The sequence below is a fragment of the Stomoxys calcitrans genome, chromosome 1 (genome assembly GCF_963082655.1).
Source record: "Stomoxys calcitrans chromosome 1, idStoCalc2.1, whole genome shotgun sequence".
NCBI classification, from domain to species: domain Eukaryota; kingdom Metazoa; phylum Arthropoda; class Insecta; order Diptera; family Muscidae; genus Stomoxys; species Stomoxys calcitrans.
The window spans coordinates 30,182,772-30,290,229 of NC_081552.1; the positions used below are offsets into that span (position 1 = coordinate 30,182,772).

Consider the following 107,458-nt stretch of genomic DNA (forward strand, 5'->3'; position numbering starts at 1 on the left):
GAACCGGGCCCGCTCCGCTGCGCCTTCTTTAAATCTCTAAAATCTCTATTTTAAGGTTTGGAACACTTGGCCCTGAATGTATATATCGTATTCGTGCCACTGTAGCCTATGTCCGCCTATAACGCTGAACGCCTGCGTTCAAATCCTGGCAATAACATTGGACAAAATTTAAAGCGGTGGTGATCCCCTCTTAATGCTGGCGACATTTGCCATGCATGGTCATGCTAAAAAATTCTCTACAGATTCTCAGATATCGCACTGCGGCACCGTATTCGGACTCGGCTGTATAAAAAGCCCTTTATCATTGAGTTTAAGCTTGAATCGAAAAGCTTTCATTGATGTGTGAGAAGTGTGCCCCTTCTCGGTCCCTGGGTAAATTTTCACTCCACTCCCAAATACTTTTCTTTTGAGTCCTATATAATCGTATTGTTAAATATTTCCGGTTTAGGGAGACACCCGGCCCTTAATGTAAATATACGCTTCGTGCTCTACTTTCAAATAAATTTTATATGAGCCCCATAATGGCATGATCGGCAAATAAATTCTGTTTGAGGGTGGGATTGATCGCAGGGACTTTGTCCCGAAAATGAGTATTAATTTCCCGAAAATCAATCAATTTAAACATCAAATAGCTTTTTTATAATAGGGAGGTGTTTTCGGGTGTGGCAGTTCCCCAAACGCATGGCTCTTCAATTGGATATCAAATTCGTTTTTTTCTCTCAAGCACCTTTCGTTTGAGCTCTATATTGTCGTGATTGGTCTGTATACCCATTTGGCGGATTTTCGACGGCCCCCGAGGCACCCGACCCCAACAATAGAAACCATGTTTAGTTTTGACTGTGAGAGTGCAAAAAAATTTCGAACGAATCGCATTGCCAATCTCCGAGATCTGGTGGTTTTGAAAATTAGGGTAATGTGAGCACCATCAAATACATTTAATTTGTCCTAATGGGCCAATCAACCTATTTGACTTATTTTTGGAAAGAAAAGCGCCACCTAGACTTGAACACAAATTTTAATGTTCGTAATCTACTCCCAAATATCTTTCATTTGAGGCCCATATTGACATGAATGCCCAATATGTCTGTTTGAGGGAATTTTAAGGTTGGGGCGGCCCGATGGGTGCTTAGACCCAAATTTTGATATCATATTCGTATTCTATTTTCCAATACCTTTCATTTGATACTCATATTGTCCCGATCAGTCCACTTTTTATTTTGGGTGGTATTTTTGAGTTAAAGGGGAGGGCCCGCCCCCCTTCAAAATCAACAAATTATAAAGCCTATTTCTCCTTCTTGACCATATTCGCAATCTACTCCCGAATACCTTTCATTTGAGTGCCATATTGTGCGGCCCCCAGTTACTTGGACCCAATTTTTAATATGAAATTCGTTCTCTACTCCTGAATACCTTTTATTTGAGTCCGATATTGTCCCGATCGGTCAACTTTTATTTTTGGGTAGAACTTTTGGGGTAAGGGGGAGGGTCCGCCCCCTCCCGATATCAACAAATTATATAGCCTATGTTTCCTTCCAGACTACACAATCTGTGAAAATTTCAAGGTAATCGGTTCAGCCGTTTTTGAGTCTATACGGAACAAACCGACAAACACAAATTCAATTTTATATAAAAGATTCCTGATTTTTTTTGTTCAAAAATTTGTGGTTAGTTATTAAAAAAAGACATTGACTGTGTCAATGCAACAGTCATAGCAGCCGAATCGAGAGATGGAGGCATTGAGCAGAAGTGAGCGATGGCTTTGCTAAGCTCACAAGCAGACCGAGAAAGCGATCCGGTGCACGACGAAGGAGACAGAGGAGTATGTACCGGCAGCGCAATCGGGCGAAAGTGCAGGATGCTGGAAGGGATAGAACTGACATTCCAAGCACTTCTGCAGAAGCTGGAAAAAGAATCAGATCTCCCGAAAAGCATACTTTACTTTAATGGGCTATGACAAAATATTTGTTCCACTAACCGAACGTACAGGATTCACTGAATAAGGTTAAGCCAAGCGATCAGCCGATATACTTTTTTTTTAATATTTGGCAGTACTTGGCATTGAGGATGTCAACTTGTTCTCTTTTTACATTCATTCTTTGTTTACGTTTTCTCCTATATGATGACATTTTCAATCGTCAGATTTGACATCCTTAATGATGTTTATGGGGCCTATCCACTTTGTGTTTTGCATGTGACCTAACCTTCTATTAGTGAATCCTGCCGAACGTAGAATAGCGTTCCAAGCGCCTCGATCTTCTGCGTTCATTCTAAAACCTCTGATGCCAAGTTTCGAGGTGTCTCCCACAACTTGATCTTTCCATCGGGCTTTTGGTCTACCCGGTTTGCGTGTACCACCGTGTTTGCCTTCAAAAGACTTCTTTGCTGGAGTTTCTTCATCCATTCTGACAACATGACCTAGCCAATGCAGCCGTTGTATTTTGATGCGTGTAACTATGCTATCGTCGTCATACAGCTCATACAGCTCGTGGTTCATACGTCGCCTATATTCTCCGTTGGCGCAAACTGAGCCATATATTTTACGAAGAATCTTTCTCTGAAATACTCCAAGCACTGCCTCATCTGCTTTCACAAGTACCCATGCTTCAGAACCATGTAACAGCACGGGTATTATCACTGTCTTGTACAGTGTAGTCTTCGTCTGTCGAGAGGTGGCCTTGTTTCTAAACTGCTTACTTAGTCCAAAGTAGCATCTGTTTGCCAGTATTATTCTTCGCTTTATCTCAAAACTGGTGTCATTCGTTTCGATTACGGCGGTGCCGACGTAGATAAAGTTACTGACTGTCTTGTGGTTCCCAACTTTCTCCATTTTCTTTATCTGCTCGGTTGTCCAAGGCTTTTTGGGAATCGAGACCATCCATTTCGTCTTATCTCCATTTACTGCCAGACCCATTTTCACTGACTCTCTTTCGATTCTTTCAAAGGCTGCAGTTACTACTTCCGGTGACCGACCTATGAAATCGATATCGTCGGCATAGGCAAGTAGCATGTGCTCTCTTGTGATTAGTGTGCCATATATCTGCATCTCGTATAATCTTCTCCAGCAGGATATTAAAGAGATCACACGATAGGCTGTCTCCTTGTCTGAAACCTCGTTTGGTATTGAATGGTTCGGAGAGATTCTTTCCTATTCTTACTGAGGAACGCGTATCAGCAAGTGTCATCCTGCAGGTACTTCTCTAATACATCCGCCAGCGCGTATACTGCACCTTCTCTATAAAGAGTGCGGACATTCCAGGTGCAGATCTGTAAATCATGGTCCTTTTTTCGTTTGCGTGGGTCATCAACGTTGGGGGGGGGTCCGTTTTTACTATTCCTTTGTTTTTCATAGTAGTTCTATGTTTTCCGGGGGCGGGTTACTGGCCCAGCGCCCCAACCGCATGGGTTTGTGGGATTGCATGTATCCCTCGTTGTGGCGAGCCGCTTGCTCCAAGATCCGACGCTCGCCGCCAGCCGCCCCTAACCTGTGAACAGACGCTGATGTTGGCCATTGAAGGCGCCAATAACTCGCCTTGTCATCTCGAGTATCATTGGCACTCAGTATTTAGTTAAGAGCCAGTGCCACCTGACTCCTCACTGAGACTCTCCTCTCGAAAATCGCTGACTGCCCGTGGCCGCATTTTTGAGAAATCAGGCATAAAAACGGAGCTTTCCGTTTGATGAGCAGATGCAGAAACGTTTGCAGGATTTTCAAACAATGGTGGATGGTGTTGTTGCTTCCTTTCGAAGTGAGTTTATTGCTTCAATTCAGAAAGTCAAATCGGATGTTCTTGTTTGTCAGCAAAATATTGCCAATGTTGATGCTAGGCTGTGTGAGAGAATACGGCAGTTGGAGCAGTTTAACTTGGTTCGGCAAAGACGTCTCCATCGCACGGATATTCTTATTAGTGGCATGCCGAGATCAATTACCAATCTGCGTGAGCCAGTGATACAAATTGCCCGCTGGTGCGGAGTGCAGGTTGCCCCCAGTGATATTAATCATTGGTACGATGGTGCTGGTCAAGTTCAATTCCGTTCATACCAGGGATTTGATTATGGCGAACTGTTCTAGGCTTAACTCGATCAGGCTAAACGATGTAATTGGTGGCGAGGTTGACTCCCGTGTGTATTTAAATGATCATCTTACCGCACCTGCCTCTAACCTTGTTTTTAAATGTCGTAAGCTGCGGTCACAAAAGCGATTATTGAGATACGTCTTTATAAATGGAGATATTCTCAAGGTGTGCCTTACGTTTCTGAATGGTGACGTTAAAACAGTGAGTGCGACTGAATGTGATCAATTATTTGGCAGTGCTGAGTCAAGCAACGCTAATGGAGATGTGGCTAGCACCGTTACCAATGGATCCCGTGCGTACTAGTCTTTCATTTTGTATTTGTTTTTTTTTTTTTTTTTTGATTTAGCAATTCATTTTTCATTGAGCCTTTAGAGCGTTATTATTGGGTTGCCCAAAAAGTGATTGCGGATTTTTTTTAAAAAAAAAGTAAATGCATTTTTAATAAAACTTAGAATGAACTTTAATCAAATATACTTTTATTACACTTTTTTCTAAAGCAAGCTAAAAGTAACAGCTGATAACTGACAGAAGAAAGAATGCAATTACAGAGTCACAAGCTGTGAAAAAATTTGTCAACGCCGACTATATGAAAAATCCCCAATCACTTTTTGGGCAATCCAATAGTTATAAATACTTGCAACTTAGGTATTATTACGTGCGATAATTCGTTTTTTCGCTCCTCATTGTGTGCTTATAGTGATAATTTAAGTGTTGGGCATTTTAATTGCCGCAGTTTTTACCGCTCTGAGAGGTCATCTAAAATTAACGAAATAAGAAATGTTGTTGTTGACAGTTTGTTAAGTGTAGTAGGTGTTTCCGAAACTTGGCTAAAACCAAGTATACCGTCGAGTCGATTTGAAATTTCGGGATATTCTTGTTGCAGAAATGATCGTCCGTGTGTGAGAGTTGGGGGTGTTGCTTTGTTTGTCTCTAAGTCTATTAAGTACAAAGTTGTTTATAGTGGTAGTCAATATGGGATTGTTGAATGTTTGTTTGTAGAACTTTAACTTGGTTCTAGAAATGTTCTTGTTGGTGTTGTATATCTACCGCGGGGAAATTTTCGGGCATTTGAAAGTGAAGTTGCTGATGTTTTGGTGAGATACTCTGATGTCATAATTTTGGGAGATTTCAATAATAATCTTTTTGATCTGTCGTCTTCTTATAGCGTGCGCGAAAGTTGTAGGCGGCTTAATGTTTCATTTGTCCACCACTCTATACCTACTCATTTTAGTGCTGTACATAATTCTACTTCTTTACTCGACTTTGTTCTTGTAAGTGATCGTAGTTGTGTCTGTGTTTCTAACCAGGTTGTTTGTCCCAGTATACCAGATCATGCGTTTATTTTCGTGTCCCTTAACGTTTCAGTCCTTAATGTTTTGCAGTTCTTTGAATATGTTGATTATAATGCTTTGAGTTGTGATGATTTGCAGGAAATTGTTTCGTCTACTGATTTTTCCGCTTTGTATTCCACTAGTGACGTTGGTTTTCAATGTAGTAGTTTTAGTAGCTGTCTTGGGTCTATCCATAATGCGTTTCCTATAAAAAAAAAGGGTGAGGATTGGTTTAGCAATCCTCTCATTTCATATCATCTATCGCTTCGAGATTTGGTTTTTATATCTTTCTTGGAGATTAGATCCAATGTTAAGTGGCGAATTTTTTGTAGAGCCAGGAATAAAGCCAAATCTGTTATAAGAAAAGTTAGAAGGGAAGCGAATGTACTGCAGTTTGAGGGCAATAAAAGCACAAAGCAGTTATGGTCGTTGTTAAAATCCAATGGACTTGGCAGTTGCAAGTCGTATGATTGTGATTTGAATGTGGATGATTTGAATACGACCTTTAATAGAAACCAATTGGACTCCCAAAGTAGTTCTCTCGGGGAGTATGACTATAGTGGTTTTGCTTTTCAATGTGTGGAGTAGTTGTGGGAGTTGGATAAGGCATTTTCTGCAATTAAGTCTAATGCAGCAGGTGTAGATGGTTTCTCATTAAAATTTCTTAAGAAAGTCTATCCTCTTGTGGCTTGTCAGGATTCACTGAATAAGGTTAAGCCAAGCGATCAGCCGACATAATTTTTTTTTTAATTTTTGGCAGTACTTGGCATTGAGGATGTCAACTTGTTCTCTTTCTACATTCATTCTTTGTTTACGTTTTCTCCTAAATGATGACATTTTCAATCGGCAGATTTGACAACCTTAATGATGTTCATGGGGCCTATCCACTTTATGTTTTCGCAAGTGACCTAACCTTCTATTAGTGAATCCTGGTGGCTTGTCTTGTAAATTCTATTTTGTTAACTTCTTCTTTTCCGTCCGATTGGAAATTAGCCAAAATAGTGCCCGTTGGGAAAAAAAACAGTCTTATCGCGCTATGAAGGAGTTCCGTCCGATTTCTATTTTACCTATATGTTCAAAGATTGTCGAGCATGTTATAAAATGTCAAATGTCTGGCTTTGGAAAGTAATCGTTTTATTTGTGATGCCCAGTGTGCATTTAGGCGAGGTAGGAGTACAGCCCCATTGTTATTGGGTTTGACAGATTCTATCCGGTCAAACATGGGTGGATCACAGTTTTGCGTGCTATTGTCTTTAGATTTGGAAAAGGCATTTGACAGAGTGGATTATGGCCTTCTTCTTAGTTTATAAGTTTTCGACCGGTTTGTTTGTGTTGATGGTTAATGTAGTAGTGTTCTTTCTGTAAGAAGCGGTGTTCCTCAGGGTTCGGTATTGGGTCCGCTTCTTTTTGTGTTATTTGTCAATGATGTTTTTTCTCGTCTGGATTGTTGATGCACTCCATTTGCATATGCTGATGACATCCACTTGCTTTTTAAGGGTGATAACCGATTTTTGAATGTTTGGTGAGTGGATGGCGGAGAATAGGTTCAGTGTTAACGCTTCTAAAACTAAAGCCCTTTTTTTATCTTCGGGCTGTCACAATCATGTTAGTGTTAGATATAATAATGTAGATATTGAATTTGTGCAAAGCATTGATTGCAGCCTGCAACCAAGTTCCCCTCTATGTTACCCACCACGGCATGGAGGGCGCTATCAACTGGGCGAGCCTTGGTGTAGGCGGCCAACAATCTGTTAAGTGCCTTCAAGACGACAAACTGATTGGGCCGGGGATGGCGTTTTCCGCCTTGGAAATGAAAACGACCCTAACCTCCCTGCATGTATTCGTCACAAAGCCAAAGCTCCTGCGGCATATCAAGCGATATACCATCCAGTCCGCTCGATTCGTAGAGCTAAAATGAATCAATCGCTCGGTCTATTCTCCCCCTCAATAACCAACAGCGCCTCAGCATTGCTTTGTATCTATGGGACATCCGTAACGTCAGAAGTAACCGGTCCACTAGCCACACTAGCGCACCCCGCAAAGTGCGTTGTAGCCAGGAGTTCGAGAGTTTCGGAACTAGACTTCGTCCAAGTTCCATCACCTCTTAGGACACTCTCGAGGGTCTTCGGGTCCTTAGATAACAATCTCCAAAACATAGAGGCAGGGTTTGAATTGCTTAAACATTTTTCAATGTAAAGCAAAGTTATTTTTGCTTTGCTGCCTCTATTTTGAAGTCAGCAATTCAAACCCTGCCTAGATGACTAGTTAACCCCCTCCACCGACTCACAGAAGCCGGCCCATGAGACTCTACTATTCATCCTATTGGTTGGGGTCTTCATCAGTACTAATGTTTTATCTGGCCCCCGTTCTACAGTTCACAGCTTGCTCATTTGTGGTATATGTCAGCACAACCAAAAACTGCAGCCGTTGAACAACATCTCGGGACGGGAGAAAACATTCATTCGGATACGGTAGCAGATAAGGTGAATGTGGTCCTTGGAGAACGACCGCCCCCCATTGCACCGGAAGAAATTGACCTCCCACGGCAACCAGAGTAGTTCTGGCTCAATTACGATCCGGCAGATGCAGTCACCTCATTTCCTACAGAGCAAGAATTGGTGCTAACGTGCAGGGTCTACGTCCCGATTGTGCCCAGGGACCACAGAACACACATCACCTGTTGAAATGCCCGGACCCAGATCCCTCTGGACGCACCCCTGTATCTAGTCATCACGGGAAGCTCAGCTGGGAGTTACCGGGCGCATCCACAGGTTGCGGATAGTGGAATGCTTCGTATACCGAGTAGCTGCAATTGATGTCGCGGACAATCGGCTATATTGAATGGAGAGTCTCGGTGAGATGCGGGGCGACACTGGCTCGTGCTTAAGTTATTGGCGACATTAAATTACCTATGGTTATAACGTTCTCGCGGCGATTGGTCCTATAGACCGGAACGAGCTTGCTCACCTGTGGAGCTTGAAGAGGATCGCTACCTCAATATGCAGGAATATTGTTACAACGACGATGACTGAACCGATATTTACAAATGACACTTGTCATTGTTTTGGAATTTGTGCCAACTTGGACGTGTGCCCCGAATGCCTGTGATCCTCGATATGACAAAGCGAGTTATTTGCGCCCGCAGCGTTACCGCAGCGACCTGCCCTATGGACCGGAATGAGCTTGCTCACCTATGGAGCTTGACGAGGGCGCTACCTCTACATACCAATGTTTCCAATTCAGGCGCCTAACTTCGACGTTCTTGGTTCATTTCTCAATAAATTTCTTTAACCAACTTTCCATTCTAGCGATGTCTTTTCTGATGGTTATATAAATCGACTATGTACCCTTTGAGCGTAAAAACATTTAAATACAAAACTACAATGACCAGCCGTAATAGATACACATAAAAATGGAAAAATTGTATTGGTCGATTATGGATTGCAACCCAACTTCAGTTGAGTTGCCAAAGGGAAAATTTAATATAGAAATGTTCATTTATGCATTGAATTACATACTTTTTACAATTTATTAAGTAGTTGAACATTCAAAACACTGATATCGCATGAGACTGACAAAAATTATCAACTTTATATTATTTTTTATTTCATGATTTTATTTTCTGGCAACGCAACTCTACTTGAATTGCCATCCATAATCCATATTGTACGCTTAGGCCAAACAAATACAAGAAACATACAAAATCTTTTAATCTGGGTTTTCGTTACTTAAGCAACTTGAAGGCAATGCCTTTTCGTTCTTTGCTGATATAACTAAGGCTAAACTCTCCTTTATATCTCGACTTAATAAGGCATTTTCCAAAGCATCTAATATGTCCATATCGTCATCACTACAGGACAATTCAAGTCTCTCCACAGTTTCCATTGCTTCTATTCCATCTGGATCGGGATCGGAAGCTGCGATCGACGGTGTGGGAGAAGCTGGTGGTTTGGGATATTTGGCAATATTTTTTATATTCAACTCATCTGCAGCTTTGGTGTGTAAACTTTTGTGACGTTTGAAATTTGTTGCATCTGCATATGACTTGGGACATAAATTGCATTTGTAAGGCTTTTCACCGGTATGTGTTCTCATGTGTTTATTTAAGGGGGATTTATGTTTAAAGCATTTCCAGCATATGGGACATTGATAAGTATATTCTGGTGGTATTTCAACTAAATTTGGTGGACAAGATGGTTTTGTAGGCCATTCGTCATTACCACTTGTATTCAGTGAAGGAAACACTTCTACTTTTCTTATTTTCAGCTTGGAGCCTGATTGCTTAGAGGGATTTGGATTTTCTGATTCTTGGTTAGAGTGTTCCTGCCTGGGAGGGGAGGTAATATCGACAACAGGTGTTTGTGAATTGCTTTTTAACAAGGAATGGGTTGATATTTGATATTTTATGTTATTTTTCCTCAAACTTGGGTTTGAAATTGTTGTCCTCGAAGAAATGTTATAACATGAAGGGTCTTGCGTTATGAGAAATCTGCTATTTAGTTGTTGATTAGATGGATACTCATTGGAGTCTTCGGCTGATATTTGCATCGACATAACCGCATTGTTGGGGGCATTTGTTATTTTCTCACTGGATGGAAGTGATCCAAGCTTGTTGTCACTTGGTACAGAACTTTCGGCAATGTCATTTCTAACAAGTACGTTTTCCAAGGGTTCCCCAGACATGGGCAATGTAAAAACAGTTTCATCTGCAATTCTTGCTTTCTTATCCGGCATTATATTTGCTATGGTAAATTTGACATTTTTGTGTTGATATTCAAGGATTTCTGGTGAACCAGTCTCTTTTTTTATGTCATGGCTTCTCTGTGGAGTTGATAATGGCTTTGAAATTGTTGTTATATCGGGAGATTCGACGATATTCGGTTTTGCAAAGTAATGATTGAGAGTGATTTTTTTTACAGGAGCAATGGGAACTCTATTTATTTCCTTAGATCTTGCAGAAACTTGTTTTATGACATTTTTTGGAGAATTGGCTTTCGATTTAGCTGGAGATATATATTTGTCTGGTGTGGTGCTGACACTGTCCGTTCTTGTTGAAGCAACATAAGAAAACTCCTCCAACTGAGTTGGTGACCAATTTTCTTGCGGTTCCTGTTTTACAGTACTATTTGTTTCCTCCAATATTGTCTGTATGGGAATGCGTTCCGTCTCATGAATACGGGTATGTTTTACTAAATTTGACTTGTGCGAAAAACCCCTCTGGCAAACCTATGCACAAAAGTAAACATTTAAAATTAACTTCACAGTTCAGATATATGAAAAAGCTTTGTTTACCGAACATATGTAGGGTTTTTCACCTGTATGCGTCCGCATGTGCAGTTTCAACTCGTTGCGCAAAATAAATTTCTTTTCGCACAAAGTGCAATGGTGATCCCTGACATTAAGATGTCTTGATACATGATAGTCCATATTAAAGGCATGCTGCAATTAAGAACAAAACAATAAAACGACATACCGACGTACATTTTCAAAGGCAAGCTTACCTTAAATGTCGCCGGACACATGGGACATTTTAATGGTCTATCGATGCTATGGCTGATTTTAAAGTGCCTTCGCGCCGTTATGTGATCTTTAAAAACTTTGTCACAAATTTTACAATTGTAATGCAAATTTTTTATGGACTGCTTTAGGGATTCTAATTCATCTTCCGAGTATGCATGTTCTAATAAAAGGTGATCCCGAAATCTTTTTTCTAAAATAAATACAAGTGAGCATTTGCGGCAAATAATGCGGGATTTATAAGCAATTCCTTGACGCTCTAGTTCCACTAAATCTCCCCATATTTCATTTGATATTTTTACGTAGGCGCAAACAGCTTTAGTTTCCAGAATTTTTTTACCGTCCTCTTCATCGGTAGCAGACGCCAGTTCGGTATTTGTCATTTTTAGCTTGGTGGCATTGTTGTCAGTGACTTTGGTAGGGGTTAGTTTACACTTAGGCGGCCTTCCACGAGGGCGTTTAGCAAAAACGGCGTCATGTATTTTTTTATATTCTGCATTTGCAGTTGTTGCATTTACATGTTCATTATTAGCAACGTTATAATCAAATGTTATATTTTCTTCTACTGTGTTTGTGTTGGCTGCTGTGTGGTCTAATTGAGGTTTTCTATTTCTACCCTTGGGATTTTCCGACTTGGTTTTCTTTTTATATTTTAAGGGCTTGTCAGTATTTTTAATATCTGCCACATTCGCGGATATTTTGCTCTTCTTCCCAACATTTGAACTTTTGTTCGTACTGGGCTCCGTAATATCCATTCGACATTGGATATCTTTATCTACATTGCTGCTTAAGACTGCTGTTGTATTAGAATCGTTACTATGAGCTGCACTTTGCAAACGGTTACCAGACCTTCTGGAGCTCCTTCGAACCGGCGATGTCTCTTCTACTTCTGAAGACAATATCGAACTCACGACCTTATTAGAAAACTCCAATTCACCCCCACCATTCTTTTTTCTTGCTTGCTGTGTTATTTGCAAGAACTCTTTAAACTTGAAAATTCCATCTTCACAACTTTTACAAACTGCTGCAATTCCTTTGGATTCCCTGCAAGGCTAATATTTTTACAACTTTAATCATTTTTACGTGGGCAAACAAACGTCAGTAGGCTTACCTTAACTCCTGCCAATAGTAGAATTCCCTTAGCATTTTCTCCTTCAGAAAAGTCTTTTGTGTCACCAAGATATATGTGGCACAGGGAACACTTGGACATGATTAGCATGCATAAATTTTTCTAATGTTGTCAGAAAGTGTTAATTATAACAATGAAAAGCGTCAAGCAAAAGGTTTGTTTGTTTTTTTAGCCAAAATGGCAGTATGCTGCTCTAATGAAATTTTCGTTCCCATAAGAAATGAAATAAATGTGATTGCACATAAAAACGCGGATTGTTTTATAAATATCCTTTTTATCAATTCGCTAAGTCGGTGACTCGATTTTATAATCGATTATTCAATTTTTGAATCCAAAGGTCAAATTATCGATTAGTCTAGTTTTGAATAATCGATTAGTCTAGTTTCGAAAAATCGATTAGTCTTTGGATCCTAATGCTGAGTTTACATGGCACACCTGATGTATGGTCATTGCAATAGCATTGGTAACAACAAAGGTGTATTCGTCACATATGCACATAACCACCCACCAAACATTTGGAAGTGACTTTCTCACTCTCTCCCAGAATTGTCACTTTTTAAATAATTTTTTATGATAGTTTGTAGAGATTTCACGATTTAAAACAACAAAATACATTACTATCGGAATTCTATCATTAATGTTTCGCTAATTAGTTGCTCATAATCAACTGTTATTGTTACAAATCTAAAAATAGATTTTTTGCTGTTGTTATGGACGCTAACTCAAAAAACCCCATATAAGAGAATATATGTTTACTTAGCCTTCTGTAATGAAGAAAGGTGCGTGGCACAGAGGGATAGCATACGCCTCACAATCGTAAGGTTGACTGCTCATATCCCAGTCAAGAAAAATCATTGCAAATAAAATCTTCGACTATTAGTCTGGATTTGAAAAAGAAATAAATTAGAAAGAGAAATAAAAATAAGCCACTCTAACATGTTAAAAAAACATTAGGCAAAAGAAAAAAATTATTTTTTATTAATGACGTTGATAATCGAATTTTAAAAAACGTAGGCTGAAAATTGGCGGAAAAGTAGAAAAATAGTACGGCAAAAAACTATTATAGCGGCAACACTTGAAACTATTGCCGGCATCATTTTAGTATGTTTTATTGTTTTCAATGGTTCGTTTTTCTTTATATATTTGAGAAAAAATATATAAAATAGAGAAAACAACAAGAAAAAAGAAATACTGCGCAAAGAACTCGACAGATGCGATACATGATGGAGGGTATATAAGATTCGCTTATGGTGTCGCTGTCCTTTTGAAGAAAAATTAGTGCCCTTCACCATTATAAATTTAATTTCAAGGAATCCGCAGATCGAGATAATATCGTGCGATATAAAGACCAATATCAGTCACATAGTTATATTAGCTGTGTTCGGGAACTCAAAAATTTGTGCAGATTTTCACAAATTTTTACTGGAAGTCGTTCGCGTACTTTATTTGCCAGCAGAAGAGAGCGCGAGAGAGAGCAAACTGTGACAGTTAAAAAATAGAAAACCTGCAAATTTCTACTGGAACTTTTTTTGCAAGCAACTTCGAACAGATGTTTTGTAAAGGTCAGCTGTTTTGTGAAAAGCAGCTGTTACATAAAAATGGATCAAAAAGGTAAGTAAAGGTAAGGTAAGTAAAAAATAAAAATATTGTTTATTGGTAATTTTTAAATTTGTTTAGTTTTTATTTACTTTTATTGAAGATTCATGGCTGCAGCCAGTGTTCAGGTACATAAAACTCGCCAAATGAAGTTATAATTTCTGCAAAATTTGCGGAATTATTATGTATTCTTCCAGACACCAAGACAATAGCAATTATCGGCTTCTTATGTGTTGAAATCATCCTTATGTGTTGGAATCATCCTCCTACGATGAAACCAGTACATCAGTGGTCGCAGCAATTTGACTAGCCACAATAGTTAGAAGCATTAGGTGGTTAGTCCAAGGTTTCTTTGTCAGCACACCAAGTGCGTGTGGACGGTGATGGCATGTAAAGCAGTTGTAGTCCTATGCATCCTTCAATATGCATGCAGATGCTCGAAGGGAAATTGTCCAACGGGAGGACCGGGAGGAGTAGTCCCTCATGCGTCTTGGCTACTGATGAGAGAAGGGGGATTGGTCTGTACGACTTCCCTTTGCTCATGTTCTTTTCAGGTTTCAGTAGCGAGATCATGCTGCCCATCTTCCAAACATCGGGTACTATGATAGCGTTCAGATAGGCTGAGGACAGTTGTAAGGTACTCGACTCCGGGCAGATCCAGATTCTTCAGCATCAGTGCAGAGATTCCTTCTGGGACCAGCGTCTTGGTGCCACATTCGTAACTTCGTGCACAGTAAATTGTGATGGCTGTGCAGCGGCACGGATATCACGGGTACGACGAATGGCTTTCCTTCTAGCCTTGTCACCCTCGAGTCAATAAATTGACGTTTATCTAAGGAAAATACCTCACAAGTATCGTCAGAATTTTTTTATTTTAAAACAATTGTTTTCCTAAGCAAATAAAAATCCAACCAAAACAAAAATCAGCTGTTTTGCAATTTTTCACTGAATATCGTTCGCGTACTTTTGCTTGCACATTTTTTAAAGATAGTAAATTGGCCACCGTAGCGCGGAGGTTAGCATGTAAAAGTTTTCAGTGGTGGTTTTCCCTCCTAATGCTGGCAACATTTGTGAGGTACTATGCCATGTAAAACTTCTCTCCAAAGAGGTGTCGCATTGCGGCATGCCGTTCAGACTCGGCAATAAAAAGGAGGCCGCTTATCAATGAGCTTAAACTTGAATCGGACTGCACTCATTGATATGTGAAAAGTTTGCCCCTGTTCCTTAATGTTCATGGGCAAAATTTTTATTTGTAATGCATGAAAAACGAGTTGGCTGGAAGACTCTATGTGCGACCAGTCTGGCTTTGGGCGAAGCGCTTGGTATTGTCAAATACATCTGCAATATAATACACAGAGTTTACCAGTCACTGGCACCCCACTGAGTTTCAATGTACACGCGAAAGAAATATTTTCCCATATGGACGTGGAAATTCTTGGCTATGCTGACGATCTAGTGACATTTCATGCAGATACTTCTTTGCAAATTGCCATTGATCGCGTGCAGAACGCTTTAAACGTTGTAATCGAAAGTCCAAGACAAATACAACTATCTCTGCAAAAATCCAAGTGTTTGAAATTCCAACCAACACATTAAAATACACTGAATGTAAATAGCCTTTATATTAATATAGCTGAAATTGAATTTGTGAATGAACTCAATTTCATGGAATATACCTTTGAATCTCATATTGAGGACGTCAGAAAGAAATGCTTTAAATTTATCAATATTATGCGAGCCTTTTGCGGAGTATCCTGACATTACATATCTCGACATAAAAATGAAAGCAACAGATTTGAATGAAATTCTAACCAAATTTAATGCCATCATTGCGTCATCACAAATTGAGAGATTTCATGCGAATATTTACTGATGGCTCCAAATCTCATGACAAGACCTGCTGTGCTATGGAGGCCAGCTTTCGCTTCGTCCGGAAAGCTCCATCTTTTCAGCTGAGGCACTTGCGATTCTTGAGGCTCTATACATTATCGCGGTTAATGATAGAGGCAAATATGTTATAATCTCAGAGAACAAATCTGTCGTAGAGGTCATAGAGAGAATCACTCACAACAAGACGCATGTATACGTGGTCAAGAAAAAAAAGATATTATTAAACTTTAAGAACGCGGTTATGTTATTAGCTATGGTTATGTGTGTGCATTATAGTTGAAAAACATAACACACACAAACAACAAGAAATGGCGCGAACTAGTAACATACTTAAAATCAGGGTTGCACTAATCACTGATTTTGACAGGTAATGCACTTAATATTTTGTTGTTGGGCAACTGCTACTACCTTAAACTACCTTGGTTTTAATCTTCAAACAAGGCAAACAACCATGTTTAGAGTGTTATAAGTGGAAAACGAGTCGTTTGTTCAGAACAGCCTCTGTCTGAACATAGCATAACATGTGAAAATCACTTTTCAAAATAGCACATGTAATTCTTTTTGATTAGAGCGTGCTCTATTATTTCCGAAGTGCACTAACTGTTTTATGAAACCAAGAAGAAGAAGACCTTTTTCTGTTCTACTGCCCGTAATCAGATGGTGGTTGAACTGACGTTTATGTACAAAGAAGAAGAAGTATCTAAAGTTTGTAAAATTAATAAAAACTAAATTCGATAGAATTTATGGGACTTATTATTTCTTTGCAGCAAGAGAATCAATACCTTGAAAATGGATTTCCAAAATCGTGCCGGTGGCAAGACCGGCAGTGGTGGTGTGGCCTCCTGGTCGGAAACCAACCGAGACCGCAAGGAGCGTCTCCGACAACTGGCATTGGAAACTATTGACCTGAACAAAGATCCTTATTTTATGAAAAATCATTTGGGTTCATATGAATGCAAGTTATGCTTGACGCTACATAATAATGAAGGCTCGTATTTGGCACACACACAAGGTAAGAAGCATCAAGAAAACTTGGCTCGCCGTGCCGCCAAAGAGGCAAAAGAGGCACCTTCTATGATGGCACCAGAAAAGCCTCGTGTGGAACCTAAAAAATTTGTAAAAATCGGTCGCCCCGGTTATCGTGTTACCAAACAGCGTGATCCAAGTAATGGCCAACAGTCACTGCTATTCCAAATCGATTATCCAGAAATCACCGAAGGCATCATTCCTCGTCATCGCTTTATGTCAGCGTATGAACAAAAAATTGAACCACCAGATCGTAAATGGCAATATTTACTTTTCGCCGCTGAACCTTATGAGACTATTGGTTTCAAAGTACCATCGAGAGAGGTGGAAAAGACCGAGGGAAAATTCTGGACACACTGGAATCGCGACACAAAGCAATTCTTTTTACAGTTCTCATTCAAATTGGAACCGAAAATTATACCACCACCTCCACCCAATCTCCACAGGGCATTGGGAACTGCACCCGGCTTTCCTATACCTGGCCCACCACGTCACATGTTCAATGGCGTACCACCACCACCACCCATGGGTGTTTTGCCTGTACCTCCGCCGCCAATGTGAGAGGAGGAAAACTCTGTCTCCTCCTTGGAAGCAGAAAGAATCATTAGTGGTAATAATGTGTAATAAGAAAAAAACTTTTTAAATAAAATATATTAAAAACAAAGTATGTATTTAAAAAAAATCTATTGTAACACCAACATATTTCGATTAGAACTTACAAATATATTGCTATGGTTGTAGTTTAATGAGAAGCTTAAGTAACTCAAAAACGGTAGCTTTAACAAAATCTGAATCGATCCTGGCACGGAAGCTATGTTTTGTGTGGTGTTCATCATCATAACGAGAAGCTCAGCTGTAGGCTATGTGGCGCATCCACAGGTTTCGGATTGTGGGGTGCTTCGTATACGGAGTGGGTTCAATTGAAGTCGCGGGCAATCAGCAATATCGAGTGGAGTCTCAGTGAGAGACCGGGCGGCAGCGGCTCTACAATACTGAGTGTACATGGTACTCGATATGACAAGGCGAGTTATTGGCACCATCAAATAACTAATGGCCATGACGTTTCCACGGAGATCGGTCCTATGGACCCGAATGAGCTCACCTATGGAGCTTAACGAAGATCGCTACATCCACATGCAGGTATTTGATTACAACGACCACGACTGAACAAAAATCAGACCCGATCAACTCTCTATCGAAAATCATGATACACATCTTTGTAATGGTATCCATCTTTTTTTTTACCCTCCACCATGTTATTTTCATAGCCACATTTCCATGTGGAGGTGGCGATCCTCGTCAAGCTTCTGTAGGTGAGCAAGCTCGTTCCGGTCCAAAGGTCCAATCGCCGCGGGAACAGAGTTATATAAAACGCCACTGAGTGGCCTTGTCTTATCGAGCATCAAAGGCACTCAGTATTTGTGCAAAATCCGGTGCCGTCCGGCCTCTCATTGCGACTGTCCGCTCGATACCGCTGACTGTCCGCGACTGCCGTTGCAGCTACTCCGTATAGAGCATTCCACTATCCGCAACCTGTAGACGCGTCGGGTAGCTCGCAGCTAAAATTCTCGTGACAGCAATGAAAACCACACAGATCGGACCTCAATGTTGTGGCGATATTTGCATGAGGAGGTAGCGATCCTCGTCAAGTTCCTGTAGGTGAGCAAGCTCGTTCCGCTCCATAGGGTCGATTGTCGCGGAAACATGATGGCCATTGTTTATTTGAAAACGCCAACAACTCCCCTTTTCATATCAAGCATCATAGGCGTTCACTATTTAAGCAAGAGCCGATGCCGCCAGACATCTCATTGAGATTCTCTTTTCGATACCCCAGATTGTCCGCGACTTCAATAACTGTTACTCTGTATGGAGAATTCCACTATCCACATCCTGTGGACGTGCTCGAAAGCGGTCCCAGCAAAGCTGCTCGTGACAACGATGAACACTACACAGATTGGAGCTCAAAGTTGTAATCCGTGTGGTGCTCATAGTGTTGCCGCGAGTTTCTTCCAGTCAAGCACTTTAGGGGCCCAATTATCGGATACCTGATCGAGTACGCTTTCGTACCGTATCCAACTCCTATTAATCATCAATCGGGTCTAAACAAGATTCCTGCAGACACGGTAGCAGATGCGTTGCATCTGCACCTGATGAAATTGGCCTCCCCCGGCAAACAAGAGTAGTTCTGACAGATGCAGCCGTCTCAACTACTACAGAGTAAGGATTGATGCCAACGTGCAGGATGAGTGTCCCGATTGTGACCTGAAACCACACACACACACACACGTCATTTGTTAAACTGCCCAGACAGACCCACTTGACTCAGACCCAGGGTGGCAAAAATAATGGAAGGGAAACCAACGCAAAAGATAAAAACGAAGGCAATCAGGTAACCGAAGAAGTTCCTGCAGGGGATGGAGGGCCCACTGGCTTTGTAGCATGATCGGCGCTTATTAGCGTTCCATTTTTAAACAGTACGTCGGCCGCCTTGTTTCCTGCTACCACTTTACACCGTGACCCATAAGAGCCTGACAGCCTTCCCAATGGTTCGCCTCCTAAGCAGTCTCGACCTCACATGTCCCGACTCAAGAATTTTCAGCTCAGCCTGAATGCCTATGGAAATCGTGATTGTCCGAAACCCAGCCATGAAAACATCGCCCGGTACTGGAACCAACGGTATATACAAAAGATGCTGGGAATGTCAGAGTATCTCCTTCTGAAAAGACGTCCAGTCAACCAACAAGGTAGGACTCCCCAGGTACATAATGCTTCTCTCCATACTATATATTGGGTTGCCCAAAAAGTAATTGCGGATTTTTTAAAAGAAAGTAAATGCATTTTTAATAAAACTTAGAATGAACTTTAATCAAATAAACTTTTTTTACACTTTTTTTCTAAAGCAAGCTAAAAGTAACAGCTGATAACTGACAGAAGAAAGAATCCAATTACAGAGTCACAAGCTGTGAAAAAATTTGTCAACGCCGACTATATGAAAAATCCGCAATTACTTTTTGGGCAACCCAATACTATACTATAGTTCACTAACACTAGTTTTCTTATTTCCTCACTCCTATATAAAGGTGCAATGGCGTAATATAAAGCATGGGGCTCTCCTCGCTACAGAGATTGGCACCGCTACGGCACATTGTACCCTCTCGAACACACTGTTGAGGGCCGAACTTAGAGATGAATGCCATAACCAGGTAAGAACTGCCCGAATCACCGCCGCACTATGGCGCGGATAGCGGATTTTGAAAGAACCTACTTATGTAAAACATTCCAACGATTTCAAAAATGTCAGATTTTTAATTTAGGAATAAGACCGTTCAAAGTTGACCTTTATCGAAACACACAACTTTTAGGTATTTTGGTCCGATTTCAAGTGTTATATCTCGAAAACTAGTTAAGGGATTGTCATATTTTATTTAGCCTACGGAAGGATATGCTTAGTAATTGTAGGATTAAGATTGTACGTAATAAGTGTAGGATTATCAAAGAGATGGCAAACTATCGATAATCGCAACATTCGATATTTTCGATAGTTTTAATAATAAATATCGATAGTATGGTTAATCGTTAATTTCCCATCACCTATATTTCTAACGAAAATGACAAGTAAAAATCAGGAGATCGATTTATATAGAAGCAATATCAATGCACAGACCAAATAAAACCAAGATGAATAAAGTCAGTTGGAAGTCATGAATCTATAGGCCCAATGCATGCGTTCAGAGTCGGATCGCTTATTTCTGTTTAATTTTGCAAAAAACTTTTCCGATAGTATCCATCGGAAAAATATCTATCGATATCCAGTCAAAAAATTAAATACCGATAGTGCAATCGATATTTTGCCCGTTCCACTTCGAAAGCCCTTAACATAATTTAAAGAATGTTTGGCTATTTAAGAAACAAAAAATTAAAAAACAAACTTGGTTCAAGAAGTGTTTGGAGGACATGTCCACAGTCGAAAAATTCTATAACATTTGAACTGATAAGAATATCTGCCCGAAACTTGACATAGTGAATGTGGAAATGGTTTCCAATAATTATACAAGACCCTAGTAGGTCCAAGGGCGGCCTTGGGGCGTGAATGTAGGTTACCTCTAGCATTTCACATATTAAAGTGCTGCCAAATAGGCATTTAAAGCCGACAAAGAATGCATGCATAGATGTCTGGAATATCTGTAACTTTTTATGTGATAGATAAGATTTCAGTCAAGGTATCATTTTTGGAATTGTGATACTATTTCTCTACCAATTGCAAATCAGATTATACCATTGGAAAGGTTACAAAATTCTCCGAATAATAAAAAAATGATTAAAGTTTGCCCTTTCCTATTAAAAATCTATGCGCTTCACAATTTAAACTAATTATGATAAAAACATTTATTTTACAGAAAATTTAATAAAAAAAATTGAAAACATTTTTTTGTTGTTTAAGTTTTGGTTAATAATTTTAAAATATTATAACCTTAAAAAAAAAATCAAAAATTAAAAAAAAAAACTCTACTTAGTTACCATTTTTCCCACAAATTTTGACTTTGATAAGCCATAACTAAGCACATAGTAGGCGTAGCAGCCTTTTCAAACATTAATTTTATAGGCTGAACACTTGTTTGTCGTATGCCGTTTAAATCATTCAATGAAAGATATGATTTTTGCAACGAGAAACTCAAACCGCGCCACTGTGCGATGTAAACATCCAGTGTACATTCCCCGGCCCAAGCAAGCCTACTGACAGAAGTAGAGCGCATTTAGTGCCCAGATCAATGGCATGACGACAAATCCTTAGTTCAGTTTTCGCTGAAGAATTACACCCAGATACTTGGCATCAGTGGAAATCTCAAAACGACCCTTTCTAATTGTAGAACTCCATCGCGTACGTCTTAGTGGCGCCTTAAAATAACCAATGGTCAAAATGTTCTCGCGGCGGTCGGTCCTTTGGGCCGGAACGAGCTTGCTCACCTACAGAAGCTTGACGAGGATGGCCACCTCCACATGAAAATGTGACTACAACGAATTGCGCCCTCCAGTGGCTCAAGAAGTCTAATCGGGAGATCGGTTTATATGGCAGCTATATCAAAACATGGACCGATATGGTCCATTTAAAATCATAACCGACCTACACTAATAGGAAGTATTTGTGCAAAATTTTACAGCACCTTGCGACATACTGGATATGTCGCAAGGTGCTGTGCGAACACACACCTCGCAAGGTGCAGTGGGTCACAAGCGTCGTCGCCTTCTGCGCCCTCGTTGTTGTTGTTGTAGCAGTGTATTGTACACTGAGGCGGCAGCCCTTGTCGATAAAGTACTTCATCGGGTCAATCCGGTACGTACAACCGGCTGCCATGGGATTGTGCGCCCTCGTCGTCGGACTATGTGACACCCCCACTTCTCCGGTACGGCAATATACGCAAGGAATGGAGGTAGGGGATTGGCCTTCGCGATACACCATTCCGTACAATATAGACCCATCTCGCCTGCGCTTGGCGCTAGTTACCCCTACATGGAGTGCATGGGGATAGCAGTCAGGTCCGGTACTGCCGAGATAGAGCTATACAAAGTGTACATACCGCCGGTTGGTAGCTGTGTCCCAATTAATGGCCAAGCTTACAACCCCGACATAAGTGGATTACTATCTGGCCATAATCGTTTGGTTCTAGGGGACTTTAATGCGCAACACAAATCATGGCATTCTCCCCTAGGTTACGACCAGCGTGACATAGCTTTGGCAGAGCAGATTGAAAGCTCCACGTTTTGCACGGTGCATGAGGATGCTCCCACTCGGATTATGAGGAGGTGCTGCAGCTCGCCAGACATTTCCATTGCATCTCCTGATCTCCTGAGTGATGTATCCTGGCAAGCCGTCATCTCTTTGGGGCCAGACCATAATTCTCACCATCGACCGACCGACCCGACTTCATAACCTCTGAGCGCCGGACGTTTATCAATCAGGCGAAGACCGATTGGGCAGGCTTCAGAAAGTATACCAATCGCCGCATCAGTAAACTGCAACCCCCCCTCGGATGTGCTAGTGCCCAAGAGGAAATTCCGAGACATCATTAACTGCTGCTGCCGCTCGCTTTATACCAGCCGGTCGAATACCCCAAGTGTGGCCCAATTTCTCGTCGCAGGCAGTGGTACTCGCGAACGATCGTGATGGGATTCGTTGTATGGACCCCACTAACCCCAGAATCAGCGAGCTGAATCTGGAAATAAACAGGGTAGTCAACGAACATAAGCGGAATTTCATGGTCTCCGAGCCGATGAACAGCCATCACAATTTACCGTGGGCGAAGTTACGAATGTCATGCGTGGCGCCAAATCATCTAAGGCGTTGGGCCCCGACGGAATCTCTACATTGATGCTGAAGCATCTGGATTCACCTGGAGTTGAGTACCTTACCACTGTCCTCAACCTGTCTCTGAACACTCTTACAGTTCCCGATGTCTGGAAAATGGGCAGAGTGATCCCGCTACTGAAGCCTGGAAAAGACCCGGGTTTGGGGGCGTTGTACAGACCGATCTCCCTTCTCTCACCAGTGGCAAAGACGCTTGAGGCATTACTCCTCCCGAGCCTCGTAGGAGAATTTCCATTCGCTGAGCATCAACATGGATTCCATCAACATGCCACCACCGCACACATTTGCCGTGGCTTCATTCGACACGGTCAGCCATGCCAAATTATTTGAGGACATCGCCAACACGTCCCTCCAGCCAGGCCTGAAACGCTGGGTCGCGAATTATCTGTGTGGTCGCCAGTCATTTGTGGAATTTAGGGATAAGAAGTCGAAACCTGGTGGAGTGAAACAGGGAGTTCCCCTATGTGGAATGATATCTCCGACACTGTTTAACCTCTACCTATACTCCATTCCATCTCCATTATCATATGCGGATGATTGTACGATCATGGCATCAGGTCTCCCACCCATTGATGACATCTGCGATAGGTCTACCTCAAAGAACTTGCCTCATATTTCGCTGCAAGAAATCTGAAGATATCTGCCAGCAAATCTTCAGCCACTTTGTTCACTAGAAATACGCGTGAGGTGAATACTAAGCTGACTGTGATGGTCGATGGAGAAATGATTCCGACCATCAAGTGTGCCAAAATACTTGGCGTCAAATTTGATAGCTCTTACACATGCCACAGCAATTTGCAATAAAGTCAAAAGTAGTAACAAGGACCTCAAGCCACTTGTTGGCAGCACTTGGGGTGCAGACAAAGAAAACTTGTTGACCACGTACAAAGCAATTGGCCGGTCTGTGGTAAGTTATGCAGCGCCAGTGTGGTCTCGTCAAATTTATGACACGCAGTGGAATAATATTCAGATCTGTCAGAATGTCGCCCTGCGAACTGTAATGGGCTGTTTCCTCAGTTCTCATGCGGACCACCTCCATCAAGAGATAACGATCCTACCAGTGCGAAGACATAACTACATGCTGTCTAAGCAATACCTTTTGGGCTGTTATCGCAGAGACCATCCAAATTATCTGCCTTAAGGTAGATCTACATGATCTAGAGCGTGAGGTTCAGCGCTACAATAGAGAACGTCTAGTTCAAGCAGGTCTAGACAATATTCATGCAGACACGCTAGCAGATGCGGTAAATGTAGTCCTCGGAGAACGACCGCCCCATTGCACCTGAAGAAATTGACCTCCCCCGGCAAACCAGAGTGGTTCTGGCTCAATTACGTTCCGGCAGATGCAGCCGCCTCAACTCCTACAGAGCAAGGATTGGATGCCGACGTGCAAGATGTATGTCCCGATTGTAACCAGGGACCCCACGATACACGTCACCTGTTTAACTGCCCAGCCAGACCCAGATCCCTGTGGACGCACCCCATCGTAGTCGCAGAGTTCCTGGGTCTTGACACTCAACAGAATCAAGCAGACGAAACATAGAACACAATAAACTGCTACAACAACAACAACAACAACAATATACCCCCATCGTATGGTGGAGGGTATAAAAATATTTGCATGTAATGCAAAAATCACAATTTTCTTGACACTCAACAGAATCAAGCGGGCGAAGGATAGAACACAATAAACTGCTACAACAACAACAATATACCCCATCCTATGTTGGAGGATATATTGGGTTGCCCAAAAAGTAATTGCGGATTTTTTTAAAAGAAAGTAAATGCATTTTTAATAAAACTTAGAATGAACTTTAATCAAATATACTTTTTTTACACTTTTTTTTCTAAAGCAAGCTAAAAGTAACAGCTGATAACTGACTGAAGAAAGAATGCAATTACAGAGTCACAGGCGGTGAAAAAATTTGTCAACGCCGACTATATTACTTTTTGGGTAACCCAATAAAAATATTTGCATGTAATGTAAAAATCACAATTTTTTTTCAATAGATTATTCTTTATTTTACCAATTTTATGTTTTATGCTTTTTGTCTTCAATCTCGATTTATGTATATAGGTATGCATATCCACTTTAGCCATTTTTTAGGTTTTCTCCGTTTTATAAATTAGAAAAATAGTTTATATCTTTGACCTAATGTAAATTAAAACTTACAAAGATTATATTAACAATAATTTCGATTTTAAAAGGCTCATACACACACGCGCCTTCGTTTCTTTCTTCACTTAATATCCGAATAGATATACATATGTAATAATTAATAAAATATATTTACAATATTTTGGCTGACTCATCTTAATGTATTATATGTATGTCTATGCCTATGCACATTCAATATTAAACGAAATTTAATATATATAAAAATAAATGTGGTGGGCGCCGATAATGTTAAACAATACACATAGTATTTCGAAAAAAAAACAAAAAAACTTAATCGTATAAACATATATATAAATATATGGATGCTTAATGTTGGGAAATGTTGTGGATGATTAACAAAAGAAAACTTATTATGTAAGGGACAATCTATGATTGCATATTTTTGTTTTGTTTTTTACTCTTCTAGTTTAGATAGTTTGAATGAGAAGAAGAAGATTGTACAAGGATATGAGTACATTTTTAGTACAGGAGGCGGCTTGGCGGCACGGAGACATTTAAACCTTTTCTCGTTTTTTGTAATTACGTTTAGAGGCGCATCGAGTAATGATATCCGAGACATGTGATTTGTGTTCGAAAATTTTCATTATTTGATTTTGTGCTTCACTAACGCCATCCACAATGATTTTACTGCGCTGCATATTACCCTGCAATAGTTAATAGTACAACAAATGCAATTGATTCATATCGATTGCTTGATTGCCAAAAAAAATGTACAACTCACCTTTAAAAGGTCACTTATGCGTTCAATTTCATTGGTAATGCCATTCGATTCCATTTGCTTTAGCATACTCGATAGTTTCTCATATCCCAGGGATTCGTTTTCGCACTAAAAAAAATACAAAGCAAATTCGAAATAATTAGAAAATGACATATTGTCTTGTAGACTAGCATCGAGTCCTATATAAATCATTGTAAAATATAGACCGGCTTAACCTGCATGCGACGGAGAAAATTTGTCCATTTTATCGCCCGATTTTCTCGTCCCATTTCAATAAGTATTAAACTTGAAGCGTATCCCACAAAGCTATGCGCTTGAGATTTATATTTTATTTTATATCAGGCATAGATATGCGTAAATCGCTCCATTAAGAAGAAGACTACAATTTGGTTGTACGCAATGCTCAAATCGCCGGGAGGATGAAGAAAGGGCGAATGGACGTATGTCAGCACTCTTGGGGAATCGGATAAAAATATACAGTTAAAAAAAACAGTAAGGAAGAGCAAATGTCAGGCGGTGCCGACTGTATAATACTCTACACCTACCCTATAAGTACAATGTGGGAGCTATTGGGTTGCCTAAAAAGTAATTGCGGATTTTTTTAAAAAAAAGTAAGTGCATTTTTAATAAAACTTAGAATGAACTTTAATCAAATATATAATTGCCATTTTGTTCGATAACCTTTTGCCATCCTCCTGGCAAATTTAGTATTCCACGCTCATAGAACTTCTGGCCTTTATCTGCAAAAAACTGAACCAAGTGCGATTTTATAGCCTCATCATTGCCGAAAGTTTTACCCCATTTAAGGAGTTGTGCAAAGATCGAAATAAATGGTAGTCTGATGGTGCAAGGTCAGGGCTATATGGTGGATGCATCAAAAGTTCCCTGCCAAGCTCACTCAGTTTTTGGAGAGTGACCAAAGATGTGTGCGGTCTAGCGTTGTCCTGGTGGAATATGACACCTTTACGATTGACCAATCTCCTTGATGGCTGTATTCAATTTGTCCAATTGTTGACAGTAAACATCCGAATTAATCGTTTGGTTCCTTGAAAGCAGCTTAAAATATACCACACCCTTCCAATCCCACCAAACAGACAGCATAACCTTCTTTTGGTGGATATCAGCCTTTGAAGTGGTTTGAGCTGGTTCACCATGCTTGGACCATGACCGTTTTCGACTAACGTTGTTGTAAACAATCCATTTTTCATCTCCAGTTATGATTCGTTTTAAAAACGGATCGAATTCATTGCGGTTAAGGTGCATATAGGTGCACAAGCGTTGATTCGGTTTGTTAAATGAATTTCTTTCAATACATGTGGTGGTACCCAAATATCAAGCTTTTTCACCAGTCCAAGACTTTTTATGTGATAATGAAGGTTGATTTTGGTATATTTAACTTCTCTCCTATCTCACGCTCAGTTACATGACGATCCAATTCGATTAATGCTTAAAATTTGCTTAAAATTTGTCAACGCCGACTATATGAAAAATTAGCAATTACTTTTTGGGCAACCCAATATATCAAATTCTGAACCAATTTTGATGGAGCTCGGCGGATGTTTTCAGATCAAATTTAGAGCAAATATCAAATTTAGAGCAAATATCAAATTTAGAGCAAATATCAAATTTAGAGCAAATATCAAATTTAGAGCAAATATCAAATTTAGAGCAAATATGTTCAAACTGTAATAACTACGGTTGACAAGTCACAACATTATTGCAAATTACTAGAGATGGGTACCCAAAAGGTATTTACCCGTTGAATTGGGTAAATACCCGGGAATTTATACCCAAAAGCTGGGTATTTATAATTTTGCAAATATCTTGGGTATAAACACATCTTTCAAAAAATTTTTGATGATTTCGCATTCCTTGTATATAACCTGATCTTTTGATCTCATAAAATCGGATTTTAGTTACAATATATATAGCCGATATATAGATCGATCTCCAGACTTATAGTCTTGAGGCAATAAATTGGTTATTTTTCATCCGATTTCGATGAAATTTGACACAGTGAGTTCTAGTAGACCCCTATTAATTTCTGTGTAGTACAGTTCAGATCGAACTATATTTGGATATATCTGCCGATATTGTGTAATGAGCCTATAAAAGGAGCATTTTTCATTCTATTTCGATAGATCGATCTCCAGACTTATAGTCTTGAGGCAATAAATTGGTTATTTTTCATCCGATTTCGATGAAATTTGACACAGTGAGTTCTGGTAGACGCCTATTAATTTCTGTGAAGTACAGTTCAGACTATATTTGGATATAGCTGCCCTTAGACCGACCACCGGATCTGCCGATATAGGATATTGAGGCCATAAAAGATCCATTTAATACCCGAATTCGATGAAATTTGGCACAGTGTGTTCTGGTAGACCTCTACCCACTCCTGTCACATGTGGTCCGGATCGGACCATATATGGATATAGCTGCCATATATATACCGATCTGCCGATATTGTGTAATGAGCCTAAAAAAGGAGCATTTTTCATTCTACTTCGATATCGTCTAGATCGGACCATATTTGGATATAGCTGCCATATAGACCGATATCCCGATCTCATCAAAATCGGATGAAAAATGCTCCTTTTATGGGCTCAATACTATATATCGAGAGATGGGTCTATATAGCAGCTATATCTAAATATGGTCCGATCTGAACGATATTCAACAAAAAGGTTTAGAGGGGTGCCAAATTTTATCGAAATAAGATGAAAATGCTCCTTATATAGGCTCATTACACAATATCGGGAGTTCGGTATATATGGCAGCTCTATCCAAATATGGTTCGATCTGTACCACATTTGACAGAAATGGGTAGGGGCCTACCGGAACACTCTGTGCCTAATTTCATCGAATTTGTGTATTAAATGGATCTTTTATGGCCTCAATACCCTATATCGGGAGATCGGTCCAAGGCGATATATAAAATGTTTAGGGGTTACTATCGATGAAAATTATATTTTGATAGACAATGTGGTCACACATACCCATCTGGCTCTTCGTCATCTTTATAACACTGACCTTGTTTCACCCCTTTCAATAAAGTACAAACTGGCTCATGCGTTAATTATGACACAAATTCTTTACTGCCTTGAGGTTTTTTCTGGTACTACCAAGCGCAACATGAAACTCTTGCCGCTTACTCTAAACCGAATAGTTCGTTGCCTGTATTCCGTTAAACGATTTGAGCATATTTCTCCACATGTGCAACGTTTTTTAGGTTGCTCATTTTGGCATTTTATTGATATTCGCTCAATAATATTATTTCGAAAGCTTTTGATTCAACAATCTCCATCTTTTTTTTGTCGAATTGTTCAGTTGTACTCGGTCACGCAACTGATATTGCCTAGTACAAGGGGTTTTTATGAATAATTCATTCCAGGTTAGAGTAGCCAGACTTTTCAACCGCCTACCTGGTACATTAAAACAGTTTTCTCTTAGCAATCATTCGTATCGTGATAAACTTTGAAACTTAGAAGTTTAGAAGATTCGTGGTTAATACGTCTATTGTCACAAGCAGACTATTAATGATTGTATATTGCACATTGAATCCTGTTGTTGCATTGAATTTTTGGGTCGATCTTTCGATCTTCGATTGTCAGGTTTTATTTCTTTATCTTTGGGGAAAATAGTGAATAAAATAAAACGTTTTTTATACCTTTTAAAGACCAATTTGTAGCTTTCTATTGTACTAATATAAAATAAAATACTAAATTTAAATTATTTTAAAATTTTAAATCTCTTTGAAGAAAAAGTAATAAGTTTTTTGCCTGTTAGGGCGAGATCATTAAATTTTACAATTTTTGTTTGTTTCTCTTCCGAGACGGATGCAAAGATGCAAATGGAAAAGGAAAGCCAAAGGTAGCAACACACACCAACCACTATGGGACGCGTTTCGTCTATGGTTAGAAGACTTTTCAACCACATTAGGTGTGATGGCTTCAAGGGCAGTGCGTTGGTATGTTGTATTTAAATCGTATTAATTGCGAAAACGCATCTATGATACAATTACCATATTAACCAAGCTCGACAACCCTGCTTATTAGCTGTACTTTTTCCATTGAGACATTTCTATATTGTCTCCCTACCAACATGGGTTCCGGAAATCGAAATCGACGATAACAAATATTTTACAATTTAATTGTTTGGTCAACGATGGCTTTAGGGAACGCTACCAAACGGATACTATATATACCGATTTTAGTAAAGCATTTGATAAAGTCAACCACAACCTTCTGTTAAGAAAAATAGACCTTATTGGTTTCAGTCCATCTTTACTAAAGTGGATCAGATCATATCTGACTGGACGTACTCAAAGAGTTAAATTTGGCAATGCAGTTTCTAAATCAATTGTTGTCTCTTCAGGTGTTTCACAGGGTAGACATCTGACCCTGTGCTGTTTTGTTTGTTTATAAACGATCTCCCATTTACTTTAAAGCACTCGAATATTTTGATGTATGCAGATGATGTAAAGATCCTCAGATCAACGAGAGACTTGATACTCTTTACGAATGGTGCAACCAGAACTTTATGGAACTTAATATTTCCAAATGCAAACACATATAATTTTCAAGAATAACCTCTCTTAAAGCTAGCTACTTTTTGGGTTCCAATCAACTTGAAGTAGTCTATAGCTTGAAAGACCTTGGATTTCTTCTAGACCAACGCTTAAACTTCCGTCAACGCATCTCAATGGTTGTAAACAAAGCACGTGGTGCTCTTGGCTTCATGAAACGCTGGAGTAAAGAACTTAATGTTTTCACTGTGACGATAAACTTATATACGTCGCTATTCAGAAGTAATCTCGAGTACGGTTCAGTGGTATGGAATCCGTACCACATTGCATTGCATTTATTTTTGTGTAATGGCAGACATTCTGTCTGCGGTAAATTACACTTTCTTCCGTACCACACATGATTTTGTGCATCTGTTGGAAGTTGTATTGATCTCTTCGAACGCTAAGACAACGGCACTAGCTCTCGCCGCTGGTCCGTGGTCCCAGGTTCGAATCCTGGCCGGGCTCTGCCGAACTCCAACTTTTCAAGTTTTTTTGCCTTTTAGGGCGAGATCATTAAATTTTACAATTTTTATTTGTTTCTCTTCCGAGACGAGCTGAATGATCGAAGATGCAAATGGAAAATAAACTCTTGAAAAAGTCGGAAAAAAGCCGACGAAACGTCGAGAAAAGGATGAAATAAACTTGTTTTATTTGCATTTTGAAACATATTGACCCTAACAACCCGCAAAAATCACGTAAGACATTTTTGCTGTTGTTGTTGTAAATTGTGTTGCCTGTAGCAAAGCTATTGCTAAGAATGAAAGCATTAGATGCCGCATTTGTTCTGGATGGCTTCATGCATCTTGTGCCAAACTCTCTGAAAAGGATCTAATAGCACTTAAGGCTATTAAAGTCTCCGTATTTATATGCAACAGCTGTGAGGTTAAAATTGGTTCAGGTGGCTGTGGTGGCGATGGTGGTGACATTGTTGATGACATACAATGTCTAAACAAGAAGTTTGACGACTTTCTTGCTCGTAATAAAGACGAAATGAGTTGCATCAAATCTGTTTTAGGCGAAATAAAGACTGAGGTGGCATCTTGCTTAAAAAAAAAGCTGAAATCGATGATGTTGCTTCATCATGTTCTGCAAGAATTAATGCTTTGGAGCTTGGAATCAACATTTTGCATCGACATATCTATGATACTGGTATAGTTATTGATGGATTGCCCTCGAACTTGAAAGACTTGGTTGTTGCGTTAGGAGATACCTCTCTCACGAAGTACGATATAAATAATGTTTGCTATATGCACAAGTGGAAGTTGGTTCTTGTAAAGTTTAACTCTGTACTAGTCCGTGATGCTATTATGAAGGAGTACATGCGACTCGGACACTGAAGGTAAGTGATGTTATTGCGGAAGAAGGTTGTGACATGAATAGCAGATTCATATATATATATATATATATATATATATATATATATATATATATATATATATATATATATATATATATATATATATATATATATATATATATATATAAGGGTGATTTTTTTGAGGTTAGGATTTTCATGCATTAGTATTTGACAGATCACGTGGGATTTCAGACATGGTGTCAAAGAGAAAGATGCTCAGTATGCTTTGACATTTCATCATGAATAGACTTACTAACGAGCAACGCTTGCAAATCATTGAATTTTATTACCAAAATCAGTGTTCGGTTCGAAATGTGTTCAAATTTTGACAAATTTTGTTCAGCGATGAGGCTCATTTCTGGTTGAATGGCTACGTAAATAAGCAAAATTGCCGCATTTGGAGTGAAGAGCAACCAGAAGCCGTTCAAGAACTGCCCATGCATCCCGAAAAATGCACTGTTTGGTGTGGTTTGTACGCTGGTGGAATCATTGGACCGTATTTTTTCAAAGATGCTGTTGGACGCAACGTTACGGTGAATGAACACATTTCGAACCGAACACTGATTTTGGTAATAAAATTCAATGATTTGCAAGCGTTGCTCGTTAGTAAGTCTATTCATGATGAAATGTCAAAGCATACTGAGCATCTTTCTCTTTGACACCATGTCTGAAATCCCACGTGATCTGTCAAATACTAATGCATGAAAATCCTAACCTCAAAAAAATCACCCTTTACGTACTTTGAACGTTTTGACATTCGAGCGCTGTTTGTGTTGCTTACAGTAACTTGAAAGATTCATCTCGCCCAATAAATGGAATTAAATCGTGAATATTTTCGTGCGATTAATTTTTACAACTTTCGGATTTGGATTATGGATTAACTCAACAACAGTGCATCGATGAACCTAATTCATTTTTTGGCGATGAAACTCCATCATGGACCAGTGTTTACCGATGGTATGGTGTATTCAATCGTGGTCATAGTTCACGCCAAGACGAATTTCGTGAGGGTCGTCCAAAATAAGTTGTATCAGTTGTTGTAACGAAAACCATTGATGCCGTGCGCCAACAGATATTGCAAGATCGTCAGATCGACCTATCGTGAGATTGAGATAACATGCATGAACATTTGACAGTCAAAAAAATTTGTTCGCAATGGATCCCACACAATTTGTTAACTTTTGCTCAAAAAAAGGCTCGTGTCGATTGGTCATAAAAACAAAGTTCGGCCCAGCCGAATCTTGGGAACCTACCACCATGGACTGTGCTAAAATATGCGAGTTATATCTAGTTATAGACCGAATTGGACCGTACCCGGCGCAGTTGTTGAGAGTTATAACAGAACACTATATGCAAAATGTCAGGATGTCAAATCGGGAGATCGGTTCATATGGGAGCTATATCATGTTCTTAACCGATTTGAACCGTACTTAGCACAGTTGTTGGAGTCATAACAGAACACCATGTACAAAATTTCAGCCAAATCCATGGGCTCAAGAAGTCAAATCGGGAGATCAGTTTATATGGGAGCTATATCAGGTTCTTGGCCGATTTGAATCGTATTTAGTACAGTTGGAGGAAGTCATAACAGAACACTATGCCCAAAATTTCAGCCAAATCGAACAAAAATTGTGGCTTCCATGGGCTCAAGAATTCAAATCGGGAAATCGGTTTATATGGGAGCTATATCAGGTTCTTGACCGATTTGGACCGTACTTAGCACACTTATTTAAAGTCATAACAGAACACCACATGCAAAATTTCAGCCAAATCGGACAACAATTGTGGCTTCCATGGAATCAAGAAGTCAAATCGGGAGATTGGTTTATATGGGAGCTATATCCATATCTGAACCGATATGGCCCTTTTGCAATCCCCAATGACCTACATCAATATAAAGTATCTGTAAAAAATTTCAAGAGGCTAGCTCTACGCGTCTAAGGTGTATAGATTCCCACCACTCTAAATCAATCCTAGGTTTTAGGTCGAGAGACTTTCTGTAACCAAAAAGGCAAATTCAAATTTGGTCGGACGAACGAATTCGCAAAATCGATCTACGATCTACAGAACATGTATTTGTAGGTTTTAGAATAAATGTTTAGAAGAGATGCGGTTATGGGTATTTAAATACTTAAGTGATATAACAACAACATAAACAAACTTTTTTTTTGTTTTGTTCAGTTATTCTCGTTCAGCTCAAAAAACTTAAATTTTTCGAAAAATTTATATGCGATTTGTTGGACGACAAACAATAAATAATCGCTACATATTAGTTGTATTTTTGAACAAGTGGCACTAATAGACGGAAAAGTGGCGCAAAAATGTTAAAAGTATGGCATTTAGTATCAAAATAAAAAAAAGTGGCAAACAAGTGGCATTGTCCAAAAAAAAGTGTCAAAATTGATACTAAAGTGGCACAACGGTAACGCTGGTTGTGTCTAGAAGCATTTGACTAGTTTCCCGTATCGCGATTTCATTTTCGACAATATGGGACTCGAATGAAAGGTATTCGGGAGTAGATTACGAATATGGTCCGGAAGGAGGATTAGGCTATACAATTTTTTGATATCTCAAGGGGAACGGACCCTCCCCCTTACCCCAAAAGTAACACCCAAAAATAAAAGTGGACCGATCGGGGCAATATGGAACTGTCATGTCATGTCATGTCAATATGGGACTCAAATGAAAAGTATTAGGCAGTAGATTACAAATATGGCATAAAACATTAGGTCCAAGAAATGGGAGGTCGCCCACCCCCAAATGGGCATATTAGCCGACCATGGCTATATGGGACTCAAATGAAAGGTATTAGGGAGTATATTACGAATATGACATTAAAATTTGTGTTCAAGTCTAGGTGGCGCTTTTCCTACTAAAGTTACGTCAAATGGGTTATTTGACCATTACAACAATATGGGACTCAAATGAAAGATATTTGAGTTTGAGTTGATATTCAATTTTGGAGCCAAGTGCTTTGGGGTACGCTCTAAAGCACCCCCTAAACTGAACTTCATTTTCGTTGGGAATTAAGAACGAATTTGATATCTATTTTCTGTGCAAAGTGACGGTGGCTGCCCCAGCCCCGACCATGGCAATATGGGGCTCAAATTAAAGGGATTTGGAAGTGCAGCACGAATTTGATATCCATATTTGAGTCGAAATGTCTGAGGTGCCATCTCTACCCAAAAACCACTTCTCATTACCCTAATTTTTAAAAACACCAGGAACCGAGCAGGGGCAAACTTCTCACACATCAATGAGTGCTTTCCGATTCAAGTTTAAACTCAATGTTTAATTTTTTTTTATAGCCGAGTCCGAACGGCTTCCCACAGTGCGACGCCTCTTTGGGGAAATTTTTTAAAATGACCATGCATGGCATTATACCTCGCATTAAGAGTGGATAACCATCGCTTGGTTCGATGTTCTCGCCAGTATTCGGACGAGTTCAACGTCATAGGCTACAATGGCACGAATTCTATATCCACATTCAGGGCGAAGTGTCCCCACACTAAAAAGATATTAGAGAGTTAAAGAAGGCGCAGCGGAGCGGGCCCGGTTCGGCTAGTTATTTTTATAAATATAATGAAAATATAAAAATTAATAACGAAAACATTTCATAAACAGTAGAATATGATTTCATGAATATAATAAATAGCATTATAAATTTTATGAAATTTTTGCCTTAAATGTTATGAAAATGTTCATAAACTTCATGTTTGATTTTCATAAATTTTAAGAGTTTCACTGGGACGTAATTAAACATTATTTTCATACATATTATGACAAAATCATTAATTTTTCTTTCTGTAAATGTTTCTTGTTTTGTTTACAAATCAGATGTTTTTCGATTTTGCATCGAAAGTAAAAAAAATTGAGGATTTCAAAAATCATGTGGAAATGAAAAAAGAGTCGAAAGTAAGAACATGGGCGACAAACTGATTTAAATACCAAAATTTTTGGTACGAATCCATGGTGGTTTCCAATATTCCACACGGCAGAAATTTCTTTTTTTTTTATTTAATAGTTCAATTTTGACTTAGGTCTTGCATTTTTGGGAGCTCTTTACCATAAGTCGTAGTCCCGACTCTATACTTTCAGAACCTGGGAAGCCTGCTAGTCTTAAAATCTTTAATTGTTTTTAAAGTCACAATAATGTACTAAGTGAATTGAAAATAGAACAATAAGGATTACACTACCAAAAGTACTACAATGAAAAAACTGATTGAATCAATTCATTTGTTAATTGAATATAGCACAAATTTCAATCACGATCGTAATTGAAAAAAATATTCGACTGTATTATAAAAGGTATTGTTGATTCAATTAAGTTTTTAATTGAAACGTACTAATTTTTTTACCCACGTTTACACTGCTCAATAAATCCGGATTTGTAGCCCACGTCAGCTGATTCTATAAAAGAAAAACAGATGATTGTGCCAGTAAAACATCTGTTTATCCTAAAACAGCTGTTCGATGTTGCAAATTTTTCTCCAGTAGAAATATGCAATCTCTCAATTATCAAACCCTCCAAATTTTACCCGCTCACTTCCGCTGGCAAACGACTTCTAGTAACAATTTGTGTAAATTTGTTTTCGCATGCATGGGTTCTGTTGATGGTCTTTTTTCGATTTTCTTTTTTTTATTTTTTCTCTTACCAAATCTTCCATTTGTGATTTTAAATGATAAATTTTCCATCCATTTATTTTTCCAAGTACATTTGTTTGATTTGCCAAATCCATGATTGTGGGACGCCTTTCTTCACGTGGCTTAACATCTGAATATCTTTGGAAATGATTATATGCGGATTTCCATGATTGTTTGTATGTCTGTAAGAAAAATATAGAAAAAAGTAAAAGAAATAATAAATTTGCCAATGTTGTAATACTTACACTCATGAGAGTACAGTTCTTGGGACGTTTGAGTATAAACTCCACAGGCTTCGTATTTTCTTTGCCATTAACCACTGGAAAAAAAAAACGAAAAAGAGTGTTTTGACTTATGGGTCGATTATGAATGGCAACCCAACATCAGTTGAGTAGCCGACGGGAGAATTGTTTATAGAAATGTCCATTCCTTTATTGAATTACACACTTCTTTTACAATTTACTTAGAAGCTGAACGTTCAAAACACCGATATTGGATAAAGCAAAAAAACATTTATTTTATGGTTTTTTATCTCCTGGCAACGCAATTATAGTTGAGTTGCCATCCATAATCAACCCCCTAGTCGCAATGCATTTTATAAAGTTACAGAGTAAAATAATTTTAACCTATAATACTCTTTCCTCCATTAAATCTATTTTCTTTACGCAAGAACTTCAGCAAATTTGTATACAACTAATGGGTCAATGATGGATTCCAATCGAACATCAGTTTAGTTGCCAACGTTCAAATTTTTTATAGAAATTTCCATTTCTTTATTGCATTGCGCAATTTTTCACCTTTTACAAAACAACTGAACGTTCAAAACACTTAAATTGAATGAAACTGACAAAAATTCCCAACTTTATATTAGTTTATATATTAAGTTTTCCTTTATCTAATGGCAACGCAACTCAACTAGATTTGTCATCCATAAACGACACCTTAATTTTTTAAACTATTGCAATGATTTTTAAAAAGTCACAGAGCATATAATCCTTATTCTGGTTGGTGTAGTCGAATGTCGAAATTTTTACAAAATGGCATTATGGTCATCATGTTCCCGCGGCAATTGGAGCTAGACGAGGATCGCCACCTCCACATACAGACATGTGGCTACAACAACTACAAAAACAATATGATTGTCGAAGACGAAAATTCGTTTACATTTTTGGTATCAAATTAGTCGAATTAGTGACAGTCAAATTTGACGAAAACGATCGATATATAAGTTAATTGCATTCGAAACTACATCGGGCCTGTTTGTCGAACCGAAATGGAACCTACTTTTATATTATTTTTTATTTAACACAATATTTTTCTATTATCAAACTGTCGAAAGCGAATAAGTTACAGAATATCACGAAATGTGAAATTCGCCTTTGACTACAACTGCTGTCGATTTTCGTCTACGACAACGGGAATAAGGATGATAGTTTCAACCTATAATACTCTTTATTCATAAAATCTCTTATTTACCTTCATGACCTGGGGTTGTTGCTACAACATTTGAAACTGTCCCATTGCTAACTACATTTGAAATATTGGCTTCATGCGTCGCAGGTGGATTTGATAAGTTTGAGCCTGCGCCATTTGTGTTGTTATTGCTGGCTTGTGGCGGTGGCAAACTCAGAGACGTTTGACTTTGTGTCGACAGTTGGCTGTCGTTCCTAAAAAAAAAACAAAAACAAAACAAACACAAAAACAAATAAAAAAATACTCTCCTTCAAGTAAGCTTAAACAAAAACTCACGTAGACCTTCTGGATTTCTTGCGTGGCGGACAATCCAATGGACCACCATTCAGCCTTTGTTGCATGGTTATTGCAGTGGGGCCTTGTAAACTATGATGTTGCTCAATTGTTGCTAGATTTCTAGTTGTTACTGGTGTGCCCGGCATTACATGCTGCTGTGGAACCACAGAATGATGATTGGAGTAAAGCTTTAATAGTGTTTCAAAAACATACAAGAAAATACACATACACACTTGGAAAACGCATAAAATTTTGTATAAAAACTTACCTCATTGATGGGATTAAAATGTGAATCAATGTTTGGACCACCACCCGGTAAACGATTTATGATCATATTATTATCTTGTATTTGTTGCTCAACGCCAGGTGAGGAGTTGGCCGAAACAGTGGTAGAACCATCTGATGAAGCTGGTGAATCCGCTCTCGTGGACCTGACCGCGGGCATAGATGAAGCAGTAATTGACGTTGACAGGCTATTAGAGGCTCTATCCTTTTTGGCCAATGACTCAGCTGTTAGTGCTGTAGAGGCTACCGAAGATGTGACTGATGTTAAGCTGTACGAACTTCCAATAGAAGAGGATGCAGGAGAGGAAGAATTTGGTGCCATATTCGATGGCCCGCCCATGGACATTAGGGCTGGCTGCAGATTTTTTGCCGCCCTTATGGGAGAACCATCTACATCGCGTTTGCGCAAGATATTTGAAACCACAGCTGTACCAGTTGACCCAAGTCCAGAAGTAACTTTTATAGAGGTCTGCAAGGGTATCACCATTTGATGAGTCTGTTGCTGAAGTTGTGAACTGACGGACGTTACATTTTGCTGGCATTGTGAAGAAGGTATTATAATTTGGGAGGTTTCTAATCCTGAAGTAGTTTGCTGTAAAATTTGTGGCGCAGTTTGAGAAACAGATATGGCATCCGCCGATGCTGCACTGCCAATTTGCCCAGTCGTCGATAACTGACTAAATCTCACTGGAACTGCTTGGATTTGAGTTCCCGCACTTGAAACAGGTATTTGCAATTGACCAATGGTGCGCCCTATTGTTGTCGGCACCACAGTAAATGTTGCCGTAGTTGAATTACCACCGCCTGCATGGCTAACAAAGGGCAACGAAGATATTGATAGATTAGCCGCCGAACTTGCTATTTGGTTTTGAGACATGGTGCTGCTTGTCACTGTGGTTGTGGTCAACGACAAGACTCCTGTCGAAACTTGCACCGAGCTAGCTGGCACAGATTCGTAATAAATAGTGCTGCCAGGCTGTAGAAAGGCGCCAGCAGCTACATTACCCGATGAAGTCAATACATTTGCCGGAGAGCAACCCGTATTGGCCACATTAACAGCCGAAACTGAGGTATTGACAATGGCTCCACTATTACTGCTGGTGCTGCTATTGCTATGGGGTCTTTGAGGTACTGCCGGCGTATGTATAAAAACATTTGCAGGCGAGGCGTTTGCAGCAACACCGCCCGAAGAATTGGCCCCCGTAGAGTTATCCAATTGGGCTTGAGTCATTACCTTACCCACAGTTATGGCACTTGCGTTTTTAATGGGTGTCATTGTACCTGTTATGATATTCCCACCACCGGTACCGCGTGCACTAATGGCAAGAGGAACCACTGTCGCACCACCTGCTGCTGTCACTGCTGCTGAGGGGGTCACCAAGTTTTGCGTTGTCAACAACTGTCCACCCTGAGAAACGTTGACTAATTGCGTAGTGGCATTTGTCGATAGGTTGGTAGCAGTAATACTCGCAGTCGAAATTGATGGAGAAGCACTGCCAGAAGCACTAGTATTGATATTCTGTTGACCACCCGAAGAGGGAAGTTTCGCCAGCTGAGTTATGGTTAGAGATGGCTGGACTTTAGCTGCCATTGTAACAGGCGGCCGTATGCCTTCATTGAAAAACAAAAATTATTAAATTTTAGTATTAATTTTTAGGTAATTTGTGGGTGCCTTTAAAAACACTGAATAGTTGAATAAGAATTGTCATGCTTTAGTTGCAGTTCGTCTATGGTTTCAACAATTCTCAGTGCTATTAATGAATCATGCCATGATTGCTATTTTCAATATGTACAAACAAGAGAACAAACACAGATTTTTGTTTACCATTGAGCTAAAGATATGAAAGAACAACGTGACGAAATTCCTTTTTTTTATACCAAATGTACATTTAAATACAGATAATAATCAATTAAACATATGGCATGAAAAGATTTTCTTTTGTGCTCAAAAAAAAAAAAAAACCTAAAAGTTGAATTGTCTGCAATGACATCGATGACCACTACCCCATCTTGTGGTGCAATCGCTTTGAAACTTTACATGTATGAAGCTTTCGGTTCCCTGATAAATAAAAGGTACATTCGTTATTTTTATGTAGTATAGTTACCGAGAAATCGAGGTTATAAAAAAGATAGGACAGAGACCATATGTCATATCAAAAATAACATTGAAAAGACATATATTGGGTTGCCCAAAAAGTAATTGCGGATTTTTTATATAGTCGGCGTTGACAAATTTTTTCAACGGCTTGTGACTCTGTAATTGCATTCTTTCTTCTGTCAGTTATCAGCTGTTACTTTTAGCTTGCTTTAGAAAAAAAAGTGTAAAAAAAGTATATTTGATTAAAGTTCATTCTAAGTTTTATTAAAAATGCATTTACTTTCTTTTAAAAAATCCGCAATTACTTTTTGGGCAACCCAATAGTTTTAACGGTGAGGCGTAATAGACAACACAACGTCGTTACAAAGCACAAGAAGTGTAAACAAAGAAGAATTTAAACAAAAATTAAAAAAAGAGTTGTTATTGTGTAGCCACATTTTCATATGGATGTGGCGAGCCTCGTCAAGCTCCTGTTGGTGAGCAAGCTCGTTGCAGGGTGACAGATGCCGAGTATTTCGCAAAACACGACGTCACTTGTCCTGGGCTAAGGAAGCATGACCTCGCCGGGAGCCCGCAGCTAAGCTTCTCAATGTTCCCGCCTGTGTGGTGCTCTCACCCTATCCCGGGGAGGTTTCAAGGAGGGTCAAAATGACCCTTTAGGGTCACAATGGTAACGCTGGGCGGAGTACGAGGCGGCCGACGACTGGCCGGCAATGGATGCTTTCTATGATAACAGCCTGAATGAGGCTGAGGCGTGTGCTGTGGTCGAGTATTTCGCGAAACACGTCGTCACTTGTCCCGGGCTAAGGAAGCATGACCTCGCACTGCTGATTGAAACCCTGCATGGTCATTATATTGTAAATTATTTGAAGTGCGCTCTCTGGACACAGGGAGAGGCGGACTTCTGCATGGAGCACATTTTATGTAACTGCCCAGCAATTGCGAGAAGTCACAGGATAATGCCTGCCGCTGATAGCAATTCTTGGCATATTTGACTAGAACTTTTGCATATGCAAGGTGTAAGGTATATAAGGTTCGGCTTACCAAACTTTACATCTATATAATGTGCGATTTTTTTGTGTCCCTTTTTACAAAAAGTGTGCCACCTATTTTTACCACCTTTCGAAAATGTTCAACGCTAACGCTGGTTGCGTGCCATCCTACCTAACCTAATCTCTATCTGACCCATATTTGCCTGCAAAAATATGTTCATGAAAGTTAATTTTGTAGTGTTTTAGTCATATATGGTCTAACAACTTGTCTTATAAATGAGCAAATTAAATTTAATTTACAACTCGCATTGATATAAATGAATTCTTGGAATGCAAGGGAATACAAGTTTTAAGAATTTGATTGTTAAGCCATCCAGCTTGCCTTAGCCATCGAAATGTATTGATAAGATTTTTTTCAAAAATGCAATTAAAAGAGAACCCAAGACTTTCTTCACCAACTACGAAATTCGTTACCGGGTCCACATGTATGTGGGCTGGGCCTGGGGATGGCTGGTCCTCGACTCTCCGAAATCGAGCACTTTCGAAAATTATTTTGTTTGTAATGTTTCCGTTTTTTGTTTCCCAACAACTAAAAAAAATATATTTTTGCTTAAACTTACCAATTTTGCCTGCCCCTGTTGTATTCACTATAATCGGTTGCAGCATTACATTGGCAGCCAGGCGGCCAGTAGATCCAATAATTTGTTGCGCTGTCCCGCCTGGCTGTTGTTGCAATTGTATAATGCGTGTCGTTGTTGATGGTATAACATTTACACTTGACGCCGTCACGCCAGTAACAGTAGTGCTACGCGGTGAATTGGTTGCTGCTACACTGGCTGCTGTTGCATTCGAAACACCCGATGCCATGGTAGGTGTCAATTGCGGCAAATTGGGAGCCCTTATACTTATACTTGTTGTATTCAATTTAGTAGCCGAAAATGACTTTGTAAATGACATAGGCCGTATTTGACGTGGTGCTCCTGCTGTACCAGATGCAGGCGTTAATGGTGTGGCCACGGCAAAACGTGGCCCACCACCACCAACAGATGTAGAATTGAATTGTTGCTGTTGTGTTGATAGAGTTTGAGCACCACTCACATTTGAAGAGTACACAAGGGTGGCTTGGTGCTGTCTGGGTGGTAAGACGGTGGCTACGTAGGTCTGTTGTTGCTGCTGTTGTTGAGATGCCGCCGACGAAACAGCTTGTATGGTGGCTAAAGAAACAATATACACAACATTAATTATTTTACAATAAGTGGTAAGTGTTTTAGGAAACTTACATTGTTGTTGAGATGTGGGAGGATGATGTTGTCCCGTAATAAGTCCCGAATTTGACTGTAAAGCTGAAGCAGTTGTAGTAACAACTGTGCCACTGACGGGTGCCACAGAACCACTGACAGAAACTGGAGCTCCACTTATACCTTGCGTTGTTATAATCCTTTGCCTAGATTGATGTGGTATGGCACGTATCAATTGCATTTGACCTGTCTGATTTGCTGCCATCCAGGTGGTGCTTGTTGCTGGTGATATAACAGTTGTGGCTGGCGAGGAAGTATTGCGACTTACTGCAGTGCCGCGTACAAAATTGCCTGCAGCCGTTATACCTGTTACAGTGGTCCCGCCACTAGTTCCGCCAGTAACTGAAGCAGGAGTGGTCCTTATGGGAGTAACCAAACGTTGTCCAGCGGGTACGCCCATTCCAACGCCAGTCATTTGAGTAGCAGTTACACTGGCTCTTGGCAAATAAGTGGCTTGCGTTGCTGTTCTAGTAACAGTTATTGAAGTATTTGATACGGATCTTGCTGGAGCAGTTGGAAACGCAGTAATTTGAGTACGTCCGGGGCCGGCATTTTCCAATTGCTTCATCATCGACGGAGTCATAATGTTGCTCATAACAACACGAACTTGTGTGGACTGGCCGCCCGCCCCAATAGCTCTTATAGAGGTAGCACCACTGGCACCCGAAGCCTGCGAAGAGTTTAAAGCTATAGGAGTACCACTTATCGATGTCGCAACTGCACCACTATTTCCCACCTTTATGGCTCCCACAGTCGATAAACCACCACTTGTGACTATGGTACCTGTGGTGCCGCCACCGCCACCACCGACACTTCCCAGCGCTGTAGGATTTAGACCACTCAATGATATACCACCAGGCCCTGCAGCATTGGCTGCATCAATGGTCGTTGTCTTGACATGCGTTATTTTAGCTGCAACTGGATTTAAAGAAAATAAATTTGTAACATTTGTTGGATTTTTCAATTGTATGGATGGTGGATGATGGGCCTGCTGTGCAGTCTGGGGATTTATAATTGTGTTGGTATTGGGAGTTGTGATAGAAGAAGACTGTAACTGTAACGGTGTTGGAGTCGATGTTGTTGGTGAAGGCAAAGGTGAATGTTGTGATTGTTGTTGTAAAGATACTGGATGTGGATGGGGTATTAATTGGGTTTTAATAATTTTCAGGGGTTCTGCGAAAGAAAACGAAAAACAAACAAAAAATGAAAGGAAAACAATACAACAAAACAAATGGGTCTTTTTTAAATTTGTGCTTATGTTCACTTATTTCTTTATTTAAAATCAAAAATTATTTAATTTATGCTGAAAGATATTTTTATACACACTACTATCCTATGGTAGGGTTATATTCATACAGGACAGCTAACACGAAGTATTACCAAGTACACAATCCCATGGCAGCCGGTTGTACGTACCGGATTGACCCGATGAATTCCTTCATCGGCAAGGGCTGCCGCCTCAGTGTACCACACACTGCTACTACAACAACAACATTACCAAGTACACATTGTTGTTTACAAACTGAGTGAATTGAAAAAGAAATTATTCGCGATGGAGTTCAAAGGGAATAAAATGTGATTTCATTGTATTAGGCTTGAAAATCACAAACGGCTACTATTGGTGAACTCAAACACCTTAAAACCACATAACGTTTGTGTACCGCACCATAAATTGTTGGAATGATACCGGTAGCGTTGCCAAACGCCATAGTGGTGTTAAAAAGCTGCAACAACAGTTTCAATGGTTTTACGAGCGAAGGCTCGAACTCCATGAAATTCACGCCGTAGCGGCAATCAAATGGCTAAAGATCTGCGAGATGCAATTTATATTGAAAAACGAGCTTGAGGTAAGGCCTTGCAAGTTCCAAAAGGCATTTGATATTACACCACAGCCAAATATAAAAAGTAAGGCTTTAAGTTATTCCCGGTAGCCAAGCTCAGAGAGCAACCGAGCGCGTTCACAGATTGCAAATAGTGGAATGCTACGTATACGGAGCAGTCGCGGACAATCAGCGATATCGAGTGGAGAGACTCAGTGAGAGGGTTGACTAGGATTGGTACATCCAAAAGAGCACAGGAGTTGCTGCGCTTGTACGATCGTGCACAACGAACGTTGAATATTGATCTCGTGATTGAAATTTTTGTCTTTGAATCAATTTTTTAATTTAATCTGAAACAATTTTCAATCACAATTAAATTTTCAATTTAAAATTTATGGATCAATAATTTTTTTAATAAAATCTGAAATGCGCACAGTATAAAAAGTCACAAAAAAAATTAATAAAAATTTAATTGAAAATGAAATTGTTTTCGATTAAAAAATATTTTTTTAATTGAATATTGATTTCGTGATTGAAATTTTTGCTATTGAATTAATTTTATTTAAATCTGAAACAATTTAAAATCACAATAAAATTTTCAATTAAAAAATTATCGTACAGACCGACCGATCTCCCTTCTCTCACCAGTAGCAAAGACGCTTGAGGCATTACTCCTCCCGAGCCTGGTAGGAGAATTTCCATTCGCCGAGCATCAACATGGATATCGAAGACTGCATAACACAACAACTGCTTTGCATGCCATCACCGCACACATTTGCCGTGGCTTCAATCAGCCCAGGCAATGTGATAGAACGGTCCTCCTGGCGCTGGAACTATCGAAGGTATACGACACGGTCAGCCATGCCAAACTATTTAAGGACATCGCCAACACGTCCCACTCACTTGGGGCGCAGACAAAGAAACCTTGTTGTCCACGTACAAAGCAATTGGTCGATCTGTGGTTAGTTATGTAGCTCCAGTGTGGTCTCGTCAGCTTTGTGACACGCAGTGGAATAATATGGAGATCTGTCAGAATGCCGTTCTCGTGTGGACCACCTTCATCAGAAGACAAAGATCCTTGCAAAGACATAACTACATCCTGTCTAAACAAACCTTTTAGGTTGTTATCGCGGAGACCATCCAAATCATAATCTTGTGGATAGATATCCACCGCCCAGAAGCCTTAAATTGGATCTACATGATCTAGAGCGTGAGGATCAACGCTACAAGAGAGAACCCCTAGATCAAGCAGGCCTAGACAACATTCATGAAGACACGGTAGCAGATGCGATAAATAACTACCGGGTGAATGTAGTCCTTGGAAGACGTTCCGGCAGATGCAGCCGCCTCAACTCCTACAGAGCAAGGATTGATGCCGACGTGCAAGATGTATGTCCCCATCGTAACCAGGGACCACACGATACACCTCACCTCTTTAACTGCCCAGCCAGACCCAGATCCTTGTGGACGCAATCTATCTTGGTCGCAGAGTTCCTGGATCTTGACACTCAACAGACACTTGTCACAAGCAGACGGAAGACATCAACAACAAAATTGCACAAAATATAGTAACGGTAAATTAAATTACTATTATATTTTCCATCTCATGTGATGATATGGCTGCTGTGACCGCCGATGGCCGCTCTCCAATCATTTTCATCGAGCCTGCCGTCGAAGTAATCACCAATTATTATCGGGAATAGCTTTTGGAACCTGCTTTGGAGCCGTGGGCACTTAAAAATGTAGGTCGTAGACCATGAACTTACCAACAAGACTCGGCACCGTCACATAAAGCACGCGTAAGCCAAGATTAGCAAAAACATCATGTGCCGTACTTTAATTCGTTCACACAGGTATGTACAATTCGCCAGATGCCAATCCGATTGACTTCTCTATTTAGACCATTTTAGAAAGCAAGGTAAAGACTAAAAGATATGTGTGTATGAATGCGTTTAAGCAAGCCATTATATGGGAATAGTCCAAAATACCGGCAGATTACGATTTAAGTTGGTAACACTTCTTGTCATCTACCCAGTTGGGATAGGCACTGGTTATTTAAAGGCGCCAATTACCCGCCTTGTCATATCGAGCATCATGAGCACTCAGTATTTGTGCAAGAGCCTGTGCCGCCCAATCTTTCACTGAGACTCTCCGCTCGATACCGCTGATTGTCCGCGACTGCCGTTGCAGCTACTTTGTATGGAGCATTCCACTATCCGCAACCTGTAGACGCGCCCGGTAGCACGCAGTTAAGCTTCTCGTGACAGCACTGAACACCACACAGATCGAACCTCATTGTTTTAGCCTGTGTGGTGCTCACAGCTATCCCGTGCCCTTTATTATCATTCTATTCATCCCAGACCCTATCAAAATTTATTTTTTGATCGTCGTAGAAACCTAAGATTCATTAGACATGTACGTGCGACTCCCTTGCTGTCTGTTGTAAAAACGCTATAACTCTTAAGTTATCCAACTGAAAGCTAAAACCGATTATATTTTTATCGAAAAGGCAATTAAGACTCGAATCGGACATCGCTCATTGATATGCTAGAAGTTTCCGAGTCGATCTAGGCACGCGTAAAGCTTCCCGTTTGAATTTTGCACAGATACTTAATATTGGTGAAGGTCGTTGGGGATTGCAAATGGGCCATATCGGTTCAGATTTGGATATAGCTCCCATATAAACCGATCTCCCAAATTGACTTCCTGTGTTCCTGGAAGCCCCAATTTTGTCCAATTTAGCTACAGTGAATGTTCATCGCCCAAGCCGACGGCATCGATATTATGGGTCAGTGCCAAGTAAAAATTCATTTGAATATAAGCCTTATAGTTTACGCAAAAGTGGAAGACCAAAATTTCGATGTAGTGGAGAAAAAAATCTCGAAACAAGGATCAGAAATTGAAGATGTGCATATGATTGAGAAGCTTTAAAGTTTTTTCTAAGTTACGGTAGAAATTCAAACGGTATACAGCTGCCAAATAAATAGTAAGATATCCCCATAGTTCATTCGTATGGAAACATAGCAACTTGGACAATTCTATACACGTCCCTATTACCTTCATAACAATTGAAAATATTTCGGGGAAAGCATTCCAGCTCATAGTGATTAAAAGTTCATATTCCTTGTTTTTATGCTTTTGACCTTTTATAGACAGTGGGTGGGTGGATATTGATTTAAGGGATAACCTTATCGAACAAAATTTTCACACTTGCTTTCAGTCACAAAATTCGCCTTAAAGAAAACAAGCCCTTCAATTGCAAACGACAAAAAATATGCAGACAACAAATTTTGCAGAGATAATATACTTTTCTTTAATATAACATACAATAAATAAGCTGTGCCGGTCGCAGACGGACGCTTTGAAATTGTGAAATATGTATGACAAAGCGCAAGCAATTTATTATCGTAGTTTTTGTTGTTATTTTTAAAGTTTATACATACTGAATATCCTTTAAGTCCATTAGTCCAATTAAAGGTAGTTGGTAGCAAACAATAAAAATAATTTTCTCTATTGTGTTGACAAATCACGAACTAACTTGCAATTCTCGATTATAGCTATTTGGTAGTCTGAATAATTTTCCTCCTACCCCCCCATCAACTTGACGAAAAGATAGAGTACACAAAAAAGCAACACTGCCACGACACGAATGCAATAGCAATAGAACCCAATAAAAATATGGTGATAGATACAGAAAAATGACAAAGAAGACATACAAAAGGCAAAGAAAATAAATAACCAAAAGAAAAGAGAATCGAAAAAACGAACACTTACAACACAATGATAAGAGAACTTTTTTTTCTTTGCCAAAGGTAAAACACAGTACATAGGCTTTTTACAAAAGCAAAAAGAGCTTGACAGGCACAAAAGTTTGATTAACTCACCTCCGGTTGGTGTTGTTGTTCCTCCGCCTGGACCTGCACCACTGCCGCCACCTGGTCCTGGTGCTCCACCACCCCCCGTACCGTTGCTACCGTCGCTTGTATTCATTTTATTTAAAAACGCCGTATATTTATTGATAAAAATTCTAAGAAAATTGAAAAATGCTCTAATTCATTATTTAGCAATAAGACAATATATATATTTCTTTTAATAACAAATCACTGCACATCTTGGCACAGAGCAGCAAAAGTACAGCTTGGCGGTTGGCTTTCAGTCGAATGTACGAATATATATTACGTTTGTGCCTCCCCAATACACACTTTGATTTGGCCACACACACGCACTTATATTCTAGCTCTTTTTGACATATTTTTTTTGCATTTTTTTTTCCTTATGTCCCCGCACTCACCTTAATTTGTTTATAGACCTATTTTGAGATTAATTTTTAGTCGATTTTCTGTAAAGAGATCCACAGCGGAATATTTCTATACTTTATACTTCACGGGATGGTTTCTGTTAGTTGCTTTTAGAAGAAAGAAAATTCACTCACAACATAACATCCGTCTTGGAAGAAATAAAACGATAAAACGAATGATGAGAAAGACATAGGGGATCTAATGAGGTCTTTACATGGTACATCAAACACTAAATGATATGTAGAATACATTTTTACACAAGGTGGATTTAAATAGGTGGTCTCATACGATCAGCTGTTAAAAGCCGGCCAGGTTTGACGGTATTAAGAAGACAAAGTATTCTGTTCAGTTTTCAGGCGGAATGCTGTCAAACTCCATGGAAAAAACGGCGAAACGCTGGTGAAACAGTAGAACTCTGTTTATGGTAAGGAAAATGGCAAAAAGAAATTTTAGTGACAACGTTTGACATCATTGTCGGCATCATATTTGTTTGTGTTATTGGTTTTAATGGTATTTTTATTTTGTAATTTTATTAACGCGAAATAAATAATTAAACCATAAGTGAAAATAAAAAACGTCTTTTGATATGAAAATTAAAACAAAACATAACTGTCAAATTCCGCTCACGGAACAATTTAAGATTTCCGCGACTATTTCGAAAGCAGAATAGAATACCAACCCTGAGGCTGGTACTACGTTTTTTTTTCTGTCAAAAATTTTTCGGAAATCGTTCTTTCGGTTGTTTGACATGGCAGCATTCACTGAATGAATTCACTGAATGACTGAATCCTGACATGATTATCACATTTAGTTTTTTTTGGAGTTTCTTTGGCCAAAATGTTGCCATTTAAGGTTGGTACTACGTTGTTTTTGATGACAAATTTCCCTAAATCGTTTTTTCGGTGGTTTGACAAGGTTACCACATTTTGATTTTTTTGGGTTTCTTTGCCATAAATGTCATATAAAAATTCATATGGAACCAACCAATTTATCAGCTGCTTACGTTCATGCTTACACATAAATGTAAGTGTGTGGACCGTACTCAAATGCATATATGTTGTTGCAATTTCAACCAAAAGACGCCCCTTCGAAATTAATAAATAATGAAACAAACAAATTTTTTAAAATTAGAATAAATTAAATTAAAAAATAATTAGATTTTGTAGTATTTTCGTTGGTATAAGTTAAACAAGCACAAATTTCCAGAAGCCTTTGCCAGCATCTTACTTGTTGTAATAGCATGACAAAAAGCACAACACTTTGTATAAATTTATTGCAATAGCTTGTTATGAAAGAAACGTTTACTTTTTATTTATTTTTGAAGTATATTTATTTACATTTTTATATTTATAAACAAATAGTTTCTCAATTATGCATCCACAAATAATATTTTTTTCCACAACGAGTAAGCACATGTGAGCAGGATCATTAACACTAACAAACATTTAGTTACAATTAGAAGTTTGGCTTTCGCGTATATTTTACATAAGAAAACGACATGTTGCGCAGCGACAATGGTTGTACTCTTTTTGGCCGTTGTGAATGGTAAATGTTCCCTACATGAAAAAACAAGTTATAGCGAAACGAACACTTTTCATCAATATTTTCCTCCCATTTTTTTATATGGAGTTTCACCGCGAAAACCGAATATAGTACCAACCTTAACATATAAAAATTAATATGGCATCAAACAATTTATCAGCTGCTTACATGCATGTGTACACATAAATATGAGTGTTTGGGTCGTACTCAAGGCGGATACACACACTCACACAAATTTCTTCAAGTATGTTGGCAAAACGCAAAACGCGCACACAATAAACACGAGATTTCCGATTTCTCGTCGCAAATCTTGATTTTCTTCAAGTGTAGACATGGTTTAAGCAAGCAAGATGAAAAGTACGTTTACATTGGCCAATAAATTCAGATTTATGGCCTTTTCCAGATTTAAGCAAATATATTCATTTTAAGGTAGTGGCAGTTGCCCAACAACAAAAACTATCTTTCGTTGTTTGTGTGTGGCATGGTTCTTAACTATAATATACACTTATAACCAAAAGTCGTTGGCAAATAGTGCACTTTGCAAGAAAAAATTGTACTCGGCTGTTTACGGTACACTACCTGGAAATTATGTCATCGATTTAAGTTTTAAATCCCGTGTTTTTGCCATAAAAATGTCAATGAAAACGTGCTAGAAGTAAGTTAGATGTTCTGGATAAAATTTCAGCTAAATTGTTCTGGATAGTTATCGACATCAAGTCATAACAGGTAATAACAACCGATTAACTTAATTTTAACCCTAGTACTGAAATTTATATGTGTCTAGTGCAATTCAGATGCTCTAGGTAGAATTTCAGTGCAAAATTGTGCTGGATAGTTATTGATACATTTCGATAACAGCCCAGTAAAAGCCCATTAATCGTGATTTGTACTATACAGCACAGACAATAAACGAATAATAGCTCAAACATTGGCACCAAGTGCAAAGATTAGAAATGAACGAACAAATTTAAGGGAAGAGAAAAATTAGAGAGCAATGTGGATCAACAATGACTCTGATTAAGCTAGGCTAGTACTATATTCGTTTTTTACAGGCAAAAACACATGTTTTTCATGGCTACTTTTTGAAAACACAACCAAAATCTCTATGATAACATAATTTTTTTTATGCACACTTTTTCTAGTTCTAGTACTGACTTCATTCCCATTGAAAATGCCTATTTAATTATTGATCGTAGCAAAAAATTGTACAAGCAAACAAAGAAACACGAATTTTACATTCAATAGAATGCAGAACCCCGTTTACACTGCTCATTAAATCCGGATTTAAGGCTCCCGTCAGCCTTAAAAAAAAAAAAAAAAAAAAAAAAAAAAGATACCATGAGCGAGGTTTTTTTTCCTAGAATCTTGGCTCACTTTGTGTCCTCGATGGACATTATGTTTCCTGTGAATCCCAATTTCACCACTGAGGAGCTACACCTGAATGGTACTCCGGACATTCCAATTCTGGACATGTTTCGGGTTACTTGTAAGGATAGAAATACCAGTGAGACAGAGTTAAGGTGCTGAGGCATCAGGAGGGCGGTTGTTTGGGTAAGATTACGTGCTCGAATTGCGGTGGGAACCATCCTCCCACCGATAGGTCTTGCCCGACAAGGACAAGGGCTTATAAGATTAAGGAGACGATGATAGTCGAGAATCTGTCACTTCGGGAGACGAAGTCCAAATACCCGAATCTCCTTGAGAATTTTTTCGATATTTTGGATCGAGATGCGGATGCCTAATTCCTCCCCTTACCTGTATCCAGGGGACGCGGTGATGACAATGTTCGAAGAGGTGCGGAACCCCCCTCAGTGTCGAAGAGCCTCCATGCTTACATTCCTTTCTCTAAGGCGGTCAAGTACAACCCTAATAGGGCCAGAGAAGATGAGAATGTTAGGCGCATAATTGCTGAGCAGGATGAAGTCCTTAAAGAGCCTGCAAAGGTTGCCCCCAATGGTTCCGTCCTCTCTGTCCTCTAGGAAAGAAGGGTACTGGATGCCGAGCGGGTACTCACAGAATTGGCAAGAAAGCTTTCGAATTCTCCATTTCCCGTGATTGGACGCCGAAAGTCGAGATTCCTTTATTAGTATGCAAGATGATTTAACAGTGAATTGATCAAAATAGACCTCAATCGGATCAGGGTTGGTAATGACCCGATGTCGATTTCTACCAGGCAGCGGCAATTGGTGACTGTCTCCGAGGATCTTTCCTAGGGTAGTGGGCTGAGCCCTCCATTGTCCAACATGTATACGGCTAAACTCCACCAATTGCAATCAGATTTCTGTTTGGTTTTCCAGTTCGCCGACGACTTCTTCTTGAACGTGTCTGATCGGGATTTTGAGACGGCGAGACGTGCTCTTGAGGTGAAGGTCTTGGAATTCAGGGCGAGATACCGCCAATTGGGTTTGCACATCAACTTAGAAAAAACCAGCGTAATCCATTTCAATCGCAGACGTCGACCTATTTTATTGAATATTGCGGGCACGGCCATGGATGAAGTCAATAATATCAGGTTTTTGGGCTTCTCCATTAGAGCGAATAAGTCGCTGAAGGATCACGTGGATACCACAGTCAAGGACATCGCTTGTAAGGGTACCTTTTTGCGTATTTTGAGTCGCTCTACATTTGGTATTGACACCGGCATGGGTCAAGGCAATAGTTAGATCCAGGTTGGAATATGCAGGATCTATCTTCTCGGACATCGAAGTGACACACCACAGGAGCTAAGAACGAGCATTAATGAACTCCTCAGGAGGGCCCTCGGTTTGCTGAGATCGAGGGGCTAACACTACTCTCATTGAAAGATTGTTTGCTGAGAAGATGGCCAGACTCATCGAGGAAAATTTTAAAGCCTTTTTCACTGACGGCTCATTATCTGGAAATCGAACGGGGCGGCTGCTAAAATGGCTGTAGTGCATGGAACTGAATGGTGCATACCATATCCCCTGGGGGATTCCATTCATTGTATAGCGAAAAGGGTCAGTGATAAGTGGAGGGCTGTTTACGAAAATGCAACTAGAGAGGGCAGATCTCATTATGTCGACATATATCCGGAGATGGAGAGGCGATCCTGGTTCAGGGGGAATCCTTGTGGGGCCGTCGACTGCAAGACTATCAACCGTGTCCTTAGTGGAAACTGTTTCTGCAACTGTACACTGTTCAAATTGGGGGTGGTGGCGTGACCCTGTGCGACACATGCAACGTCGAAAAAACACTCGATAATGTCATCATTGAATGCAGTGAATACATGCATACCAGGCGTAACTTTTCGAATTTAGGGCTCCCGTCAGCTGATTGTATGAAGGGAAAACAGGGGTTTACAACTGTACAAGCTTGGTACATTTCATCAAGCGATATGACCACTCTAATCTTGTTGATATATCTGATGTTTTGAAATGTGCCAACATCACGTTATGACTTCTTGACTGACTATTCCAGTTTAATAAGCGAAGGCGCTATACATCTTTGATGGACCAAGTCTTCCCCTATATAGGAGAATCAACTTTAAAAGAAAAAAAAAAAAAAAAAAAAACAAAAAGGTTGGCTCATTTGCCCAGCTGATGGAATTGTCCAACTACAGAGTTGTTTCCAAATCCCACTAGAATGTCAAATGTTTGGTTTGGATTTAAAAATTTGTTCACAGTTGTTCCTTTTTTCACATTTTAATTGTTTTAATTTATTATTTACAAGTTTATTATCATAAATCTTTTGATCTTGTGGCAACTACACGTGATAATACAAATAGTTTTTACATATTTGCATTATCATGTGTAGCAGCTACAAAAACAAAAGATTTATGATTATAAACGTGTAAATTATAAATTAAAAGAAATACAATGTGGAAAAAGAAACAAAATGTGAAAAAAAAATTTAAAATCCAAACCAAGCGTTATACGTTCTAGTGGGATTTGGTTACAACTCTGGAGTAGAACATTTCCAACAGCTGGGCAAGTGAGCCAACCTTGTTAATTCAACCAAAGTACCAGCTGTTTAATAAGGGAGTATTTGTGCATGAAACCTCAAATATATTTTCTTACAAATCTTTAAATATTTTTTATTATTGGGATTCTACTCTTTTGTAAGTTTTCATCCAATAATTGTAAAATATTTTTAATATAGCTTGGGAAAGCTGTGTGTTTCCTGGTGCTAGTTGTAATTGTTAAAGAGTATGTGTGTGATTAAGCGGTTCAGTAGGTAACTTTAAATGCAAAATGACATAACAGCTTATTTTATTGTTAAAGAAGTGATGTTTAAATTACTAAGAGTCAATCATGTTCCACTTAAGAAAGCTTGCTTAATACATCAATAGTTAATGGAACAAATAAACATTTTGTTTTATCATGCGAGCGTAAATTTATTCAGTATCACTTTTCTGCATCTTGCGAGAAAAACTGTAAATAATATGCATTCTTCTGTGCATTTTTGCAATTTGTTCATTTTTCAATACATTTTCTATAATAACTTAAGACAATCATAGGCATTTATTTACATATAAATATGATCAGCTTCCAATACTATGGTGTACGTACCTACCACTATTAATACATTTTTATTCTTATATTTGTTTGCTTTTCAGGTGCCTTACTAACACTTGCGCACATTCTGCGTTCTGAAGATTAACCCCCTTTCCAACATTTGTTGTTGATTTCGGTTGCGGTGAGACAGAAGTTTTATATATGGGTTCAGTTATTTCACAGATATCGAGAGCATCAGCAGTAGACATGGCATCTGCACAAGCATCCTTTGTACAAAATACTTTAAAGCAACATAAAGTTGTGATTTTCTCCAAATCATCGTGTCCCTATTGTACCATGGCAAAAGACGTAAGATCTGGCATATTTGTTGAATATCGTTATCATTTAACTATTGTCATTATTGTATCTTGTAGCAATTCAAGAAGTTATCAGTGCCCTACCACGTTGTAGAATTGGATCAACGTAATGATTGTTCCGAAATACAGGACGTATTGGGGGAAATGACTGGTGCCAGAACGGTAAGTTGGCAACTTTTGTATCTAATAAAAAATAAATAGTTGCATTTTTTTTACAATTCGTGCAAATTGATGACCAAGATATGATGACGAATTAGTATTAAAATTAAAACTGAAAATGACTCACTGCTATCATATTTTATGGAGATTATAGTTTCAAAACCTTAAAATTAGCCAATTTTTCTTATTTGTATTATAGTTTATTTAAAGTGTCATAGAATCATATCATATCCCTTAAGGATACACACTGCTGGCAACAACCTTGTAAACATCAAATGATGTAAAGACGTAAAATAGTCAAAGTTGCACTTTACTGCGCTCATATTACAAACTTTGTGTGTACAAAAGGATGTATCAAGGAGTGCCATTTTTGCCTTGCCCACTGGTACTTTTGAAAGGCCAAGCCTTTTTATGTTCATTTCCTTTTCATTTCTTTATTGATGATTTTAATGGCATTTATTTATTTATTTGTTTACTATGCAGTTATAAGCCACAAGTGGCCGATTAACAAGCACAATACATAAAAAATACATAATTTAAATCTAATCTTAATAATAATAAACCCTATCATGGTTAGCAAAAAAGAAAATATTATTTCGCAGCATCAAGATACTACTAAAAAAACGCCATAAGGCATATGAAAGTGTAAAGTTAACAACAAATATATCAAGTCTGTGTGTTGATAACAAAATATTCAAGAAGCTTTTTCCGGTAGGCAAAGACATATTAAAAGACTTCCGTGCATCCGGGCAGAATATTAAAAAGGCGCTCCACTTTCACCTGAAATGATTTATCCATGTGTTGTGAGAATCGGGGAATATTTAAATGTATTGAGCGGGAAGAGCGTGAGAAATGAAACAACCAAAGAAGAAACTGTGGACTTTGAAATTTAAAAAATTTATAAAAAAAAATAGAAGGCACCTTAAGTTCACATAATCCACAAAGGAGCAGCCTAAACTAAACTATTAACGGAATATAGATAACGCATAGCACTATTAAAGGCTTTGCGCACCCTGTCCATACTCTGGGCCGATGTACCACAATAAACCTCTAAACAGTAGAGAATATTGGGCATTATAAGAGCATGAACCAGTTTAGTCCTCATAGACCTTGGTAGCAATATATCGCAATTATGTAGGCGGCGCAAAGGGCCATATGTACGTGATGCAACCCGCTCTATATGAGGACCAAAATCCAACTTGTCAACTAATATGACACCTGAGCATTCCAGTTGATCTACCAATTGTATATGGATGCCATTATAGGAAATATCAAAAGATGTTGGTTTAGAAGAAAATATCATGGACTTCGTCTTCTGAGGATTAACAATTAACTTATTCCGTGCCATTCATGTGCATAGCGTCATGTATCTTATGTTGAGTGACTTCCATGGATCTATGCTCTCCTGTAAATAAAATTTGCAAATCGTCAGCAAATGAATACATAGAGCAACAATCACAAACACTACATGAATACAGATGAACAACATTGGCCCTAATACGGAATCATGGGGATCTCCACTTCTAACTGGAAGGATTCCAGATGTTTCGCCATGCACACAAACGCACTGATACCTGTCCGAGAGATAGGACAATATAAGTTGACAAGCATTCCGCCCAATATTATAAATGTCACTCAACTTTTAAAGGAGAATGGAATAATGCACCCTGTCGAACGCTTTCTCTAAATCCATGGACAGTAGAATAGAGAGTTTTTTGTCATAAAAATCGCCCCCACTTAAATCAGTCAATCCAAGTAGTAAACCCGTTGTATTTCTATTGCAACGAAACCCACATTGCTAATCGCTTAGGGAAAGGGAGGATTCAAGATGGTTTAATGATGGACGTTTAAGGACATGCTCAACAGTTTTCGATAGAATCGTCAAAATCGATATTGGTCTTAAGTTATACCAAGATATAACAGTTGGCTTCTTCCGTAGGGGAATGATTTTCGCAATCTTCGCAATTCGGAAGGAAAAGTTGACATTATTATAATTGAGTTAACCAAACCCAAGAAATAAGTAGCGATATGCGGGAAATCTAGTTTAAGAAATTTTAGACATCCATCATCTCCAGCGGCTTTGGATTTAATAAAAGAAAATGCAACAGTTCGCCTAAGGAAATAATTTCAAACGAGAAACTTCCGTCAAAAACATTAGGCAGCAACAAATCATCAATACTACCAGGGTCCTGAAGTTGGTAATTAATAAATCTTGCATTCAACTCTTCAACATTAACATCCATTTCGTGGCAACCGTCCTGAGAACCATTCAATAGGCGACTATTCCTGATCTTACTCCACATGGTCCTCGCATCACTTTCGTTATCAAAATAAGATGAATGAGCATGTCTTTTCTCTTTTCGAATAACGGATTTAGCCTTATTACGTGCCCGACAATAGATTCTTCATTTCTCCTCCGTGGAATCCTTTTGAAACGCCCTAATGATATGGAAATAAAAAATTATTTTTTCAATACAAAACAAATAATTCTAAGATAACGTAATCAAAATAATTATGTTGAACTAAATTAAAATAAAGTATTTTTTAACATGCCTCCTTAACATTATTATTGGGTTGCCCAAAAAGTAATTGCGGTTTTTTAAAAGAAAGTAAATGCATTTTTAATAAAACTTAGAATGAACTTTAATCAAATATACTTTTTTTTACACTTTTTTTCTAAAGCAAGCTAAAAATAACAGCTGATAACTGACAGAAGAAAGAATGCAATTACAGAGTCACAAGCTGTGAAAAAATTTGTCAACGCCGACTATATGAAAAATCCGCAATTACTTTTTGGGCAACCCAATAATTTAACAATTAAGTACAATGCAAAAGTACAATGTTTTGGTTTCGGTACTGGTTTTGTTAGAATATCCGCCAACTTGCCTTGTGTAGGTTAGTACCGCAGCTCGATAGTTCCATTTTGAAAAGTGTCCCTTATATAATGATACTTATAGTGGATATGCTATGTTCGAGAATGATGAGAACCGAACTTTGCCATTATTAATTGGTTTACCATTTCATAATCCAAGTTCTTCAAGTATGTAACATAAACATGAGGTTTCCTTAGCTGATTCAGTCAAAGCTATATTCCGCTTCAGCATTAGAATGTGCAATAACCTTTTGTTTGTTTGGATTCCCAGGAAACCTCTACACCTGCTAGGAGAAAAAAAATCCAAATTGAGATTTCCCACCATTGACATCTTGAGACGTAATTGGCGTCGCAGAATCCCAATAGCGGTGCCCAATTCTTCTTATATAATATTGCTGCATTCTTTGTTGTACTCACGTACCTTATAACTTGTAGAGCAGCATCATAATGTTGTTTCCGGGGGTATTTTGAAAATTGCGATAACATGTTAACCGCACACGCAATATCTGTTCTACTATGCAATGCTACATACAATAAATAGCTAATTAATTCTTGATAGAAACTTTCTTCTACTTTTTTCCTCCCTTCTGCATTATTTGATTCATTTTCTAGTTTCACATTTGCAGGCATAGGAATTTTAACGGCTTTGTAGTTTTCTAGTCCATATTTCTTTACTAATTGCTGACTGCGTATCCTGAATGCGAAATTGAAACTTCATTTGGTTTTAAATTCCCTTCGAGACCAACACAATGTTGTGGTACGCCTGAGTCTCGAATATCAAATTTCGTTTTCAGTGCCTTAACAAATTCTTCTGTTTGGTTATTACATGCGATTACTAAATCGTCCACATATAGCGTATCTTCATTATAATTGCACTGATCATAGTTTGATCGATGTAATCCAAATTTTACAATAACAGCATCGATGCATTGAAACCATTGCCGTCCTGGTTATTTGAGTCCATAGATAGCTTTCCACAATTTAAGCTTTGTTGCTTCCTAAACAAACAACTCTGGTTGTTCCACGTATATTTCTTTGTCCAGTTTGCCATTTAGAAAAGCAGTTGATACATCCAATTGTCGTAATTGAAGATTATGCTCCATTGACAAGGCATAAATCAATCGCAATGAAGTTTGCCTTACAACTGGGGCAAATATATCAACGTAGTCTAAGCCCATGATTTGAGTATAGCCTTTCGCTACTAGTCTCGCTTTTCGTTTTGCTACTGTCCCATCAGGTTTTCGACTTGAAAACCCATTTGCACCCGACAGCTTTTCTTCCATTTAGGCAAGTTTGTCAAAGTCCAGGTTTGAATTTTCATTAATTACTTGTATTCTGCTTCAACAGCTTTACGCCATTCATGGGCATTATTTGATGATAAAGCTTCCTTAATTGATCTTGGGTCCATACCATATTATTGATCAACCATATTAGATGACTCATTAATTTTTCCAAACGTCCACGACCTAAGCCTTTGCTTTATGGATTCAAACTGTTCTTGGTTACTACTTCCAGCATCTCTGATATTCTCGTTGCCAGTTTCTATATTGATTGGAATTTCATTTGAACTTTCCTCGCCTTGACACTCTTCACTTGAAAATTCCGAGTTGTCACAATCAAAAAGCTCGTCATTCGTCTCTTGGTCAACATCATCGGCAATTTTAGGAGATTTTATTTCAAATTCATAAAAAATTTCTTTGTTTGGTTTGTCCACATTCTCGTACAATTCATTGTCAATGAATTTTACGTCACGACTTTTTACAACATTTTTTGTGCCCGGTCTCCACAATCGAATGCCTTTGTTTCAACATAACCGATATGCCTTTGATTCAACTTAGTATCCCACAAATATATGCTCATCACTCCTGGCTTTCCATTTATTGTAGATTTGGACTTCTTATTTAAAACGAAAGCGTTACATTCTTTTTGACGTAAATGTTTGGCGCAAGGTTTCTTACCAGTCCATAATTCTTCCGGGGTTTTTTCATTGTTTACATTTCTCGGACATTTGTTTCTTATATATTGGGTTGCCCAAAAAGTAATTGCGGATTTTTTAAAAGAAAGTAAATGCATTTTTAATAAAGCTTAGAATGAACTTTAATCAAATATACTTTTTTACTATTTTTTTCTAAAGCAAGCTAAAAGTAACAGCTGATAACTGACAGAAGAAAGAATGCAATTACAGAGTCACAAGCTGTGAAAAAATTTGTCAACGCCGACTATTTGAAAAATCCGCAATTACTTTTTGGGCAACCCAATACATTAACGCGTAATCAGTTCTGCCCGCAAAGAAGTAGGTTAATCAACCTCTCACATACAGGAACGATCCAACTTTATCAAAGTCCAATTTCATACGTTCGACAACGCCGTTTTGTTGCGGAGTGTACTCTACTGTAAGCTGACGCTTAATACCAGTTTTCTTAAAAAAAATCGGAAAATCTGTTCCACCCAACTCCGTTGCATTGTCACTTCGAAGTATATTTATCTTCTTTCTGTCTTTCGGTCGAAAGAGTATCTACTAGATGTTTCCACATTTCATTTGATGACTTTTTTTTTTGAATTGGTAAGCTGTGTAACCAGAACTGTTGAAAAATGTTCTGGTTACACAAAAAAATAAAAAAGTTCAACAAATGGCTTGAAAATTATCAACACAGGGTTGGTACTCTATTCGGCTTTTCATATGAACAACTGTCAAACTCCATATAAAAGCAAGCGTAAAAGCGTGCTAAGTTCGGCCGGGTCAAATCTTATAACCCTCCACCATGGATCGCACTCATCAAGTTTTATGCCCGGTATGTCTTTATAGGCAAACAAAGGAAAATGGCTAAAAATGCTCATACTTTTGGAGCCATATCGGTTTATGGACCGATTCGAACCATACTTGGTTTGGATGTTGTAGACCATAGTAGCAGTCATTGTGTCTACATTGGTAATTTTTGTGGCTATTTGTTCCATGTTCTGAATGAATAAAATAAATAAATGAAATTTCATCCAAAATCGGATAAGAATTGCCCCCTATATGGGCTCAAGAAGTAATATCGGGAGATTGGTTTATGTGGGAGCTATATCAGGTTATAGACCATATTTGGCACGCATGTTGAAGGTCATAGCAGGGACGTAGCCATATTTCTTCAAAATCGAAAATTCGCAAAATTCTTGTTACTGTGAAATTGGTAAAGATACCCAAATTTTTTAATTTTATTGTGGGAGCTTGGGTGCAGGAACTGACACATCGGCGGTGAAATTTGGTCATAAAGTCAGAGCTGAATTTGACACTGATTGGCAACACGGTGCAAATATCTTTTGGAAGTTGTATTAATGGCTTCGAACGCTACACAACGGGAACGACTCTTGATGCTGCTCCGTTTGTTCAGGTTGGCATTAATGACGAAAAATACCCAAAAAAAAACGGCGCCTTAGAAAAATTATAGCTCGAGTCAGCAAAGAGGTATCATAATGAAATAGCTTTAGCCTTATCTGTAAATAAAGAACATTTTGAAAGTTTTATTGCCTAAATGAACGAATTAAAAAAACTCTAGTCGGCCGATAAATACTGTCAAGGTGTAGCTGTATCGCAATTTTTAAATATTTAGCTCAATCCGTAAATACAGTACCAATTTGTACGTTTTAGCATCTAAGTGTATAAATTTCAAAACAATCAACCATATCGGATAAAAATTGCGCAGTCTAGAGGCTCAATCGGTTTTTTTGGCAGATATATCAAAACATGGACCGATATGCCCCATTGGGAACTGGAAGTTTTTGTTCAAAATTTTAAGTGGCTAGCTTTATTCCTTCTAAATTTAGCCTGCTTTTGACAGACTTTGCTGGTAAAAGTAGTAATAGGTACAATGAATCCTAGTGTAAATGATGGCAGTATTGTGTTGGTGCAGAAAATATGCCGTAAATATTTTAAATAAATTAAGATATTTTGTTTTTTTTCACAACTTGTTTCTAGTTGTACCCTGCTTTACATGAAAAAATAGTTGTCATGCGAAATCTTTATGAAAATTGGTAGTACTTGAAGCCATGACATCATTCAGGAATAAAAAATCAGCATTTGTTGAAAACATCTTACATCTTCTACTACGTCACCAAAAAAAAAATGAAGCTGTAATTTGTCTTTGGAGAAGGAGAAGAAACTCTTATAGTTTCCGATGTATGGAAATAGGGCAGAGTGGTACCGCTACTGAAGCCTGAAAAGGACCCGAGTTTGGGGAATCGTACAGATCCATCTCCCTTCTCCCACCCGTAGCCAAGAGGCACTACTCCTCCCAAGCAATCCCATGGCAGCCGGTTGTACGTACCGGATTGACCCGATGGAATCCTCCATCGGCAAGGGCTGCCGTCTCGGTGTAAAACACACTGCTACAACAACAACAACAACAACTCCTCCCAAGCTTCATTGGGGAATTTCCATTCACCGAGCATCAGCATGGATTTCGAAGACTGTAGAGCACAAAAACTGTTTTCCATGCCATCACCGCACACATTCGCTGTGGCTTCAAACAGACCAAGCCATGTGATAGAACGGTCCTCGTGGCACTAAACATTCGACACGGCCAGTCGTGCCAAACAATATGAGGACAGCGCCAACATGTCATGGAGAAAATCGAAAAAAAAAACTAAACAAAATATGCTGTGTGAGAACGGGTAGAGATATCTCTTTGAAAATTGGAATGGTTAGAGCTGTGTTAGCGATTTCGTGTGCAAAATTTTAAGGCCCTAGGTGGTCCGGATGCCTTTTGCCGGGCCCCTAAAGCTAGTCACCTCCGTACTCCGAAAAATGTTTGGGGCTGCCAAATCTTCATTTGTGGTCTGATTTTCAAAATTGTTTTGCTGGATAGTGCTCAAAAATCCGTACAAAAAAGTCCGCTTAAGGTATACGATATCTCCACTGGTTTTGGAGATATTCAACTTTTAATTGTTTTTTTTTGCAATTTTGACCAAGATCTATTTTGTATTTTGCAATTTACAAAGACATTTGAGGTTCGATTTTGATTTTTATGCATGATTTGGATTTGGGTAGATCATGCATAAATGCGCTCGCAAAGCAATTTCTGATCCACTGGAGAAAAAGTGTTTCAGTCTCCGACTAATCACGAGTCACTTTTTCGGTGTTGTTGCGACTCCTCTCTTAATCCATCGCAAATGTTGTTTTTTTTTTATTATTGTAGCAGTGTATGGACAGATATGACTGGACAGATAAATAGGTGACGTGTGTCGTGTAGTCCCAGGTCGCAATCGGGACGCACATCCTGCATGTCGGCATCAATCCTTGCTCTGTAGGAGTTGAGGCGGCTGCGCCCGCCGGACCGTAATTGAACCAGAAATACTCTAGTTTGCCGGGGGAGGTAAACTTCTTCAGGTGCAATGGGCAGCGGTCGGTCTCCAAGGACCACATTTTCACCGTGTCTGCATGAATGTTGTCTAGAGATTCTCTCTTGTAGCGCTGAACCTCTCGCTCTAGATCATGAAGATTCACATTAAGGCTTCTGATGATGATCTAGATGAGACCTGCAATTATGTCTTTGCATGGGTAGGATCTTTGTCTCTTGATAGAGATGATCCACGTGAGAATTCAGGAGACAGTCCGTCGCAGTTCAAAGATCGGCATTCTGACCTATCTCCATATTATTCCACTGCGTACCAAAAAGCTGACGAGTCCACACTGGAGCTGCATAACTTACCCATGGCAGCCGGTTGTACGTGCCGGATTGAACCGATGGAATCATTCAAGGCAAAGGCTGCCGCCTCAGTGTACAACAACAACACCATACCTTACCACAGACCGGCTAATTGCTTTGTGTGTGGTCAACAGGGTTCCTTCTCAGCACCCTTAAAGCTGCTGGAAAGTGACTTGAGGACCTTGTTTCTACTTTTGACCTTTACGTTAATTGCAATGACAAGTGGATAGAATGTGTAAGAGCTGTCAAATATGACACCAAGTATTTTGGGACTCTTGATGGTCGAAATAGACGATTCATCAACTTTCACAATTAGCTCACACGTATTTGTTGTGTGACGGTTAACTTTAAATCTCTTGCAACGAAATAAGTGGCAAGTTCGCTGAGGTAGTCGTTTAACCTATAGCAGATGTCAACAATGGATGGGGGCCTGATATCATAATTGTACAATCGTCCGGATATGATAGATCTCTATGCCGTCTGGAGGGGGTAGCGCTAGAACGGTCATTTCGCCCACAGAGCGCCTTGGAGATCTCCCTGGTTCACTCTACGGAGTTTTGACTTCTTATACTTAAAATGCTCAAATGACTGGTGACCACACAAATATTTCGCGACGCACAGTGGGAGAAAATCGAAAAAAAAACTAATATATACTTTGAAATTTGGAATGGTTAGATCTGCGGTGTTAGCGAGTTCGTGTGCAAAATTCCAAGGCCCTAACTGAATAATCAGATGTGGATCGTTGTTGCTAGTTTCTAGCAAAAATCCGCATAAAGTAAAATTTTTGTATGTTAATGTTATCTGTACCCATGAAGAAGAAAAGCCTTAGATGTTGTTGTAAAGATTCTCACCCACTGTCGCAAAATCTGTACTTGGGTATCAAAAGCCATCCCAAGAATGCCAAGGTACGAGCGCAAATGCTGAAATTTGCAGTCAATTAGATATTTGGGGCCAATTCTAATTATAAAATCTTATAGGAGATGCTGTTGTGAGTAGGCATAGCACACTATTCAGAAAAGAACACATGCGGAGGCCACAGTAGCGCAAAGGTTAGCACGTCCGAAGGAACATCAAAGCAAAAATTTCAGCGATGATTATCCTCTTCTAATGCTGGAGGCATTTATGAGGTACTTTGCCATGTAAAACCTGCTCCCAAAAAAGTGCCGCATTGGGGTCGCACGCCGTTCGGGCTCAACTACAAAATGGAGGCCCCTAATCATTGAGCCTTAACTTAAATGGGGCGGCACTCATTGATATAAAGAGTTATTTTTTAGCTACTGGTTTGAACAGCTCACGCACGTTTCTTGTTTTGTTTCACTATCAAACATCTTCAGTTTGGTCTATAATTTAACCATGAATCGTCTTACAAACGAACAACGCTTGCAAATTATTGAATTTTAATATCAAAATGCGTGCTCTCTTAATGTTCATTGCGTGCTTCTTCCATTTTATGGACCAAGCTAATTTTTGGCTCAATGGGTACGTAAACAAGCAGAAATTTCGATTTTGGAGTGAAGATCAGCCAGAAACATTGCAAGAGCTACCAATGCATCCAGAAAAAGTCACCGTTTTGGTGCGGTTTATGGGCTGGTGGCCTCATTGAACCGTACTTCTTCGAAGATGATGCGAATCGTAACGTAGCTGTGAATGATGAGCGCTATCGTGAGATGATATCCAACGTTTTTTACCCAAAATGAAAGTGCTTGACTTGCATGACATGTGGTTTCAACAACGCGGTGCCACATGGCACACAGCACGCGTAATTTTGTGGGGCTATGTTAAAGCTAATGTCTATACAGACAAGCCCGCTTCAATTGACGGATTGGAAGACAATATTGAAGCATTTATTCGTGAGATACCGGCCGATATGTTGGAAAGGGTATACCAAACGGACTGAGCTCAGGATGGACCATTTGAGGTGCAGTCACGGTCAACATTTGCATGAAATAATTTTCAAACATTAAATTATATGAACCGTAATATCGATTCAAATTAAGATTTCATGAAAATTTGCATTAACAGGCAAAATTTGCATTTACACATGCTGCTCGCATATATCGGTGACATCGATATACTACATCTTGGGTTGTTGTTGCTGTATCAGCGTGTTGTACACCGAAGTGGCAGCCCTTGCTGAATGAAGGACTCCATCAGGTCAATCCGGTACGTACAACCGGCTGCCATGGGATTGCATGGGTCGTCATCGAAAGCAATAACTGCATCCTTTGAAAATATTGATCATATTTCGTTATATTGATCTACGCAATACTTTATTTTTCTACAAGGTTGTTTAAAGTGAGTGCTAGTACTCTCCTTAAAAAATTTGCACGCAAAAGTTCGCGAACGACTTCCAGTGAAAATTTGCAGAACAACAGCTGATTTTTATTTGCATGCTTAGGAAAACAATTGTTTAAAAAAAAAACGCTGGCGATACCCGAGAGTCACAAGGCTAGAAGGGGAGCCATTCGTAATGTACGTGATCTCCGTGCCGCTGTACAGCCATCACAATTTACCGTGCACGGAGCTACGAATGTCATCCGTGGCGCCAAGTCGCGCAAAGCGCTAGTCCCACACGGAAGCTCTACACTGATGCCGAAGAATCTGGATCTGACTGGAGTCGACTACCTTACAACTGTCCTCAACCTGTCTGAACACTATTATAGTACCGGATGTTTGGAATATGGGCAGTGTGATCTCGCTACTGAATCCTGAAAAGCACACGAGCAAGGGGAAGTCGTACAGACCGATCTGTATTCTTTCATCAGTAGCCAAGACGCATAAGGGACTACTCCTTCCGATCCTCCCGTTGGACAATTTCCAATCGCCGATCATCAGCATGCACTTCGAAAGTACACAAAAGTAGAAACAACGTTCTCAAGTTCCTTGTCGGCAACACTTGGTGTGCTGACAAACGAACTAACCACCACTAACCACCTAATGCTTCTGGATATTGGGGCTAGACAAATTGCTGCGACCACTGATGTGAGGCTAAAGGAGCTTTCCAATGGTCATGTGGCGGCTACGGACACTGTGTTTTCATTGAAGATATCTGTATCCGTTCACAATTGGCAGACTAATTTGCACTTATTTCCAACCCCACTGTGCGTAACTTTAAACTGCCCAGCCAGACCCACCAATACCATGTAGCACTCTGATGAGGATGATTCCATCAAAACACTTCAGAAACCGATCATTGCTCTTTTCTTGGTGTCTGGAAGGATACAATGTTTTAATTTTTCAAGATTTTTCAAATAATTCCGCAAATTTTGCAGTAACCTTCTAAAGTAAGATTTTATGCGGAAAAATTTTTATTTATTTATTTCATTTCATGCAATGCGAAGCCATCAGGCCTATAAATAATCACACTATGCATAAGACGTACTTTTTCTAACATAAGTTAAAAAGCTACTCAATTTCCGAAAATAGTTCTTTCGGTGGTTTGACTAGGTTACCACATTTGATTTTTTGGGGTTTCTTTGACCAAAATGTTGCCATTTCACATATAACAAATAATATGGCATCAAACTATTTATCAGCTGCTTACGAGCATGTGTACACACAAATGAGAGTGTATGGATCGTACTGAAATTGATGTCTTTTTGTAATTTCAACCAAAACCCACCCCTTCGTAATTAATATATAATGAAACACAAAACAATTTAGAAAGAGACAAATGCAGAATTAATTTGTAAACTTGTAAATTTGTCAGCCTTTGTCAGCATTTTTTTTTATCAAAATATTGTTGTTGTAATTGCAAGACCAAAAGCGCAAACATTCTTTCACAAACTTTATTATTTCGCACGGATTGATTGAGTTGCTTGTTGTGAAAGAAATATTTATTTTTCTTTCAAGTATATTTACTTATATTTAGAAAATAATGTCTTATTTATGCATACACAAACACTTTATTTTTTTCCAACCAGAGTAAATACATGTGAGAAACACTCAGTTACAATTAGAAGTTTGACGATCGCGTTTATTTTGCGTAAGAAAATGACTTGTTGCACAGTGACTGTGGTTGTGCTCGCAATGGGCGTCCCGATATGTAAATTTACCCTGGATGAAAAAAACAAGTTATGACGAAACGAAAACATTTCGGCAAATTTCTCCGTTTGCTTTTTATATGGAGTTTCAACGCGAAGACCGAATATAGTACCGGCCTTAATGTAGACTTGAGGTAACATTACAACTTCATTTGGCGAGTTTTCTGTACCTGAACACTAGCTGCTGCCTTGAATCTTCATTCAAAGTAAAAAAAAATAAACAAATTTAATAATTACCAATAAACAATATTTTTATTTTTTACTTACCTCTGCCCTTTTGATCCATGTTGGTTTTAGCTTTTGCATTTTCATGTAACGGCTGCTTTTCATAAAACAGCTGACCTTTACAAAACATCTTTTCAATGTTGCAAATTTCTGCTGGCAAAAAAGTCCCAGAAGAAATTTGCAGGTTCTCAATTTTCGAACTGTCAAAATTTGCTCTCTCTCTCTCTCTTCTGCTGGCAAATAAAGTACGCGAACGACTTCCAGTAAAAATGTGTGCAAATTTGCATTAATTTTGGAGTTCCTGAACACCTGCCCTGGTCAGGTCTATATTTGAGAGATCTTTTGCAATATGATTGGCAAGATGTTGGAATTTATTGTCAACCATGCAACGAATCTTTTCACATTCTAATAATATTTTTTCGCCTTAAACTTCTAAACGTTTTTCCTCCGATTCCACTTAATTGTCTTTTTGGATTTCTTTTTTTTTTTTTTTGCAATGCTAACCGGGTAATGACTTGTTTTACTTTTTAATTTGTAATTGAGTGCATATTTAAGGAAGGGAAGATGTATAAAGTTTGCATATACGTTTTTTATTTGGGAATGTATTCTTAGTATTACTATTATAAGTAAATAAAATAAGTAATAATATCAGTCTCGTTGTGGCGTTGGCCGTATAAACATCGCAATTGTGCGTTTTTGTGTATGGAGATTAGTTGCCTCTTTTCCTCTTAACGAAGTGTTTTTTCTTTCTGTTAATTTTTATTGTTTTGATTGTCGAAAGTTCGAGAACTTTTATAGCTGTAGTGATCGGTTGAAGATTCAAAATGAATGGGGTGCATCCCCCAATCATAACAGGTTTAGTGCACTAGACCCCACTAATAAACGCCGGAAATTAGTGGCCAGCAAACACACTTGAATCGACCTGAATGAGTTTCCACTGTTAAACGCTGCAACACCTAATTATGACAATTTACCAAGATTTTTAGTTGCATCTGCTGTTCCCTCTGACCCAACAATTGAACCTAAACCTCTTGCATCGTACAATGTATTCCAGATTGGTAGAGGCGTATCGCACATTTGCAAAGATAATACAGATGTCAGCGAACTATAAAGTGTCGATTCACTTATTAAAACGAATAATCTTAAGACTGCCCGAAATTCCTAAATGCCAAATAAATTGATTGGGTTCCTGTCAAAATTACCCTTCATAAGACCCTCAATTCATCATTTGGAAAGATTTACTCTGACAAAATTATCAACATTCCAAAAGATGCACTTTTTGCTGAGTTAAAGAAAGACCTTCCATCTGTATCCAATGTTAGACAATTGATGAAGCTCGAGAACAACGTGTTAAAATTCATCCACCCCTAAGGATGAACAGCGGGTGGCGTAAAGTTTTTGTAAATGAATACATTCCCAAACGACTCAGATGCAGAAAATGTCAACGACTAGGGCACACTAAGAATCATTGCAAAAGGGTGCAGCTCTGTGAGATCTGCGGTGCAACCTGCCATCACGATTCCTGTGTCAATTATAATAACAACACTCATGCTTCTAACGATTCTTTGTGTCCTAGTTTCTTGGAGCACAAATCCGTCAACAAGATCGAGATAAACAACCGATGCACAGTACGCGAGGTATGGCGTAACTTTAACGATGACCCAGCTTCTCACCTTATTGAAGTACCATCAACCAAACAATTATACGCAAATACTTTAGTTAACAAAGAAAATATTCTCCTTAATCAATCAACTAATACAAACAATTTTACAACTCTGCCTTTGAAAGAACCCGCACTTGTTTCTAAAACATTTGACACATACAATATCTCTAACGTGAAGACACCTGCCATCCAAACACACACAGTTAACACGGCCAATAACGTGCCGAATGCTGCAAACAATTTACAAACATCAACCATCTCACATCACAAAACAGCTCCAGCAACAATCAACATAGCCTCAAACCCATCGGTGATGCACTACAACATATCAACATCTTCAATTTCAAATTCAAATCTCTCCACAAGCAACAGTACATTACACACCAAAGAAAAAGACTCAGACAAAAACTTTAGAATGGAAGTTTCCACAAATCATCCAAATTCATCAGATTCGACCTGTTCTCCATTGACAGATTCACAACATACACCTTTCAATTCAGATCACAGCGACATAGAGGACGGCATGTCTCCATGCACACAGGCATATAAGAAATTTCCCAACCTGAATGTGCTTATATCTCCCAACACGTTCAGAAAAATATCACCGAATTCAACATACAACTCTTAAATACTTAATCGTACTTTTATAGCTTAAGTCTTCTCTTAGATTTTCAATTAGTTTTTCTTTTAATCATTTCCATTATGGTTTCTAATATTAACTTTACTTTATTGCAATGGAACATTCAAGGATTTACTAAGAACAAGTACGCTCTGGAGCTTCTAGTATCACTGCACAGACCGGACATTATCATGCTTCAGGAGACGCACATTACGTCGAAGGATCTTAATTTCCCCCATCTGCCTGGATTTAGAGCTTTTCATCACAATAAGGATTACCCATATTCCAAGTCGGGAATAGCCATATTTGTAAGTGTCAACTTGGGAGTTACTGGTCATGTAGTTCCCTCGGGAGATCTCCTTTTTCAAACGGTTATTGTTGACAGTTACGTGACGAACATTTACAAGGTGTGTGAGCTCCGTATTGGTATTGAGGCCATTTGCCAGATCGGCAGTTTTACCGAGGCACGCCATTTTTGCTTGGTGATCTCAATTCTCAGAACACGCTTTGGGGTTCGTCATATACGTCACTGCTGTTGACTTTAGTATGTGCGATTCCGTTTTAGCGCCGCATTTGGCTTGGAATTTTCTGGGACTTTCTGAAGCAGGTGACCACTTCCGGATTAAGATTTCGACCAATCATTCCACTGCTTGTCGGGCTTTTGTACCCCGTTTGATTGAGACTTGGGCGGATTGGGCTGTTTTTCAGGCTAGGGTCCTGGCTTATTCCTCACAGTTTCCAGAGTCTTGTAACGTGAACAGAGAGGCTGCGCAGATCAAGTGCCTGATAAAGAAGTCTGCTAATGAATCTATACCCATGACTCGCGAACCCCCTCCCAGCAGCAGACCTGTCTGCTTCAACTCGTTTATTTCAAGACTAATTCGAGAGCGATCTAGGGCTTGGGTGAAGTTAAGGAGAGTTCGTAGCTTGGAGAATGGAATTTTTACAGGAAATCCTGAAAACGCACGTGGTCGAATTTCCTTAATTCTCTCAACCCCACATTGGATGTACGTGTTCTATGGCGGCGAGTGACCAAACTTCGAACCTCGCGGGCGGACAGTCATTCACCCACGGGGCATTGCTGATGAATTTGCCCATCACTGGAGTTCTTTGTGTTCAGACGCACCTTTTGATCAGCTTGTTGTTGATTTTATACACCAACTGAACATTGATTCCCTGCAAACATATGGTGAGATGTTTCCCGAATTGACTCGGCCCATAGATGTACCTGAACTTGATAGTATTCTTTCTTCTTTGAAAGGCTCAATATCCTCGCTCGACAAGATTACATATTCTATGGTCAGGAATTTACCTTTTCCTCTCAAAGTTAGATTATGTAATCTCTATAATGATATTTTAGGGTCAGTTATTTTTCCACACGACTGAAAAATTGCAGTTCTCTGCCCCATCCCCAAACAGGGCAAAAATCGCGGCCGCTTGGATGATTACAGACCAGTCTCATTGTTGCCAGTTTTGTTGAAGGATCTTGAGAAGATTCTCGTTGCTCGTTTCTTGGTGTCTTTTTCTTGGATCTTTGCTGGGTACAAACATGCTTTTCTACCAAGACACGGCGTTCACACCTTGTGTCATGGACTGGAGACCCTTCGCAATAGCCTTGCGGAGGGCAGACATTCTCTTGTTATATCACAAGACCTGGAGAAGGCCTTTGACCGTGTAGTTTTATCGGGCATAATTGTCGAATTGAATAGTTGGGGTGTTCCCAGGATATTACTTATGTTGCTGTTTTCTTTCCTCTCTGACCGACGCATTTTGGTGAAGGAAGGAAGGAACAATGGAATACCCCACGATTCTCCGCTCTCTGGGTAGGGCGATTTCCACGTTTCCTGGTTTCGACTTTGTGGGCATTTACGCGAACAATATTTCTGCTGTCAGTTCGGGCGTGCCAGACGATGTGGAAACGAACCTTTCAGAGTTTAACCAAGCTGTCCAGGACTGGGCGACTTCTTCAGGCGCGGTTATTCCGGCCAATAAGACAGAAATCCTTTATGTATGTAGACGGAGGAATTGTCATGCGGTCTTCATTTCCCCAGGGGACTGTACTGTTGCGGTGGCGAGTGAGATGAGGGTTCTTGGTGTAACTTTTTCTAGAAACTTACTATGGGATAGGGATATAAGTTTTTGATATCGAAGCTCTTCAAGATTAACAACCTTATGAAGTTGATCTGTTCTAGTTCGAAGGGACCTCATTTGGATACCGCCGTCGATGTTTGTAGACCCTTGACTTCAGAGACGCTCTCCCATGCTATTACAATTTATGGTTGGACCACAAAGGCCAACATTTCAGCTCTGAACGTTTCCATCAATGATTGTTTTCGTAGGGCGATTGTTCTTCTGCGATCCACCCCTGTCGAGGCATTAAGGATTGAGGGTAGACTCTTGGACTTTTTCTCTCTTTTAGAGAAATACTCAATGAATTTGGCTTCCAGATCCATAACCTTGCCATCCGATGGATTGCATGGGATCTTCTGGGGCTACATTGATGATAATATTTTGCAATTTTTTTCTGAGTATGGTATAAGTTTACCTTCTAGACCCTCCCCTCGGACCTTCCCCATGCGCCATTTTTACTTCGATGATACCTTAAGTGCGCATAGGAAGGACCCCCTCAGCTCTGCGGAGTTTCAAGCCCTCTTTGCAGAGAGGTTTGCTGCTCACAATCCTGAAGTTTCTTATTTCACTGATGGCTCTTTCGATGGGATCCACACGTCTTTTTCGTTCATAAGGAAGTCTTCGGCGTCTGATTTTGAGATTCTAATTGCATCGTGATTACCGGATTTTTCTGGCATATTTGCCGCCAAGTTTGCTGCGGTTTCGGCTGCGCTGACACATGCAGTGAGCCAAGGGGGCAGGACATTGGTCTGCACCGACAACCTTGGTGTTCTGAGGGCGCAATAAATCTAAGGCTACATTTGACTCAGTTTTTTTTAATTTTACCCACTTCAGATATCAAGGATCAATGAGGACAATACAGATATACTGGACTGCTCCAGAGCTGACAAACTGTCGCTTACACGTGCATCACTTCGGGTTCACAGTATTAGTAACATTTAGTATTGAGATACCATACAATTCGAGTCCTTTTATTTTCTTACGACTTCATTCTACCTTTTCGTATTTCCTAATATCGTTATACATATATCATTAACAAGGCAACTAATTCATGCATACATTTTTCTTTTCCCATCTCAATTAGCTTATTTGTATTGGATTCCAATTTTTTATTTGTTAACTTTTTGTATATACGACTACTTCCTTAGTTCTACGACAGGTGCATATGGTCTACGTTACCCAGCACCTTTTTATTGATATTTTGTAAATTTAGTTTATAAAAAATTTCATGAATAAATAAATAAATAATAATATCAACTATTCTTTAAGAAAGGCAACAATTTCATCTATCTACACATAGTCCGTAAAGTCTGCGTTCATGTGACAATCTCTTTTTTAATGATTAAAAAACAACATAAAAAAAAATAAAGTTTTGTTGTATATGTTGTTTCTTTATATTTCTTAAATTAGAAAACAAAAACAAAAATACAAGTTTGCTTTTGCTTTTTTGTTCTAACGGTACATTTGTCTCATAAGAAGAAATTATGACAACCAAAAAGTCTGCGTTCACTTTGGTTACTCCGAAAGTACCGTTACTTTTTATGATGCTTGTTCTTATTTTTGATCAGTTCATTGTCATAACAAGTGATAGTTACACGTGTTTTTTTTTTAATTAATAAATTTGGAAACATGGAAACTAAAGGAAAGGAAATATGCATATCTGAAAGAAAAATAATTATTAAATTGTGGAAAGAAGGACAAAGCTTTAGAAATATTGGTGGAACAGTTGGAAGAACGTATTCTTCTGTCCAGCGCGTAATTAATAATTGCAAAGAAACCGGCATTATAACTTCAAAGCCTCGGCCTGGGCGTCGAAAAAAAAAATATCCGTTAGAGAAGAGCGCAAAGTGATTAATATGGCAAGCAACAACCCTCGTATAACATCAACCAAAATTGTTGAAAATATTAAAACAATGTTTAAAAAAAGCATCTGTGCCGAAACTGCCAGAAAAGTACTACATAGAGCTGGATTTCATGGAAGAGTTGCTCGAAGAAAGCCGTATATTTCAGTCATAAACAGTCAATAAGCCTCCTGAATTCTGAAAACAAATTATTTTCTCCGACGGGAGCAAATTCTGTATTTTTGGCATTAGAGGTCGGCAAATAGTGTGGCGCAAGTCCGGGACTGAGCTGGAAAAACAAAATTTAGTTGGAACGGTGAAGCACGGTGGTGGTGGAGTTATGTATGGGGGTGTATGGCTGCTAGTGGAATGGGTCAATTAGAATTTATTGAGTCCAAAATGGATAAATGGGGTTATCACAATATTCTGAAAAAAAAAAATTGAAACCAAGTGCTGCTAAACTAGGGTTAGCAACGACATTTTGGTTCCAACAAGATAACGATCCAAAACATACATCGGAGGTTGTTAGGCTTTGGCTTCTATATAACACTCCAAAGCAGCTTAAAACACCACCCCAATCACCAGATCTCAACCCCATTGAGCATCTTTGGGATCTATTGGAGAAAAAAAAAATCGTCAGCACGTTATAACCAGGAAGAATGGGCTAAAATTACATCTGAGGAAACAGAGCAGTTGGTAAACTCCATACCAAATAGACCAAGTGCAGTCTTAAAAGAACGTGGCTATCCTACCAAATATTAGGAATGTGTTAATATGTTTTTTTTTTTTTTTGTTTAAATAACTCTTTTGTTTATTTTTAATTACTGAACGCAGACTTTGTGGTGCTTATATATAATTATTATCATATTTAAATCGCTCTAGAGCGAAAGTGCTTAACCAAACTTAGAATTTTGTTTTTTAATGTTAGGAATATGAAGAAAAAATATATGTAAAAGAGTTAATTTGATTTATAATTTTATTTTGTGTTCTTTAATCAATCATAAAATTTTGTCAGGTGAACGCAGACTTTATGGGCTATGTGTATATAACTGGGTATCTCCATAAACAAGACGAATAACAGTATTGGCTAATAGATGATACTTTGAGTTTGAGAAAAAGATTCAGTGCAAAAATATATGGACAATCCCTGCTAATTAAAGCTAAGACAATTTGGCCGAGTATGGTTATGTACAAACATCTAAACCTGGAAGTCTTGTAAATACTTAGGGGAAAAACTCCCTAATTGACCTTGTCTGACAAAAATATTATACATTCAGTCCATTTTGGTGTTGTATAAATATTTCTAATTAAATACTTTCTAATTATTATAGTTTTAAACTCATAATAATTCCTCTCAACTTGTTTTTATCTAGGTCCCTCGCTGCTTCATTGATGGCACATTCATAGGTGGTGGAACTGACGTTAAGAAAATGTATGAAACTGGAGCTCTGCAGAAATATTTCAGTTGAACTCGTGAACCCTGCACAAGTATGCAAAGCAAACTATAAATATGCATACTTTCGATATGGATTAATGTATAAGTTTTTATCGTATGCTCTTTCTAATAGCCGACTTAGTCTTTAGATATGTTTGTTAATGCTTAGCTTGAATTGCAATAAATTTGTCTTCAAATTATTGATATTGTAATTATAATTTTTGAATTTTTGTTTTTCTTGTTCTCATCGGGATACGAACTTAAAATTTCATCGGGCATTCTTTCCTGTACGTCAGGGTGTCCGCAAGGCTGTTTATTTCACATATATAGAGGAACACATGACAATGGAGTATGAAATGCTACACAACTCGTAAGGCAAGGCAAGATTCTGCCCACCTCCTGAGACCTGAAGAAGGGACCCAGCAAACAATATGAACCGACTTTGTCTGACGTCCGACATGCCTGCACATAGTCGGACGAAACATACGACAATTCTCACCAAAGCCGCAAAGAAATCGGTTCCGGCATTTAAGAACGAAAACGTCACGATTTCTGTACTGCGTGTCGGTGGAATGTTTTGTTTGGTTCATTTTTATTTTTACATAGCAACATTTCGTTACCATGTGCGTGGAATGTACACAAGTAGTGGAGGGGGATATTTTGTGTTTGTTTTTTGGAATTGCGTGTGGTGCCGTAAACTGTTGCCTTGGAGTTTTTGTTTTGTTTTATCAGTTGGAAGACATTCGTCAAGAAATCGTTCCGAAATCGGACCGATTCGTCGGCAAAATCGTCCGCATTTCGTAAATCATTCGTTAAGAAATCGGTCCGAAATTGGCTACAAATTCGGTACGGTATGGCGGTAAATATATCGAATTTCTCTCAGCCGACACGACTCGTTCCGACAACATGACAACCCCTTTTCTCGTTTTAAGTTACGATGTTGGGTAAGACATCGGATGATTCATCCGATTGTCGGACCGAAATCGGAAAATTTTGTTAGCTGGGAAGATAGATCTCTTTGTTAGGGTGCGGGTGAGAGCTTGTCGTGGTGAAAGGATGGTGTATGAAAACATATGTAAAATAAATAAAACACGGGTGATTAGGTTTTTTCTTTAAAAAGGGTTTGTGTGTGCTCCTATAACACATAGGAGATAATTACCTGAGAGGCAGAGGGTGAGAGATGCGGGATATCTGCGGTGTAGGACTAAGATTGTTGTTGCGAATGATTTCGGAATCAGAACTGAAGTTGCTACGAGGCGTCGTTTTGATATTGGAAGTCTATCTACATCCGAAGGAGGCGAAAGAGAGGTGTAGAAAGAGAAAGTCCATTTAAAATATATTCCTACAGTCCGACTGAGCGAACAAGGCCAAGGAGAGGTTGGTGGGGGAATTTCCGCGAATGGGAAGAATCCTCTATGATCCGTGATAGCGAACAAGCTCGGTGGCAGGTTGTAGGAAAACTATAAGAGCTACTCATTTTTCGTCCAGCTATTTGAACAAGCTCAAAGGGAGTGGTACAGAAAGGAACAAGCTAAATCATTTATACTTAAACAACCATGCATACTAAAATTTTATTTCAAATCTCCTTCTGTTGTTTTTATTACGAAAATGTGACATCACTTGAGAGGAAGCATCGTTAAGTACCCAGCTAACAAAATTTTCAGAGCAAAATTCCAGGGAATTCGGATGGGAAATTGTACTTCGTACCGAATTGGGACCAAATTCGTGACCGAATTTTTGACTTTTCACCAAAAAAAATTTGTTCGCGTTATTTTTTTGTGAAGATCAGTTGTTTTTATTACGAAACTATGGCGTCACGTGAGAGGAAAAACCAATTATATGTTGCCGCTAAGTGTTTAAAGGGTTGCCAGATGGGTGGTGGGTTTGTGAAGGTGTCTGGATTGTGAAAAATGCATAACATTCCTGGGTACTATAGGTAGAGTATGTGAAAGCAAAGTATTATGCAAAATTATGCCACATTTCCAAGGTTGAGATCAATAGTCTGATCTCAAGTTTAATCTGGCATTTCGAAAACTTAATTTCAATTGAAAACATTGAACCGTATTGGATTAATTTGTAAATTGTGAACTCTCCACTATACAGAAAAAATAAAAATCGGTGTCTATCCATCCATTGATACAATTGATTTTTAATTGAAACTACTTCAATCACAAAAATGAATAACAATTTATTTATTTATATTCTGTATAACAATTTATTTATTTATTTGTAATTAATCAATCAAACTCCCTTAGTGGAATATACATTGATAGGACGTAAGTTTCATTACACAAAGTAAAAAAAGAACTATATATAAATATTAGAATTTAAACACATGAACATACAATTAAAAAATTATTGAATTTTGTAAAATGTTCAATTGGACCAGCTCAAACCACTTCAAAGGCTGATATCCACCAAAAGAAGGTTATGCTGCCTGTTTGGTGGGATTGGAAGGGTGTGGTATATTTTAAGCTGCTTGCAAGGAACCAAACGAATAATTCGGATGTTTACTGTCTATAATTGGACAAATTGAATACAGCCATCAAGGAGAAGCGAACAGAATTGGTCAATCGTAAAGGTGTCATATTCCACCAGGACAACGCTAGACCGCACACATCTTTGGTCACTCGCCAAAAACTGAGTGAGCTTGGCTGGGAACTTTTGATGCATCCACCATATAGCCCTGACCTTGCACCATCAGACTACCATTTATTTCGATCTTTGCAGAACTCCTTAAATGGGGTAACACTTTCGGCAATGATGAGGCTATAAAATCGCACTTGGTTCAGTTTTTTGCAGATAAAGGCCAGAAGTTCTATGAGCGTGGAATACTAAATTTGCCAGGAAGATGGCAAAAGGTTATCGAACAAAATGGCAATTATATATTTGATTAAAGTTCATTCTAAGATTTATTAAAAATGCATTTACTTTCTTTTAAAAAATCCGCAATTACTTTTTAGGCAACCCAATAGTTCGTCACCGTTTGGTGTTGTTTGGTGACGCCATTCCCAGTCCATCGCACTTCCTGTTAGACGGTATACTGCACCTTCTCTATAAAGAGTGCGGACGTTTCAGGTGCACATCCGCAAATCATGGTCCTTTTTTCGTTTGCGTGGGTCGTCAACGTTGTGGGGTCCGTTTTTACTATTCCTTTGTTACTCATAGTAGTTCTCAGTTTTCCGGGGGCGGGTTACCAGGGCCAGCGCCCCAACCGCATGGCAACTGCCACTACCTGTAAATAGATATATCCTGCACTTTTCCATCTGCATCTGACACTTGTTCAAAAATACAACTATGTAGCGATTATCTATTGTTTGTCGTCCAACAAATTGCATATGAGTGTTAAATTTTTCGAAAAATTTAAAATGTTTGAGCTGAACGAGAGTAACTGGACAAAACAAAAAAACCAGGATTGATTTACGGCGGTGGGAATCTATGATTTTGATTGACAGAATTATGTTATTTGTAAAAGAACTTAATTGTTTGTCTTTGTTATACGCATTTTATTTTTGTTTTTCATAAACAATATTGTGCCAAATTCTGGACCAATTTAAACATTTTTTATTAAAACAAGCAGAATATTTATTGTATGCTTTTGTTTATGTTAATCGTAGTTTTGTTTTTTTTTTTTAATAAAAACGAAAAAAAAATTGCCACTTTTCAAAAACAAAAATGGCACTTTTTTTACAAATGACACTTTTTGTGCCACTAATTGAAAATTTCCAGCGGTAACGCTGCTTGATGATTTCATCGTCTGCTGCCTGTTCTTCTGCAATACCTGATGTCATCGTATTAGCTTCTTTGCCTTTCCTAGTCTTCCGACTCTTTATAAAGTCGGTAATGGTTCCATCGTCGGGTTCCCTGTTTGTTAGGCTGTATTGAGTTTTCATTCCCTGTACTGCCTGATGTTTCAATACTAGGATCTTTGCCTATCGTAGACTTCCAAATCTTAAGCAAATGGGCTTCTTGGGAGTAGGTGATGGTACCATCATCGGCTCCCTGTGCGTTAGGCTGTCGCTGCGCTGCCTAATGTTTCAATATTAGGATCTTTATCTATCCCAGTATTCCGAATTTTGAAGTCGGTGATGGGTCCATCGTCGGGTCCCTGTGTCTTAGGCTGTGTTGGGTCACTCACCACTGCACTGCCTGATAGATTAGTATCTTTGCTTCTCCTAGTCTTTTCAATATTGAGAGAAGCCGTAATTGTCTCGTTGTCAGCCCCCTGTTCGTTGGGAGAATTTCTGCCAATCTTGAAAAAGACAGCTTTGCTGCCGTAGTGCGTCATGCCTTTAGTCTTAGCCAAACTTGTCACCAAGGCTCGATCAACGCCAACCAGAAGGAGAGTTCCTTCCTCCTTCTCCTCCCTGCCAAAGAACTTACCTTGCTTGATAATTTTAATAATTTAAAGTAATAATGATGTTCTTTGATAATCTCCTTGTCACATTATACTTACCAAAACCATACCCCCTTTTCCAGGACAAATACAATTTATTTCCAATTTTTCCAAAAATTTATTGTTTTATATTTGTTTTCTTTGAAATAAGTTTTTTCTGAGTGTACAGACATAATTTTTTGTGGACTTTTGGGTGTTTGTTTTCAACGTAAAAAAAAGTTATGCAAATATTAGTATTAAAAATAATTTTTGGTGTTTTAAAATGAAAATGTAAACAGTAGTTGTTTGTAAAAAGAAAATGGATATGAAGACAGAAAAAATAGTCACTTTTAGCATAAAAAAATATATTGAAACACATATTTTTTAGGGCCAAATTTAAATAATACAAACAAACGATAACTAAAAAGTGATGAAAAATTGAAAAAAGAAAAAAAAAAAACAACATAAAAGAATATTTTATGTAAAAAATGATGATTCAAGTAAGATTTCGATTTCTCTTTTCTTCTAAGGAAATCTTTAACAAAATGATGTTTTTTTTAGTATTTAAAATATGTTATGCCATACACAAGTGCCTCGTTTGAAAGGGATGTGGTAGGTGGTGTTGCCCATATCAATATTCATTTCAACTTTAGTCATTCATGCAAAAAAAACAAATAATACTGTTTTTTATAAAATATATATATATACACACATAGTCCATAAAGTCTGCGTTCATGTGACGACAATTTCTTTTTTAATGATTAAAAAACAACATAAAAAAAATAAATAAAGTTTAGTTTTGTTGTATATGTTGTTTTTTGATATTTCTTAAATTAGAAAACAAATACAAAAATACAAGTTTGCTTTTGCTTTTTTGTTCTAACGGTACTTTTGTCTCATAAGAAAAGATTATGACAACCAAGAAGTCTGCGTTCACTTTGTTTACTTCGAAAGTACCGTTTTTTTTTTATGATGCTTGTTCTTATTTTTGATCAGTTTCAGCTCATTATCATAACAAGTGATGGTTACACGTGTTTGTTTTTTTTAATTAATAAATTTGGAAACATGGAAACTAAAGGAAAGGAAATATGCATATCTGAAATATTGGTGCAACAGTTGGAAGAACGTATTCTTCTGTCCAGCGCGTAATTAATAATTACAAAGAAAACGGCATTATAACTTCAAAGCCTCGGCCTGGGCGTCCAAAAAAATTATCCGTTAGAGAAGAGCGCAAAGTGATTAATATGGCAAGCAACAACCTTCGTATAACATCAACCAAAATTGTTGAAAATATTAAAACAATGTTTAAAAAAAAGCATCTGTGCCGAAAGTGCCAGAAAAATATTACATAGAGCTGGATTTCATGGAAGAGTTGCTCGAAGAAAGCCGTATATTTCAGTCATAAACAGACAAAAGCGGATTGCATTTGTCTGTTTATGATATTTTCCACAATTTTTTGGTTGATGTTATACGAGGGTTGTTGCTTGCCATATGTATCCACCAATATTTCTAAAGCTTTGTCCTTCTTTCCACAATTTAATAATTATTTTTCTTTCAGATATGAATATTTCCTTTCCTTTAGTTTCCATGTTTCCAAATTTATTAGTTTAGAAAAAAAAAACACGTGTAACCATCACTTGTTATGATAATGAACTAAAACTGATCAACAATTAGAACAAGCATCATAAAAAGTAACGGTACTTTCGAAGTAAACAAAGTGAACGCAGACTTTTTGGTTGTCATAATTTCTTCTTATGTGAACAAAGTACCGTCAGAACAAAAAAGCAAAAGCAAACTTGTATTTTTGTTTTCTAATTTAAGAAATATAAAGAAACAACATCGCATACAACAAAACTAAACTTTATTTATTTTTTTTTTTAAGTTGTTTTTTTTAATCATTAAAAAAGAAATTGTCACATGAACGCAGACTTTATGGACTATGTGTATGTAAAAGAGTTGATTTGATTTAGAATTTTATTTTGTGTTCTTTAACCAATCATAAAAGTTTGTCAGGTGAACGCAGACTTTATGGGCTGGGCTATGTGTATATATAAACAATTAAATAAGAACAATTACACACACCATTTGTATGTGTGAGTCCATACATGGGTATATGTAATTACTGCATATATGCATGGAGGCCTTTATATATATTTCGACAAGAAACAATTTCTATTTCTTTCTTTAGGGGGGGGGGGGGGGGGGGGGGGGGCGTAAAGTTCAAAATGAATTTGATATTTCCCTGGACAAAGAAAGGAGCACTTAGTATAATTAGCACACACACACAAAACGAGGGGATTGGTTTCTAGGATAATAGGAGGGGATTGAAACCAAAACGAGGGGATTGGTTTCTAGGATAATAGGAGGGTTGTTGTTGTTGCTTGGTTTCTTTCTTTCTTTCTTTCGTTCAAAGATGTTAAGCTATATAATAATAATCTAGTTGTTTTTTTTTTTGTTTTTTTGTTGTGTGGTAATTGAAAAAATTTTTGTTTTTCTTTAAAAGTTTGTTTTGATTTCGAATGTTATGCTCGGTCGGGGAGTGTTGTTCTGTCTGTACCACCACTAACAATCAGTGTGTTGTTATACTTGTTGTAGTCCATTTACTCTTGTTGCACATTCATTACCATTGCTTTTTCTTTTCCAATGCAGCTGTGTTGATCTAAGCACTGCTTTCAGTAGTGGTATTTTGTACCTCCTGGCCAACATTCTATTTGCCAAAATTTGTATTTGAGTATGTAGTGGTGAGAGTACAAGAACAGTATGGATTTTGTAAAGGATAACGGATTGTGGTTCAAGATGTTTACGTGGAGGTGTGGCGATAAAAGGTGTCATAAAAAATTTTGTTCGGGGAAAAAATAAAAAAAAGAAAGAAATAAAATGAAATAAGAATTAGTGAGTGGAAAACTCATATTTTGGAATTTTGATTGTTAGGAGGACAAGAAGGAATTGCGGGAGTTGTGAGTGAATAACCAATTAGTAAACTGGGTTAGTGACTTGTCATTGTTGTTTATATTATTTTATGAGGGTCATTGCCGTGATCTGTACGAAAATATGTAACTAAGGATTAAAGTCGAATAGAGACCGACCTTTTGATAACTTACACTACATGAGTAGTATTATAATTAGTAGTTTGTTAAAATCAAGCAAAACAAATATATGAATTTTCCTGGACTACGTGCATCGCGCTGGAGAGTTTCAAAAAGTGACAAGTTGCAAACTATTGGGTTGCCCAAAAAGTAATTGCGGATTTTTCATATAGTCAGCGTTGACAAATTTTTTCACAGCTTGTGACTCTGTAATTGCATTCTTTCTTCTGTCAGTTATCAGCTGTTACTTTTAGCTTGCTTTAGAAAAAAAAGTGTAAAAAAAGTATATTTGATTAAAGTTCATTCTAAGTTTTATTAAAAATGCATTTACTTTCTTTTAAAAAATCCGCAATTACTTTTTGGGCAACCCAATACATATAGGGATTAATATTGTGTAAGCCGAATTTTATATATCCTCTACAGTGCATTTCATTTGGTAAGTTCTTCGGACAACTAAGAAAATATTTTTGAGACCATACAAGACATGAGTGTTTATCGATTTATATTGGAACTATACCAATTTATAGACAAGACCATACCGTATGTCATCATGGCATACATGGAATATAAGTATACCAGAATATTACATGCACAATTGACTCTCCAGTTTGCCTAATTCTGTGTCAATAGAATGAGTGACACGACTAACTTAAATATGCATTTTCCCAATTATAAAATCAGCTGATTTACTCATACCAGCTAACGAAAAGCATTCATTTTAAGTGACACAGAATTAGGCAAACCGGTTGTAAAGAGTCAGATTGGTTTTTATGAAAGTATGCCACAATAAGGGCTGCAATAAGTGTTGCCAAGTGCAATTTGACATTTACATTGGAAAGTTCGCGTTTTCTAGCGTTATCGTACTTTTACGTTTTTACTAACGACCATCATTTGTGTTGTTTACAGTGACTTGCAAATATTTAATTTTCCAAAAAAAAAAAAAATGGAATGGGAATCATAAACATTTTCGTGCGAACATTTTTCACAACTTTCCAATTGGATAAGCGGATTATCACGACAAGAGCGCATTGATGAACATAAAGTCTTTGCATGGCAATGAAGCACCATCCTGTAGTACAGTGAAAAACTGATTTAATAAATTCAGTCGTGGCCAACGTTCGCTCACATTCGAATTCCCTGAAGGTCATCCAAAAACTGCGTGAACCTATAATACAAGATCGTCGTTTGACATACCGTGAGTATGAAGGCATCAATTGGCATTTCTTCCATCAGTATACATTCGATATTGCACCAACACTTTGCCGTAAAAAAGCGTTGTTCGTTGAATTTCGCACAATTTGACAATCGCTCCAAAAAATAATCGGAGTGGAAAAAGTGAAAAACACTAAAACCATTTTTGATGATAAAAAATTTGCATTTTCATTATTAGGCAGCGCTTTTATATGCTGTGAAACCTCGACTGGTGGAGCGACTGCACCAGGGTCCACTAGCTGAGTGGTCTTTAGAGGCTTTGGACGAAGATTTCGGTTCGGGTCTTGAGACCTAAATTATCCGGGTACAGGATAGCTATAAGCACCGCACAGATTGACACTTTTGAGCTCCGACCTATGTGGAGTTCTTCGCTATTATAAATAGCTTATGTGAGAGCTCGTCCACATGTTGCGGATAGTGGCATGCTCCGTGGGTAGACGTAGACGGGTTAACTGTAACTGGAATCAGCGGTATCGAGTAGTGGGATGTCGGTTGGCACCGGCGCTTCTTCGAATACTGGGGCCTATAATGCTCAATTTGTCAGAGCGAGTTTTTGGGGCCTTTAAATAACCATTGGCCATCACATTCCCGCGGTGTTCGGTTCTACGGAGCAGAACGAGTTTGCTCGCCTGCCTGCAGGACTTTAAGCTCCAGCAGGATCGCTTCCTTTACATGCAAATATGTGGTTACTACAACAACAGAACAAGACCGATCTTAGCCAGCAAAGGTAGACCTCCTTTTTATTGATGAATCCGAACGGAATGCCATAGAGGCATACCATTTGGCTGATTACCAAAGGTAATCAGAGGGGAAAACCCGGCTGAAATTTTTCTCTGATGTTGTGGCGGGGAATTGAACCCAGGCGTTTAGCGTCAGATGCCGACATGCTAACCTCTGAGCTACGGTGGCCCTGGCATGGCAGTCATCCAAAAGAGGAGCATTCTCTAGAGAACTTAGTTCAACTATAACAATGTGGGTCTGAGAAACTTTACTAATGCCGTTTATTAACAAGGGAACATGTGGATCTTAGCCTTTTATTGCCGAATCCGAACGGAATGCCGACCACTTGGCTGATTACCAAAGGTAAATACCTAACAAGTCTCGCCAGCACTAAATTCCTAGGCAAGAAGGAAGATTTTCCTTCTCGACTACTCTCGCACGTTAGATCCCGAATCAATACTTGGGAGACTTAGGGACTGAAAATCAAACGAGGGAGTATGAATTCCTATCGAATATAGATTTCTGTTTTCAGTAGTAAAGCCGCTTTGACTCCAAGGGTTCTTCTGATGGCAGCAGGATTTGATTTTGATCTTATCCGGGAACCAGGGTGAATGAAAGGTGGTTCGTGGATTAAGAATTTTTGAACTAATAGTGCTTCGAATTACAGATACATAGAGCCCGTACCGCCACCAATTTGGCGTAAAGCCATTAAGTAAATAAATTGTCTCTGGAAAAAGTGTTCGCTGGCTATTGCGGTAAGGGGAAAATTTCTTAGCGCTTTTTGAGACGTCTTTCAGTAACCTCCACGTACGATAGCACAATAGGCGTCCAAAAGTACCTATCTACCTAACAGGGGTACAAGGTAACTGTCTCCTTAGGAGGTAGGGCTATTTCCAAAAGTTCGGGGATGGTTTAAAGAGCTTGTCCTGCATTGACAACAATATCTGACGGCACTGAATTTCCTATACCCATATTTCTTTGACTATGGTCATATTTTTTCTTGAGACTAGACACTACAGTGCATAAAGTGGCAATCCTTGCAATTAAAGAAGCTGTAATATGGCGGGGGTCATGCTCTCCGATTATGCAGCCTAATCTTAACTTTAAAAAGTTTAGCGCAGTCGCTTTTTGATTAAAAAACATGCTGATAGACCGAACGTTGCAATAAACGATTCCTGCAGTAGCTGTTAGGATGAGGAGGAAACTATAGAACATTTGCTGTGTTTTTATACCCTCCACCATAAGATGGGGGGTATACTAATTTCGTCATTCTGTTTGTAACTACTCGTAATATTCGCCTGAGACCCCATAAAGTATATATATTCTTAATCGTCGTGACATTTTATGTCGATCTAGCCATGTCCGTCCGTCTGTCTGTCGAAAGCACGCTAACTTCCGAAGGAGTAAAACTAGCCGCTTGAAATTTTGCACAAATACTTCTTATTAGTGTAGGTCGGTTGCTATTGTAAATGGGCCATATCGGTCCATGTTTTGATATAGCTGCCATATAAACCGATCTTGGGTCTTGACTTCTTGAGCCTCTAGAGGGCGCAATTCTTATCCGATTTGAATGAATTTAGGCACGACGTGTTTTGTAATGATATCCAACAACTGTGCCAAGAATGGTTCAAATCGGTCCATGTTTTGATATAGCTGCCATATAAACTGATCTTGGGTCTTGACTTCTTGAGCCTCTAGAGGGCGCAATTCTTATCCGATTTGAATGAATTTTGGCACGACGTGTTTTGTTATGATATCCAACAACTGTGCCAAGTATGGTTCAAATCGGTTCATAACCTGATATAGCTGTCATATAAACCCATCTGGGATCTTGACTTCTTGAGCCTCTAGAGGGCGCAATTCTTATCCGATTTGAATGAATTTTTGCACGACGTATTTTGTTATGATATACAACAATATATAACCTGATATAGCTGTCATATAAACCGATCTTGGGTCTTGACTTCTTGAGCCTCTAGAGGGTGCAGCTATTATCCGATTTGAATGAATTTTGGCACGACGTGTTTTGTTATCATATCCAACAACTGTGCCAAGAATGGTTCAAATCGGTCTATAACCTGATATAGCTGTCATATAAACCGATCTTGGGTCTTGACTTCTTGAGCCTCTAGAGGGTGCAGCTATTATCCGATTGGAATGAAATTTTGCACGACGTGTTTTGTTATGATATCCAACAACTGTGCCAAGTATGGTTCAAATCGGTTCATAACCTGATATAGCTGTCATATAAACTGATCTTGGGTCTTGACTTCTTGAGCATCTAGAGGTCGCAATTATTATCCGATTTGCCTGAAATTTTGTACGACGGATTCTCTCATGACCGTCAACATACGTGTTTATAATGGTCTGAATCGGTCTATAGCCCGATATAGCTCCCATATAAATCGATCTCTCTATTTTACTTCTTGAGCCCCCAAAGGGCGCAATTCTTATTCGAATTGGCTGACATTTTACACAGGTCTCCAACATATAATTAATTTGTGGTCCAAACCGGACCATATCTTTATATCGCTCTAATAGCAGAGCAAATCTTTTCTTATATCTTGTTTTGCCTAAGAAGAGATGCCGGGAAAAGAACTCGACAAATGCGATCCATGGTGGAGGGTATATAAGATTCGGCCCGGCCGAACTTTGCACGCTTTTACTTGTTTCTTATTTCTTTGAAAGCTTATCCGAGTTATCGGAACAAGAATAAGTAAGTTTTTAGGGTTTTTAAAGCGATTTGTCTAGATGGTTTCTTCCTTCTGCTGTCCCTTAAGGCTCTTTTACACGGTAACATGTCCAATTTAGCACATGTAGAGTTGTACATGCCGTGTGACACAAATGAAACTAACATGTGAAAATCACTGTAATTTTTTGCTTTAGAGCGTCCGCTATTCCTTCTGACAAGAACATAAAGAAATCAGCTGTTTTTGTTGTCAATCGAATGAAAGTAACTGCAAATTAATTTTTTTTTCACAAATTTATGATTTATCCACTTTTCTCACAACTTTAACAATTTTTGCGCATAAAAAATTAGATTTGCTCACATTTTTAGGTTATGTCATGCGAAAATAACATACAGGTGTGATAGCAAAAATGGCAAATCGTATGTAAATTGACGAATTTGACAAAACATTTTAAATTACATGTGAATACAAAGAGTGACATGAACTACATGTGTGATGTGAGTGTTATTGCAGACTGACACTGAAACTAAACTAATCCCTTCAGATCTCAATCAGCAAGAAATAATTGAATGAGCAAATTTTGAGCAGTTTCGGAAAATATCTTGCCTACGTCGGACGGACGGTAAAGAGATGTATTTGGTACGTCATATGGAAGAGTCAATCTGCTACTTTTTCGTTCTGCACCATAGAATCATTGTACTAAATGATAACGCCTAGTGCATTAGCCATGGTGTAGGGTATAAACATTGATATGACATTAGTAATGATTAAAACATTGCTTCGATTTCATAATGAATTTTATTCGTTTTAGTTGTTTATGATGTCAATTTTTCTTGTTTTGTTCAATAAATAATGCGCAGTCATTTTACAATAAGTTCTTGTGTTGTTTTGTTAATTGTAGTAATACTAAAAGACATAAATAAATGTTAATTCTCTTATAGATGTTATCATGAAAAAAAAGCAGGCTTTAAATGCGTACATTTGTGTACACACTCATGGAATCGGATGGAATTACCACCAGTATCTGTGTGTGTATAATAGTTTCGAGATTCATTTTGAGAATCTTTCAAATGTTTAAATAATGATGTATGTTGCTTGACTGCTCTTCCTTTATTGTTATTACGATATTATTTGATGATAGTTTTCTTTTTTTGTATGTTTTTTAGTAAAATTAATTTCTTGTTGGTTATTATGTTCTTTCTTTAGTTTACCTGTTGTTGTTGGTTGTTTGGTCCTCCGCCGTTGTTGGGTTTTCGGTTGCTTGGACGACGTGGACGATTGACACGATGGGGTGGGCCACCGCCTTGTCCACCATTGCCTGAAATAAAAAGAACAATATTAACGGATGGCAACACATGTTCAGTTGCGCTACCAATTGGCCTAATATAAATTTCCTAATTCCAGTTGCCCAGGGAGAATTTTCCTTCATAAATGTAATGATCTAGTTTCATAACCTTTTGTTCATAAATATTTTGAAAATATTTATTGATGAAAAAATCATAAATATTATGAATATTCTTAATGAAATAAATGAAATAAAGTTTTTATATTCATTAAACTTTGTTTCATGCATGTAAAGGACATTTTCATATTAATCATTTTTATCATAAATATAAAAATTAAGTTATTGAAATATATGTTCACGTAGGTATACAAAGAAAATTGTCTCATTTATGAACATTTTATGAGGGAAATATTCCAAGTCAAGTCCTGCTTGGACTACTACTTAATGTACATGTTGTTTTTTGTCCATTTTTTTCACATGATTTCGTTGTGTGCAAAAGAATGTATGAAAAAACACACACACGCATACCCACATGCATGTTTTACAATACATTACACATGCACAGTTAGATCTCTGCCTCGTTCATTCTACGTAAAATTTTGAAGCTATTGGCTGTTTTTAACTTTGCAGTGAAGTGAAAGTTGTAAAAAGCAATTACTGCGGTTAATATAGTGTTTATTGTGTCAAAAAAAAGTTTCCCAACATGAAATAAACCCGAGGATACACGATATTTCATTAGAATTCCATAATCTAATAAGACATCTTCATATTTTGAGGATCATCCTGAACAAAATATTGCCGTACAGAATGTACCGTAAAAACTTGGTACATAATTTATAAAGTGAAGCCATTGATAGAACATCAAAATTTACCAAAAAAAAGGTAAACGTTTTACTCCTGTGGAACACGAATACAATAAGACGTCGGTCTTATGTATCGGAACGTTCCAGCCTTCCCAGAGACTGGCCAGGAATCGCTACATTCTTTCCAGACGCAAGAGTGACTACAAAAACAAAACCTAAATTTATGTTCATCTAATTTTATCTTAATAAATGTAACTTTTTCTAGCGGAATTCATATTATTTATAAAATGTATTCTTTATATGTAATTTTATAACATTTTTTCTTAAATGTTATGAACATTGTTTTCATAAATGTTATGAAAACTTCATAAACTAAATGTTTGATTTTCATAAATGTTATGACATATTTCATAAATGTTATGAAAACTTTCATTGGGACGTAACTAAACATATTTTTATGTTATGTCATAAATGGTCATGGTCAAAATCATGAATGTCATGATTAATTTTTTATACTTTTTTTTACTACATTTTTATAACATTTTTTCTTAAATGTTATGAACATTGGTTTCATAAATGTTATGAAAACTTCATAAACTAAATGTTTGATTTTCATAAATGTTATGACATATTTCATAAATGTTATGAAAACTTTCATTGGGACGTAACTAAACATATTTTTATGTTATGTCATGCTCCATTTTTTTTTCTGTGTGGTAACAAATTATTTGTAATCGCTGTGTTACTATGACTACGAGTACCACACGGTTTGGAACTCTGAGCTTCGATCTGTGTGGTTTTCATCACCGAAAAGTAAGGAAGGAGCTATGACAAGACGAGTTATTGACGCCTTTAAATAACCTAGGATATAACGTTGCCGCAGCAAAACAATGCTATGTTTGTTTTAGAAGACACGATGGCAAGGCGTATTTAATAGGCGGTGGCCGCATAGGCGAATTGCTACAACAAAGCATCTTTTTGGGAACTTGATATGTTAAAATTTGTAAACAGGGCGAAGAAAATTCGATTCGTCCTGACATTTAAAATTTTCGACAAATTTGTTTCGACCAACCAGAGCAAGAAGAAAGAAGTTTATTAATTTTTGAGTGTCAAGAAAACACATAATTAAAAAAATGTTCAAAATACCAATGGCCACCCTGTTCACGCGGCGATTGGTCCATTGGATCTTCACATGAAAATGTGACTACAACAACAACCCACAAAACCACCTAGATGACAGGTTCAGCTACCATGTGAATGCTAACAAATGGCTCAAATAGGAAGATTGTGATTAGAGCTTAATCAACACAAGGAGGGGGTGTGTACTCCTTTTTGGCTCTTGGATATCTGTAGGATTTTCAGGTCATTTGAAAAGGGACAGTTAAAATGTGTTGGCTACGAGAATGATGTTGCCATCATGGTGTGTGACCGTTCAGAGTGCATCTATTGGGTTGCCCAAAAAGTAATTGTGGATTTTTCATATAGTCGGCGTTGACAAATTTTTTCAACGGCTTGTGACTCTGTAATTGCATTCTTTCTTCTGTCAGTTATCAGCTGTTACTTTTAGCTTGCTTTAGAAAAAAAGTGTAAAAAAAGGATATTTGATTAAAATTCATTCTAAGTTTTATTAAAAATGCATTTACTTTCTTTTAAAAAATCCGCAATTACTTTTTGGGCAACCCAATAGTATGCTGCCAAAATACTAGGTAACTTGGTATGTTCAAGGGACCTATCCTAGATGTGATGGAGCAGGCGCTCTCACTACTGAATGTCCTGAAAAGCCATTGCAATGTCAGGACTATGATCTTGCGATTTGTGGGGATGAAGAGGAGTCATAGACGGTTGAGCACTTATTGAGACCGCCCTGAAATTGCGAGAGTAGGTGCTGGATTATGCCTACACAAAATCTATTTTCCTGTCTAAATTATTTTTGACTACTATAGCTTTAAATTGCATATTGGAGGGAGCTTCTCCAGACCTCCTGACCGTTTTTTCATACATGTTGGGTACTAATCTTCTTCCTTTTAATGTCTAGCATTGTACTGACGTAAATTTTATCAGTGTTCTTCTGCGCTTTTTTAATCTTTTGGAGGCGACACAATAGACCAAAGTTCCCTTTAAGCATTTATTTGAGTGAGTCGTTTTGAAAAACATCTTAACTGTTCACACTTGTTGAGATGTTTTGGAAATAGGATTTTTCGTCACTCCAATATAAATTTTATGTTGCACGTTAAGATTTGTTTCTTGCTTTATCTGTAAAATCTTGTTTATTTTATAATTTCAATATAATTTTTTTTTTGAAAAAAAATTCTGGGCTGTGTTTATCAGGCACAATTTAGACTTTTATTTGGGCTCACATGCTTTGAATGACTCGTTTTTATGGCAAATGAGTCGTTTTGCCCTTATAAATTGGAAAGGAAAAACGAGTTGTTTTCAGAGCATTATGAACGGAAAACGAGTCGTTTGCTCAAAACAGTGTTGGTCTGAATATAGTATAAGACATAAAAAAATTAATGTCAATAGAGTCGAAGAGCTTATGTCGTTTTGAAAAACATCTCAACCGTTCACCACACTAAATGAAATGTTTTGGAAATTGACATTTTTCACAACACAGCATAAATGTTATGTTATGCACTATTGTTAAGATTTATTTTTTTCTTGCTTATTTTAGAATTTTTTTTTTGGAAAAAAAAAACGATTTTTATTTATGACTTTTTCAAGGCTGTGTTTATTTAGCACAATTTAGGCTTTTATTTGGGCTTTGAATGACTCGTTTTTATGGGAAACGAGTCGTTTTGCCATTATAAATTGTAAAGAGAAAACGAGTCGTTTTCAGAGCATTATAAAGAGAAAACGAGTCGTTTGCTCAAAACATTTTGGGCTGAACATAGTATTAGGTTGGGTTGATAATAGGCTGCGGATATTATACCGCCCCATGCCACCATGGACATTAGGTCCTTTTTTTAAATTATTTCCCGATGGTCGAATGAATGAAATTTTGGCTTTTAATGACTAAAAAACGTTTATCCGATTTTTATATTAACAATTAAAAAGACTGAATCTTATAAACCCTTTACCATTGATCGCATTTCTCAAGCCCTTTGAATGACATTTTCATTCAAAATAACTCCACCTTCAAAAGTTTCAGGCAAATCGAGTAATAATTGCGCACTCCAGAAGCTCAAAAAGTCCAACAGGTAGATCGGTTTATATGGCAGCTATATTAGGTTATATACCGATTTAGAGCCTACTTGGAACAATTGTTGGAAGTCATACCAAAACGACATATGCAAAATTTTAAACAAGAAGCTGGCAAAATATCGATGGCACTTTCGATATTTAATTTTTTTAATGAATATCGATTAAACAAAAATAAGCAATCCGACACTGCATGTATCCTTTAAAATACATAGCGGGCTAACATTTTGCACAATGATTTCTCTCATGACTTCCAACTGACTTTATTAATCTTGGTTTTATTTGGCTTGATTGATTGATATTGCTCTATATAAATCGATCTCATGATTTTTACTTCCCACTTTCGTTTGAAATATAGGTGATGGGAAATTAGCGATAGTATCGTTACTATCGATACTTATTATTAAAACTATCGAGAATATCGAATTTTGCGATTATCGATAGTTTGCCAGCTCTGTCTAGAAGTAAAAAAAATCTAATCGGGAGATCGGTTTATATGGCGGTTAGATCAGGATGGAAGTGAACATAAAACACTTCAAGCTAAATTTCGGACAAATCGGATAAGAATTGCGCCGAAGCTCAAGAAGTCAAGACCCAAGATCGGTTTATATGGCAGCTATACCAGGTTATGGACCGATTTAAACCATACTTTTTGGAAACCATAACGAAACACGTCATGCAAAACTTTAGCCAAATCGGATAGGAATTGCGCCCTCTAGAGGCTCAAGAAGTGTAATCGGGAGATCGGTTTATATGGCGGCTATATCAGGTTAGGGACTGATTAAGATTATATTTTGTACAGTTGTTAGGAATCATACCAGAACACTTCATGCAAAATTTCAACGAAATCGAATTAGAATTGCGGCCTCTAGAAGCTCAAGAAGTCAAGATCCGAGATTGGTTTATATGGCATCTATATCAAAACATGGCCCACTTAGAATCTCAACCGACCTACACTAATAAAAAGTAAAATTTCAAACGGCCAAACGCTCCCTTACATAGAACCGTAAATATAAACTCGTGGTATACAGGCTTCTTAAAGAAAAGTTAACCTTACATACTCCAGAACTAACGTGCTGAACATACCGAAGTCTGTCATCCAGCTGAACACCCAGACAATCAACGCTTTGCACAAATTCTATATCTATATTATTATATTGGGTTGCCCAAAAGGTAATTGTCGGTAATATAGTAGTAATATAGTCGGCGTTGACAAATTTTTTCAACGGCTTGTGACTCTGTAATTGCATTCTTTCTTCTGTCAGTTATCAGCTGTTACTTTTAGCTTGCTTTAGAAAAAAAGTGCGCGAAATTTTGTTAACATTTGTTTGTTTGGCGTCAAATTTAATATGGGTACCACATGTATTGAAAGAAATTCATTTAACAAACCGAATCAACGCTTGTGATATGCACCTTAAACGCAATGAAATCGATACGTTTTTAAAACGAATCATAACTGGAGATGAAAAATGGATTGTTTACAACAACGTTAGTCGAAAACGATCATGGTCCAAGCATAATGAACCAGCTCAAACCACTTCAAAGGCTGATATCCACCAAAAGAAGGTTATGCTGTCTGTATGGTGGGATTGGAAGGGTGTGGTATATTTTGAGCTGCTTCCAAGGAACCAAACGATTAATTCGGATGTTAACTGTCAACAATTGGACAAATTGAATACAGCCATCAAGGAGAAGCGACCAGAATTGGTCAATCGTAAAGGTGTCATATTCCACTAAGACAACGCTAGACCGCGTAGACTCGCCAAAAACTGAGTGAGCTTGGCTGGAAACTTTTGATGCATCCACCATATAGCCCTGACCTTGCACCATCAGACTACCATTTATTTCGATCTTTGCAGAACTCCTTAAATGGTAAAACTTTCGACAATGATGAGGCTATAAAATCGCACTTGCTTCAGTTTTTTGCAGATAAAGGCCAGAAGTTCTATGAGCGTGGAATACTAAATTTGCCAGGAAGATGGCAAAAGGTTATCGAACAAAATGGCAATTATATATTTGATTAAAGTTCATTCTAAGTTTTATTAAAAATGCTTTCACTTTCTTTTAAAAAATCTGCAATTACCTTTTAGGCAACCCAATATTTGTTTCGATTGTATTCGGCAGGTATTTATTTCTCTTTGAGGGTAAAAATCGGACTTGCTTAGCTCTGTTAATGCCTCAGCTTTTATATAGCTTGGAGTTAACGTCAGGAACGTTTGAATATAATCTCCGTAAACAGAAACAGGTGATGAATGTAATAGCTAGGTTTGTATGTAATGTACGTTTTCGTGACCACATTTCAGGATGGTCACTTCTTTTAACCGTTTTATTAATCTACGAAATGTTTTATTCCTTTAAAAAGGTTATTAAAAGTGGAACACCGGTAACACTGCGTAGATACTTTAATTTTTCTCGTTCGAGTAGGAGTACTCAGATAAAATCGCCCCGTATATTTAGGTCTGATCGTGTGGCTAGGTGTTGGAATGTATTGCTCGTCGAGCTATGAATCTTTTCACACTCGAATAATGATTTTCGCTTAAAACTTATGCGCTCCTTTTCCACAGATCAAACATAGTGTTGTTGCTTGAATCTTTATGAATTGCTAACATGGTACTTCAAAAATTCAACAGTTTAAATTTTCGCATAATCTTGTTATGGCTGGGGATCCAATTAAAATCAATAAGGCTAAGAATCTAATATGAGAAGATTGCCCCTGTTCCTTAGTGGATTGTTCATGGGCAAAATTTGCATTTTGCATTGCTGTCACGAGAAGTGCAAAGAAAAGAAGGACTTCTACAAACTACAAGTTGAAAGACCCGGCTCGGGATAGCTGTGAGCACCACGGAGGCTGGACCAATTTTTATGGTGTTCATTGTTGTCACGAGAACGAGCTTGCTCACCTACAGGAGCTTAACGGGGATCGCCAGCTACGCATGAGATTGTGGCTACAACAACAAGTTGAGAGCAATGGCCGCGTTGACTATTCCTGCAGCAAACTTGCTGCTGCCAATACCATCCACCCAATCAAGCGAAGGAGGGCAATGGAAGCGACTGTTTCCACACTTACCAACTCGGCGATACTTGATTGTTCCCAAAGTAGCGCGGACTCTTTCGACAACAGTAAAGATAGTCTTTGGAAGAATTATAATGCAATATCAACGAGAGAAAAAGGAGGGGCATAACCCAACAGGCATCGCAAAACGCCTTGTTGGAAGGAAGCTGCTCGGGTGAAGAAGTACTTGGTAAGCACGCTTTATCTGAGAAGTGGAGCATGTACTTTGACGGCAAACACATTGAGAGCGTTGAAGAATGAAACCAAAGAAATTAAATTGACTCCACTAAAAGATGGGAAAGCTCAAACAATGCCAGAAGTGCTCGAAAATGTATTAGATGATACAACAAGCGTGAATACAGGAAAAAAGACAGGCGTTTTAGTTCAACTGCCGCAAATATTCGAAGAAAATACACAAGTTCATCTGTTACCAGCACAATGTGCTGGAACGCATTCTTCGCGTTGTCATGGACGACGACCTCTTCATGTAGAAATCGCTGAGCATTTATGATGAATTGAAACCTTCAGAAATGGTAAAACTCAGATTAAATAAACAGGCGACTGGAGAGACGACATGAGGGGAGTGTTTTCCCTTTTGTAACGATTAACCAGATCACAAACATCTGCAATCTACGCTCGAACTCTCGTGCCGTTCTAGCACTTCTTGCGTTCATTCTGATGCCTGAAACCCGCAACAGGTTGCACAAAATCTGTTCTTTCATATCTTACACATGGGCTGATCATTGGTAGAATAGTCAATCGTCTCGCGCTGAAGATTTCGAAGAACTATCTGTAACTCTGAATGAATATCCAAAAGTTCTCAAATGGTTGAAAACAAACTGGAAAAAAGATGAATCTCCAATCAACATAGCCCGGAGCAACCAGTGCTGTGAGCGCTGCCACAACAAGGACAACCTCCCACTAAGATTCATCATCTCCAATGACAACGTGGATATTTAACCTCCTTGAGTAGGCTTGTGTTCAAGCTTCAGTGACTTCAAAAAATTGCCCAAAATGCCGAAATCATTTTGTGGGTGAGATTTTTATCGAATCACCTTATACGTAAGATTTTATCTAACCTTTAATAAAAACTCATCAAAATATGAAACAGGGATATGAGGTTGTTAAAAAGTCATCACCCTAATGGACATACACAGAAGCTTCTGCAGATAAGCAAGCGCCGGTCCAAAGGTCCTATCTCCGTGGGAACAGGGTTATTTAAAGATGCCACTTAACCGCTTGTCATATCGAGCATCATAGGCACTAAGTATTTGTGCAAGATCCGATGCCGCCCGGCCTCTCACTGAGACTCTCCGCTCGATATCGCTGATTGTCCGCGACTGCCGTTACAGCTACTCCGTATGAAGCATTCCACTATCCGCAACCTATGGACGCGCCTGGTAGCTCGCAGCTAAGCTTCTCGTGACAAAAATTAACATCACCACCAGATCGCAGTTTAAAGTTCCAGCCAGTGTGGTGCTTAAAGTTATCCCGTGCCGGGACAAATGAGTCCATAATCTGATATAGCTCCCACATAAACCTTAACTTCCAATTTCACATCTTCGACCCCTGGAAGCCGTAATACTACACCATTTGGCTGAAATTTTGCATGTACTGGGTTATTTTGACTTCCATCATCCATGGTAGGTATTGTCCAAAAGAGAAATGAAAATATGACAAATATGTATTTTATGACCCCGAGACCCAAAATCGAAAGATCGGTCTACATGGAAGCTATGTACAAATATGGTCCGATTTGGATCATATTCGGCACGTGCCTTGAGATGTGTAATATAACTCACTTATTCAAATTTCAGCACAATCGACTGAAAAATAGGTCTTTTATAGGCAAAAACCATTAATAGGGAGATGGTCCATATAAAAAGAATTTCCGATTTGGCCCAAATTTTAAATCGGTGGGGATAGGCTTAAAAGAGGTCTTTGTTACAAATTTGAGGGAAATTGGACAGAAAATGACTATTTTGTAGTCTCGGGAAATAAAATCGGAAGTTCGGTCCAAATGGGACCTATTCCAAAACGTGGACCTATATGGTCTATTTTTGATCCTAAGTCTTCTATAATAATAACAAATATCAATGCCAAGTTTTATTCACCTACGTTAACTCCTTGTATTTTTGGACAACTTTAATATGAACTCACGACACTGTGCGACATAGGAAATGTTCCAACTTCCCAACATGCCCTACACATGTAGCCCTATAATGTGACGATGGTCAGAGGAGAGCTCCATGGAGACCGATTAGATTTTCCAAATCTATTGTCACATCTAAAATAACCTCCCTAATCCTAATAACAAAGGTAGCTGTGTATTCATGAATTTTGCCATGGGTTGGCCCCTTATTTATGTTGGTACTGCCCCACAAGATGGGGTGAGAGTTCGCATCGCACCCTATTACCTCATTTCCTATCTGTTTTGCCTTCCTCATCTCCATCGTGTCTTTCATTTAATGCTACGCTTGCGTTACAGGCTAATATTCGTCTATAGAAAACGGATTGACCTCGCATATTTTTAAAAATTTACAAGGGGACAGTCGTCGCGATTCAACTCAGGACTCCTACCAAAAGCAGGATTCTTTGAATGTGGTTGCAACACCCACTTGAGCATTTCATTGGGGTCAATCGTTGTATCAACTAAGTGCCCGTGGCGTTTTCACCAAAAGCGGGGTTCTTTGAGTGGAGTAACAAGGGGGCTATGCTAGTCTATATACATATACACCCAAACAAAAAGGCTAAAACTTTGATGTTAAATCTGACCTTATTTGCATTTTAAGATCATAGGTTTCAGAACATTTTGTTTTTGGACATTCGTAGCGTTCCTCTGTAGCGATTTAAGTTCGAAGTCTGAAATGAACTGTCTTGCCAAACAATTTAACAAGTTCTTGCCTTTGTGTGTGTTGTTGATGTTAGATGTCTTTTTGAAGAGATGTTGGCTGTTGGTTTTCGATTTTTTCTTACTGGGCTATAAGAAAGGATTGGCTAACAAGACCCAACGTTTCATTCGAAGGGTATGCCTCTACAATTGCACTGCTCACTAATTAGTGAGTTGGTTGGAAGCATGTTGTTGTTGTTGTAGCAGTGTGTTATACACTGAGGCGGCAGCCCTTGCCGATGAAGAACTCCATCGGGTCAATCCGGTACGTACAACCGGCTGCCATGGGATTGAGGTACGAAGCATGTAATCTTTTGGTGGCATCGCAATCTGATGAGGCCTCTGGCACAGGCCGAAATCGTGATCATTGCAGCCCGTCCCCAATACATTTACCACACCACATTGCTCAGCCTCTTTAAAGGGGTTTCGTTGTTTTGATTTTCTATTTGAAATAGAGGCAAAAAAAAATATTTTGTTTTAAGCTGGATGTAATCCAAAAACAAAATAAAAATGTTCGTGACCAAACAGAAATAGCGCAAAAACAAATTAATTTAAAAATCAAATATCTTGTTTAATCAACTTTTTTGAAGAATGGGAACTAATGCTCTCACTTTGGCGATAGATTAATTTTTTCTAATAATTCTAAATTATTGCAGTATATTTTTATTGCACTTTAGCAAGTTTAGTAGATCGGTGAATACTGCTTTAAACTACTTTCTTGGCTTATGTATTGTGTTAATCGTTTTGTTTATGTACTTACCATCCATACGTTGGCCACCATCATTGCGTGGACCGCCATCGTTACGTGGACCGCCACCACCACGTGGTCCACCGCCGCGACCATTGAAATTACGACGGAAGAAACGTCTTTGTGGACCACCGCGACGCATTGGACCGCCTTGACCATCGCCGCCCCGTTGATTAGGATCAGCGTTCTGGTCGTGACCTCCATCTACGCCCATACCACCTCCATCACCGCCCTGACGTCTGGGTTGATTACGTGGATAGTAGCTGTTTCTAAAGCGTCCACCACGGCGAGCACCTCTTACCGGGCCGCCACTGCCACCACGCCTGAAATTACGTTGTTGCCGTTGTGGTTGTTGCTGTTGATTTTGATGATCACCTTCAGTTCCGTCATGTTCACTTCCACCAGCACCATGTTGGATGGGGCCCTGACCACCATCTGGATGCTGTTGTGGTTGGCCACCCTGTCTACGGCGATTTCTTCTAAATGGCATATTGCGACGTCTATCAGCGGCAAATTGACTGCCACGCACTGGTTCACCGGATGGACCAGTAACATTGGCTGCCTCATTACCTTTTTCTCCGATAACAACATCGAATTCCACCACTTCACCGTCACCAACAGAACGGACAGCTTTTTTTGGGTTGTTGCGGATTATAGCACTTTGATGGACAAACACATCTTCTTTAGTGTCGTCACGGTTGATAAAGCCATAACCGCTCTTAACATTGAACCACTTTACGGTACCAGTAACCTTGGTAGCTGAAATAAAGAAAATATAAAATTATACTACTTACACATTTTGAACAAAACTCATAAAGACAAAACAATATTACTTCACAAATTTGGTTTAAAATAAGCTGTTTAAATAGCTTATTCGTTTATAGCAATCCTAGAAGCAGAGCTAATGCATAAGCCTGCACAGAACAACAACCTCTCAATCCCATGGCAGCCGGTTGTACGTATCGGATTGACCCGATGAAGTCCTTCATCGGCAAGGGCTACCGCCTCAGTGTACAACACACTGCTGCAACAACAACAACCTCTGGCGAATTGTACAATAAAATGAGATCTACATATGCCTAAGGGCAAAAATTCACTTTAGAGGGCGCACCTCCGATTTCGCTGAAATTGAAACCAACTTAGGCAATATAGGTATCAAATGAAAGGTATTGTCGAGACAACTGAATGCAGTATTTAAACCAATTTCTCTTTTTGTTCCTTTGAAATTAGGAAATTAATTTGCAAATTATTACGAAATTACGCTCAATTGTGTTGAAAAAGTTTGTAAAATATACAAATAAAAATGTTCTTTATCTTTTGGCACCATTGGTAGCAAGTTTAAAGGCCTATTTTTTATTTAATGGGAAAATTGCAAAATGTAAACATGATACCGCAAGTAAAAAATAACAGTTTCACACATGATTGAACCTTAATTGTGTATTTATTAGAAAAGAAGACCAAGCAGTTTGTACATCTTGCAAAATTCCTAAAATCTTTGCTTTCGATACATCTTCAAATATAAAAGAAAAGATATAAGGAACATGGTGGGTCTTAAAGTTTAAAGCACCCCTTTAAAGAATCACATTCAACACCTTTAAAATGTGGCAACACTATTTTGATATAAATAAACTGCAAAAACAAATTGTGCGATTCCCGCTCGCATACATAACCACAAACAACTAAAAACAAATAGAATATGAAAAGAAAACGTGGAAAAGTGAACCGAACCAAGGAAATTCAATAACAACACCTATATACCTATGCATTTACAATGTGTACATACATATTTATATTCAACATAGCAAATCATTTGTATTTCTAAAGAGTACTGCACAAGCACAGCGCATATGTGCATAGATGAGTGATTGAGTGAGTTTTCAATCTTCCTACGATAAGTTCATTTGATAGAGGGAAGGGGTCGAAAATCCCTGACAAGGGTAGGTAGCACAACAGACATTGGCTACAATGCAAAACGTGGGAAAATTAGATTTTCATTGCTTTTATTGTTCAATGTGCTTTCAATTTTGAGGTTGGTTTCAGGCCGGTGTGTTTTTGCTTGTCTGTATGCCCTCTTTTAAAATGTTTTTGTGCTATTGAGAAAATTTGAAGAAAAACAACCAAAATTGTGTGTAGAACCGGCGATGACCGTATTTTTTACAAAATGGCGGCCAATAAAATGTATTTTAAGCACAAGAGTACGAAAAAAGCTTCACCACATGTCTTAAAGGGTACGCAAACTATTGCAGACGAGCATTTCCCTAATTAAATTAAATACATATTTACCACCATTCATGTGGCTGAGACTACTTACCAATAACTTCCTTTACAGGCGGCGGCAGTTTTTGTTGTTGAGCAGCATCACCTTGAGGGGAGTCTTGGGGCTGCTGTTGTTGCTGCTGCTCTTGGAGCTTCGAGTCTTCCATTTTTTTTATTATTTGTTGGTCTTTCAAATTCTTTTTCAAGAGAGCTGACAAAAAATCGTCTTGCAGTACAAATTACTGTGAGACTTTTATTTCCGCCGATTATTTTGTTTGCTTCTCTTCCACAAAATCGCTCTTTTTATATTCTTTTTTGATGGTAAAAGTTTTACTTATTTTTGGGGACTCATTCAACTACTCCGTTCTTAATTTTTGAGTGATGGATGGTAAAAAAATCACTCCCAAATCCTTTTTAGGCTGTTCTATGATGTTCTTCTTGTTCCTCACTTCGATCTTGAATAAAACCAAATTCATAAAATGGCGTGCATGTCATTTTGACAACCATACCTATGAAAGCAAAGTGGCGAAAAGTGGACACAGTTAAATCATTTGACGGCAACGGCAAGTTTATTTAAAATCACAAGGTTCGTTCGCATATAAAGGTTGGTTCTATGTTCGAATTACTTTTTCTAGACAATAGGCTTTGAAACAAAAAAACTTGCTGTTTTCATTCCTTATTACTTATGAACAAATTTCAATAAAAGTATTATGTTAACATTGAGACTTTTGCAGTATGTAATTCAAAAAAGAATTGGAGAGAAATTTATGTTTTCAAATGTGATTCAACTTGTTATTAACTCCAAAACATATTTACCCAGCTGATTACAATTTTTTCTCGCGGAGTACACTATCTGTCAACTAAGATATATTCATTTACAGGTAGTAGCAGTTGCCCATCAACAAAATATTGAGTACACTATCTGTCAAAATCAGTGATAAGTGTAACTCTGAATTTGTTTATGTTACTAGTTCGCGTCAATTTTCGTTTTTGTGTAAAAAAACACAGGTTGAAAGATAGCACACTTACTCAGCTGTTAACAGTACACTACCAGGTAGTTATGTCATGGTACCAACCAAGATATATTAATTTACAGGTAGGACCAGTCGCCAGCTGAGTGAGTGATTATTCCAAATCTGATTTTGTGTTTATTATTAGTTCGCGCAATTTTTCGTTGTTTGTTCTTAACTAAATTGCACACACGCAACCAAAACTCGTTGACACATAGTGCACTTGGCGGGAAAAAATCTCAGCTGTTTGCTGTATGTTATCTGGAAATCAAGGTGGATTCATGACATAATTACCAGGTAGTGTACCGTAAACAGCTGAGTACAATTTGTTCACGCGAAATGCACTATCTGTCAACAAATTTTGGTTGTGGGTGTATGTATTATAGTTAAGAACCATCACACACACACAAACAACGAAAAATGACGCGAACTAATAACATACACAAAATCAGAGTTGCACTAATTACTGATTTTGACATATAGTGCACTCAATATTTTGTTGTTGGGCAACTGCCACTACCTGTAAATAAATATAGCTTGGTTGGATTAATGAAGGTAATCACACGCGAACATGCAAACAACCGGCGAGTTTGGTGGAATTAAGATGTCATTTCTGTGTTTGCATTCACAGCAAACTACCCCATGCCGTAAATTGAAATTTCAAATTGGTTTTTGAAATAACTTTTTTTATAACTTTTCTTCAAATGTATTTTAAGTTTGTATTTCATAATTATGACACTGTTTTATTGCTTTTGTGTGGAATATCGGAACAAATAGAACATCTTTTCAAGATTTTAGAAAAAAATCACAGCTGTGCCATCAAACATTTGACATTTAGATTTACTGCAAAATCAAAACAAAAATAAAAAAATTTTACTCAGCTGTTCGCGTGACCTCATCTTAGAAGTGCATCCTGGAACAATGCGAGTATTGAAATGACAACTTGATGATAATAGTTGTTGTACAAATGAGACCACCTTAAATTGTTCGCCATGTCTTTAGTGGAATTCTGTAAAATGTTTTAACGAAAATCGTTTAGTTAAAAAGCAATAACAGTAAAGGTAACGAATTCAGTTTCCAGTAGCCACTTTTAACGAAATTCTCCGGGACGCAACGTATGTATGATCCAGTAGCTATTAACGCAGCAATTATTCCGAATTAATTTGATTAGTCTAAATCAGGATTTACCAATAGAAAGTTAAGTTACTTGCCTAAACGTTTCAATCATTTTATTCATGGTACGAGAACCATGCATTTTATTATTGCTCTCAAGGTGTATTTATCAGGTGGCCGCATCAACCCAGCTGAGATAATTTGATATGTCAACTCATTTTTGAATTCGCCGCACAAAAATATAAACTTCAAAATAAATATTTTATAAATTGTGGGCGTTGCTGTTATGGTTTTTAATGTTAGGGTATAAATTGCACGCGTCTAGCAACCTCATTTACTATCAGTTTCACTCAGGGAACTTAGGTCTATTGTGTCGCCCCCGAAAGATTCAAAAAATGCAGAAGAATATATAACATTTACGTCAGTACAATGCCAGACATTGAAAGGGGGGGAGATTAGGAGCCAACATGCATGAAAAAATGTCCAGGAGGTCTGGAGAAGCTCCCTTCAATATGCAATTTAAAGCTATAGCAGTTAAGAATAATTCAGACAGGGAAATAGATTTTGTATAACCATAATCCTGCACCTACTCTCGCAAATTCAGGACAATCTCACAATAGGTGCTGAACCGTCTATGACTCAAATCAAGCTTAAGTCCTCAATGTGACCAGCGCAAGATCATAGTTCTGACATTGCAATGGCTTTTCAGGACATTTAGTAGTGAGAGCGGCAGCTCCATCATATCTAGGAGAGGTACCCTGAACATACCAAGTTACCTAGTATTTTGGCAGCATACTATATGCACTCTTAACGGTCACACACCATGATGGCAACGTCATCCTCGTAGCAAGCAAACTTTAACTGTCCCTTTTCAAATGACCTGAAAATCCTTCGTATTTATGCAAGAGTCAATGCTGCCCGGCCTCTCACTGAGACTCTCCGCTCGATACCGCTAATTGTCCGCGACTGCCGTTGCAGCTACTCCGTATGGAGCATTCCACTATCCGCATCCTGTGGACGCGCCCCGCAAGTTCGCAGCTAAGCTTCTCGTGACATCAATGAACACCACACAGATCGGACCTCAATGTTCCAGCCAGTTCTGTGGACAAGGCCCCTGGAGCTAATTGGTATTTTAAAAATTTTAAATCATGTGTTTTCTTGACACTCAAAAGTTTATTAACTTTTTTCTTCTTGGTCTAATTGGTCAAAACGAAAATAGAGCAACACGAACGAATTTAAAATCAATTTATAAAAGGCCTAACATGGGTTTATGAGAAAAGATGCGAATAAGCCCTACGACGACTTCTAAGGGTGTCTGTCCAAATGTATGTATGCATCAACATCAATTGACTTAACGCTATTCCAAATTGATTGAATTGCATATGGCTTTTGGATGTCCTTAAGTACTTTCCAATGGGATTTATTAGTGAAACTCGATATAAAAGCTCAACGAAATAATACATTGCTGATGTTGTTATGAAGTTTCTTAAAGGCTGTCTGCTGGAAAAGCGAAAATATACCATCTAGAGAGCCTAAGTTAACTAACTGTGCTTGTTGATGTGGATGCGTTTCGGCGTATAGTCTCGATCAGTGGGCAAATTAGATAAGCTCGCATTCGGATGTGTTCACTTAAATGACGGTTTAAGAATTCTTAATTTTACTATTTTAAAAAAAAATTATTTAAAAAGATATTTTTACGAAGTAAATCTACTTCTGTTGTAAAAGAATATTTTGAGTGGAAAATATGTTAATTAAATTCAGTTTTTTGGTAAAATAAATAAAAGAAAATAACTTATTATATGTCTACAACAAAGGCCTACAGACCTATAAGCCTTACGTCCTTTCTACTTAAAACCATGAAACGTATTGTGGATACCATGATATGGAGTAGGGAAGGGGGACATTTTATCGCAACTCCTATGGGTGACCACCATAAAGACCTATTACGGATGCTGACTGAGGAGGGATTCGAACCCGATGTTATACTACTTCTAAGGGGTAAGAATCCAAACCAGCTATGCAGAAGGGCCGAAAGGATCTTGCATATGGCATATGACTGGGCTAGACCCAGAGGTCTCAATGTTAACCCAGAGAAGACAGGTGTGATCTTGGAGAGGAAACTGAATTGGAAGTGTCACATTCAGAAGCATACTGAGAAGGCTCACATCCTGAATCCGAGGATAGTCCCCAGGCTTCGCAGGAGCGTGATAAGACCAATACTTACTTACGCCTCAGAAGTATAGTGGATTGCTATGGAGAAAAAGTGCAACATAAGAACCATACTACAGGTGCAGAGAACATGTTGTCTTGGCATAGGCGGAGCGATGAAGACCACACTACGAAGGCAGTATTATAGTTAAGAACCATATCACACAAAAAACAAAAAATGGCGCGAACTAGTAACATACACAAAATCAGAGTTCCACTAATCACTGATTTCGACAGATTGTGCACTCAAAATTTTGTTATTGGGCAACTGCTACTACCTGTAAATGAATATATCTTCGTACCAGCCTTTTTTGTTAATTCTATTTATTTTTTTGGAAAAAATTAAATGTTTATTTTTTGACATTGTTCACGGCTGTGTTTATTTAGCACAAATTAGGCACTTTTTGGGCTCACTTGCTTTGAATGATTAGTTTTTGACGCAAATGAGTCGTTTTCCCTTATAAATTGTAAAGAAAAAACGAGTCGTTTTCAGAGCATTATAAAGGGAAAACGAGTCGTTTGCTCTAAACAGCTTTGGTTTGAGCCACGGTACATATAAGAGGTAGAGTCATTAGCAGAACAACAGAAATCTACCCCCTACAAAACTACCTTGTGGCAAATGCTCAATTGAAATGTCAAAGTGGGTTTTTGAAATAAACTTTGTTTTACAATTTATCTTTTACAAATGTGTTTTTTATTTGTGCTTGCATCATTATAATACTGTTCTGTTACTGCAATTCAAAACAAATAGAAAAAAATTGCACTCAGCTGTTCGCATGACCTCACCTTATAAGTGCATTCTGGGTCCGAACCAAGGCGGTTTTAAAAAGG

The 107,458-nt window shown here is 38.4% G+C and overlaps 5 protein-coding genes and 1 long non-coding RNA gene across 8 annotated transcripts; 2 read left to right on the forward strand and 4 right to left on the reverse strand.

Moving 5' to 3' along the window:
- Positions 1–8,965: 8,965 nt before the first annotated feature.
- On the reverse strand, positions 8,966–12,345 carry LOC106091241 (zinc finger protein 236). The gene is made up of 4 exons (XM_013257717.2): positions 12,033–12,345; positions 10,906–11,973; positions 10,697–10,843; positions 8,966–10,630 (listed from the first exon to the last, which is right to left on the reverse strand). Exons 1-4 carry the CDS (start codon positions 12,138–12,140, stop codon positions 9,113–9,115), a joined length of 2,841 nt encoding a protein of 946 aa, XP_013113171.2. The 5' UTR covers positions 12,141–12,345; the 3' UTR covers positions 8,966–9,112.
- Positions 12,346–16,132: 3,787 nt separating this feature from the next.
- Positions 16,133–17,308, forward strand: LOC106091231 (splicing factor 3A subunit 2). The gene is made up of 2 exons (XM_013257703.2): positions 16,133–16,241; positions 16,304–17,308. Exon 2 carries the CDS (start codon positions 16,326–16,328, stop codon positions 17,121–17,123), a length of 798 nt encoding a protein of 265 aa, XP_013113157.1. The 5' UTR covers positions 16,133–16,241; positions 16,304–16,325; the 3' UTR covers positions 17,124–17,308.
- A 7,614-nt stretch (positions 17,309–24,922) lies between these two features.
- LOC106091236 (mucin-17) lies at positions 24,923–49,105 on the reverse strand. 3 transcript variants are annotated; one of them, XM_013257710.2, is made up of 11 exons: positions 48,928–49,105; positions 48,521–48,663; positions 42,799–43,989; positions 42,139–42,732; positions 38,412–40,039; positions 38,144–38,298; positions 37,871–38,061; positions 36,640–36,713; positions 36,406–36,576; positions 25,827–25,931; positions 24,923–25,749 (listed from the first exon to the last, which is right to left on the reverse strand). In XM_013257710.2, exons 2-11 carry the CDS (start codon positions 48,624–48,626, stop codon positions 25,600–25,602), a joined length of 4,365 nt encoding a protein of 1,454 aa, XP_013113164.2. In that variant the 5' UTR covers positions 48,627–48,663; positions 48,928–49,105; the 3' UTR covers positions 24,923–25,599. The 3 variants fall into 3 exon arrangements, with proteins under 3 accessions (XP_013113164.2, XP_013113163.2, XP_013113165.2); XM_013257709.2 differs by having other exon boundaries at positions 38,144–38,331; XM_013257711.2 differs by having other exon boundaries at positions 38,144–38,331; positions 42,799–43,734; positions 48,928–49,104.
- A 5,344-nt stretch (positions 49,106–54,449) lies between these two features.
- LOC106091238 (uncharacterized) lies at positions 54,450–76,199 on the forward strand. Its single transcript, XM_013257715.2, has 4 exons — positions 54,450–54,554; positions 55,053–55,299; positions 55,365–55,469; positions 75,920–76,199. The coding sequence occupies exons 2-4, from the start codon at positions 55,153–55,155 to the stop codon at positions 76,013–76,015; spliced, it is 348 nt and encodes a 115-aa protein (XP_013113169.1). The 5' UTR covers positions 54,450–54,554; positions 55,053–55,152; the 3' UTR covers positions 76,016–76,199.
- On the reverse strand, positions 56,146–57,980 carry LOC106091239 (uncharacterized). Its single transcript, XR_009398792.1, has 4 exons — positions 57,649–57,980; positions 57,107–57,579; positions 56,935–57,040; positions 56,146–56,871 (listed from the first exon to the last, which is right to left on the reverse strand). It is a non-coding gene; the product is annotated as an uncharacterized LOC106091239 (long non-coding RNA).
- Positions 76,200–82,723: 6,524 nt separating the features above from the next.
- LOC106091235 (Y-box-binding protein 1) lies at positions 82,724–102,767 on the reverse strand. Its single transcript, XM_013257708.2, has 4 exons — positions 102,352–102,767; positions 100,053–100,799; positions 89,276–89,382; positions 82,724–83,063 (listed from the first exon to the last, which is right to left on the reverse strand). Exons 1-4 carry the CDS (start codon positions 102,461–102,463, stop codon positions 83,016–83,018), a joined length of 1,014 nt encoding a protein of 337 aa, XP_013113162.1. The 5' UTR covers positions 102,464–102,767; the 3' UTR covers positions 82,724–83,015.
- Positions 102,768–107,458: the final 4,691 nt, after the last annotated feature.

What these genes read in the sequence shown, in the direction of transcription:
- LOC106091241 (XM_013257717.2), bottom strand. Translation starts at nt 12,140, where the DNA reads ATGCTAATCATGTCCAAGTGTTCCCTGTGCCACATATATCTTGGTGAC. An exon ending in TACTATTGGCAGGAGTTAAG is followed by an intron (nt 11,974 to 12,032) that starts GTAAGCCTACTG and finishes TAAAAATATTAG; the next exon opens with CCTTGCAGGGAATCCAAAGG. An exon ending in TGTGTCCGGCGACATTTAAG is followed by an intron (nt 10,844 to 10,905) that starts GTAAGCTTGCCT and finishes TCTTAATTGCAG; the next exon opens with CATGCCTTTAATATGGACTA.
- LOC106091231 (XM_013257703.2), top strand. Translation starts at nt 16,326, where the DNA reads ATGGATTTCCAAAATCGTGCCGGTGGCAAGACCGGCAGTGGTGGTGTG.
- LOC106091236 (XM_013257709.2), bottom strand. Translation starts at nt 48,626, where the DNA reads ATGAATACAAGCGACGGTAGCAACGGTACGGGGGGTGGTGGAGCACCA. An exon ending in AACAGGGGCAGGCAAAATTG is followed by an intron (nt 40,040 to 42,138) that starts GTAAGTTTAAGC and finishes TTTTCAATGAAG; the next exon opens with GCATACGGCCGCCTGTTACA. An exon ending in AGAACTGTACTCTCATGAGT is followed by an intron (nt 36,577 to 36,639) that starts GTAAGTATTACA and finishes TTTTTCTTACAG; the next exon opens with ACATACAAACAATCATGGAA.
- LOC106091238 (XM_013257715.2), top strand. Translation starts at nt 55,153, where the DNA reads ATGGGTTCAGTTATTTCACAGATATCGAGAGCATCAGCAGTAGACATG. An exon ending in ATTGTACCATGGCAAAAGAC is followed by an intron (nt 55,300 to 55,364) that starts GTAAGATCTGGC and finishes TGTATCTTGTAG; the next exon opens with CAATTCAAGAAGTTATCAGT. An exon ending in AAATGACTGGTGCCAGAACG is followed by an intron (nt 55,470 to 75,919) that starts GTAAGTTGGCAA and finishes GTTTTTATCTAG; the next exon opens with GTCCCTCGCTGCTTCATTGA.
- LOC106091235 (XM_013257708.2), bottom strand. Translation starts at nt 102,463, where the DNA reads ATGGAAGACTCGAAGCTCCAAGAGCAGCAGCAACAACAGCAGCCCCAA. An exon ending in GCCTGTAAAGGAAGTTATTG is followed by an intron (nt 100,800 to 102,351) that starts GTAAGTAGTCTC and finishes TCTTTATTTCAG; the next exon opens with CTACCAAGGTTACTGGTACC. An exon ending in TGGTGGCCAACGTATGGATG is followed by an intron (nt 89,383 to 100,052) that starts GTAAGTACATAA and finishes TTTTTATTTCAG; the next exon opens with GCAATGGTGGACAAGGCGGT.